At 44.6% G+C, this 132,081-nt stretch overlaps 2 protein-coding genes, 1 long non-coding RNA gene and 1 pseudogene across 3 annotated transcripts; 1 reads left to right on the top strand and 3 right to left on the bottom strand.

Moving 5' to 3' along the window:
* Nucleotides 1–14,981: 14,981 nt before the first annotated feature.
* Nucleotides 14,982–21,265, bottom strand: NOP10 (NOP10 ribonucleoprotein). The gene is made up of 2 exons (XM_056528482.1): nucleotides 21,107–21,265; nucleotides 14,982–15,372 (listed from the first exon to the last, which is right to left on the bottom strand). Exons 1-2 carry the CDS (start codon nucleotides 21,158–21,160, stop codon nucleotides 15,232–15,234), a joined length of 195 nt encoding a protein of 64 aa, XP_056384457.1. The 5' UTR covers nucleotides 21,161–21,265; the 3' UTR covers nucleotides 14,982–15,231.
* Nucleotides 21,266–34,834: 13,569 nt separating this feature from the next.
* Nucleotides 34,835–71,460, bottom strand: LPCAT4 (lysophosphatidylcholine acyltransferase 4). The gene is made up of 14 exons (XM_056528406.1): nucleotides 70,990–71,460; nucleotides 54,422–54,564; nucleotides 54,066–54,283; nucleotides 52,884–52,996; nucleotides 52,693–52,753; nucleotides 52,541–52,599; nucleotides 52,373–52,407; nucleotides 52,130–52,184; nucleotides 47,743–47,825; nucleotides 47,495–47,620; nucleotides 40,665–40,806; nucleotides 38,031–38,129; nucleotides 37,538–37,688; nucleotides 34,835–35,554 (listed from the first exon to the last, which is right to left on the bottom strand). The coding sequence occupies exons 1-14, from the start codon at nucleotides 71,113–71,115 to the stop codon at nucleotides 35,394–35,396; spliced, it is 1,572 nt and encodes a 523-aa protein (XP_056384381.1). The 5' UTR covers nucleotides 71,116–71,460; the 3' UTR covers nucleotides 34,835–35,393.
* On the bottom strand, nucleotides 45,736–45,849 carry LOC130337492 (U2 spliceosomal RNA; annotated as a pseudogene).
* Nucleotides 71,461–92,078: 20,618 nt separating the features above from the next.
* On the top strand, nucleotides 92,079–130,936 carry LOC130308531 (uncharacterized). Its single transcript, XR_008857490.1, has 3 exons — nucleotides 92,079–92,823; nucleotides 120,318–120,428; nucleotides 129,966–130,936. It is a non-coding gene; the product is annotated as an uncharacterized LOC130308531 (long non-coding RNA).
* The last annotated feature ends 1,145 nt before the right edge of the window (nucleotides 130,937–132,081 follow it).

Here is a 132,081-nt window from a genome sequence, read left to right as displayed (position 1 = left end):
GGCTGTCACGTCAGGGGTGATGGCTGCTGAGGCACACAGAGCTCCCCCATTACTACAGACGGGAATATTGTGTAAACCTACCCGTTTACGGTGTACGTCATGTGTACTTCCCCCACATTTATCTAAGCGGTGCGTGGTGGTTTTATTTAAACAAAGTAGCTCAAATGTAGACAAGTGTGGACAGGCCAGTCGTGACATTGAATAGGAGTGTGTGATAATTGTAGAGCAATTGATAAATCACGAAAAAGCTAACTAGGTCGCACTACATTCAAGTTTCAATAATTTGCACTAAAATTTGGCCCTTTTCACCCATGCCCAATAATTTGCAACTGTTTAATCCCTTAAGGACGCAGCTCATTTTCACTTTAACCCCTTAAGGACCGGGGTTTTTTCCGTTTTTGCATTTTCGTTTTTTGCTCCTTGTCTTTAAAAAATCATAACTCTTTCAATTTTGCACCTAAAAATCCATATGACGGCTTATTTTTTGCGCCACCAATTCTACTTTGTAATGACGTTTTTCACTTTTTTTTTGCAGTGTTATAGGTCCCATAGGGACCTATAACACTGCACACACTAATCTTTATCATTGATCACTGGTTTCTCATAAACCAGTGATCAACGATTCTGCCGCATGACTGCTCATGCCTGGATCTCAGGCACTGAGCAGTCATTCGGCGATCGGACAGCGAGGAGGCAGGTAGGGGCCCTCCCGCTGTCCTGTCAGCTGTTCGGGATGCCGCGATTAGCCGCGGCTATCCCGAACAGCCCGACTGAGCTAGCCGGGAACTTTCACTTTTAGCCGCGCGGCTCAGCTCTGAGCGCGCAGCTAAAGGGTTTAACCTCTTAAGGATGCAGGGCATATGGATACGCCCTGCATCCCGATGTCTTTAGGACGCAGGGCGTATCCATACGCCCGTGGGAATTCCGGTCCCCACCGCTAGCCAGTTGGGGACCGGAGCCGGATGCCTGCTGAAATCGTTCAGCAGGCATCCCGGCATATCGCCCAGGGGGGTCATTATGCCCCCCCATGTCGGCGATCGCCGCAGATCGCTGGACAATTCAGTCCAGCGATCTGCGGCGATTCCGGGTCAATCGGGTCTCCAGTGACCCGGTATTACTGGCTGTTCGGGGCCGTCGGAGACGGCCCCGAACAGCCAGAGCCTGCAGGGGTGAGGTGGCACTGGTGCCACCTCACGATCGCCCTGATTCGTCGGCCGGATTACCGGCCGACCAATCAGGGCGCCTGCTGCGGGCGTCGCACCCGCTCCGCCCCTCTTCCGGAGGGCGTGAGCGGGTGCGGGAAGACGACCCCGGGTGCTGGGGACCCCGATCCCCGGCGTCAATGTTGGGATCGGGGCCCCAGGAGCGACGGCGGCGGCGAGGGACAGCCTGCGATGGAGCAGCAGCAGGAGGTGAGTTACAGCCTCCTGCTGTTGCTTAGCAACAGCTCCCAGCATGCAAAAAGGGCATGCTGGGAGCTGTAGTTATGCAACAGCAGGAGGCAGACGACCACAACTCCCAGCATTCCCTTATGGGCATGCTGGGACTTATGGTTTTGCAACAGCTGGAGGCACATTTTTTCTATGGAAAAGTGTACCTTCAGCTGTTGTATAACTACAACTCCCAGCTTGCACAAACAGCTAAAGTGCATGCTGGGAGTTGTAGTGGTGCATCTGCTGGTTGCATAACTACAACTCCCAGCATGCCCGTTGGCTGTCGGTGACTGCTGAGAGTTGTAGTTTTACAACAGCTGAAGGCACACTGGTTGTGAAACTTAGAGTTTTTTTTTTTACCTAACTCAGTGTTTCACGAACGGTGTGCCTCCAGCTGTTGCAAACTACAACTCCCAGCAGTCACCTTACACCATGCACCGTACATGCTGGGAGTTGTAGTTTTGCAACAGCTGGAGGCACACTGGTTTTGAAACACTGAGTAAGGTCACAAACTCCGTGATACATGACCAGTGTGCCTACAGCTGTTGCAAAACTAACTCAGCATGTACAGTCTGTCAGCGCATGCTGGGAGTTGTAGTTTTGCAACAGCTGGATGTTTCTCTCTCCCCCCCCAATGTGAATGTACAGGGTACACTCACATGGGCGGAGGATTACAGTAAGTATCGGGCTGCAAGTTTGAGCTCAAACTGCCAGCGAGAAACTACTGTGAACCCCCGCCCGTGCGACTGTACCCTAAAAACACTACACTACACTACCACAAAAAATAAAATAAAAAGTAAAAAAACACTACATATACACATACCCCTACACAGCCCCCCTCCCCTCCCCAATAAAAATGAAAAACGTCTGGTACGCCACGGTTTCCAAAACGGAGCCTCCAGCTGTTGCAAAACAACAACTCCCAGTATTGTTGGACAGCCGTTGACTGTCCAGGCATGCTGGGAGTTTTGCAATAGCTGGAGGCACCCTGTTTGGGAATCACTGGCGTAGAATACCCCTATGTCCACCCCTATGCAATCCCTAATTTAGGCCTCAAATGCGCATAGTGCTCTCACTTTGGAGCCCTGTCGTATTTCAAGGCATCAGTTTAGGGTCACATATGGGATATCGCCGTACTCGGGAGAAATTGGGCTTCAAATTTTGGGGGGTATTTTCTGCTTTTACCCTTTTTAAAAATGTAAATTTTTTGGGAAAAGAAGCATTTTAGGTAAAATTTTTTTACATATGCAATAGTCATGAAACGCCTGTGGGGTATTAAGGTTCACTTAACCCCTTGTTACATTCCCCGAGGGCTCTAGTTTCCAAAATGGTATGCCATGTGGGCTTTTTTTGCGGTCCTGGCACCATAGGGGCTTCCTAAATGCGGCATGCCCCCAGAGCAAAATTTGCTTTCAAAAAGCCAAATGTGACTCCTTCTCTTCTGAGACCTGTAGTGCGCCAGCAGAGCACTTTTCACCCCCATATGAGGTGTTTTCTGAATCCGGAGAAATTGGGCTTCAAATTTTGGGGGGTATTTTCTGCTATTACCCTTTTTAAAAATGTAAAACTTTAGGGAAACCAAGCATTTTAGGTTATTAATGTTTTTTTTTTTTTTTTACATATGCAAAAGTCGTGAATCACCTGTGGGGTATTAAGGTTCACATTACCCCTTTTTACGTTCCCCGAGGGGTCTAGTTTCCAAAATGGTATGCCATGTGGGTTTTTTTGCTGTTCTGGCACCATAGGGGCTTCCTAAATGCGGCATGCCCCCCAAAAACCATTTGACGCTCCTTCCCTTCTGAGCCCTCTACTGCGCCCGCTGAACAATTAACATAGACATATGAGGTATGTGCTTACTCGAGAGAAATTGGGTTTCAAGTACAAGTAAAAATTTTCTCCTTTTTACCCCTTGCAAAAATTCAAAAATTGGGTCTACAAGAACATGCGAGTGTAAAAAAATGAAGATTGTGAATTTTCTCCTTCACTTTGCTGCTATTCCTGTGAAACCCGTAAAGGGTTAAAACGCTTACTGAATGTCATTTTGAATACTTTGGGGGGTGCAGTTTTTATAATGGGGTCATTTATGGGGTATTTCTAATATGAAGACCCTTCAAATCCACTTCAAACCTGAACTGGTCCCTGAAAAAAAGCGAGTTTCAAAATTTTGTGAAAAATTGGAATTGCTGCTGAACTTTGAAGCCCTCTGGTGTCTTCCAAAAGTAAAAACTCATCAATTTTATGATGCAAATATAAAGTAGACATATTGTATATGTGAATAAAAAAAAAATATTTGGAATATCCATTTTCCTTACAAGCAGAGAGCTTCAAAGTTAGAAAAATGCAAAATTTACAAAATTTTCATCAAATTTTGGGATTTTTCACCAAGAAAGGATGCAAGTTACCATAAAATTTTACCACTACGTTAAAGTAGAATATGTCACGAAAAAACAATCTCGGAATCAGATTGATAACTAAAAGCATTCCAGAGTTATTAATGTTTAAAGTGACAGTGGTCAGATTTGAAAAAAATGGCCGAGTCCTTAAAGGAGTAGTCCAGTGGTGATTCAGTGGTTTACAACTTATCCCCTATCTTAAGGATAGGGGATAAGTTGCAGATCGCGGGGGGTCCGACCCCTGGGGCCCCCCGCGATCTCCTGTACGGAGCCCCGACAACCCGCGGGAAGGGGGCGTGTCGACCTCCGCACGAAGCGGCGGCCGACACGCCCCCTCAATACAACTCTATGGCAGAGCCGAAGCGCTGCCTTCGGCAATCTCCGGCTCTGCCATTGAGATGTATTGAGGGGGCGTGTCGGCCGCCGCCTCGTGCGGGGGTCGACACCCGCTATCTCGGCGGAGAGCCGGGGCCCCGTACAGAGAGATCGCAGGGGGCCCCAGAGGTCGGACCCCCCGCGATCTCAAACTTATCCCCTATCCTTAGGATAGGGGATAAGTTTTTCACCACTGGACTACCCCTTTAAGGTGAAAAAGGGCTCAGTCCTTAAGGGGTTAATAGCATGCGGCGCCGCGATCGACGCTGCACGCTATTAGAGGCGGATCCCGGCTTCACTATGACGCCGGGCCCGCCGTGATATGACGCGGGGTTACTGTGTAACCCCGCGTTATATCAGGAGAGCAGGACCAAGGACATACCGGTACGTCCTTGGTCCTTAAGGGGTTAAGAACCCGGCCATTTTTTGCACATCTGACCACAGTAACTTTAAAGGGGTCCCGCTGCTGTCACACAGCTGTCACGCCCTCTCCCATAGGCCCTGTGATCGACTGTAATCAGACCCGGAGCGAACACGCTCCAGGGATTGATTTTAAACGAGGTGCGGCGTGCAACATCACGTGGGACCCCTGCGATCAGGCATCTTATCCCCTATCCTTTGGATAGGGGATAAGATGTCTAAGCACCGGAGAACCCCTTTAACCCCTTAAGGACGCAGGACGTAAATGTACGTCCTGGTGCGGTGGTACTTAACGCACCAGGACGTACATTTACGTCCTAAGCATAACCGCGGGCATCGGAGCGATGCCCGTGTCATGCGCGGCTGATCCCGACTGCTGATCGCAGCCAGGGACCTGCTGGCAATGGCCGACGCCCGCGATCTCGTGGGCGTCCGCCATTAACCCCACAGGTGCCGGGATCAATACAGATCCCGGCATCTGCGGCAGTGCGCGATTTCAATGATCGGATCGCCCGCAGCGCTGCTGCAGGGATCCGATCATTCAGAACGCCGCACGGAGGTCCCCTCACCTTCCGGCTCCCGACGTCTCCTGCTCTGGTCTGTGATCGAGCAGACCAGAGCAGAAGATCGCCGATAACACTGATCTGTTCTATGTCCTATACATAGAACAGATGAGTATTAGCAATCATGGTATTGCTATGAATAGTCCCCTATGGGGACTATTCAAGTGTAAAAAAAAATGTAAAAGTAAAAAAGAAAGTGAAAAATCCCCTCCCCCAATAAAAAAGTAAAACGTCCGTTTTTTCCTATTTTACCACCAAATAGCGTAAAAAATAAATTTTATAGACATATTTGGTATCGCCGCGAGCGTAAATGTCTGAACTATTAAAATAAAATGTTAATGATCCCGTACGGTGAACGGCGTGAACGAAAAAAAAAAAAGTCCAAAATTGCTACTTTTTTAATACATTTTATTAAAAAAAAATTATAAAAAATTTATTACGTTTTTTATATGCAAATGTGGTATCAAAAAAAAGTACAGATCATGGCGCAAAAAATGAGCCCCCATACCGCCGCTTATACGGAAAAATAAAAAGGAGGTCATCAAAATAAAGGGATTATAAACGTACTAATTTGGTTAAAAAGTTTGTGATTTTTTTTAAGCACAACAATAATATAAAAGTATGTAATAATGGGTATCATTTTAATCGTATTGACCCTCAGAATAAAGAACACTCATCATTTTTACCATAAATTGTACGGCGTGAAAACGAAACCTTCCAAAATTAGCAAAATTGCGTTTTTTGTTTTAATTTCCCCACAAAAATAGTGTTTTTTGGTTGCGCCATACATTTTATGATATAATGAGTTATGTCATTACAAAGGACAACTGGTCGCGCAAAAAACAAGCCCTCATACTAGTCTGTGGATGAAAATATAAAAGTTATGATTTTTAGAAGGCGAGGAGGAAAAAATGAAAACGTAAAAATTTAATTGTCTGAGTCCTTAAGGCCAAAATGGGCTGAGTCCTTAAGGGGTTAAACATTAATAACTCTGGGATGCTTTTATCTTTCATTCTGATTCCGAGATTGTTTTTTCGTGACATATTCTACTTTGTTAGTGGTAAATTTTCATCGATACTTGCATCATTTCTTGGTGAAAAATTCCAACATTTTATGCAAAAATTTAAAATGTTGCATTTTTTTTTAAAACTTTGAAGCTCTCTGCTTATCAGGAAAATGGATATTCCAAATAAATGATATATTGATTCACATTTACAATATGTCTACTTTATGTTTGCATAATAAAATTGATGAGTTTTTACTTTAGGAAGACATCAGAGGGCTTCAAAGTTCCGCAGCAATTTTCTAATTTTTCTAAAAATTTTCAAAATCGGAATTTTTCAGGGACCAGTTCAGTTTTGAAGTGGATTTGAGGGGTCTTCATATTAGAAATACCCCATAAATGACCCCATTATAAAAACTGCACCCCTCAAAGTATTCAAAATGACATCCAGTAAGTGTGTAAACCCTTTAGGTGTTTCACAGGAATAGCAGCAAAGTGAAGGAGAAAATTCAAAATCTTCATTTTTTACACTCGTATGTTCTTGTAGACCCAGTTTTTGAATTTTTACAAGGGGTAAAAGGAGAAAAATCCCCCCAAAATTTGTAACTAGAGGCGAGCGAACTTACATTAAATGACTTACAGTAAATGACAGTTGATGACTTTTCCTGCATAAATTAGTTCAGCTTTCAGGTGCTCCGGTGGGCTGGAAAAGGTGGATGCAGTCCTAGGAGACTCTTTCCTAGAAAAATCCCCCCAAAACTTGTAATGAAATTTCTCCTGAGTACGGAAATACAATACAGGAATTTAGGTGCACTACTGTGGTAGATGTATACAATGACATTGGTTATCCCTCAACACTGATGTTAAAATTGAGACATTGAGATATTGTGGCACTTGTAGTCCGCTGCAGGCATCCTCCATTGTATGCACTTTTATGCTGGGGATCGCCCCTGGCAACGGACTTACAAGGGCAGGATCTGCTCCCCCAGTATAAATGCACAACTGCATTTGGGGTTGAGCACCTCCAGCCATTTGAGACCACGTTTTTTGTTGAGTATGGAAATACCCCATATGTGGTCCTAAACTGTTGCCTTGAAATACGACAGAGCTCTGAAGTGAGAGAGCGCCATGCGCATTTGAGGCCTAAATAAGGATTTTGCAATAGGGGCGGACCCAGTTACAAGGATGGGGCTTGTCTCCACCAAAACCCTACAGCAGTGTTTCCCAAACAGGGTGCCTCCAGCTGTTGCAAGACTCCCAGCCTGCCAGGACAGTCTATGGCTGTCCAGCAATACAGGGAGTTGTGGTTTTGCAACAGCTGGAGGCTCCGTTTAGGAAACAATGCCGTAAGTGTAGTGTTTTTAGGGTACATTCACACGGGCGGGGGTTCACAGTAAGTTTTCCGCTGGGAGTTTGCTGCAGCTCAAACTTGTAGAAGGAAACCCACTGTAAACCCGCCCATGTGAATGTACCCTGTACATTCACATTGGTGGGGGGGGGGGGTGCGTGCCCCCAAACCTTCAGCTGTGGCAAAACTACAACTCCCAGAATTCACTGACAGACCGTACATGCTGGGAGTTGTAGTTTTACAGCAGCTGTAGGCACAATGGTGGGGAACCACTGAGTTAGAAAACAGACTCTAGCTCAGTAATTCTGAGCCATGTGCCTCCAGCTGTTGCAAAACTCCCAGCATGTACGGTCTGTCAGTGCATTCTGGGAGTTATGCAACAACTGGGGAAGAACAGTTTGGAGACCGCTAAGTAGTGGTTTCCAAACTGTAGCCCTCCAGATGTTGCAAAACTACAACTCCAAGCATGCCCAGACTGTCCAGGCATGCTGGGAGTTGTAGTTCTGCAACATATGAAGGGCCAGATATTGCAGAACTACACACCCAGCATCCCTGACTGTCTGGCCATTCTGGGAATGGTACTTTTGCAACATCTGGAGGGCTACAGTTTGGAAATCACCGTATAGTGGTCTCTAAACTGTGCCACTTCAGATGTTGCAAAACTACAACTCCCAGCATGCCCAGACAGTCAGTGCATGCTGAAAGTTGTAGTTTTGCAACATCTGGAGGACCACAGTTTAGAGACCACTACACAGTGGTCTCCAAACTGTAACCCTCCACATGTTGCAAAATGATTGATGTCATTACAAAGTACAATTGGTGATGAACAAAACAAGCCATCATAGGGGTCAGTAAGTGGAAAATTGAAAGCATTATGGCTATTTTAGTAGATCCTTTATGATTATGGCAATAACTTATGTATATACTTTTATTATGGATTCATACATTTACACTAAAGAATTTATTCACACATACAGTATCCTGTGCAGATTTGATGCGCAGGATTTTGTCTAATGCATAGGATACTGTACATGGAAATAGACCCTAAAATAATAAAAAATTAAATAACTAAACTGTTGCTATATTCTGAGAGCTGTAGCCGTTATTTTTTTCCACCATTTTCAGAATAGATTAATGTTTTTAGTGATACGATGTGTGTATATCTGGCATTTTGATTTTTTTCAGCGGATCAATGTCAGCGATGGAGTTCCTGCTGCTGAAATTCCATAGAGTGAGCAGGTCCGTGGAAGACCCATTCAAACCAAATATTAAGGTTCACACAGAATTCCCGAGCACATTTTCGGACGCTGAAATTCTATTGTGCGAACCGTATTGTTACAGCAATATCTAAAATATTTACTGTATTTATCGGCGTATAACACACACTTTTTAGGCTACAATTTTTAGCCTAAAGTCTACCTGTGTGTTATATGCAGATAAGCGGCGCTTTAAATCAATGAACTGCAGTGGCTTTGCAGGTGCAGAGACCGCCACCGCTGCCGGCTTCTCTGCCCCTGCCTGTCCTGGGGTCTAGAGCCCTGCTGCCGGCCCTTCTCTCCCCCTGTCTATCGGTGCCGCTGCCCCTTCTCTCCCCCTGGCTATCGGTGCCGCTGCCCCTTCTCTCCCCCTGGCTATCGGTGCCGCTGCCCCATTGCCGGCACCAATAGCCAGGGGGAGAGAAGCGGTGCCAGCAATGGGGCAGCGGCGCCGACAGAAAGGGGGAGAGAAGGGGCAGCGGAACCCATTGCCGGCGCTGCTGCCTCCCCCATCCCCGGTTGTATAATTGCCTGTTGCCGGGGTCGGGTCCGTGCTGCTTCAGGCCTCCGGTGTGCGTCCCCTGCGTCGTTGCTATGCGCTCCGAGATGCAATGACGTCACTTGTCATTGCGCCGCGCAGTGCATAGCAAAGACGCAGGGGACGCCACACCGGAGGCCTGAAGCAGTGCGGACCCGACCCCGGCAACAGGCAATTATACAACCGGGGATGGGGGGGGGGCAGCGGCGCCGTCAATGGGTTCCGCTGCCCCTTCTCTCCCCCTGGCTATCGGCTCAGGCACCGATACGGGGAGAGAACGGGCAGCGGCGCAGATAGCCAGCGGGAGAGAAGCGGCGGCAGCAGGGCTCTAGACCCCAGGACGGGCAGAGGGAGAGAAGCGGGCAGCGATGGCCTCTCTCCCCCTGCCTTTCCTGGGGGCTTCTGCGGGGTCAGAAACAGTGTTTCGGGGTACACACACGCACCCTCATTTTACCAAGGATATTTGGGTAAAAAACTTTTTTTACCCAAATATCCTTGGTAAAATGAGGGTGCGTGTTATAGGCCGATAAATACGGTACTTTTAATGGTTTTACATTTACACCATTAAAAAAAAAAGCTTTTAAGTGTCGCAATATTCTGAGAGCTGTGATTTGTTTTCCCTACACAGTTGTGAGGGCGTTTTTTGAGAGACGACTTAATGTTTCTAGTAATGCTAGAGAGATAACCTCAGAGGCCTCAGGATCTAATAGGTCAGGATAACAGTGTTCTGATGTGCTCCAGAGAGCAGAAAATTGACTTTATTTGAAGCAGATGTGACGGGTTATACATTCATGCCCACAGCACCATCTCCCGCCCAGACAGTGGCAATAATCGGCCTCAGTATGACCAGCAGGAGAAGGGCAAGGCGAGCATCACTTACCACTGACAGTCAAAACCATTGCAAAGAAAGTTAAAGGATTACTGTCATTTTAAATATCTCTTGACATAATTCTCAGAGATATCAAAAGTTGTGGTAGCACCGATTCTCACACCCAAAACCAGCTGCGGTTAAGTTATAAGCTAGTGAAATGCATGGCAACACACTCAACTACCCAGCTGGCAAATGCGACCTTTTCACTTCATAGACGTCCGGTGAGGGAGGTACGAGCGCCTGCAAACTTCTGATCGCAGGTCTCATGAATTAGATCCCCGTGCGATCATAACTTTTGACATGTCTGAGCAACATATCAAAAGTTCTTTTAAATTACGGTAACCCTTATATTTTTTGCTCTCTGCTGCATCACCGAGACGACAAGAGAACAGCGTCAGAATACTGTTGTCCTGACCTCTCAGGCCCCAAGCCAGTGTGCAATGCTCCAGGTACCAGAAAGATCCACTTTATCTTCTGCCACTATCCAAAAGTGATGCAAAGGGTTTGGCTGGTGGGGTGGTATCCCAGCACGCGCTCCTCTCAGAGTCAGGGCCCATTCAGGAGAGTGCGACAATCTGACAATCAGTAAGCGGATGATACTTTTATCAGTCTCCTATAGGTGACATACAAATAAACCCTTATACCAGCAGGTGCAACTACAGCCACTACAAGAGCCAATGGGGATGCTTAAAGGGAATCTGTCAACTAGATATGTCCACTGGAGTACTCTAGTGAATTTTTTATTTTTATTTTAAATCAACTGGTGCCAGAAAGTTAAACAGATTTGTAAATTACTTCTATTTAATAATCTTAATCCTTACAGTACTTAGCTGCTGTATGCTCCACAGGAAGTTCTTTTCTTTTTTAATGTCCATGTCAGGAATTGTCCAGAGCAGGAGAGGTTTGCTATGGGGATTTGCTCCTACTCTGGACAGTTCCTAAAATGGACAAAGGTGTCAGCAGAGAGCACCGTGGTCAGACAAAGGAAATGTAAAAAAGAAAAGAACTTCATGTGGAGCATACAGCAGCTAAGTACTGTAAAGATTAAGATTTTTAAATAGAAGTAATTTAAAAATCCGATTAACTTTCTGGCACCAGTTGATAAAATATATTGTTTTCCCCTCGAGTACCCATTTAACCCCTTAAGGAGTCAGCCCATTTGGCCTTAACCCCTTAAGGACTCAGCGTTTTTCCATTTTCATTTTTTTCCTCATCACCTTCTAAAAATCATAACGCTTTCAATTTTGCACATAAAATTCCATATTATGGCTTATTTTTTTTGCGCCACCAATTCTACTTTGCAGTGACATTAGTCATTTTACCCAAAAATCCACGGCGAAACGGAAAGAAAATTCATTGTGCGACAAAATTGAAGAAAAATGTCATTTTGGGGGCTTCAGTTTCTGCACAGTACATTTTTCAGTAAAAATGACACCTTATCTTTATTCTGTAGGTCCATATGATTAAAATGATACCCTACTTATATAGGTTGGATATTGTCGTACTTCGGAAAAAAATTATAACTACATGCAGGAAAATTTATATGTTAAAAATTCTCATTTTCTAACCCCTATAACTTTATTTTTCCGCGTATGGGCCGGTATGAGGACTCATGTTTTGCGCCGTGTTCTGAAGTTTTTAGCGGTACCATTTTTGTGTTGGACTTTTTGATCGCTTTTTATTCATTTTTTCATTATATAAAAAGTGACCAAAAATATACTATTTTGGACTTTGGAATTTATTTGCGTGTACGGCATTGACCGTGCGGTTTAATTAATGATATATTTTTTATAGTTCAGACATTTCCGCACGCGGAGATACCACATATGTTTATTTTAATTGACACAGTTTTTTGTTTTTTTTAATGGGAAAAGGGGGGTGATTCAAACTTATTATGGAAGGGGTTAAATGACCTTTAACTTTTTACACTTTTTTTTTTGCAGTTATAGCTCCCATAGGGACCTATAACACTTCACACACTGATCTCTTATGCTGATCCCTGCAAAGCCATAGCTTTGCACGGATCAGTCAGATAGGTGGTCGATTGCTCAAGCCTGTAGCTCAGGCTTGGAGCAATCAATCTCCGATCGGACGCCACGGAGACAGGTAAGGGGGTCTCCGCTCGCGTACTAGCTGATCGGAACATCGCGATGTCCCGATCAGCCCGACTGAGCTGCCGGGAAGCGTTTACTTTCACTTTCAGATGCGGCGATCAACTTTGATGTCACACCGACCCGGTGTGATGGGGGTCAGGGCATGACCCCGTTTTAAACACCGGAACAGGTATGCCCTGAGTCCTTAAGAGGTTATGGACCCGGACCATTTTCATTTTTTGTACTTTTTTCCCTCCTCCACTTCTACAAATTGTAACGCTTTCAATTTTGCACCTACAGACCTATATAAGTGCTTGTTTTTTGCGTCACCAACTGAAATTTGTAATTACATCACTTATAACAAATTGCGGCAAAACAAGAAAAAAAACCACACACCATTTTGTAAATATTTGGAGCTTCCGTTTCTACGCAGTGCACTTTTCGGTAAAAATGACATATCTATATTCTATAGGTCCATGCAATTTATGTAGGTTTTATTTTACTACTAAAAATTATATATTTACAATAAAAATTAAGTTTACGTCATTGACCGTGCAGTTTAACTAACCTTATATTTTAATAGTTCGGACATTTAACCCCTTAAGGACCAAGGGCGTACAGGTACGCCCTTGGTCCTGCTCTCCTGATATAACGCGGGGTTACACAGTAACCCCGCGTCATATCGCGGCGGGCCCGGCGTCATAGTGAAGCCGGGACCCGCCTCTAATAGCGCGCAGTGCCGATCGCGGCACCGCGCGCTATTAACCCTTTAGCCGCGCGCTCAGAGCTGAGCCGCGCGGCTAAAAGTGAAACCGAAAGTGGCCGGCTAGCTCAGTCGGGCTGTTCGGGATAGCCGCGGCTAATCGCGGCATCCCGAACAGCTGACAGGACAGCGGGAGGGCCCCTACCTGCCTCCTCGCTGTCCGATCGCCGAATGACTGCTCAGTGCCTGAGATCCAGGCATGAGCAGTCATGCGGCAGAATCGTTGATCACTGGTTTCTTATGAGAAACCAGTGATCAGCATAGAAGATCAGTGTGTGCAGTGTTAAAGGTCCCTATGGGACCTATAACACTGCAAAAAAAAAGTGAAAAAAAAAAGTGAATAAATATCATTTAACTCCTCCCCTATTAAAAGTTTGAATCACCCCCCTTTTCCAATAAAAAAAAAAAACAGTGTAAATAAAAAGAAAAATGAACATATATGGTATCACCGCGTGCGGAAATGTCCGAATTATAAAAATATATCATTAATTAAACCGCTCGGTCAATGGCGTGCGCGCAAAAAAATTCCAAAGTCCAAAATAGTGCTTTTTTGGTCACTTTTTATATCATTTAAAAATGAATAAAAAGCGATCAATAAGTCCTATCAATGCAAAAATTGTACCGTTAAAAACTTCAGATCACGGCGCAAAAAATGAGCCCTCATACCGCCCCATACACGGAAAAATAAAAAAAAGTTATAGGGGTCAGAAGATGACAATTTTAAACGTATTAATTTTCCTGCATGTAGTTATGATTTTTTCCAGAAGTCTTAAAAAATCAAATCTATATAAGTAGGGTATCATTTTAATCGTATGGACCTACAGAATAAAGATAAGGTGTCATTTTTACCGAAAAATGTACTACGTAGAAACGGAAGCCCCCAAAAGTTACAAAACTGCGTTTTTTTTTCAATTTTGTCGCACAATGATTTTTTTTTCCGTTTCACCGTAGATTTTTGGGCAAAATGACTGACGTCATTACAAATTAGAATTGGTGGCGCAAAAAATAAGCCATCATATGGATTTTTAGGTGCAAAATTGAAAGAGTTATGATTTTTTAAAGGCAAGGAGCAAAAAACGAAAATGCAAAAACGGAAAAAACCCCGGTCCTTAAGGGGTTAAGCAGTACCAAGAAAATTTTTTATTACATTATTTTATTTAAAATGGCTGACTGGGAGCAGCAGATGACTGGATGGCGAAGAGGCAGGTAAGGGCCATCCTCTCAGCTGATCGGGACATCACGATTTCATTGCGATGGTACCAATCAGCTTTGCTGAGCTGCCAGGAACATGTCACTTTCATCTTAGACACCGCAATCACCTTTGATTGTGGAATCTAAAGGGTTAATGCTGGGCATGAGCTCGATCGGCAATGCCCGGAATTAACCCTGGCTGCTATCAGCTCGTGAACATGCTTTCAACCCTGGTAACGTGACCCAGTACAGGTATGCACTGTGTCCTTAAGGACAAGGACGCAAGGGGACCGGGCCCTGCGTTATTAACAAGTATCAAAGAGGCAGTGCCAAGTGCAGCAGCATGGCTCCTCCTTCACCCCTTCCTTACCTGTTTGGCTTCCAGAACTGAGCCCTTTACATAAATTAGTCAAGATGGGGGGAGGGAGGAAAAATGCCTCTGACATTTGAGCATTATCTAGAGCGGACAGATTTCCTTTAAGAGAAGGCACTCCCTGGTTCTGTGGAATCACACGATCTTCTCAGAAACTCCAAAAAGTAAAAAAAAGCCACCAACACCAGTGGAGAAAAAGTCGATAACTTATACCGGAATATCTGTATAAGTTATCGGCTATCTGACTGAAAGGCCACAGATTATCGTATCGGTCCGAAAAAAATAAATAATTTTTTTTTTTTTTTAACGATATCGGTCGATCCCTAGCATCTATCCCCACAACAGGACATCACCATAAAACTATGTTCGACAGTACATTTATTGTACATGTCACATACACATCATGCATTTACATGTATTAAACCTACAGCAAACAAGCAGACTATTATCCGACCTCTCAGATCTTTATTTTATACAAAAAACAGGATGTACATCCCATGGTAAATGATAGTCACAAATGTCCAATAGGATTGCATGTGATAAAGTAAAGGTTTTATATGACTATGTCCAGCAGTCATTCCTCCAGAAACTTGCATCTATTCCCATTGGTCTCATAGAATAGGTCTTGGTTGCTGAGTTAGTAGCAGGCCGAATCTCTTCTTGATAGAGACGCGGTGTCGGGAATACTTGTCATCTGGTGAGAAGCGGGCAGGATGAGCTGAGGAGGTTGGCTGTCCACTAGGAGACACTTTCTGCAACACAAATAATCAAATACATGATATATCCCAAGACAGCATCCTTACAGTCACTATGCACACCGATATATTTTACAGCGTCCCAGAGCAACAATCACCATTACCAAGAAACTGTATACAAGTTTATTGCTTACTAAAACAAGAACTAAACTGCTTGTTACTGCTGGTACTGTCTATAGACAACTCTTCCGCATGTGTCCCAGGAATCAAGGAGAGTCCTGGGTCTGGTATCCCTGGCAGTGTGCTGGTATAGCCAGGGGTAGCAGCTGTTGCATGTTGAAAGACTAAGGTGAAACTATAATGTAAAACTGTCAGGGCACCACAGATTGTAAAGGTTAAACAGCCTGCATGGAGTGGGATCCTGTTCAATCATTGAGATTTATCACATCTGGTGTGGTAGAGGCATTGTATAAAGAAACCAATCCGGTTACACTGTTCAATTTGTAAAAGGTTTTTAGTAGGGATGTCCGATACTGTTATCGGGACCGATACTTGACATTTGCATGAGTACTTGTAGGGCTGGGCGGTATGGCCAAATATGTGTATCGCCGTATTTTTGTAACTTATAGCGGTTCCACGGTATATAACGGTACTTCCATCCCCCAAAATTAATTATTAGCCCAGCGCCACACTCTCCCCATCGGGATACTACTCACGTCACCCGCAAGCGCTGCTCTCCTCATCCCCGTTTGTTGCAGCAGCCGGCGCTGACACTCTATACTGAGCAGTAGAGATGAGCGAACTTACAGTAAATTCGATTCGTCACAAACTTCTCGGCTCAGCAGTTGATGACTTATCCTGCGTAAATTAGTTCAGCCTTCAGGTGCTCCGGTGTCCTGGAAAAGGTGGATACATTCCTAGGAAAGAGTCTCCTAGGACTGTATCCACCTTTTCCAGCCCACCAGAGCACCTGTAAGCTGAACTAATTTATGCAGGAAAAGGCATCAACTGCCGAGCCGAGAAGTTTGTGACTAATCGAATTTACTGTAAGTTCGCTCATCTCTACTGAGCGGTATCCCTATGCCTGGGCTGCAAAAGGTAAACAAAATAAACTAACGCAGGTTCCGACGTCCGCCTTACGCTGGGGATGTGAATGTCGGCAGCCATCAGCCTATCACCAGCCGAGGCGGAACATCGCTGCGGCCGGTGATAGGCTGACTGCTGTCTGACGTTCCATTCCCTGGGAAGCAAGTCCGGACCGACGGGGAAGGTGAGTGAAAGCTTATTTTGTTTACCTTTTGCAGCCTGGGCATAGGGATACAGTATAGAGCAGTGGTTTGCAATCTGCGGACCTCCAGATGTTGCAAAACTACAACTCCCAGCATGCCCAGACAGTTGAAGATCACTGGTATAGAGTGTCAGCGCCGGTGGCCGCAACAAACAGGAGGACGAGGAGGGCAGTGCTTGTGGGTGACATATGTGAGTAGTAGCGCTGGGCTGATAATTGGGGGGGGGGGGCAGAAAAGCGCTCGCGGGTCACATGATTAGTTCACCGATGGGGACAGCGCAGAGCTGGGCTGATAATTCATTCCTGAGGGGGAGGGGCCAAACCGGTATTGCGGTATGGGTTAAAATTCATATCATGCAGCACAAAAATTTCGGTATGAACCGGTATACCGCCCAGCTCTAAGTACTTGTACTCGTGAAAATGTCCCCGATACCTGCCGGCGGGAGTCCTGCCGGCAGGTAGCACAAAGGTGCAGTAAGCCGCCTGCACTCTCCGCTCCCGAGCTATGCAGTGCGCTCAGCAGCTGAGCAAACATCATAGCTGGGACCCGCATTAACCCTTTAGACGCCACAATCAAAGTTGATTAGTGTCTAAAAGTCCCGAGATGTACAGCCGGTTAGCTCAGGGATGCTGACCGGGATCACTGCGGTGTAATCGCGGTGTCCCGATCAGCTGTGAGGACGGCCAGAGGTTCCTTACCCTGCTCCGTGCATCTGATCATTGCTCCTTTACCGCTGCCAGCCATGGTAGGCATTAGTAAAGGAGCACCAATAACACTGATCACAGGTATGCTATGGCATAATATTGATCAGTTTATGCAATCTACAGATTGCATGCAATAGTCTCCTATGGGGACTAAAAAAAGTGAAGAAAAAAATTGTTAAATGTAAATGAACCTCCTTCCCAATAAAAAAAATTTTGAAATCATCCCCTTTTCAAAAAAGTTTTTTTAATACGAAAAAAGCCCTTATAAAAACAAAACAAAAAAAACACGCCCCTTTCCCCCCCCCACACACACACACAGGCGGATCCACAGCGTATTTTGCACTGCAGATCTGCCACTAAAGGACCGCTACATGCTGCCTTTAGATGTGCCTGCTCGGAATGGCAATATGCAGCTACGAGCAGACACAATGATGCGTTGTGCGAGTCGCCGCACATGTACGGTGTACTCTGTGAGCTAGGCCGAGAGCGTCCGCAATGTGCGAGTACACTGTGCATGCGCACTGTGACTCGCACATCGGTGTGTCTGCTCGTAGCGCCATATTGGCGCTCCGAGCAGGCACATATAAAGGCATCACGTAGCAGTCCTTCAGCGGTGGATCCGCAGCGAAAAATACGCCGTGAACATACCCTTAAGGGAAAAAACAACCCTGTCACGACATTGAAAAAAGTTTGGTAATTGGGATCTGTGAGTACTTAAGAAAAATTTTCGGTACTTGGTAAAATGATATCGGACAGCCCTAATTTTTAGAGAATGAAAGCTAGAAAGTGACTTTGGGCAACTGCTCTCTCCTGTGATTACAATAAACTCTCCCAAACTGATGTGTCCTGGTGACCCAGTGCTAGGTTTACATGCAGCATTCAAAGCTCCACAACAGCATTCTAGTAAGGCCTTGGTCACACAGTCTATTCCATACTCCATTTCACAACAGACACCAACAGATCCCATTGACTGCGAAGAAGTATAACATGCAAAAAAGTTTTAGATCACAGGTGTGACTGCTGGGACCCTCCGCGATCTCCTGTAAGGGGGGCCCCGGTTCTCCTTGGGAACAGAGCGTGTCGACTCCCGCACCGTTCAGTTATCTTCGCTCCTCCAATAGAGATATATGGAGGGAGTAAGTAAGCCGGCAACTCATGAGGTGCCCCCCCCCAGATAGGGGATAAGTTTATGTATGTGATAGTTCTCCTTTAAAGGGGTCTGCTGGGTTTGTCTTTTTTTTTTGTCTTCTCAGGTCTCACTATAGCCACAAATGCTGCAATGGAGCTCCAACGCAGATGTGAACAGTTTCATAGTCTTACTCTGACCTGTAATGTAACAAACTATCCATTTAGTAGCTGCAGTTAATATAGATTACACAAGGCACGCTACCAGTTATAAGGATTTCTGGTCTGACACATCCGAGAGTCTATAGCTAAATAATATGCAGGGCCACAATGTGCCATAAGTGTCCACAGCTAGATTACTAGAGGGGCCACCATGTGCGCTGAGCGCCTACAGCTAGACCACATGCGGGGCCACAATGTTTGTTCGCTGAGTCTCCATAGCTAGACCACATGCGGGGCCACAATGTGTGCCGAGTGTCCATAGCTAGACTACATGCGGGGCCACAATGTGTGCCGAGTGTCCATAGCTAGACTACATGCGGGGCCACAATGTGTGCTGAGTGTCTACAGCTAGATTACTAGTGGGGCCACCATGTGTGCTGAGCGTCCATAGCTGGACTACATGCGGGGCCACAATGTGTGCTGAGCATCTACAGCTAGACCACATGCGGGGCCACAATGTTTGTGCGCTGAGTCTCCATAGCTAGACCACATGCGGGGCCACAATGTGTGCCGAGTGTCCATAGCTAGACAACATGCGGGGCCACAATGTGTGCCGAGTGTTCACAGCTAGACTACATGCGGGGCCACAATGTGTGCCGAGTGTCCATAGCTAGACTACATGCGGGGCCACAATGTGTGCCGAGCGTCCATAGCTAGACTACATGCGGTGCCACAATGTGCGCTGAGCGTCCATAGCTAGACTACATGCGGGGCCACAATGTGTGCTGAGCGTCCATAGCTAGACTACATGCGGGGCCACAATGTGGGCTGAGCGTCCATAGCTAGACTACATGCGGGGCCACAATGTGGGCTGAGCGTCCATAGCTAGACTACATGCGGTGCCACAATGTGCGCCGAGCGTCCATAGCTAGACTACATGCGGGGCCACAATGTTTGTGCGCTGAGTCTCCATAGCTAGACCACATGCGGGGCCACAATGTGTGCCGAGTGTTCACAGCTAGACTACATGCGGGGCCACAATGTGTGCCGAGTGTCCATAGCTAGACTACATGCGGGGCCACAATGTGTGCTGAGTGTCTACAGCTAGATTACTAGTGGGGCCACCATGTGTGCTGAGTGTCCATAGCTGGACTACATGCGGTGCCACAATGTGCGCCGAGCGTCCATAGCTAGACTACATGCAGTGCCACAATGTGTGCCGAGTGTCCATAGCTAGACTACATGCGGTGCCACAATGTGCGCCGAGCGTCCATAGCTAGACTACATGCGGGGCCACAATGTGTGTCGAGTGTCCATAGCTAGACTACATGCGGGGCCACAATGTGTGCTGAGTGTCTACAGCTAGATTACTAGTGGGGCCAACATGTGTGCTGAGTGTCCATAGCTAGACTACATGCGGTGCCACAATGTGCGCCGAGCGTCCATAGCTAGACTACATGTGGGGCCACAATGTGCGCTGAGCGTCCATAGCTAGACTACATGCGGGGCCACAATGTGCGCTGAGTGTCCATAGCTAGACTACATGCGGGGCCACAATGTGCGCTGAGCGTCCATAGCTAGACTGCATGCGGGGCCACAATGTGCGCTGAGCGTCCATAGCTAGACTACATGCGGGGCCACAATGTGCGCTGAGCGTCCATAGCTAGACTACATGCGGGGCCACAATGTGCGCTGAGCGTCCATAGCTAGACTACATGCGGGGCCACAATGTGTGCTGAGTGTCTACAGCTAGATTACTAGTGGGGCCACCATGTGTGCTGAGTGTCCATAGCTAGACTACATGAGGTGCCACAATGTGCGCTGAGCGTCCATAGCTAGACTGCATGCGGGGCCACAATGTGCGCTGAGCGTCCATAGCTAGACTACATGCGGGGCCACAATGTGTGCTGAGCGTCCATAGCTGGACTACATGCGGGGCCACAATGTGCGCTGAGCGTCCATAGCTAGACTACATGCGGGGCCACAATGTGCGCTGAGCGTCCATAGCTAGACTACATGCGGGGCCACAATGTGCGCTGAGCGTCCATAGCTAGACTACATGCGGGGCCACAATGTGTGCTGAGTGTCTACAGCTAGATTACTAGTGGGGCCACCATGTGTGCTGAGTGTCCATAGCTAGACTACATGAGGTGCCACAATGTGCGCTGAGCGTCCATAGCTAGACTGCATGCGGGGCCACAATGTGCGCTGAGCGTCCATAGCTAGACTACATGCGGGGCCACAATGTGTGCTGAGCGTCCATAGCTGGACTACATGCTGGGCCACAATGTGTGCTGAGCGTCCATAGCTGGACTACATGCGGGGCCACAATGTGTGCTGAGCGTCCATAGCTAGACTACATGCGGGGCCACAATGTGTGCTGAGCGTCCATAGCTGGACTAAATGAGGGGCCACAATGTGTGCTGAGCGTCCATAGCTAGACTACATGCGGGGCCACAATGTGCGCTGAGCGTCCATAGCTAGACTCCAGCTCAGTAGCGCCCTACCCACCTTCATGGTGTACACCCGCTCCCCCTGCTCGTTCAGGTAAAATTGCAGGAACATGTCTGCCGCGTGCAGCGAAGCCTCGGTCACACCACACTACTCGCGTTCCCCGCTACACACGCTTCCGCAGCTTGACATCCGCTTCCGTGATCTACGTCACTTCCGGTCAAAACGCTTCTGGGAATTAGTAGTTGTCTTTTACTAGTCGTGCGTCCTCTACAGGCAATAAAGGTAGTTGCAGGACATTTCATTGTACAGTACTGTATAGGATGTGGAGTGACAAGGGTCTCCTGAAGAGGACACTCTATATACTGCCAAATGGACTACATGAAAAATACACAAATAAGAAGCAACTAATGCAAATACACACTTATCAAAACCAGTGCAGAGGAAAGGTTGACCAGATGCCCCTATCGACCAATCAGATTTCTTGTTTTTATCTTACAAACGCCTTTTCAAAAATGATACAAGCAAGCCAATTGGTTGCTATGAGCAACTCAGCACTTTTCCTCTCCACAGGCTTTGATAAATCTCCTGCCATGTATTAGAGTTCTACATTCCATAAATAAAAGGCCAGTTCAGTGTGTGTAAATAAAAATACACTATATACAATATATACCACTGAAAGTTATCAGCATTCATTATTACTATTTGTAGGCACAGGAGGGCATTAACCCCTTAAGGACCAAGCCCATTTTAACCTTAAAGGACAACTGTAGTGGTACACATTTACATATGCCCGTGCCTCAAAAATAAACAAAATAAACTTTAACATACCTTCCTACGAGCACCAGTTGGTCCGGCACAGGCCTCACGGTCCAGCGGTGCGAAGCTCATTCAACTTCCTGGGGACGGGGACGCCGCAGAGCCGTCGATGTATCACCGGCCCCAGCAATGTCCCGCCCCAGCCTGTGATAGGCTGAGCCCACTGTCATGTAAGGAGCTCTGGCCGGCTTCTTACATGACAGTGGGCTCAGCCTATCATAGGCCGGGGCGGGACATCGCTACGGCCAGTTATACGCAGACGGCTCTGCGGCGTATCCGTCCCCAGGAAGTGGAATGACGTCAGCACTGCCGGACTGTGAGGCCTGTGCCGGACCAACGGGGGCTCGTATGAAGGTATGTATGATTTTTGATTATCCGGCACAGGCATATATAAATGTGTACCACTGCAGTTGTCCTTTAAGGACCAGGCCAATTTTATTTTTGCGTTTTTGATTTTCCTCCTCGCCTTCTAAAATCCATAACTCCTTTATATTTCCATTAGAGATGAGCAAACTTACAGTAAATTCGATTCGTCACGAACTTCTCGGCTCGGCAGTTGATGACTTATCCTGCATGAATTAGTTCAGCTTTCAGGTGCTCTGGTGGGCTGGAAAAGGTGGATACAGTCCTAGGAAAGAGTCTACTAGGACTGTATCCACCTTTTCCAGCCCACGGGAGCACCTGAAAGCTGAACTAATTTATGCAGCATAAGTCATCAACTGCCGAGCCGAGAAGTTCGTGACGAATCAAATTTACTGTAAGTTCGCTCATCTCTAATTTCCATCTACAGACCAATATAAGGGCTTGTTTTTTGCGTGACCAATTGTACTTTGGAATGAAACCTCTCATTTTACCATAAAATGTACGGCGAACACCCAAAAAAAATTTTTAGGGAGGAGATTTAAATGAAAATCACAATTTTGCGCATTTTGGAGGGTTTTGTTTTCACACTATACACTTTACGGTAAAAATTATGTGTTCTTTATTCTGTGAGTCAATACCATTAAAACGATACCCATTGCTAGATACTTTTATATTTTTTAGAGATGAGCGAACTTACAGTAAATTTGATTCGTCACGAACTTCTCGGCTCGGCAGTTGCCTTTTCCTGCATAAATTAGTTCAGCTTTCAGGTGCTCCGGTGGGCTGGAAAAGGTGGATACAGTCATAGGAGACTCTTTCCTAGGACTGTATCCACCTTTTCCAGCCCACCGGAGCACCTGAAAGCTGAACTCATTTATGCAGGAAAAGTCATCAACTGCCGAGCCGAGAAGTTCGTGATGAATCGAATGTACTGTAAATTCGCTCATCTCTAATATTTTTGTACCGCTTAAAAAAAAAATCTAGAACTTTTTGTACAAAATCAGTAATCTAAAATCGCCCTATTTTGACCACCTATAACATTTTCATTTTTCCGTATATAGGGCGGTATGAGGGCTCATTTTTTTTGTACCATCATCTGTACTTTTTATCGATACCACATTTGCATATATAAAACTTTTAGATCATTTTTTATTTTATTTTTATAAAATGACAAAAAAGCTGCATTTGGACTTTTTTTTATTTTTTCCATTTACGCCATTCACCGTACGGGATAATTAACATATTTTGATAGTTCGGACATTTACGCACACGGCGATACCAAATAGGTTTATAATAAAAAAATATACGCTTTTTGGGGGTAAAATGGGAAAAACGGACAATTTTCATTTTTATTGGGGGGGAGGGGATTTTTCACTTTTTTTTACTTTTTATTTTTACACTTTCAACTTTTATTTTACACTTTTTATGCCCCCATGGGGGACTATCTGTAGCAATCATTTGATTGCTAATACTGTTCAGTGCTATGCATATGACATAGCACTGATCAGTATTACCGGTGATCTGCTCTGGTCTGCTCGATCTCAGACAAGAGCAGAAGACCCCGGGAGATAGCCGTAGCCAGGTGAGGGGACCTCCGGCCGCCAAACTGGATGATCGGATCGCTGCGGCAGCGCTGTGGGCGATCCGATCATCCATTTAAAGTACCACACTGCCGCAGATGCAGTGATCTGTATTGATCACGGCATCTGAGGGGTTAATGGCGGACATCCGTGCGATCGCGGATGTCTGCCATTACCGGCGGGTCTGGCTGCTACTAGCAGCCGGAACCTGCCATGTATGACATGAGCACCATTCCGATGCTCGCGGTCATACACAGGACGTAAATGTACGTCCTGGTGGGGGGAAGTCCCGCCAAACCAGGACGTACATTTACGTCCGTGGTCGTTAAGGGGTTAATAGTACATTGGGAAAAGGAGGACGTCATTACTATATGGGAGGAAAGGTGGGCATTATCACTATATGGGGCCACAGCAGGGTATTATTACTATATGGTGCAAAGGATGGCATCATTACTAAAAGGGGCACAGATTTAATAAACTGTTGATTTTCCCACAAGAACCAATCACAGCTCAGCTTTCACTTTACCAGAGCTAGTTAGCCGAGCTGTGATTGGTTCATTGAATCACTACTTTTTCTCTCACATAGTTTGATAAATCTCCCCTATTATTACTATATGGGGTACAGGAAGGCGTTACTACCATAGCATAGGAGGGCAAAGGAAGGCATTAACAGAAAGAAATCTGAATGTGTGGTCCCTGGTTGCAATATGAGCATTAAAAACGTATCCCCGATCTCCAGATCGTGGCTCAACCCTGCTGAATGTTCTGGCCCTCTCAGCGAATCACCGACTGCAATGGTGTCCTGCCTCAGCTGTTTATTGGCTGATTCACTGCTAAGATGAGTACGTCTCTGAAGGTGGGTGCCAGAGGGTTCATCGGGAAGTTTTTAATAGCTGGATAACCCCTTTAAAACTTCAATGTCTGTTCATTGAAGTGTCTGAGAAAAAAGTAGGTTCCTCCTAACTCAGCATCCCACCCTGGAGGGCCCATCACATCACATCCTTGTGAATTTCTATCCAAGAAACTTTCCTCAGAGGAATACAATTATGAAATCAGGGACAGAGAGCTGTTCCCGGCATGCCCAGATATATGCTGCTAAATGTTCTGCTCTTACCTAAAAGCCTAGTGAGAGGTGCTTTGTGTCTGAAAAACCTCAGACTACCTCTTCTACATATGTACAGTAATTCCAAAGCAGCTGGGAACTCTAGGGCCTGTCACGCAATTTGTGGTGGCCCATTCGATGAAAGGAAGCTATAGCCTATGTTGTGGTATGTCATATCTGTGGGCAGTACACCACATGTGGCTACCTCTCTACTACTCTACATATTAGACTTATTGCTGTACTTCACTCCAGAATGGCCTTAACACTTAAAGCGTACCGGTCATGGTGCAAAAAAACAAAACAAAAAAATAAATAAAAAAAAAAAGTTTTGTTACTCAGTACCTAATCCTGATCATGTACATATAATTTTTATGGGTCTAGGACCTATACATCCCTTACAAATAGCCATGTCCTTCTCTCTTCCCCCCCCCTCACTGTGACGACTCATCTGCTCTGAGTCTGGGAGGAGCCTGGCAGTCTGCAAATCACTGCTCAGTAGTGTATATCTATCTGTTCCTAGTAAAGCTGGATGCTAGTCAGCATAACTCTCACTATGTGTGTCATTCAGCTTTCACAGACTCCTGAATGTCTGATCAGCTTCTTTGTCATTCAGGAGTCAGAAAAAGCTTTGGCTGTTCAAGCATGCTGGGAGTTGTAGTTTTGCAGTGTTAGAGCAGTGTTGCCTTTAGCTGTTGCAAAACTACAACTCCCAGCAGGCCCACACATCCTTAGTCTGTAGTTTTACAAGAGCTGGAGGCACACAGCTGTAAAACAGAGTTTTACAAAGATTGTACCCCCAGCTGTTGTAAAACTACAACTCCCATCATGGGAGTTGTAGTTTAGGAACAGCTATAGGCTTCAGTGGTGCAATGGTGATCTCCTATACTGGATACCAACACACTTTACAGCTGGTATCCAGTATGCTGCAAATTACAGAGTAGTCTGTCTGCATAAAGACAGATGACCCCAAGTGGCTACTATTTTCATTTTTTTAAATAAATGTATATTTAAAAAAGTAATCTGATCAGTAGTATTACAAACTATAAAATGTTTTTCATAATGACAGTGCCTCTTTAAAAGGGGTTATCTGGGGATAGAAAACAGGTAATTTCTTCAAAAAATAGCACAACCTCTGTACTCAGGCTATGTGCGGTATTGAAGCTCAGTTGCATTGAAGTGAATGGAGCCAAGCTGTACTACCACACACAACCTGAGGACATGGGTGATACTGTTTTTAGAAGAAATTGGCTCTGTTTTCTCTAGATAACCCCTTTAACAGCAAAGAACACTGATTGGATACCAAGAAATTCTGGAGAATCTCTATCCTAGTCCAAATCAACCTGTGACACAAGACCCGCAGACTGTTTTCACCCTGGGATGATGGGGGGAATTTATCAAAACCTGTGTAGAGGAAGACTGGTGCAATTACCCATAGCAATCTGATCGCTTCTTTCATTCTTCAGATGCCTTAAAAAAAAAAAATGCCATCTGATCAGTTGCTATGGGCAACTGCTCCTCTCTTCCTCTATACAGGTTTTGATAAATCTTCCCCCTGGTTACTTTATCTCCCTATATTGCTGCTCATTGCGGGCTATATGGCTTGCAAAGTGTACATGCTGCTATATAGGTCTTATGTAGCATTTGTAACTTTTGGATTTTCTTTCTTTTTAGTAACAATTTGTATTAAAAGTTAAATTTAGAGAGGATATATTTAATCAGTGATAAAATATCATACCTGTGCCCAGAGTAAAACTCCTGAACACCTTCCAGTGGCTTTTCTGCAGCCAATACCCTTTGTGAGCACCCCCTGGACTTCTCAATGGATTTCATCTTGGACCGGTCTGCTTCTAAAGCTCATACAGTAATGTTCATGACAGAGGATTTCTTCTGGAATATGTGACACTGTGTGCCACTCAACAGGCTTCCTTTGGCTGCAGAGCTAGCCATGATGTTTTCTTGCCCAAGAACATAGGGGAAATGTATCAAAACCTGTGTAAAGAGTGGTACGGTTGCCCATAGCAACCAGATTGCTTTCATTTTTCACAGGCCTCTTTAACCCCTTAAGGAGCCAAGGCGTATGGGTATGCCCTGGCTTCTTGGTACTTAAGGACCCAGGACGTACCTGCATGCCCGTGGGAATTCCGGTCCCCACCGGAAATCATTCAGCAAGCATCCCGTGCAAACCCCTGAGGCCATCCCCGCATATTGCCGGTCAATTCAGACCGGCGATCTGCGGCTATTCTGGGTCATACAGGTCTCCAGTGATCCGGAAAATAAGGGGGATCGGGCTGTCCAAAACACTCCTGATCCCCCTGAAGGGATAGGAGTGAGGTAGTAGGGGTAAACTGTAGCCCTCCAGATGTTGCAAAACTACAACTCCCAGCATGCCCAGACAACTGTTTGAAAAGTGGTGGATAAAATCCAGGAAAACAGGAATTACCATACGGCGCTTTTACTCCTTGGACAGATGCAGGCAACAGTCCATATGACAGGTTAGTTCTTTATTGTGCAACTTCAAGTTTCGAGCTCGTGCTGAGCTCTTCGTCAGGCATATGATCAACAACATTAAAAACAGGTGATTTAAAAGCCCGGGGAAGGAACATCTTCCGGGTCACCAGGTCATTACAATCAATTAATTCAATTCAATACCATGTTTAAACTTAATAGAATTTCACAAATATCAATGTACATGTGAAACATAGGTTAAACTTGATTACATGTGTACGGCAGATCTTAAAAAAGGGGGCTTTAAAAACACTATATGGCGCTGCTACCTCCGTATGTTGCCCACGCCAGCCACCTCTGGATGAATGAATTCCAGAGCGAGGCTGGGTAAACAAACTAGAGTAACTAGCGAATGGAACATTACTCTAGTTTGTTTACCCAGCCTCGCTCTGGAATTCATTCATCCAGAGGTGGCTGGCGTGGGCAACATACGGAGGTAGCAGCGCCATATAGTGTTTTTAAAGCCCCCTTTTTTAAGATCTGCCGTACACATGTAATCAAGTTTAACCTATGTTTCACATGTACATTGATATTTGTGAAATTCTATTAAGTTTAAACATGGTATTGAATTGAATTAATTGATTGTAATGACCTGGTGACCCGGAAGATGTTCCTTCCCCGGGCTTCTAAATCACCTGTTTTTAATGTTATTGATCATATGCCTGACGAAGAGCTCAGCACGAGCTCGAAACTTGAAGTTGCACAATAAAGAACTAACCTGTCATATGGACTGTTGCCTACATCTGTCCAAGGAGTAAAAGCGCCGTATGGTAATTCCTGTTTTCCTGAATTTTATCCACCACTTTTCATTGCCCATCCAGCGACCGAGAGGAACCTGGAAAGGAAACCGTGGCTGCTGACCTCCATTTCTTCCTGCAAGTCTATATGCCTGCTGAGGTGTTGTGCTCTTAGCACAACACGATGTGCTAAGCCTTCAATTTTTGGCCACATTGAAGCCACTCTGCTATACCGTCCACACTAGGAGCGCACCTTGTTGTTTTTTGTCTTTTTCACATTCAGACAACTGTTTGGGCATGCTGGGATGTGTACTTTTGCAAGATTTAGAGAGGTACAGTTTGGAGATCACTGTGCTTTGGTCTCTAAACTGTGGCCCTCTAGATCTTGCAAAACTCCAGACAGCAGTTTGCTGACTGGGCATGCTGGGATTTGTAGTTTTGCAACATCTGGAGGGCCACACAGTTTGGAGATCACTGTGTGGTGGTTTCTAAACCGTGCAAAACTACAACTCCCAGCATGCACGAACAGCAGACAGCTGTCTCACCATTCTGGGAGTTGTAGTTGCGTACTTCCAGATGTTGCATTACTACATCTCCCAGCATGCCCTTCAGCGATCAGTACATGCTGGGAGTTGTAGTTTTGCAACAGCTAGAGGCACACTGGTTGGAAAATACTGAGTTAGGTAACAGAACCTAACTGAAGGTTTTCCAACCAGTGTGCCTCCAGCTGTTGCAAAAAAAACAACTCCCAGCATGCATGGTCGGCCAGTGCATGCTGGGAGTTGTTTTGCAACAGCTGGAGGTTTGCCCCTCATGTGAATGTACAGTGTTCACGTTTGAGCTGCGGCAAATTTTCCGCCGCAGCACAAACTCCTAGCGGGAAACTCACTGTAAATCCCCACCACTGCGAATGTTCCCTAAAAACACTACACTAACACAAAATAAAGGGTAAAACACTACATATACACCTCCTTACACTGTCCCCCCCCCCCCCCCCCCCAATAAAAATGAAAAACGTATCATACGACAGTGTTTCCAAAACGGAGCCTCCAGCTGTTGCAAAACAACAACTAGCATTTTCGGAAAGCCACTGACTGTCCAGGTATGCTGGGAGTTTAGCAACAGCTGGAGGCACCCTGTTTGGGAATCACTGGCATAGAATACGCCTATGCCATCCCTAATTTAGTCCTCAAATGCACATGGGGCTCTCCCTCACTTCAGAGCCCTGTCGTATTTGAAGGTAACAGTTTAGGGTCACATATGGGGTATCTCCGTACTCGGGACAAATTGCGTTACAAATTTTTTTTTCTCTCCTTTTATGGAAAGGTAAAGTTGGGGTCTACACCAGCCTGTTAGTGTAAAAAAAAAAAAAAAAATTTTACACTAACATGCTGGTGTTGCCCCATACTTTTTATTTTCACAAGAGGTAAAAGAAAAAAAAAGAAAAAGACCCCCAAAATTTGTAACGCAATTTCTCCTGAGTACAGAAATACCCCATATGTGGGCGTAAAATGCTGTGGACGGACAACAAGGCTCAAAAGTGAGAGCGCACCATGTACATTTGAGGCCTAAATTGGTGATTTGCACAGGGGTGACTGATATTACAGCGGCTCTGACATAAAAATAAAATACCCACTCGTGACCCCATTTTGGAAACTACACCCCTCACGGAACGTAACAAGGGGTATAGTGAGCCTTAAATAAAATGCTGGTGTTACCCTAAATTTTTCTTTTTCACAAGGGAAAATAGGAGAAAAAGCCCCCCAAAATTTGTAACCCCATTTCTTCTGAGTAAGAACATACCCCATATGTGGATGTAAAGTGCTCTTCGGGCGAACTACAATGCTCAGAAGAGAGGGAGCGCCATTGGGCTTTATGAGAGAAAATTTGTCCGGAATTGAAGGCCACGTGTGTTTACAAAGCCCCCATAGTGCCAGAACAGTGGATCCCCTCCACATGACCCCATTTTGGAAACCACACTTCTCACAGAATGTAATAAGGGGTGCAGTGAGAATTTAAGCCCCACAGGTGTCTGACAGATTTTTGGAACAGTGGTCCATGAAAATGAATAGTGTCATTTTTGATTTGCACAGCCCACTGTTCCAAAAATCTGTCAAACGCCAGTTGGGTGTAAATGCTCACTGCACCCCTTATTAAATTCTGTGAGGGGTGTAGTTTCCAAAATGGGGTCACATGTGGGGGGGTCCACTGTTCTGGCACCACGGGGGGCTTTGTAAATGCACATGGCCCCCGACTTCTATTCCAACCAAATTCTCTCTCCAAAAGCTCAATAGGGCTTATTGTCTTGTGAGCATTGTAGTTCGCCAACAGAGCACTTGACGTCCACACATGGGGTATTTCCATACTCAGAAGAAATGGAGTTACAAATTTTGGGGGGCATTTTCTCCTATTACCCTTTGTAAAAATTTAAAATTTGGGAGGGGAAAAAAAACCCCAGCATTTTAGTGAAAAAAATTTCATATACACATCCGTCGTCAAACACCTGTGGGGTGATAAGGCTCACTGGACCCCTTGTTACATTCCTTGAGGGATGTCGTTTCCAAAATAGCATGCCATGTATTTTTTTTTCTGTTCTGGCACCATAGGGGCTTCCTAAATGCCCCGCCCCCCCCCCCCCCCCCAAAAAAAACATTTCAGAAAAATTCACTCTCCAACATCCCATTCTCGCTCCTTCCCTTCTGAGCCCTCTAGTGCATCCACAGAGCACTTGACATACACATGAGATATTTCCTTACTCAAGAGAAATTGGGTTACAAGTTTTAGGGCGATTTCTCTCCTTTTACCCCTTGTAAAAATTCAATAACTGGTTGTACAAGAACATGAGAGTGTAAAAAATGAAGATTTTTAATTTTTTGTTTCACTTTGCTGCTATTCCTGTGAAACACCTAAAGGGTTAACAGTTACTGAATGTCATTTTGAATACTTTGAGGGGTGCAGTATTTTCTGCTGAACTTTGAAGCCCCCTGATGTCTTCCAAAAGTAAAAACATGTAAACTGTATGATGCCAATATAAAGTAGACATATTGTATATGTGAATTCATATATAATTTATTTGGTATGTCTATTTTCCTTACATGCAGAGAGCTTCAAAGTAAAAAAAAAATGCTAAATTTTCTAATTTTTCACCAAGGAATGTGCAAGCATCGATGGAAATTTACCACTAACATAAAGTAGAATATGTTATGAAAAAACAATCTTTGAATTAAAATGAAAAGTAAAAAGCATTCCTTGATACTTAAAGTGACAGTGGAAAAAATGGACTGGGTCCTTAAGGGGTTAAAAACAAAAAGGAATCTGATTGGTTGCTATGGGCAGCTGCAGAGGTATTGATAAATCTTCCCCATAGTGTTTGGGAGGGAACCAGTTTAAATCCAAATTCTGGCAAAAGTTGCGACAAAATGGCTGATAAACTGTTCTACTCCTTGGCCTTCTACCAACAAACTAATGGTGCATTCCAATCAGGCCTTGGAGTAACTTCTGCACTGCTTTACAACAGCCCACTAATGGTTGGACCCATTACCCTCAGTGGAGTTTGCCTACAACAATAATGTAAAATCATCCTCAGGCAAGTCTCCTTTACTGCCTAACTACGGTTTTGAACATTCTGGCATTAGAAAACCATCTCTATGAACGCTGTTCCGCATGGATATGGATCCAAGGATCACTACGTAGGTCCATACACTAGAAGCTCCAGGCAAAACGTAGGCAATTATTCCCTCCTATTCAGTTTGAAAAAGAATATGGTTCTCCACCCAAAGATTGAACCCAGCCAGAAACTGAGCCCTACAGTGTTAATCCAGTTGCCTATGAACAATAGGGATAGGAAAAACACTGGTGAACTGGTTGAGGTGCAGCTTTTTTTTAGCCTGTTTCTTGTCCCAATATGAGGTGGAGTCAACCTTCTGTGTTGCTTTCATGGAGGAAGATTGGAGAAGTAGAAAAAGTTTTAGTAAATTTCCCATGTGTGGTACAAACCCAACAGTCCCCCTGTGGACTGTGCCTTTGGTGTCCTGCTCCTGTCCCCGGTATGATCATCTTTTGGAGCTGCAGTGTGAGGCTGGGCTCACAACACATTTTTGAAATACAGTTTCAGTATCAGGTTTTGGATAAAAAACGGATTCCTCAAAACTGTACCAAACTGTATCAAAACAGGTGTACAAATTTTAACCCGTATACGGTTTGAAAAATGTCCGATTGCATCCGTTTAAGAAAAAAAAATATACGTTTTTAACTTTTCATTCAATTATGAATAAAGTTTCACTTGTTTGATTGAAATCCCAAGAAAAAAAACTGTGCAAAGTGAAAAAACCATATGGTGAAAACCGGATGGAACCGTACGCACATACGGTTCTGTATGGTTCCCATTGACTCCCACGTTTATAAAAAAAAAAAAAACAAAAAAAAAAAAAAACAAAAAAAAAAAAAAAACTTTTACGTACGTACACTTTTGGGTACGGCAAAAAACTGACTAAACCGTACCGGATGCAAAACGGACACAACCTGATGCATCTTTTGGCATATGGTTTTCAATGGAGAGTCAATGCATACGGTTTTCAATAGGGTTCTGTACGGTTTTCAAATTGAAAACGTATATGGGAACTGTACAGCAAAAACATGGTGTGAACCCAGCCTTACTGTTGTTCCCTGGAAGCCCCCAAGCCCAATGTGTCATACTGCATTAGTCCTGCACTTTAGAGTCTAATATTATGGACATACCACATAACCAAAGAATGATTCTATGTAGTAGTATACTTCCTTATGAAACCTATGGCCTTAGGGCAATATGCTATGTTCACATGTTGTGCTGATTTCAAACATGCCAAAGATTCTAACTGGTGGACCTGGAATATCTATGCATTATATAGAGGAGTATTTATTTGAACAGTTGCCACATAAAACTGCAATTTCTCTGCAGCAAAACATTTGGCAATACCATAACAGGGAAGGATCTGAAGGAGGAACTGGATGTGTGTTGATCAGGTTATATAGAAACATGTATTCTAAAGCATTCTGAAAGGCATGATGGCATCCCATGAAGTACAAGGTCTCCATTAAATGGTCTCCATCATGAAGAGCAAGCCCTCTAGCCATGTCACGTCCACCTGTAAGTAGTGGGTCCCTAACATCCCTAGCATAAAATGGCACAGCACTGAGTGACTACTACCACCGCCGCAACACCAGGGGTGGTGTGGTGGGGTTGGGGGGGGGGGGGGGAGCGGTATGGACGACCCACTGGCAGAGCAGCCCCAATGCCACTCAAACAAGTCCCTGGGTCACGCCTCCCCACAGACATGGCACAAGGGCAGCAATGGACGCCACACAGCACCGCACCAGTGTGAACAGATGTAAAAGCTCACTTACCATATGCTCCCAGGGAGGCTGCCAGGAAGAATAGGGTCTTATGCAGCTTCCTTCACAGAGCTCTTCCATCCTCACGTGCAGTAACTGAACCCTTCCTTTTCAATGCTGCAGCTGACATCAGAAGGCAGCAAGTAAAAGGCTTTACATAGAAATGTACTGAAATAGATAGTGTGTGCGCAAGTGTATGAAAACAGAGAAGTCAATTCTACAATGAAAGCCTAGATTAAGACTTAAGTGCATATCCTATGAGGTTTTAATGGCAAACTGAGAACCGTTCACCTGCACCCAATACACAGAGTTATAGTGCGGTGGAACCGGATTAAAATGAGATATAAAAACTTCTTTGGATTAGTGCCGCCGTTCATGAGATTAAAGTAGTATTTTGTTGCTAATATGAAAATGCTATCCCTTGCACAATGGAGGTGGGATCCAGAATACCCAGCTTTCCTGCCTCCAACCTCTCAGCATCCATATGTCTGCCCACATGGGTAAGGGGCTCTCTATGAATATATGAGGTGGGGAGGCATATAGAAGCAGAGGGGACAGAGGCAGGGAAGCTGGGTATTCCACATTGAGCAAAGGAGCCTAATACTTCTTGTATCTCCTGAACAGCGGCACTAATCAAAGTAAGTTATATCTCATTTTAATCTGGTTGACCTGCACTATAACACTGAATGTAGTGTTTAGTAGGGCTGGGCGGTATGACCAAATATGTGTATCACGGTATTTTTGTAATTTATGGCAGTTCCACGGTATTTCTACAGCGCTGGTGGTTCACATAGGATTAGTTCCCCAATGTGGGGACAGCGCAGTGCTGGGTTGATAATTCATTCCCAAGGGGGAGGAGCCCAACCAGTATTGCGGTACGGGAAAAATTCATATCGTGGAGCCCAAAAATGTCGGTATTCAGTATGAACCGGTATACCGCCCAGCCCTAGTGTTTAGTGCTGGTGAACTAGCACTGTCAATTTCCTTTTACTGTCCAGTGTTGCTCTCCTGTCCGTTCTGCAAAGTTCGGCGCAGGTACACCACTCTTCCGTGCAACAGTCCTAATAAAAAAAGGACTTGTACAAGGAACTCTGTGTGATGTATGATTTCATGTATGCTTTAATATAAAGAATATATTAATAGAGATAAAAGGTTATTAATGCGCAGGTCTCAAATAAGAAGGAAACCTTTTCATCTGAGAAGGTATCCTTGTTTTTCTGCCTCATCAATCTAAAAGTCAGCTACAAATCAAACAATACTTAATGTGTTATAAATGGCAATAACCACAATACACAAATTTTTTTTTTTTTTTTATGAAAAATAATTATATCATTCAGAAACATGACAATAGCAGTAATACATGGGGACCATCAGAGATAAAATGTTGAAATAAAGGTACAAATTTAAAATTCTTTGGGGGAAGGGAGGCTGTTTCCCTGAGAGCTGAGATATTTAGGATGCAAATGTCACCCCCACTCTGCACCCGCACCTATCCAGGCTACACACATGCAGAATATTGCTCCTTCAGCATAGCTTTACAATGTTCTGTCCTACACCATTTCAGTGCATGCCTTTCAAAAGAATGTTTCCTCCTAAAAAGCCAGGCTCCATGTTCCTGGTTCCTACACTCACTACACTTCCCATTAAATTGTTGCACCCAGCTTTCAGCTAAATGATTTAATGGAAATTCATGAGAATATCTTTCCCATTATGCACATAAGCACATCTTATTGCATGTTCTCTATCTTATGATAGAGCAGCTGGGCATGCTTATAGCAACCATAAAATTACCATAAAACCCCTCCCTTGTCAAGAAACCTTTGGAGTGAAACCCTCCCCACCTCCCCAACCCCCAATAAAACCCCCAACCCCTAATGTGACTTGGGCCTGTGCTCAGGATTATCCTTCCTGGCACAGTACCCATTCTGCTGGAAACGTGATGGCTTCTTACGGCCTGATGCTGGGGGGCGCAGATAGAACAAGAAGAGATGTCGATAACAAGGATGGCTTATAGCAAATCCCATAAATCCATCTGGAAAAAAAGAAAAACAACAAACATAAACACCTTTTAGGAATCCTCTAATAAAGTCCATTTAAAGGGCATATTTAAGTCTTAGTGTTAGGTATCCAAGAACTTCTGATTTGCTATATACATGATGCTGAAATTTGTTCCCCCAGTTTTTGAAGTGATGTTGCTGCAGGTAGACCTGAGTTTTTTTGGCATACATATAGGCAGATTACAGTGTAAATGGACAAGGTGCAGTGAAGATTTGCATAGTCCTTACATGCAGCCATGGTCCTTAGGCCATGTTCACATATATTACATAACCTGCATAACCACTAAAACATAGTATACATTCAGAATTGTAATGAATGTATTCATTTTAGACTAATATTCTGTTAATATGAAATAATAAATCTGGCACACGTACACATTTCCGGTTTGCGGAGATCTACCACATAAATAGATGTGATCATGGCCTCAGATCTAAGCCTGGGGAACTACATAGTTTAATATATAGGGTTAAAAACAAACTATTAAAATTTGTCAGAAGTTTTCACTAATGGTGGGGATCCATGTGCTGAGACCCCCTCCCATCAAACACTAAAACGTACAGGCTGAAGCCCTCATCTAAGCACTGTGCCTTTTAGTTTCTACTCTGCTGAGAAGTGTATGGATTTATTGAACCTGTACATGATACGCTCAGATCTTTGTATATAGCCTAGCAGTTCTGAGCAGAAACTAATGGGCACAGTGCTCAGCTAACTGCTTTTGCACCCCAATTTAAGGGGATGAGGGCTCTCACATGTCAGAAGCTTTTGTAAAAGATAGTTACCTTCAAATTATGAATGAATTAATTATCAAATAGCTGTGTAGGGCTGGACGGTATGACAAAATATGTGTATCACGGTATTTTTTTTTAACTTACGGCGGTTCCACGGTGTATATCGGTATTTTCTCACCCCCCCCCCCACCCAAATCATGTGACCCGCCAGCGCTGTTGTGTCCCCCCCAAACCCCCCCCAATCACGTGACCCGCGCGCGGTGTTCGGCTCCCCCCCCCCAAATCATCTGACCCGTCAGCACTGTTCTGCTCCCCCCAATTAATGATCAGCCCAGCGGGGTACTACTCACAGATGTCAAGCACTGCCCTCCTCCTCTTTGTTGGGGGCCTCCGGGCGCTGGAACTCACTGTACACCAGTGGTCTCCAACCTGCGGACCTCCAGTTGTTGCAAAACTACAACTCCCAGCATGCCCAGACAGCCGTTGGACAGCTGGAGGTCCGCAGGTTTGAGACCACTGCTGTACGCTGTATACCTATGCCCGGGCTGCAAAAGATACAGAAAATAAACTTAACTAACCCACCTCGGCCGCACGCATGGGACTGGAACGTGGACAGCCGTCAGCCTATCACCGGCCGGAGCGATGTCCCGCCCCGGCCAGTGATAGGCTGAGCCCACTGTCATGTAAGAAGCCGCTCCGGTCAGTGATAGGCTGACGGCTGTCCGGCGTTCCAGGGCGACGTAGGCAAGTTAAAAGTTTATTATCTTTTGCAGCCGGCATAGGGATACAGCGTCCAGCAGTGGTCTCAGCGTTGGCTGTCAAGGCATGCTGGGAATTGTAGTTTTGCAACATCTGGAGGTCCGCAGGTTGGAGACCACTGGCGTACAGTATAGAGTTCCAGCGCCGGTGTCGGCCCGCAACAAAGAGGAGGAGGGCAGTGCTTGACATCTGTGAGTAGTACCCCGCTGGGTGGGCTGATAATTAATTGGGGGGGAGCAGAACAGCGCAGGCGGGTCACATAGGATTAGTTCCCCGATGTGGGGACAGCGTTGCGCTAGGCTGATGATACATTCCCAAGGGGGAGGGGCCCAACTGGTATTGCGGTATGGGCTAAAATTCATATCGTGCAGCCCAAAAATGTCGGTATTCGGTATGAACCGGTATACCGCCCAGCCCTATAGCTGCATAAAATGTTTAGCAGTAGAAAATTCCAGCAACAAGCTTCTCACCTCGGGTAAGGCCCCTGGCCTCTTGTGGGCACAGCTCCGAATATACTTTGCCACTTTCTGCAGGAGGTGATCCCACCAGTGAACGAAGAATGGATGAAAACCCATCGGCAGAGAGTAAAAAGCAGCCATCAGCATCACAGGTAGAAAACAGCTGGAAGGGAATTAATAAAGACATAGTAGATGGAACCTCAAACAGATTACAGACACTCCAGGCAAGCTGTGGCATTTCCACTGCAGTGGCTTATACAGGAAAAATACTGCGTTACATGGTAGCCATTCTGATAAATTTCAATACAAGAACAGCTCAAGTCTGGGAACTGCTTGTGCATAGCAGCTCTCTTTTCTGGCTCAGAAGGCAGCCATGACAGGGGACCAACCTCTATGGTATATACTGTCCATATAGCCTTATAGAGCATACAGATAGGTCTTCATGCAGGTTCTATGGTACTCTAAAGCACAATAGTAAGAGCCCAAGAGAATGTCAACAACTTACATCAAAAGCCAGCTTTGCCAACTCCTCTGCAGAACGTGTGGCATCCTGAGCGGCTAGAACTAATGAGACTTCTCGAAAATCAATCATTCCACTAGCATCCTGTGGAGACAGAAAAATGTCATATCCTGAAATCTATTACTTTAGATAGTAGACTAAGACATACAGTCATGGCTGTAAATGTTGGCACCACTGAATTTTTTCAGGAAAATTAAGTATTTCTCACAGAAAAGGATTGCAGTAACATGTGTTTTGCTATACACATGTTTATTCCCTTTGTGTGTATTGGAACTAAAGCAAAAAAGGAGGGGAAAAAAAGCAAATTCGACACCAAACTCCGAAAATGGTCTGGACAAAATTATTGGCACCCTTTCAAAATTGTGGATAAATAAGATTGTTTCAAGCATTGTGATGCTCCTTTAAACTCACTTGGGGCAAGTAACAGGTGTGGGCAATATAAAAATCACACCTGAAAGCAGATAAAAAGGAGAGAAGTTCACTTAGTCTTTGTATTGTGTGTCTGTGTGCACCAGCTAAGCATGGACAACAGAAAGGAGAAGAGGACTGTCTGAGGACTCATCTACAAGTCCATCTCCAGAGATCTAGATTTGCCTTTGTCCACACTGCGCAACATTATCAAGAAGTTTACAACCCATGGCACTGTAGCTAATCTCGCTGGGCATGGACGGAAGAGAAAAATTGATGAAAAGGTATCAACGCAGGATAGTCCAGATGATGGATAAGCAGCCTCAAACAGGTTCCAAAGATATTCAAGCTGTCCTGCAGGCTCAGGGAGCATCAGTGTAAGTGCAAACTATCCGTTGTCATTTAAATGAAATGAAACGCTATGTCAGGAGACCCAGGAGGACCCCACTGCTGACACAGACATAAAAAAAGCAAGACTACATTTTGCCAAAATGAACTTCAGTAAGCCAAAATCCTTCTGGGAAAACCTCTTGTGGACAGATGAGACCAAGATAGAGCTTTTTGGTAAAGAACATCATTCTACTGTTTACCGAAAACGGAATAAGGCCTACAAAGAAAAGAACACAGTACCTACAGTGTAAATGGTGGAGGTTCAATGATGTTTTGGGGTTGTTTTGCTGCCTCTGGCACTGGGTGTCTCTGAATGTGTGCAAGGCATCATGAAATCTGAGGATTACCAACAGTTTTGGGTCGCACTGAACAGCCCAGTGTCAGAAAGCTGGGTTTACGTCGGAGATCTTGGGTCTTCCAGCAGGACAATGAGCCCAAACACACGTCAAAAAGCACCCAAAAATGGACCGCGACAAAGTGCTGGAGAGTTCTGAAGTCCAGATCTAAATCTCATTGAACACCTGTGGAGAGATCTCAAAATTTCTGTTGGGAAAAGGCACCTTCCAATAAGAGAGACCTGGAGCAGTTTGCAAAGGAAGAGTGGTCCAACATTCCGGCCGAGAGGTGTAAGAAGCTTATTGATGGTAATAGGAAGCGACTGATTTCAGTTATTTTTTCCAAAGAGTGTGCAATATTAAGGTAAGGGTGCCAATAATTTTGTCCAGCCCATTTTTGGGGTTTGGTGTGAGATTATGTCCAAATAGCTTTTTTCCTCCCTTTTTTTTTTGTTTAGTTCCGATACACACAAAGGGGATAAACATGTGTATAGCAAAACATGTGTTACTGCAATCCTTTTCTATGAGAAATACTTCATTTTCAGGGGTGCCAACATTTAAGACCATGATTGTATAGTGGAATATTCTATGACTGCTTTTGTGTACACTACATCTAATGTTATATATGTACTCCAGCAACTGTGAGGCGCCCCAAGCTGTTGATGATGTGCATCCGTACAGCAGCAGTAGAATCTGATTTTGCAATATTTAAAATTTTATCGTGCCATTGTGAGGCCCCAGTGGAACTTACACACTTACCTGTGTACGGAGACAGGGACCAGAAAGTAGAGATCAGTGGGAACAGGCACTGACAGAACAGCAGCGTCGGGAACCAGCAAGGTGAGTACTGCTTTATTGCATTTTCTTAACCTGGTCTTAAGGGGGGGGGGGGGAGGGGTTAAAGTAGTAGTCCGCGATGTTAAAAAATAAATAAATAAAACTGCTGCCTCTCCCCCAATGCCTCTGGTAACCCGCTGCGGCCTCTGCCGCGATCCTCTACCTGGTTGCCGGGTGAGTCATACTGCACTCAGCCAATCACAGGCCGCAGCGAAGTCCCGCCTTGGCCGGCGATAGGCTGAGCGGCAGTGTGACGTTTTTGTCCCAGGCACTGGTGGTCTTCCTGGTGCCAGGACCGAAAACGTCACACTGCTGCTCAGCCTATCGCGGGCCAAGGCGGGACTTCGCTGTGGCCGGTGATTGGCTGAGTGCAGTATGACTCACCGATAACCAGGAAGAGGATCGCGGAGAAGGCCGGAGCGAGTTACCGGAGGAACGGAGGCAGGTATGTATCCCTTTATTTTTTTTACTGCCAGCAGTCTGAAAGGCAATTTTCACATCCCGGAATACTTCTTTAAGCTGTTGCCCTAAATGTAATGTGAACAGTCATTTATATACCTAAATGTATAAAAATGCTCACGTCATCCAAGTAAGTAAGAGAAGCAGCCCATTTGTCTTCATAGTGCCCCTATGAACAACAATTCCTTACCTTATTAAAGTAGCTGAAAACTCTGGAAATGACATCAGTCTGTGTGAGTCCCAGCTTCTCAGCCAGCTCATCCAATCCCACACGTGAACAAACCCCCTCTAAGCAGAGATCAATTAGACCCTGTACACTGTCAAAGGAAAACCTGTGGAACAAGGGATCATACTGATCGTAAGTGCAGGACAGTATAGGAGCATAGTTCAATGTTTTCTGTATATACCCAGTCATTGGCATTTTTTCCCATAGACCTCAACTGTTTTTCGCTGCATTAGAATATAACACACACGTAAATGTTTGTTGTATTATTTTGTGGCGTTTTTCACATACTTTAACCCCTTAACAACGAGCGCCGTAAATGTACGTCCTGGTGACGTGGTACTTAACGCACCAGGACGTACATTTACGTCCTAAGCATAACCGCGGGCATCGGAGCGATGCCCAGATCATGTGCGGCAGGTCCCGGCTGCTGATTGCAGCCAGGGACCCGCCGGTAATGGCGGACACCCGTGATCCTGCGGATGTCCGCCATTAACTCCTCAGATGCCGTGATCAATACAGTGGTCCCTCAACATACGATGGTAATTCGTTCCAAACGAGCCATCGTTTGTCGAATCCATCGTATGTTGAGGGATTCGTGCAATGTAAAGTATATGAAGCTGTACTCCCTTCCCCGCCAATCGAGATGGTGTCCCCGCCGCTCCCGATGGTGATCCCGGGCCTCCGCTGGGCTCTCCTGGTCTTCTCCTGTCCTCCGCTGTCTTCTCCAGTCCTCTTCCGTCTTCCGCAAGACCTTACTGGGCCTGCGTAGCGACGTCATTACGCCGCTGCGTACACCATTCCTATTGGATGGCGTGCGCAGCAGCGTATTGACGTCATCGGAGAGGGCCGAGAAGACACCGGAAGACCAGCGCTGGACACGGAGCATCGTGGAGGGGTAAGTAATACTTACTTGCAGTAATACTTACTGCACCACATGGGGAACATTAAGCTGCTATCCGGCAGCAGCTTAAGCATTTGGCGCTGCCGGATAGCACTTAATGCGATGGCCCCGACATGAAAAAGCATTGTATGTCGATGCTGACATCGACATGCGATGGCCTCTGAGAGGCCATCGTATGTCGATTTCATCATATGTCGGGGCCATCGTAGGTCGGGGGGGGGGTCACTGTACAGATCACGGCATCTGCAGCATCGCGGTCACTTAAATGGATGATCACATCGCCCGCAACGCTGCCGCGTCGATCGGATCATCCAGCACGGCAGACAGAGGTCCCCTCACCTGGCTCCGCTGCCTTCCGGGAGTCTTCTGCTCTGTTCTGCCTTCCCGCAGACCAGAGCAGAAGATGACTGATAACCCTGATCAGTGCTGTGTCCTATACAGAGCACTGAACAGGATTAGCAATCGAGTGATTGCTATAAATAGTCCCCTATGGGTACTATTAAAAAGAGTAAAAATAAAAGTAAAAAAATAAAGTAAAAAAAAATTTGAAAAACCCCCTCCTCCAATAAAAACGTAAATTGGCCCATTTTCCCTATTTCACCCCCAAAAAGCATTAAAAAAATATTTTAAAAACACAAAGGGAGCCAGCACTGGATGACCACTGGGGATGTGCCTGTAATCCACCCGAGCGCCAAAGACGGGTACACTTCACATTCTCTCCAAAGGAAACAGCAGCAATCGCCAGGTCCAGTGTAGTAGCAAACTGATGTAAGCTGTTATTGATGCAATAAACATCAGTTTGCTACTACACTGGACCTGGCGATTGCTGCTGTTTCCTTTGGAGAGAAAAAAATATTTTATATACATATTTGGTATCACTGCGTGCGTAAATATCGGAACTATTAAAATAAAATGTTAATGGTACCGTTCGGTGAACGGCGTGAACGTAAAAAAAAAAAAAAAGTCCAAAATAGCTGCTTTTTTATAACATTTTATTCCCAAAAAAATTTATAAAAAAATGTATTAAAAGTTTTATATAAGCAAATATGGTATCAATTAAAAGTACATATCACGGCGCAAAAAATGAGCCCTCATACCGCCGCTTATACGGAAAAATGAAAAAGTTATGGGTCTTCAAAATAGGGGGATTTTAAACGTACTAATTTGGTTAAAAAGTTTGTGATTTTTTTTTTAAGCGCAACAGTAATAGAAAAGTAGGTTATCATGGGTATCATTTTAATCGTATTGACCCAAAGAATATATGTCATTTTTACCGTAAATTGTACGGCGTGAAAACGAAACCTTCCGAAATTAGCAAAATTGCGTTTTTCTTCTTAATTTCTCCACACATAGTATTTTTTTGGTTGCGCCATACATTTAATGGTAAAGTGAGTGATGGCATTACAACGGACAACTGGTCCCGCAAAAAAAAAGCCCTCATACTAGTCTGCGGATGAAAATCTAAAAGAGTTATGATTTTTTGAAGGCGAGGAGGAAAAATCGAAAACGTAAAAATAAAATTGTCTGCGTCCTTAAGGCCCAAATGGGCTGCGTCCTTAAGGGGTTAAAAAGAGAAATTCTTGATTCTTGATTTGTAGTGATCAGTCAGGGTCGTCTGAACACTTTAAATGGGTCCAAGATCCAAAATGAAGCAACTTTTTGTGGGTAAGCAAAAATTTACCAACAGCCTTACCTAAGAAAATTTCAGTTTTCACTTTGCAGTGGTCACAAATTTATGATTAAAAAAAAAGTCGCAAACCCCTTCCAAAAAGCCGCACGTCTGCTCCAGGTCTGACCTGGAGTACAAAACTCCTGTATATGAGCAAATTTAAAAAGTTTCAAAAAGTCTCAGCTGTGACTTTTTTTGTTTTGCTTATGTGGTCTAAATTTATCAACCCCCTGTGTTTGTATGATAAATAAGGACATTTTTTGTACCCACTGTAAAATCTCTCTCTCGTAGAGAAAGATGGGTATATGCTCTTGCCATTAGGAGGAGCTGACAATAGGAAAAAAAACTCTGCTCCTCCCTGGCATGATATATCCACCCACTGAAAGTGAGGTAAGTAGGAGAAGCCAACAAAAGACATAAGTCTGAAGGACACCATAAAAAAAATCACGGAAAAAAAATCCAGAAAAGATCATCCGGACAAAAAAGAAAGATATGGGTGGGTGCGGAGTCCCCCAATGAAGGCTACGAGAAAGAGATTTTACGGTGAGTACAAAAAAATACATCCTTTTCTCGGTCGCTCTTCATTGGGTGACACCTTACTGATGGAATGTACCAAAGCAGTCCCCTAGGGTGGGAATAACAACCACTAGAGAAAGGGAAACAGTCAGAGACTGAACCGAGATGAGACCCCATGTCCATGGAGAAGAACTAGGATGCCAAGGGAAGGGGCTATCTTATGCCAAGACTAAACCTACCATCCATATAGGTAAACAAGAAAAAGGTCGACTAGGAAACAGCCAGGCCAGAACCATCCCGGGAGGAGGTAGGAAATCAACCCCTAAGGAACACAGAACCAGACACAGGGCTAGCTCGGGTGGGAAACAAAAATGGAAAAGGGCACAACAAGAGAACCCATCCAGAGTTGACCGATTCAAGAGAACATGGCGGAAAAAACACCAGGAAGAGCAGCGTACGCCTGAGTAGAACAGCGGAGGTGGAGACCAGAAAACCACTGGAAAAAAGAGACTGAAATCTACTCTAGAGAGGTCTGGTGCATAACAGCAATGACCCAAACATCTGGAGACCGAAAACCCCTGTCCCAGGGGCCTGCCATGAGCACCCAGAAGGCCTAATTAGCTTGACTGGTGTAATCCAGATGACCCGAACACCCCCCCCATCCCGGGAGTACATGGACCCCGAAGGAGACAGACATGGGAACTGGAGGTTCCTGAGTCACCTGGAAGACGTACACGGAAGTATAAAATGGGCAAGGAGGAGTGGAAGACCCTAAAAAGGAGCATCCCAGAACACCAGAGCGGCCGACATGAGAATTTGGAGGTTCCTGCGTCTCCTGGAAGACTTGTACCTGAAAGGAAGGAAACCCAATGGCCGCGACACACTCCGGGAGACAAACTTCCATGTCGAGACAAGAAGAAGTGCAGTACAGAAAGACTGCCCACAATGGAATCACAAGACCTCAACCCTCACTAAAGCCTAAAGAACCAGGAGGGCCAACCCAAAAAAGAAGGCATGCCACATCAGTCTAGGATAATGTCCAAGCCAAGGAGACCAGAGTTGGACCCCAGCGGTCCGAGAACACCAGAGCACTCCGAAGCAATGGGAACGGAGGTAAAAAAAAAAAAGGGACCCAAGCAGAGAGCCTCCCAGGTACGGGGCACAGGGAGGTCACTCTAGAAGACTGTGGGGTCAGTGTCGCACAACAGACACTGTCAAGGGAAGGATAAATCCCAGGGAGATTGTGCCAAGGGATGAGGAGAGCAATGGCAGGACCCAAGCAACTGACAGTGGCTAGACTGGCTGTTGCTGAGCCATACATGAGTGCGTAAACTCCTCCAACAGAGGAGAGTTCCAAGGCTGCAGGAGCAGCAGTAGATAACCAAAAAAAAATCAGGAGGAGAGAGATGGCTCCATCTAGGCAGAATATAGCGCTCAGCGAAATAGTCCCCCTAGTGGAGGGGAAAAACAAGGGGTGGTCGAGAGAAAAACCCAGGCATCAACCACGCCAGCTCCCTGATCCCCGTACCCCCTGTGGAAGGGGGATTGACAAGTGCGCCAGGCACTGTCAAGCAGGGAAATGCCGCCCTACAGCAATGGGACAAAATACTGGGTAAACGTAGCCCCCCCAGGAACCCTATGACAACATATAGAGATATGGAGAGATCGGAATCCTGGATACAGGTGCTGGGCAAAGAAACAAAGACATGGCTACGAATGCGAGTAAGAAGCACATGCACACAGCAACCCACAGCATTGAGAAGAACACCCCAACAGGGTAACAGAGCAGATGCCTGAGCTACCCTGCACAGGAAACCAGGAAAATACCTGGAGGCAGAGGGGGCCTGAACTGACTGTGTCGCCCCAACAGGCCCCACGCCAGAACAGAGGTGCTCAACCGTCGCAGGACCTCAGAACAAGATCACAGAAGGCCCGGGGCACACCACACCCTACGGTCTCAAAAATCCATTTAATATATGGTCCCCAGATAGGGGACGGATCAGATATTAAACTGATAAGAACAGATACTACACTTGATCTTAGCCAAAAGGCAGAGAAGCGATAGATAGTATAGGCTAAGGCTGTAATTTTGTGTCCCCAGAGGTCACAAGGGTGCATGGAAAATAAGGCACAATTTAAATGGGCACTGTCACCAACTTTATTTTTTGATATGTTGTAGTACTTACGTACTACAACATATCTCTAATATACTTTTTTTTTTTCCATTAAGAAGGTTTAATTTACATTTAAAAACCGGCCACTGAAAAAGGACTGATTTTGGAGTGGCAATCAGTCCTTTTTCAGTTAGGCTGCACTCGCTCCCTGCCTGTCAATCAGACAGGTGGGAGCGAGCACATTGGCTCCCCGGCCACTGGCTGGGAGGCCACTCCTCCCGCACATCGCCGCCACCGCCTCGTTGCCGCCGCTGTCCCTGCACGCCCGCTGCCGGACTCTGCAGTAACTGCAAGAGTAATGAGGGAACGGGGTATGCGGGGTGGGGGGGGGAGAATCACACTTTTCTACTGTAAGGGGGAGGGGGGTGGGGGACGGAGATATGCACTAATGACCCCTGCAGCGCACCAAGACCAGAGGGCTCGCTGCGGGGAGGAGAGGGACGGAGCTAAGCTCCGTAAGGAGAGGCACAGATACTTCCCTGTTGGGCACTCTGAAGGCAGGGAGAGAGTCTCCCCACAGTTGACCCGCTCTGAACCAGGGAAGAAGAGGGGCGAAGCTACCTGCCGCCATTATGGCTCCCGCCGGCCAGCACAGAGTCTGCGGCGCAATAAGTACAGGGAGCTGCCGCAAAAGACGGCGGCTGCCCTGAGACAGAACGGACATGTGAGACTACCAGTGGGAGTCCAGACCCCAATAACTAATGGGCCAATGACCCCTTAAAATGCCTCGTGGTGCAACAGCATATCCTCAAACCACAAGAGCCAATCCACAAGTGACTGCGCTAAAAGACACCAAGGGAAAATATTAACCCCTTAGTTCCTGAGCCGGAAGGGAGTGGGGGGAGGGGGGGCATACTCACCCACGAACTACATCTTCATATACTCACCTAGACGGCTTCAACCAGCTTATGGCCACTCTGCATCATACCAGGCTAAGATAGCAGGGGCAGTGGGGGATCCAGACCCAGGGTACAACCTCCAGGCACTGACTGTTGGAGAGAAGGGGTTAACAGTACATACTCTATGCCTGTGCCCCTTTGTTGCATATAGGGGGGGGGGGGGGGGGTGGACAGGTAGTGCCATACTCCTGAACCCCCACCTGAAAAAGGGAAATAAAATGGAGATAAAAACATAACTAAAATATCCCTTACTAGAAAATAATATAAAAAAATAAAAAATGACCAGGTCTGGAGAGCCTCCTACTGACACTAGCTAAAAACTGATAACCTCACTTCTAGTGGGTGGGTATATCCTGCCAGGGAGGAGCAGACTTTTTTTTCCTAGTGTCATCACCTCCTAGCGGCAAGAGCATATACCCATCAGTATAGGTGTCCCCCAATGAAGAGCGACCGAGAAATGTAGCACATAAGCAAAGCTAAAGCAAAAAAAAAAATTATATATACATACATATACACATATGCCTTCACAACTCAGTTACCAAAGCAACAATGATAAGTGCCCCCCCCCCCCCTAGTGTTTCAATTTACGCGACAGATTCGGATCTTGTGTGTCACGAGCTAGGAAAGCTTCTTACCCAGCCTTCTGTAGCATTTTTCCAATTTCCCAGATTTTAGGGTCCAGCTGAACTTTCAAGTGTCCCAGAGGTGAAACTGGTGTATCTCCTATCAGCTCAAACTCAGTAGCTGGTTTTTCTAGTGCCCTAAAATTAATAGGTACAGAAGTTCAATTGAAGTCTATGAAGAATATATAAAAAGTACTCAATTAAAGACACTTTACTATTACTGCATATAACTCTAGAGAACTTTCCTTCCACTCACTCACTTTGCCATAAATTTCTGCATATTGTTGGCATACAGCACAGGATCTGCTTTCTCTTCCGGACTAGGGTTATAAACTGGTAAGAACTGCAAGATAAAAAAAAAGATTTTAAGAGAATAAAGCAACAAATTAAAACAAACAAAAGTGATGTGGCATTATTTTTGGTACATTGGTTACACAGAGCACTCCTTTTATAGAATCGAGATCTAAATGCTCCCCTAAGGGTCTATTCACGTGTACACTACCCTGCACATATTTAATGCTGCAGATTTCAATGTAAACAAATTTCAATATGCACAGAATACTGTACATGTTAATAGACCCAAAGGGGGAGAATGGGCAACTCAGCAACTTTTCCTCTAGACAGGTTTTGATGAATCTCCCTCAAAGAGTTAATGTCAAACCTTTTGGAACCTGATCTTTTGCCATATATTCAGGAAAACTATGGGTTAGGTTTTACATCTCCCCAAGAGTGTGTATTTAAATCAAATTTGTCATCAGTATTACCCGCACTAACCTGTCATATAGGCTTGTAGTGCGGGTGATACTGATCATAATTATACTTACAATGTCCTGAAGGGCCCAGCCGTTGCGACATTATCGCTGTTTTTCTTTTTATGTAAAGGAGGTCCTTGGGGCATGGGCAGAGCTAGGACCGGAGCTCCGGGCACCTCACGTGATCTTCTGCCGGGCAGGCGCTCTGCCCGGCTCATCAATACGCACGGCCTCCCTCCCTGCTCTCACGGCACGGCACATGCACCGCTTCCAGAATACACCCAGAAGCGGCATTGGTTTCATTCACCCTCATGCCTTTGTGCATCCTCACACTTCACTGGCTGCGGGAATGAGGCCGAAACTGATGCTACTTCCACATGTTCTCTGGGAGTGGCGCATGCGCCGTGGCAAAAACCTGCCGTGAGAGCAGGGAGGGAGGCCGTGGGGTGCCCGGAGCTCCAGTCCTAGCTCCGCCCATGCCCCAAGGACCTCATTTACATAAAAAGAAACAGCAGTAACGGTGCAACGGCTGGGCCATTCAGGACATTGTAAGTATCATGTTGATCAGTATCACCCGCACAACAAGCCTGCATGACAGGTTAGTGCGGGTGATACTGATGACAGATTTCCTTTAAGGCTATTAAAGCTGGCATGACTAATGAGATCCATGGCAGCAAACCAGTTGAAGGATAATTTTGTAAAAAGCCTCTGAAAAAGACTGAATCTGACCAATGACACTTTTGTTCAAACATTCCCTTTATATTTTGAATGCTATAAAGGAATACCCACCAAAACTTAATGGATGAGGTGTATCATAATGTCAAATTAAGGCTTTGTGTGTCTTTGCAGACAGACATGTTTTTTGTGGTTATTAGAATACTATCAGTGATTTCATCAACAATCCTGAGAAATGTTCTAGTTTTCAAACAAAAGATAAAGCAACAATCTTCTCCCCTCAATATCATGGATCCATTAGGGAGACAGAGGTGGGGTGCAATGGAAAGTTAAACATGTGATCAGATTTTTGCCTCTAAATCAGTTCTCAAAGCAGAAGAGTCACAGGGAGAAGAATTGGGTTGTGCCCTTTAATAAATTTGTGCGCTAGGTAAAGATTACTTTAAAGAGGTACTCCAGTGAAAAACTATTTTTTATAATCAAATGGTGCCAGAAAGTTAAACAGATTTGTAAATTACTTCTATTTAAAAAAAATCTTAATCCTTCCAGTACTTATCAGCTGCTGTATGCTCCACAGGAAGTTCTTTTCTTTTTGCATTTCTTTTCTGTCTGACCACAGTGCTCTCTGATGACACCTATGTCCATGTCAGGAACTGTCCAGAGCAGGATAGGTTTTCTTTGGGGATTTGCTCCTACTCTGGATAGTTCCTGACATGGACAGGTGTCAGCAGAGAGATCTGTGGTCAGACAGAAAGGAAAAACAAAAATGAAAGAACTTCCTGTGGAGCATACAGCAGCTGATAAGTACTGCAAGGGTTGAGATTTTTCAAATAGAAGTAATTTACAAATCTGTTATACTTTCTGGCACCAGTTGATTTTAAGTAGGGATGGACCGATATCGTTTTTTTAGGGCCGATACCGATAATCGGTGCAGGTTAGGGCCGATAGCCGATAACTTATACAGATATTCCGGTATAAGTTATCGGCTATTTAACCCTCTGCGACACCGCTGCAGATCATTGATTTAAAGCGGGCGCTTTAAATCAATGATCTGCAGTGGCTTTTGCGAGGCCATAGGCCGCCGCCGCCACCACCCGCTTCTCTCCCCCTACCTGTCAGCGTGGTCCGGGCCATCCATCCATCGTTCCTGTAGTGTCCGGGGGCGTTCCGGGTGAAGAGTGAACCGGTCCGGGCTGTCCTTATTCTCCAGCGGTCATCTTCTCCACTCCGGGCAGGATCCGGCCTAGTACGCTGCATAGACGCCGCTGCGCAGTGACGCCCGTGCACAGCGACGCACCTGACGTCACGGCGTCTATGCAGCGTACTAGGCCGGAGCCTGCCCTGAGTGGAGAAGATGACCGCCGGAGAAGAAGGACAGCCCGGACCGGTTCACTCTTCACCCGGAACGCCCCCGGACACTACAGGAAGGAAGGATGGCCAGGACCACCCCCATTACGGGTAAGTTAAATTTTTTTGACTCGGAGGGTGGGGGAGGGGCCCGACCGATATAGCGGTATGGGCAAAAATCCATACCGGTATACCGCCCAGCATCACGGTGGGGGGAGGCGGTCACGGTGCGGTGGGGGCGGTGCGGGGGGCGGGGCATTATCGTGATTATCGGCCGATCCCTCATTTTAAGTTTAAAAAATGTCACCGTAGTAGCCCTTAAAAGTTTGCTTTTGGGTGTGTGTACATAATTGTGGCTGTGCCCATTCACAACACATACATTTCATGTGCCTTCATTTGCCAACTACAAATCATGCAGATCTGATCAAAATAAACTGTGTTGGATGTTTAAAGGGAATCTGTCTCTAGCATTAAGCTCCCTATCTGAGAGTAGCATAAATAAGTCAGTGTCCACGATTATAACCAATCGTGGACCAATATTAAAAGAAATTCTAGCGCTCAAAGCGAAGAATCGATACATGTACACAGTAGAAATATACGGTATATAAAACGATATTTATTAATAGAATATCGTACATTTTTAAGAATGGAACACCCACAAGGCCCTTGTGGATGCCAGTCGTATACATCAGGCTTTCCTAATATTTATGTATCAATTTTACAGAGGAAGGTCCCTATGGAGGGACCGAAACGCATCTAAATAGATATGTTTTATCATTCCATCTACGACTTACTTACAACTGTGACCAGTTCCTGCAGCTTACACTAAATCTTATGCTAACTGCCGAGCAGCACCTGGAGTGTGAACCTAGACCTCATGTGGCTGGAGTGTGTCAGCAGTTCCTACAAGAGGAAGGCATTGATGCTATGGACTGGCCCGCCCGTTCCCCAGGACTATCAAGTAACAGACAATATATAGTGGATGCACTTTTTCTCCCTTTAGGAACCTCGCTCCCAATTTCGTTTGCAGGACATTTTTACCTATAGATTATAATCTGCGTCTCAGAACTATATATTGCATATATGCTACAGTACCTAATGGAATTTACTGAGGACAGAGTCACTTTACATTTTCTTTGTACAAATAAGAGTACTTTATGCTTTTATTGGTTTACAGAGTTTACTAAATTGTAATTTTTTATATATGAAGTTTTATTAGAAATTGGTCACCCACCAGGGCCCTGTGGGTGTTCCATTCTTAAACTGTATGATATTCTATTAATAAATATAGTTTTATATACATTTAAAATGTGTACATATATCCATTCTTAGCTTTAAGCGCCAGAATTTATTTCTTCTATAACATTTTTGCTTTTGGCACCACAGGTATAGGTGCATTTTCTGGTTAGCTCTGTTATTTGCACTGTGGGTGGTTTTATTGTGAGCCATTTCAACCACTTTGTCTTTTTTTTCTCAATATTAAAAGTAGCTGTATATTGGCTGGACCTTAGCCAAGGACAGCAACATTACCCCCTGATGATTGACAGGTTTCCATCTCTATACAGTGCAGCCAGTGATTGCCTAAGTGGGCACCTTCATGCCTTGGGACGTCACCAGAAAGTAGTGAGCAGTGGGGAGCAGGCACCATCATTTATTTATTTTATTTTTTTTACAGATAAAATGAAAGACAGACTGTGCCTTTAGGTGCCTTTAAATATTTGCAGTTGACAGAATGTGAATAACAAGACTTGAACTTTATTTTTGTGTGGTCATGTTCATTGCATAACCTAATTTTCTGCATACTTGCACAGAACAGTTCAAGATTTTGTTAAGACATTAAGTCCAAAGACCAATGTAAGCATTAGTTGCTCACCTCGATCTCCAGGTTGATGTAAAACTGAGACATTGTGAGCCAGAGGACCTTTAGCCTGTAAAGAAAAAAATACAGTAAAGCAGTGATCTCCATGTGGACAAATAACTATTGTGTAAGTGAAAGACTTACACAATTTCATTTTAATTTTTGGACTATTCCTCAAGAGCCGGACCTTCTTTCTGGATTGACTGAATAAAATCATTGTTAACACAAGTTCATAAAAATAAATTAAATATTACTTACACTCCGTTCCCTTTCCAAGTCCAAATTGTTGCCGGCTGCAGACAAAAGGAGGATATATTACAAAAACAGAAAAAAAATATCAATCACTAAACTATTGAAATTAAACATAAGAACATGGATAGACCCTTATATGATCTAAACATTCCGTATCCCCTTTACAAGACATACCAGTCTGTTAGGATATCTCATTAACACTGGCTGTACAGGCACTCCAGCCACAAAGGCCCCTGCAATATAAGGGGAAAAAACTGGTTGATCTTGCACACTAGAATACTTTTAGCTAATGTCCCAAAAATTGAACACTTGCAATACCTACGTACCAGGTTTAAATTTCAACAAAACATCTCCATTACCATTTGTGCCTTCTGGGAAGAACAAAACCTACAGAAAAAGATGCATTAACTCAAGTAGAGGAATCCTAATGAGTGTATATGCAGAAAAGACACGGTGGAAAGGAGTAGTTGTGGTCAGTTAACAGAGTGTTCTAGTAAACAGGAATTAAAACTCCAACCTGAGGCCATTCTCCTTGTGAAGTTGCTCTTCTCTTCACCTCCTCCACCACTTTTTTCCGTGATGCTGGGTCATGGCGGGATACCATAATAGATTGATTGAATCGAAGGAGTGCTAAGGGAGAGATGACAAAACTGTAGCATGATTCAATACAAATGAGAATTCCTAAAATCTTCTACAATTACTCAAGAAATCATATTTCAGAAAAAGTCACCAAGTTTTAAAGGGCTCGTCCAATTGGAAAACCCATTTTCATGCAGCCTGTTAAGGAATTCTGAGATAACAGAATGCAGGTTAGTTACAAAGAGCAGTGGAGGACCAGTCCTGTCATGCTTTATGCAGACAGCCTATTGATATGAATGACATGGTGTAATGCTTATCTTCCCCTGTGGAGGTGCTGCAGGGAGACTGAACATTTGCTCCCAGGTTATCCCACAGGTAAAATTTGACTGCTGAGGGTTTTAACACAGATCAGCTCATCGTTAAGGGACCTTATTAACAAGCAGTGATTGTCCAAAGCGGAGAACCCCTTTTAGTAAGCAGGAGCGGACATGGCTATAAATGACATCCCAATATAAATGTGAGTCAATAACTACCTTACATTTTCATTTTGTCCACATAATATTTTCCAGGCAATTTCCACCACATGATGGATACTGCCAGTGTTTTTATGTTCCTACAAATTATCCTCAAATCCTTTAACTTGCTTTCTAAGAGGTACCTAGGTATGTAGAACACAGCCCGGCCAACAGGATACAGGTAAAATAGAACCTGTGTAAACCTAAAAAAAAAGGTTTTAACCTGTTTCATGGAAACCTCAATGCTTTATTTCCCCCTATGGTGGCACTGCAAGGAAACCAGACACTTCCTAGTACATTTCACCACAAATTACATAGAATCCAGGCAGGGAAACCAATTGAGAATGATCTGGTGACATGGTCTAGATATGTGTGTCAGAATACGACATTGGTAGAATTGTTAGCACAGACCAACAGCAATTTCTTGAACAGAAGCTCTATGCAGAATACCTGACTCATTATAAGGGGGTCAAAGCTAACTGACTTGGATATGATCTCCTGACATACATGAGTGGCATGTCAAAGGATCAATTTTCAGTGAATATTTCCAAGTAAACTTCTCAAAAGGCATGTGGTCTTCCGTATTTTGTAGTTATTCTGCTCACCTCCGATCACAGGAATGTTGAGATTCTCCACTCTGGACACAACGGATGGAAGGTCACAAACCACAGTAACAATGGGATCAAAGAAGGTGGAGTGAGGGGCCACAACCAGAAGTGGGGCCTCAGAGCTGGAGGCGCGGCGTCCACGGATGGTGATCCAGTGGAAACCACACATGAAGAACATAGTGCGGCTTAGAAGGTAAATCAGGTGATGTAGAATGCTGTGTGCATAAGGAGACACATGGAATGGGGAATGGAGGGGGAAGAGATGGGAATAAATGAACATGTTGCACAGCATAATGACAACATAAAAGTCTATACACTTCATCTACAGTCATTGTGACTGGCTTTGGACTTACGTGCGTCTGTGTCTTATTGGTCGGCTGAGATCTTCCTTTGTCATTCCAGCTACCCGAAGAGCGGCAATTGGCCACATAAGAAAAAGGAATATAGAAGCCAGTAGAAACCGCAAGGGGAATAGTATTGGACCCAAGACATAGAACTGAAAATAAAAAAAAATACAGAAAAACACAATAAATAAATAGCACAGAATATGATCAATTTTGTTATACAATCAAACCTGAACCTCTTTCAATGCCCTTCCTAAACTTGTACAATTCATTTACCAATGCATCATTGGTTGTAGAGAGTCCTCTAGTGAAGTGTATCAGACAAAGAAAGCATGAAGTGGTCTAGGAAGGTCCCTTTAAATAGTATATACTCGGGATTTTTACTTTGTATCGTATACTTACAAACAGAATACTTTCAAATAGAGTAAAGTTTTGTTTGCTGGAAAACACCTTTTTTTTATTAATGCTTGAGAGGTCTTAGCCAGCAGACCAAAGTGATTCCTGGGCCTCAGCAGAAAGCCCAAGAGTAGAATGCAAGTCCATGTTTGTACACTGCTCAAAAACATAAAGGGAACACTTAAATAACACAATGTAACTCCAAGTCAATTTCACACATGCTGTTGTGCAAATGGAACAGACAACAGGTGGAAATTAGACAATTAGCAAGACATCCCCAATAAAGGAGTGGTTCTGCAGGTGGTGACCACAGACCACTTATCGGTTCCTATGCTTCCTGGCTGATGTTTTGGTCTCTTTTGAATGCTGGCGGTGCTTTCACTCTAGTGGTAGCATGAGATGGAGTCTACAACCCACACAAGTGGCTCAGGTAGTGCAGCTCACCCAGTATGGCACATCAATGCGAGCTGTGGTAAGAAGGTTTGCTGTGTCTGTCAGCGTGGTGTCCAGAGCATGAAAGTGCTACCAGGAGACAGTCCAGTAAATCAGGAGACGTGGAGGAGGCCATAGGAGGGCAACAACCCAGCAGCAGGACCGCTACCTCTGCCTTTGTGCAAGGAGGAGCACTGCCAGAGCCCTGCAAAATGACCTCCAGCAGGTCACAAATGTGCATGTGTCCTCTCAAATGGTCAGAAACAGACTCCATGAGGGTGGCATGAGGACCAAACGTCCACAGGTACGGGTTGTGCTTACAACCCAACACCGTGCAGGACGTTTGGCATTTGCCAGAGAACACCAAGAATGGCAAATTTGCCACTGTGATCTTCACAGATGAAAACAGATTCACTCTGAGTCTGGAGACGCCGTGGAGAATGTTCTGCTGCTTGCAACATCCTCCTGCATGACCAGTTTGGCGGTGGGTCAGCAATGATGTGGGGTGGCATTTCTTTGGGGGCCACACAGCCCTCCATGTGCTTGCCAGAGGTAGCCTAACTGCCATTAGGTACCGAGATGAGATCCTCAAACCCCTTGTGAGACCATATGCTGGTGCGGTTGGCCCTGGGTTCCTCCTAATGCAAGACAATGCTAGACCTCATGTGGCTAGAGTGTCAGCAGTTCCTGCAACAAAGGGGTGCCTCACTGGTGATGCCCACAGTCAACTGCTCTTCAATATTTGCTAATAGACCTCCATAAATTAGATTATCCTGTGAGGCTTAAGGTTTGTGCAACTTTAAGTGACTTATCATGTCCCAAAGACTTGCTGGAGCACCACACCTTTCCTAAATGAGTTGCAGGAGCATTATTAGTAAATATCTACTATCCCCTAGAGGCAGCTGCATGTCAGCGAGATTAGAACTATCCTGGAAGCAGGTCATTGCTCCACAATGAGAAATAAGAGCCCTATTACAAGGCAGGCTGCCATCTCCTTGTGTAACAGGGCCAAAGAACTGAAAGAAAAAAAAAAGAAAAAAAAAGTAAAATCAGCCATTGGCAGCACATTTCCTCGTGTAATAGGAGATGTGTGGCAGAAAGTATAGGACGATCCTGCGATCATTTGAGAAGCCCTCAATGTCCAATGCCCGAGCAATCTTATAGGCTCTATAAACAAGGGCCAATCTATGAGATGGGCACTCAAGCCATCTAACACAGCCCTAAGGCAATGACTAACAACAGTCTGTATGTTAATAGTAATAATCCAAGATTATTGAACACTAAAGAGCAAATTAGTTTCTGCTAAGCTGAAGAGTGGTAGAAGTTCTAGGCTTAGTCATAAGACTAAAAACAGAAAGGAATGCATCCGTTCATGAGTTCTCGTCCCAGTAAAGCTTACAACCAAATTTCCATAGCATAAGCACAGACAAGGAAAATGGGCCTCTTCCTGTGGAAAGCTGGCTGACCTACTTGAATGTTTAAGAAGTGTAGGAAGAAACAGGTTTGTGTGTTCGATACCTACACAAGGAAAACATATAGGAGGAGTTTTATCAATACCTGTGCAGATGAAAAGTGGTGCAGCTGCCCATAGCAACCAATCAGATTATATTTAAAAAAAAAGCCTCTAGAAATAAAAGCGAAGAAGCGATCTGATTGGTTGCTAAGGGCAACTGGTCAACTTTTCCTCTGGACAGGTTTTGATTAATCTTCCCCCTATGCAGATATTGTCCATGCAGTAGCCCAATGCTGTTGTACTAACCTCTGTACTGCACATTAAGGCTCCTTTCACATAGGATGACTCCTCTGCAGATTTTCTTCATAAAATCTGCATCGTAACCACATGCAAATCTACAGTGGCAAATTTTCACCAAATCATGTAGAGCTGATGCGGATCAGCAGGTGCGCATATATGAATGTAAAAAGAGAGTGATATATATTGCCACATAGTGCCCATTTATTTAATCCAAACTGAATTATGGTAGCAATATGTATATCATATTTGTGATAAGTTTAAGACCTATGACCCCATGTATGATGTGGGAGGCGTCGCACAGCAACAAATTCTGCTTCTTCAGATATGATGGTGGAAAAGTTAACGTGCTCACCACAAAAGTCAGTGCAAACAAATGTACACGTGAGACTAGAGTTAGCGGTTCAAGCAAGAGAGTCCATCAAAATGTTTGCATTATGAGAGTGTAACACTTCATAAATAAAGATGACCCTGAATGAAGGATGCATTACAGTGAGTGGTTTAGACATAGGATACATGAAGATGAGGAGTCTGTGGAGGAAATGGTTTGGGAGTTCAATGCCTGGCATGTACTGTCATCCAGGGGCTTCATTTAACATTGGCCCAGGGTACTTAAAACTTGCTTCGCACATCCATTGTATAGGACATTTGTGCCCTTAACACAGATAAGCAATTGGCACACTGCCAAAGACATGAGAGCCTCTCTCAATGACGCTCTGCCAGGATGTTGGCAGGAGGAGGAGGAAGAGGTGTTGTTGAATTCCCTCCTCATTTCCCTGACTTCCACCTGTGGCAAGCCCTGAAGGATGTGGTACACCATAGAAAAAAAGCTACACTTGTTGCAATCCCTGTGAACACTGTAATCAATGTTTGATCAGATGAAACTGGATGTTAAATGGGTCGTCCAGCGAAAAAAAGATTGTGTCAAAAAGTATAGTAAAGCAACTTACAAATATAATGTTATTAGCCACAGTGCAGAGATCTTTCATATCAGTTGTGCCGTTTCCATTGTAAGCTTTGACATCATGTCACAGGCTCTGAATGCAGAAGGTCACCCATCCCCTAGCCTCCTATCAGCGTTGGACAAGATCAGTGATGTCAAGGGGAAGCTGGTATTACTGCTCATAAGATTAAGGACTCATTAGATAAGGCAGCAGGAAGCTGTTCTCAGTCACAATAGTTTCCATCCAAACAGGTGCCCTGCTGTCTTTTCCAATGAGTCATAAATCTAATAGGCAGTAATACTAGCTTCCCCTTCACATCACTGGTCTTTTCCATGCTGACAGTAGGGGAGGGGAGAGAGAGAGACAGGGCACACTGCTTTCAGTACCTGTGGACATGGCACCACAGTTTAGAGGGAGAGAGAACAGATAATAAGGAAGATCTTTGCACTATAGCTAAAAACATTATATTAGTAAGTTGCTTTATTATACTTTTGGACAACAAAGGTTGTTTCTTTCGCTGGACAACCCCTTCAATAATGGCCACTATGAGCACCGAATGTGATTGCAGAAATAAAACATCAGCAATTTTTCTTCCAAAAACAGCACCACACCTGTCCTCAGGTTATGTGTGGTATTGCAGTTCAGTTCTATTGAAGTGACTGGAACCAAGCTTTAAAGGGGTTCTCCAGTGGAAAACTTTTTTTGTTAAATCAACTGGTGCCAGAAAGTTAAACAGATTTGTAAATTACTTCTATAAAAAAAATCTTAATCCTTCCAGTACTTTTTAGGGGCTGTATACTAAAGAGAAATCCAAAAAAGAAATGCATTTCCTCTGATGTCATGACCACAGTGCTCTCTGCTGACCTCTGCTGTCCATTTTAGGAACTGTCCAGAGCAGGAGAAAATCCCCATAGCAAACATAAGCTGCTCTGGACAGTTCCTAAAATGGACAGAGAGGTCAGCAGAGAGCACTGTGGTCATGACATCAGAGGAAATGCATTTCTTTTATGATTTCTCTTTAGTATAAAGCCCCTAAAAACTACTGGAAGGATTAAGATTTATTTAATAGAAGTGATTTACAAATCTGTTTAACTTTCTGGCACCAGTTGATTTAACAAAAAAAAAAGTTTTCCACGGGAGTACCCCTTTAATACCACACACAACCTGAGGACAGGTGTGGTGCTGTATTTGGGGGGAAAAAAGGAGCATGAGAAATAAATTTGGAGTACTATACTCCACGGCAGATTTTCCAGGAAATGAATCCACAGCAGATGACACCACGGTGAAACTAGCCCGTTAGTTTCTTTAAAAAACTATTCAAAATAAGGGTGTGTTCACATATTCAGGTTTATAATTATAGAGTAGAAAGTAAGAAACAGATCATACATGGAGTACACGTATTAAGGGAAGACTGAGGCTTCTCTTTTCAAATACATCCCTGGGTTTGAATTCAATAATGGTAATTAAATCCTGAATGTGTGAACACACCCCAAACCTATATAATTAGTGGCCATTAGAGGCAATTCTGGTTTTATTAACCCTAATAAAGCTAATTTTGCTTTTCAAATTTTTTTATTTGTATTTTTATTTTTTTTAACGGTCAAATCCAAAGAGCCAGAACGGTTTTACTTTTTTATCGATGTTGCTGTATGAACAATGCAGAGCTAGTCATGAATGTAACGGACCATGAAAATCTTGGTAATAGCAATCACAATATAGATACTTTTGACTTAAAGGGGTACTTGGCCCCTGGACATCTAAAGGATAGTGAATAAAATGTCTGATCACGGGGGTCCGGCCGCTTGGACCCCCGCGATCTCTGGGCCGGTAACCCAGTGTTCTAAACATTCATGTTCACGCCATGCCTCTCCATTCATATCTATGGGAGGGGGTATGACGAGCAACCACAGTTGTCATGCTCCCTTCCATAGACATGAATGTTCAGAACGCCGGGGTGCCGGCCTGGAGATCACAGGGGTTCCAGCAGCCGGACCCTCCACTATCAGACACCTTATCCCCATCCGTTAGGACACAGGGCGTAAATGTACACACAAGTGGGCATCCACTTGGCAAATGAGGTTCAACGTGCATAAATGTAAAGTTATGCATCTGGGTACAAAAAAAAACTGCATACATCATATGTCCTAGGGGAGGTAAAACTGGGAGGGTCACTGGTAGAAAAGGATTTGGGTGTATTTGTAGATCATAGATTGCAGAACAGCACGCAATGTTAGGCAGCTGCTTCTAAGGCTAGTAGTATATTATTTTGTAGTATCGATGCATGGACTTGCGGAACATAATATTACTACTTTAGGGTCTATTCACACATACAGTTTCCTGTGCATATCTGATGTGCAGGATTTGAAGCTGCGAAGTTCAGTGTAAACTAAATGACTGGACACAACTTCAAACTTGCAGCTTCAATTCTTGTGCATCAAATATGCACAGGATACTGTATGTGTGAATAGAGCATTGGTGCGGCCTTACTTGGAATACGCAGCTTAGTTTTGGGCAACAGTTTATAAAAAGGATATGTTCTGAAGCTGAATGAGGAACAGAGACATGCAACTAAACTACCAAGGTGCATAGAACATCTTAGCTATGAGGAAAGATTAAAAGAATTATATTTGTTTAGTCTTGAGAAGAGACGTATAAAAAGGGAAGGGGGAGGGGGGAATCAACTTATTTTTAGTATATAAATGGCCCATATTCAAACTATGGGGAGAAACTGTTCCAGGTAAAACCCTCTCAAAAGACAAGGGGGCACTCCCGTCGTCTGGAGAAAAAAAAAAAGTGGTTAATCTCCAGAGACTATAAGAACTTTATTTACTATAAGAACTGTGCATTTATGGAACAGTCAAACTCAGGAACTGGTCACAGCAGAAGCAGCTAGAAGCTTCAAAACAGGCTCAGATACAAAACAACATTTATGCATATGGAGAAATATAAATTCACATCCCCTTCCCTTTATCCACCCATACCCTTTCTTTTCACCCCCTGGGTTCAGCTTGATGGACGCGTTTTTTTTTTTTTTTTTAACTTGTATTTTATAACCTGCTTGTTTTCAAAAAGGAGCCAAGATGTGATACCACACCCAACCTGGAGACAGACAGGGAGCGGTTTTTGAAATAACTTATCTGTGTTTTTCTATTCCTGGATAACCCCTTTAACATGTTCATATTTGTTTATTTTTAAAATAAAACAAGTAACAAACCAACATAACATCTACAAAGGGTTGAAATCCACAAAACACTGAAAATATACTAATGCAGGCAACAGATAAATAGCTGGAGATCCAGGGTGCATCAGATGATTATAGAGGCAGGCAATGATAGAATTAGAATAAAGGCTGGTTACAATGCAGCTGACCAATTTTATGTTCCAGCAACATGCCAGACCAAAACGGCAGATCAGTCAAATAGCTCAAAGGCTGTTTATTTTATTGTCCTGCAACTGTCCCTATATATTTCATTGGGAATGGACCCCCCTCCCCTTTCTCTAAACACGCACGCTCTAGGTAATACCATAATTCAGCATCCACGTACCTATACATAGTTTATAAAGAATATATATATTACATGATCCAGTACCCTGTGCGTGTTATTAGAGATGAGCGAAGTTACAGTGATTTGATTCGTCACTAACTTCTCGGCTCGGCAGTTGCTGTCTTTATCCTGCATAAATTAGTTCAGCTTTCAGGTGCTCCGGTGGGCTGGAAAAGATAGACACAGTCCTAGGAGAGAGTCTCCAGCCCACTGGAGCACCTGAAAGCTGAACTCATTTATGCAGTCTAAAGTCAGCAACTGCTGAGCCGAGAAGTTTGTGACGAATCGAATAACTAACTTCGCTCATCTCTAATAACAAGCACAGGGCACTGGATCATGTAATATATATATTCTTTATATGTAACTTTGCTCATCTCTACTTGTTATATTGAAGTACTTGCAATGGTTTTAAAAAATCATGTTTTCTAAGCAACCCATAGAGGTACATGGGATTATTTGCAGTGTTTTCCCATTTTCCCTCCCCTTCCCCCTTTTATGGTTTTATTCATTTATGTCTATACATTCCCGTCTAATAGCTATGTTCCAGTCACTGTATATATCTGATAGAGAGGAGAGTTCCAGCCTTGAAAATAAAACTGTACAAGTATAATACCTGTCAGTCATCTTTATACACTATCGGTGGATTGAGTCAGACATCGGGGAATTTTTCTAATGCTTTAAAAATCACATCTAAAATTAAGCATTCTATCTGTTCCCAATTTTACAAAAACATACACATAGTGGGTTAGGAAAAAATGGGGGCCGGTCTATGCATTGTTGGTGTGCTACTACAATAGATAGGTCTGCTTAAAGGGGTTATCCACCATAAGGTGACTTTAGTATTTACCTGCCAGACAGTAATGGACAAGTGGGTTGTGAGTCCACCATAACGATGCTGCATTTTTTTTGTGAAAGGCTATTTCCTGTTGGAGTCTCCCCTCCAACTACAAGTCCCAGGATCAATTGTTTGTAAGTGTGAGGTCACTTTTCCCCCTCACACATCAGCCACCCCAAACAGCAACCCCATTAACAACTGTAAGATTCACTTTAAGGTCTTTGTACATGGGCCGATTATCGTCTGACTATTTCCAACAATCGTCCAGTGTAAAGTTGTGTTCATATGTTTAGGTTTTCCCTGCAATTTTGCAATAATATTGCCAAAACTGTGACAAAAATAGCACTATTTTACCATAATTGCATCAATGTAAAAATGCACCATTACACCACAATTTTGCCAAAAATTGGAAAAAACGCATAAAAAAAAAAAAATGTAGAAAAACCGCGCCAGGTGAACACAGCCTAGAATGACCAACAATCAGCTGAGGAATAAGAAGGCTCGTTCATTAACTGACTGGATCTTTTGTGCAGACAAGAAAATCATACTGACACTATCGGAAGCCGGATGAACAGACTTTACATAGCAGAAAAGGATGTACAGGCTTTACCTAGCAGTTAAAATAATAAAAGTAAAAATAAATAGAATACGCTTTTATTCCAAATATGACAAAGGGATAAGAGGATGGAGCAGAAGAATTGTATGCAGTTATCTCTAATACAGAGAGAAGCACGATAGATGATGATTGATACACGAGGTCTGAGTAGCCACTAAATAGTAGAACATTTCTAATGAAGACTATTTACGTTTTACATTCAGGAAAAAAAATGAACAATTAAAAAATAAACTTAAAGATAAAAAAAAGGTTCAGTGCAATGGTGTCCTAAGCCTTTTAAAATGAGTTGTCTGGAAGAATTATATACAGGAAAAAAGTGGATAAACAAACAAAAAAAAAGGTGTACTCGCCTTACCGCTTCCCACCACTGCCGTTCTGACAGTACTCTGGTCCCCAGCTCAACACATGGAAATGCCCACTCAGCAAATCCCTAACCAAGAAAGGTTACTGCTGTGGACAGTGCCTGGCTGAGTGGACAATACCTGTGTGCCAAGATGGAGACCAGGAACACTGTGTCCTTTTTAGGACATTGTCAGCCGTAACTCCGTCCGGCGTCAGGCGAAACAGCGTCGCGCCTCCTCCCTCGGACCAATCTCCGCCAGGCATCAGCCGAAACGGTCATCCCTCAGACGAAAAACCTTCCTGCCATGTAGCAGAGCCGAGTCAGTGTAGGCTCTCTGCTATAAGGGTTCTGCTGTACATACTATTCAGAACATGTAGTGTCTGTAGTACACGTGCAAGTTTTACAGTTTTTACTCTGCTATACATGCTGTGCAGCGTCAGCTCTGCTATGCAGCAGGAAGCTGTGTCTGAGGGAGAATCGTCTGCGGGATGACGGCGTTTTGGACGAGGGAGTTTCGGAGGAGGGAGTTGTGGCTGACCCAATCGAAAAGAGGCAATCCAGCGTGGGTAAGTAGAAAATCCAGACTTTATTAACTCACGGTAAAAGCAGTACAGGCAACCAGCAGAACAGACGCGTTTCAGGCGCATCATGCACCGGGCTGGGTGTGGATCTGTGTCGGGGGTGTATTGGTGGAGCGAGCTGGACTATATTGGATTGCAGTTGTGGCTGACATCTGATGGCAATTGGTCCGAGGGAGGAGGCGGGATGCTGTTTTGTCTGACACGGGACGGAGTTATGGCTGACAACTGACCATGGATGCCGTACAGGGAGTGAACATCAGCAGTTCTTCTATGAGATCAGGCCATACATCAGTGAGCTTGAGCATAACCCAATCAACAGTTTTTGCTCGAAACGCGTCCATTCAAGATGATTTTCGTGTTGCACGGTGGTGTGTCTTCTCTGCTACAGAATTGTTTTACATTAGCCAGGAGGCTCAGGTCGGGGTCACAAGTGCAGAAGAAAGATGCTTCTCTACAATACTGGAAGGACCAAGCAATAAAGATGTGTAATCATCAGGAAATGAAAGCTGCAACGATAGCTTGCCACGGACAACAAGGCCAGTTTTTCTTCAAGACAGTTAATAAATGATGCCCATAGAGTAGGGCTGAAACAACTAATCGAATAATCGAAAAATAATCAATGATCAAAATAGCTGTCAACTATTTTCATAATCGATTAATCGGTTGTAAGTTCTTCAAACTTACAAACACTTTCTCCTGATACCGGCATCAGGTGTCAGCAGAGAGAGCACTGTGGACAAGACAAAAAAGAAATTAAAAAAAGAAAAGAATTTCCTCTGTAGTATACAGCTGCTAATAAGTAGTGGAAGAACAAATATTTTTTTATGGAATTAATTTACAAATCTGTTTAACTTTCTGGCGCCAGTTGATTTTAAAGAAAATGTTTTCCACCGGAGTACCTCTTTAACATACATCTGTACACTGCATTCTACCCTATTATTACCACTAAGTGTGAACACAGCCTTAGAAATACAGGCTCAGTTTGAACAATGACTCAGCTTTGCTTCCCCTCCATTGGTGGGAAATATCCACAGCCACCCTGCGTATGTGCTATTCACAGTGTATACATGTTTAGCTCATTTACACACCTGCCAATAGCATGAGGAATTTATATATTTTAATTAAATAGAACAATGCATTAAAAATTGCAGCTTCAAGCAGCACCTTATATGAGAGGATAAGATCTTTGAGGGATCACTGGGTCCACAATCTCCCTGGGAATCTACAGCAAAGTCCCCATATATGCAGGATTTGCTGAGGATCCACCATAGAGGTCACCCTGTGAATCTGCAGCATGCTCATGTTTCTATGCAGGAAAGATCCACAGTTTGTGAATGAGATACGTAAAATCTCCAACACTTGCCCGCTATTGTAATCCACTGCAGATTTTACCCGCATACCCAAAGGCGAAAGGCATAGCATTTCCACCATGTGTGAACTTAGCCTGATATGGCTGCTACACAGAGCACAAGAAGCCAATATCCAGTAGGCACGGCGAGCACCAACAATATGGGCAGAAACAGATGGAAAGTATATATATATATATATTTGTAGACTTCTAATCTATTACATTTCATTATCTGTCCCAAAGTTCAGCATTATCAGTCCCTTATCAGGACTTGACAGCTTTTCCACCGCTAGAGGAGGTAAAGGTGTGAAGAGGACGCCATTAGATCACCCTTACCTAGATAAGACAAGGAATATGTGGAGTCACATGTACAGCAGGGTATAGACAGGTCATCTCCAAGCTCACTGACTAGCATTTCATACAATTCTTTAGCCTGTTCATCATATCAATCTGAAATGCCAAACTGCTTAGGGTAAGAATACAGTGGTCCCTCAAGTTACAATATTAACTGGTTCTGGGACCACCATTGTATGTTGAAACTAGGGATCGACCGATTATCGGTATGGCCGATATTATCGGCCGATAATCACGATTTTGGGCATTATCGGTATCGGCAATTACCTTGCCGATAAGCCGATAATGCCCCGCCCCCCCCCCCCCCGCACCACGAGAGCCCCCCCCCCCGACCCGCCGCACCGCGACCGCGTCGCGCCCCCCACCGTAATGCTGGGCGGTATACCGGTATGGATTTTTGCCCATACCGCTATACCGGTCAGGCCCCTGCCCCACCCTCCGAGTCAATAAATAAAATTAAATAAACTTACCCATAATGGGGGTGGTCCGGGCCATCCATCCTTCCTGTAGTGTCCGGCGCCATTCCGGGTGGAGGGTGCACCGTTAGGGCTGTCCTTCTCCGGGGGTCCTCTTCTCCACTCCGGGCAGGCTCCAGCCTAGTACGCTGCATAGACGCCGCTACGCCGTGACGCCAGGTGCGTCGCTGCGCACGGGCGTCACTGCGCAGCAGCGTCTATGCTGCGCTACTAGGCCGGAGCCTGCCCGGAGTGGAGGAGATGACCGCCGGAGAAGAAGGACAGCCCGGACCGGTGCACCCTCCACCCGGAATGGCGCTGGACACTACAGGAACGAAGGATGGATGGCCCGGACCACCCTGACAGGTAGGGGGAGAGAAGCGGGTGGTGGCGGCGGCGGCGGTGGCCTATGGCACCGCAACAGCCACTGCAGTGCATTGATTTAAAGCGCCCGCTTTAAATCAATGACCTGCAGCGGTGTCGAGGGGGGGATGAATAGCCGATAACTTATACCGGAATATCGGAATAAATTATCGGCTATCGGCCCTAACCTCCACCGATTATCGGTATCGGCCCTAAAAAACGATATCGGTCGATCCCTAGTTGAAACCATTGTATGTTGAGACCAGGACTCTATGGAAACCTGGTAAATGGTTCTAAAGGCACCAAAATGTCATCCAAAAATAGGAAAAAGTGAGAATTAAAGAAAAATAAGTAGATAACTAATATAGATAAAGCAAATCCTTACATATAAAAGAAATATCTGCTGGGAGCTGTAAATCACTGTCTATGTCCGTGTTTCCCAAGCAGGGAGCCTCCAGCTGTTGCAAAACTACAACTCCCAGCATGCCCGGACAGCCAAAGGCTGTCCGGGCATGCTGGGAGTTGTAGTTTTGCAACAGCTGGGGGCACCCTGCTTGGGAAACACTGGTATATTTAGAGGACAGGAGCTTCTTCTGGGTCCTGTACAGTACATGAAATGTCCTAAAAAGGTAACATGGAGTCGCCCTCACCTGGTGTCCAAAGGAGCAGCTAACCCTGGGACAGGTAAAGAGTACAGAACATATAGTACCTTCCTGTACTGTAGGGGGCGCTACCAGACATCAGTCAGTGCATACACTTCAGGAATACAAGGGTTTTGCCAGTGAATGCCCATTCTGATTGGTCGGTTCTTCCAGCCATTGACATGCTTCACAGATCTGCACTGTCTGTAGCATTGTATGTTGAGTCTGGTTTCAACTTACAATGGTCCAGAAAAGACCATTGTATGTTGAAACTATTGTATGTTGAGGCCATTGTAAGTTGAGGGATCACTGTAGTCTTTTTTGCTAAAAGCATATACTGCCCAACTATAGAAGCCTATCTGCATTATATGCTACCCTCCTAGGCCCTTTTGCTCTGAGACGAAATAGAAGTTTTAAGAATTATCTGGAAACTGAAAAAAACTTTATATCTATATAGCATAAAAACATAAAACACCACATACTCACCTACCTTAGTCCCCTGGGGTTCCCACTGTGATTTCATCCGGCCCCCTGCAGCTCCATCTACTTACAAGAGGAGTTGTTCTTTTCAGTGACTGTCTGCTCAGCCAATCACTAAGGGAGGCGGGACATCACTGCAGTTAGTGATTGGCTGAGCAGCCGTCACTGCAGAGAAGAGCTCATCTTCAAAGTAGGACATAGATAACGCTGCAGGTAACTGGATGTTGTCACAGCGCAAATCCCCAGGGGCTGAGGTAGGCGAGTATATAATTATTTGCTTTTATGCCGCTCGGAGCAATATATTAAGTTTTTTAAGAATATGGAAAAAATACCTTTTAAAGGGCTTATCCAGGAAAAAACTTTTTTTTATATATCAACTGGCTCCAGAAAGAAAAACAGATGTGTAAATTACTTCTAATAAAAAATCTTAATCCTTTCAGTACTTATGAGCTTCTGAAGTTAAGGTTGTTCTTTTCTGTCTAAGTGCTCTCTGATGACACCTGTCTCGGGAAACACCCAGTTTAGAAGCAAATCCCCATAGCAAACCTCTATTAAACTGGGCGTTTCCCGAGACAGGTGTGATCAGAGAGCACTTAGACAGAAAAGAACAACCTTAACTTCAGAAGCTCATAAGTACTGAAAGGATTAAGATTTTTTAATAGAAGTAATTTACAAATCTGTTTAACTTTCTGGAGCCAGTTGATACATAAAAAAAAAAATCCTGGATAAACCCTTTTAAGACCTGGACAAAGGAAGCACGTGCGTATTACTATAGTTCAGTCTGCCATAGAGATGTAGGAGCCTTCTACAGGCATCTTTTCTGATGGATCTGTACAAATCCAACAGAAAAGGGAGTGCGTCACGCTCCATTACACTCCGGATGTGAAGAGGTATACACGGAGCCTTTGTGCCAGTGTGCATGACACCAAGCTATCATTTATGGTCAGGTACAGATATAATAATAATTAATAATAATAAATAATAATAATAATAATAATAATGATACACCATCACATTATCATCAGAGAGTGTTTTATTTTTAATTTTTTTTAAATCAACTGGTGCCAGAAAGTTAAACAGATTTGTAAATGACTTCTGTTAAAAAAATCTTAATCCTTCCAGTATTTATTAGCTGCTGAATACTACAGAGGAGATTTTCTTTATGGAACACAGACATCATGAGCACAGCTCTCTGCTGACATCTCTGTCCATTTTAGGAACTGTCCAGAACAGCATATGTTTGCTATGGGGATTTCCTCCTACTCTGGACAGTTCTTAAAATGTGTCAGCAGAGAGCACTGTGGTCATGATGTCAGCAGAGAGCACTGTGTTCCAAAGAGAAAATAATTTCCTCTGTATTTTTCAGCAACTAAGAAGTACTGAAAGGATTAAGATTTTTTAATAGAAGTAATTTACAAATCTGTTTAACTTTCTGGCACCAGTTGATTAAAAAAAAAATACAAAAAAAAAAAACGTTTTCCACCGGAGTACCCCTTTAACCTCTAGTCCTCAGACTGTGCATGAGAAACACGATACAGCACCATACAAGTGATAGCGGCCAGATGTAAAAAAAAATAATAATAATAATAAAATAAAACAGCTGTGTGATGACATAGGGAACAGTGAAAAATTTTTGCTGTACCCTCTTTATTCTAAAGGATTCAGGGGGTCCAAAGGATGAAATCCCCCCCCCCCCTCCTCCGCTAATCAGAAAGCAATAGCATACCTTAGCTACAGTATATCAATTCATCCGTATTGACTTTTTAATGGCAAAATATTTATAAATATGAAGTTAGAGCAAACCATAAATATTTTTAGATGGATTTCCATTCTTGTAAATGAATAGCTGCCACTTTGGCTGTCACTTTTGCTTCTCACTTAGTGTCACTATCCTGGCCTGTACTACTGACAGCAAAGGGTGACTGACCGAGGGAGCTGCGGAGGAGAGAATGAGTGAGCGACAACCTATCCGGAAGCTGATCTGGTTACTTGTACTAGGACAGGATCAGGTTTTAGATTTGGATATTCTCCCTGCTGAAGTGTAGGTAACAGGCTGGAGACTAGAGATGAGCGAACTTACAGTAAATTTAATTCGTCACGAACTTCTCGGCTCGGCAGTTGATGACATCCTGCATAAATGAGTTCAGCTTTCAGGTGCTCCAATGGGCTGGAAAAGGTGGATACAGTCCTAGGAGACTCTTTCCTAGAAATGTATCCACCTTTTCCAGCCCACCGGAGCACCGGAAAGCTGAACTAATTTATGCAGGAAAAGTCAGTTCGCTCATCTCTAATAATAATAATAAATATATATATATATTTTTTTTTTATTACCAATACCGATCCACAAAGCATGTCTCTTTTTCCGGCACTTTGCAAATGTCGGATAACGTGGTGCAGGGGGTGATACCGTAACTTACGGCGTTCAGCTTGAACACTCCAGTCAATGGAGGATATGCTTTATCCAGGTGTCGGCTACTAAAGGGTTACCACGTATATAGATAAGACTGCAGCCACCACTGACACAGGACACTCCTGCTCTAGATGACATTGGCGCTAAAACAACAAGGCCCCCGTAACAATAGCGAAGAGATTATTTAGCAAGTTGTGCCATCCTCTCTGCCCCCATTCACATTGCTGACCTTCTCCTGCAGGCAGAGATGTCATGACCGACTATATATAGCCCGATTGTGATCCGGTCAGACGGCGATATCAATAATGTATATGTGAATACATAATGCCGCTACTATACATTTCATTCCGGTCTGCACGCACTTCCTTTATAAATGGGCCATAGATCCAAGCAGTGCTGGCAGCCGTACAAGAACTGATGTGCCTGTGTGTGTATATATATACACACACACACTTGTGTAAACATTGTACAGTATACGCGGGATGTCACATGCCAGGTTTCCGTGGTTACTAATCAGCAGTTAGTGTGGTTGGGCCAGGTAATAGAAGGGACAGCAGTGTGCACTATATGGCGGTGACCTAGATATGCCCATTCTACAAGAGATGACCTTGCCCTGATCTCTGCACATGTATACCCTACATCTATGGCACCAACATACAGGGCCTCAGGTCTAGTTTGGGCTCACAGGACAGGCGTTGCCCTTAGCAACCATTCCAATTCCAGCTGTCAACTGTCTATGGCAGGTTAGAGGATAGAAGCTGCGATCTGATTGGCTAGCAGGGCTGACTGATATATCCAGAACACATCCATCTATATGTCGCACAGGAAGGCCTTCATAACCGACCACAATACCCGCAGCACCGCCAGCACTGTGGTCCCCGGTAGTCCCCATCCCAGCTGACGTCTAGTTGTGTACCGGATTGTGTACAGTAGCCGCAGTAGCGTAGCCCCGCATTCACACACAAGCCTTATTGCCGCATAGTTTGCTCCGCTCTCTGCATTGCTGCAGAACTTCAGAGTGCCAGCGCTTACATCCCACCCCCCGTATCCTCTGTGCCCCCCCAGCCCGGGCAATCCCGCTCACCCTCAATTTCTGGAAGAAGCCCTCCGGGTGGAACTCGTGGAGGAAGGGGTTAAAAGGGGCGCCTTCCTCCTCCTGCTGCTCCCCGTCACCCTCCACCTTGTCGCTGGGCACCGCAGCCTCGTCCATGGTCACGGCTGCTCGGATGGGAGCGGGACAGCTGTGCGGCCTGGGCCCGGGCGGGATCGTTCCTGTGGGCGGGAGGAGCCGCGGTCCGCCTATCTTCCGCCGTAACCCTCTCACTGCCGGTGTTCACACGCTGCGCTGTGCGGGAGGAAATCGCTGCAGGGCTCGGCAGACGGGCTCAACCCGTTCTGCTCCTTAGATTACTGTGTATGTGCAACGCATGACGCCGGGCCAGGCCCTGACAACCGCACGGCTTGTCATATTCTGTGTACACAGGGCGGTATTTGTCATGAGGCACCTGGGGACAGTGCCTAGGGAAGCATTTCAGTCAGGACAAGATACTTGTAATGTGGCTGCTGCCGCCATGCTGTGTCCTGGAGAGAAAAATAATCCGTCCCATGGTTCAGAACTGCTGGGAATTTCACCTGCAGATTTTCAGCCGCAGCTGCTCACTATGAGGGACATTTATCAATCTTTGCTTATGTATTCCTTTTTTTTAGTAATTTTTTCCTTACTTTTTTTTTGCTTATGTGTGACTTATTTATCAACTGGTTTCAGCCTGTTGATAAATATCTTTCACGTAAGGAATTTTTCCTTTTTTACTTTGGTAGTAGCTTTTTCTGCTCCATGTTTGAGCTGGAGTAAATTTAGTCAATTTTTTACCTTGTTGCGACTTTTTTTTGCGCAGTTGCGACTGTCGCAGTTAATAAATACCAGACTACCTGTAATCCATTTTAAAATTATTACTACATAGTTAAGTTTTGGAAAACTTGCTTTTCTCGCTTTCCAGTCAAAATGTTGCACGAAAAATCGCGTAGTCGCAGGTGCGACATTTTTAGTAAAGAAAAATTAACTAAATCTCTTGATAAATGCCTGTCTATATTGTGGATTTGTGAGTGACTTCTATACTGTGTGGATTGATCCACAGCGTATCTGCAACAAAATCCGCATGGTAGGGTACATTTAGGCCATGTTCACACCTCAGAATTCCTGTGCCAGATTCCACATTGGATTCTGGCATGGAGATTCTGCTGCAGCAGAGTCCTGTTGAATTCAACAGGTTTATGCTGCTCTGTGCCTAGCTGTCTATGAGATGGCGTATGCTGCTCTGTGCCTAGCTGTCTATGAGACGGTGCATGCTGCTCTGTGCCTAGCTGTCTATGAGATGGCGCATGCTGCTCTGTGCCTAGCTGTCTATGAGATGGCGCATGCTGCTCTGTGCCTAGCTGTCTATGAGATGGTGCATGCTGCTCTGTGCCTATCTGGCTATGAGATGGCGCATGCTGCTCTGTGCCTATCTGGCTATGAGATGGCGCATGCTGCTCTGTGCCTAGCTGTCTATGAGATGGCGCATGCTGCTCTGTGCCTAGCTGTCTATGAGATGGCGCATGCTGCTCTGTGCCTATCTGGCTATGAGATGGTGCATGCTGCTCTGTGCCTATCTGGCTATGAGATGGTGCATGCTGCTCTGTGCCTATCTGGCTATGAGATGGCGCATGCTGCTCTGTGCCTAGCTGTCTATGAGATGGCGCATGCTGCTCTGTGCCTAGCTGTCTATGAGATGGCGCATGCTGCTCTGTGCCTATCTGGCTATGAGATGGTGCATGAGGCTCTGTGTCTATTTGGCTATGAGATGGCGTATGCTGCTCTGTGCCTATCTGGCTATGAGATGGCGCATGCTGCTCTGTGCCTAGCTGTCTATGAGATGGCGCATGCTGCTCTGTGCCTATCTGGCTATGAGATGGCGCATGCTGCTCTGTGCTTATCTGGCTATGAGAAGGCGCATTCCTGTGCGGTCCTAGGACACTGCGGTGCCCCGCAGTGTTTGGAGTGTCCGCACCAGATTCTCCATGCGTACATTCCAGTATGTGAACATAGACTTATAGTACATAATCCACTGCAGGTTTTGTTCCTATCCATTGACTTCAATAACGCATTCATTTTTCCAGTGTATTTGTGACAGAGCTGCATGAAAAAATCCTGACGTAAGTGAAATGACTCTAATGGGTTGTATTTATGTGGAGTGTCTAGGACAGCACCAGCTTTAAGAACATTCATTCATAGGAGAGCCTCAATGTCTCCCGTCACAACTAACGACCGTTAGTCATGAAGGGTGATAACGGGTAAACAAAAAAAATCATTGACTTGAATGTGGTTGTTTAACATGTGTTAATAATTATTTTTCAAATGTACATTTATTAACGGGAGAAGTTCATAGTGTGAAAGCAGCCTAAGGCCTCTTTCACACTATGAAATAGTTCCGTTTAGGAACTTCCGTCACCAGTTCCGTCACTATATCGGGGAAAACTGGTCGTTACAAAACCCCTGACGGCCGTGACTAAATTGCATTGCAGCCTATGGGGTTTTGTAACTGCCCGTTTGCACCCTTATATGCCCGTAATTCATTACGGCGTTATACAGTGACGGGACATCGTGGCGGAAAAATTACTGCATGCAGAATTACGGGTATATACGGGTGCAAACGGGCAGTTACAAAACCCCATAGGCTGCAATGCGATTTAGTCACGGCCGCCAGGGGTTTTGTAACGGCCGGGTTTCGCCGATATAGTGATGGAACTGGTGACGGAAGTTCCTGAACGGAACTATTTCATAGTGTGAAAGAGGCCTAAGGCAGGGGGAAGGACAGGTTCGGCGGGGTATAAGGGCTGGCGGACATGTGACAGACAAAGCAGCAATTAAAAACTTTAGGGCTTGTTCACACAGTGGAAAGTGACACTGTAGCATCCTGTAGATAATGTGATTCTGCAATGTAGAAGCCTTGGCAACAATTCTTCCAGCATGGATTTGAAAATCTGCCTGGCAGATAAGTGGCATGTCCATCCAAGGAACCACATCGGGCATTCAGGATATGGAATAGCTGCATTATATAGGGGAAAACTGCAGAGAATCCACTGTGTGCAAACTGAAAATCCATGTCAGAAATCTGACGAACATTCATCTAACAACTCTTAAAAGTGAATAGCTATCTTTAGGGTTAAATAAAAAATTTCTACCCGATGTTATCCCCTAATAGCAGCTGCAGGCAGAGAGAATTCCACCTTGTAATGGAGTGGCCCAGATTTTTGTAATGCTGTCCAAAAGGGCCCTATAAGACGGACCGAAATGCGCTGGAAATGACCACCAATCTTATACAACAGTGCTTGTTTACTTCAACCACCATGCCGGAAAGGACACATCAATTGTTGGATCCTTCGTGTGGCTCTTTGCTGCCATCATACATCGGCCGCACATCCCCCAATACTGGTTGCTGACAATCGCTCCATGTAATAGGGCCCTTGGACGGTGTAAACATGGATGAGGCAGTCTTCAAATGCTCTAGATTTATTATAGTAGCTCAGACATCTGCCACTTTTAGGCTAGGTTTCCACAAAGGTTTTTTTTTATTGCCTTTTTTGGAAAACATCCACTGCAGTTTTTGAGCAAAGCCAGAAATGTATTGTAAAGAAATGGGAAATATAAAGGAAGGACTTCTACTTCTCCTTCCTGCTGGATCCACTTCTGACTTTAGCTCAAATACTGTAGCGGCAGATTAGAAAAAATGCCAAACAAAAGCCTAAGGCTAAGTTTCCACTTGTTTTTTTCCTGGCAGTTTTTGGATATCTGCCACTGCAGTTTTTGAGCCAAAGTCAGAAGTGGATCCATAAGGGAGGAGAAGTGTAAGTCCTTCCTTTATATGTCCTATTCCTTTTCAATACACTACTGGCTTTGGCTCAAAAACTGCAGTGGTAGATATCCAAAAACTGCCAGAAAAAAAAAGTGGAAACAGCCTTACGCTTTCTAGTCTAAGATTAGACCAACTATTTGATGGCTTAAACGGGCTATCCCTTTAAAAAAAAAAAAACGTTTCCCCCTCCACAAGATAGTGGATAAGTGTCTGATCGTCTTGGAAACTAGGAAATTGGGGGACTGAACATCCCTGAATGGGAGCTGCAGAGGACTGAAATATGTAAATATGGTGTTTGTTTTCTATTATTTAACAATTTTTTTTTTTTAAATGCTGGAATATCCCTGACTAGACGCCATATAAAGTGTTACCACTTTTGCCTGTGCTACCATGCAAGAATTCATTAGGGAGTCTAAAATACTATTTTCCACCTTCTTATATTCTATATATTCCAGCTTATATCCATATTATTCAAAGCCATATTGTTCCAGAAAGTCAGAAGACCCTGTATTCACAGCAGCAGCATATCCTGCCTGCTGATGGGCTAGGCAAGTAATGCATGCACCACTTACAGACAGAGGAATGACTGGAAATATAGGGGGTTTTATGTTCTGCACCAGACTTAGCACATTTTTAGAATAACCCTTTAACTCTTGTAATGTTGTGGCATATCACAAATATATACTGTAAAGTTATTATTGGTGGGCATCCAGGCTTTGGTCTCTTCTGGCATTTCTCTCACAAATTGGTGCTATCGGCCTCCTGCTATGCAGGAAAATGCAACACAACGCCATTCAAGTGAATAGGGCTGTGCTGCAGTAATATACGCACAGTAATGCTGTACTGCAGTAATATACACACAGTAATGCTGTGCTGCAGTAATATGCACACAGTAATGCTGTGATGCAGTAATATACACACAGTAATGCGGTGCTGCAGTAATATACACAGTAATGCTGTGCTGCAGTAATATACACACAGTAATGCTGTGCTGCAGTAATATACACACAGTAATGCTGTGCTGCAGTAATATACACACAGTAATGCTGTGCTGCAGTAATATACACACAGCAATGCGGTGCTGCAGTAATATACACACAGTAATGCGGTGCTGCAGTAACATACACACAGCAATGCTGTGCTGCAGTAATATACACACAGCAATGCGGTGCTGCAGTAATATACACACAGTAATGCTGTGCTGCAGTAATATACACAGTAATGCCGTGCTGCAGTAATATACACACAGTAATGCGGTGCTGCAGTAACATACACACAGCAATGCTGTGCTGCAGTAATATACACACAGCAATGCGGTGCTGCAGTAATATACACACAGTAATGCTGTGCTGCAGTAATATACACACAGTAATGCTGTGCTGCAGTAATATACACACAGTAATGCTGTGCTGCAGTAATATACACACAGTAATGCTGTGCTGCAGTAATATACGCACAGTAATGCTGAGCTGCAGTAATATACGCACAGTAATGCTGTGCTGCAGTAATATACGCACAGTAATGCTGTGCTGCAGTAATATACGCACAGTAATGCTGTGCTGCAGTAATATACGCACAGCAATGCCGTGCTGCAGTAATATGCGCACAGTAATGCCGTGCTGCAGTAATATACACAGTAATGCCGTGCTGCAGTAATATACACACAGTAATGCCGTGCTGCAGTAATATACACACAGTAATGCGGTGTTGCAGTAATATACACAGCAATGCGGTGCTGCAGTAATATACACACAGTAATGCTGAGCTGCAGTAATATACACACAGTAATGCTGTGCTGCAGTAATATACACACAGTAATGCTGTGTTGCAGTAATATACACACAGTAGTGCTGTGCTGCAGTAATATACGCACAGTAATGCCGTGCTGCAGCAATATACGCACAGTAATGCCGTGCTGCAGCAATATACGCACAGTAATGCCGTGCTGCAGCAATATACGCACAGTAATGCCGTGCTGCAGCAATATACGCACAGTAATGCCGTGCTGCAGCAATATACGCACAGTAATGCCGTGCTGCAGTAATATACACACAGTAATGCCGTGCTGCAGTAATACACACACAGTAATGCCGTGCTGCAGTAATATACACAGTAATGCGGTGCTGCAGTAATATACACACAGTAATGCGGTGCTGCAGTAATATACACACAGCAATGCTGTGCTGCAGTAATATACACACAGCAATGCGGTGCTGCAGTAATATACACACAGTAATGCTGAGCTGCAGTAATATACACACAGTAATGCTGTGCTGCAGTAATATACACACAGTAATGCTGTGCTGCAGTAATATACACACAGTAATGCTGTGCTGCAGTAATATATACACAGTAATGCTGAGCTGCAGTAATATACGCACAGTAATGCTGTGCTGCAGTAATATACGCACAGTAATGCTGTGCTGCAGTAATATACGCACAGTAATGCCGTGCTGCAGTAATATACGCACAGTAATGCCGTGCTGCAGCAATATACGCACAGTAATGCCCTGCTGCAGCAATATACGCACAGTAATGCCGTGCTGCAGTAATATACACAGTAATGCCGTGCTGCAGTAATATACACACAGTAATGCGGTGCTGCAGTAATATACACACAGTAATGCGGTGCTGCAGTAATATACACACAGCAATGCGGTGCTGCAGTAATATACACACAGCAATGCGGTGCTGCAGTAATATACACACAGCAATGCGGTGCTGCAGTAATATACACACAGCAATGCGGTGCTGCAGTAATATACACACAGTAATGCTGAGCTGCAGTAATATACACACAGTAATGCTGTGCTGCAGTAATATATACACACAGTAATGCCGTGCTGCAGTAATATACGCACAGTAATGCCGTGCTGCAGTAATATACGCACAGTAATGCCGTGCTGCAGCAATATACGCACAGTAATGCCGTGCTGCAGCAATATACGCACAGTAATGCCGTGCTGCAGTAATATACACACAGTAATGCCGTGCTGCAGTAATGCACACACAGTAATGCCGTGCTGCAGTAATATACACAGTAATGCGGTGCTGCAGTAATATACACACAGTAATGCGGTGCTGCAGTAACATACACACAGCAATGCTGTGCTGCAGTAATATACACACAGCAATGCGGTGCTGCAGTAATATACACACAGTAATGCCGTGCTGCAGTAATATACACACAGTAATGCTGTGCTGCAGTAATATACACACAGTAATGCTGTGCTGCAGTAATATACACACAGTAATGCTGTGCTGCAGTAATATATGCACAGTAATGCTGAGCTGCAGTAATATACGCACAGTAATGCTGTGCTGCAGTAATATACGCACAGTAATGCTGTGCTGCAGTAATATACACACAGTAATGCTGTGCTGCAGTAATATATTCACAGTAATGCCGTGCTGCAGTAATATACGCACAGTAATGCCGTGCTGCAGTAATATACGCACAGTAATGCCGTGCTGCAGTAATATACGCACAGCAATGCCGTGCTGCAGTAGTATACGCACAGTAATGCCGTGCTGCAGTAATATACGCACAGTAATGCTGTGCTGCAGTAATATACTGCACAGTAATGCCGTGCTGCAGTAATACACACACAGTAATGCCGTGCTGCAGTAATATACACAGTAATGCGGTGCTGCAGTAATATACACACAGTAATGCGGTGCTGCAGTAATATACACACAGTAATGTGGTGCTGTAGTAATATACACACAGCAATGTGGTGCTGCAGTAATATACACACAGTAATGCGGTGCTGCAGTAATATACACACAGTAATGCTGTGCTGCAGTAATATACACACAGTAATGCTGTGCTGCAGTAATATAAACACAGTAATGCTGTGCTGCAGTAATATACACACAGTAATGCTGTGCTTCAGTAATATAAACACAGTAATGCTGTGCTGCAGTAATATACACACAGTAATGCTGTGCTGCAGTAATATACACAGTAATGCTGTGCTGCAGTAATATACAGTAATGCTGTGCTGCAGTAATATATACACAGTAATGCTGTGCTGCAGTAATATACAGTAATGCTGCTCTGCAGTAATATACACACAGTAATGCTGTGCTGCAGTAATATATACACAGTAATGCTGTGCTGCAGTAATATACACACACAGTAATGCTGTGCTGCAGTAATATACACACAGTAATGCTGCTCTGCAGTAATATACACAGTAATGCTGTGCTGCAGTAATATAAACACAGTAATGCTGTGCTGCAGTAATATACACACAGTAATGCTGTGCTGCAGTAATATACACACAGTAATGCTGCTCTGCAGTAATATACACACAGTAATGCTGCTCTGCAGTAATATACACACAGTAATGCGGTGCTGCAGTAATATACACACAGTAATGCTGTGCTGCAGTAATATACACACAGTAATGCTGTGCTGCAGTAATATACACACAGTAATGCTGCTCTGCAGTAATATACACACAGTAATGCGGTGCTGCAGTAATATACACACAGTAATGCTGTGCTGCAGTAATATAAACACAGTAATGCTGTGCTGCAGTAATATACACACAGTAATGCTGTGCTGCAGTAATATACACACAGTAATGCTGTGCTGCAGTAATATACACACAGTAATGCGGTGCTGCAGTAATATACACACAGTAATGCTGTGCTGCAGTAATATATACACAGTAATGCTGTGCTGCAGTAATATACACACACAGTAATGCTGTGCTGCAGTAATATACACACAGTAATGCTGCTCTGCAGTAATATACACAGTAATGCTGTGCTGCAGTAATATACACACAGTAATGCTGTGCAGTGAAAAACGGTGAAGAACTAGCGCTGCAGTTCCTTCATTCCTGAGATCAGAAGGGGTCCCAGCTATCACACCCTCACCAATCTAAACATGATGGCATAGCCTAATGAGTGCAGTGTTTCCCAACCAGGTTGCCTCCAGCTGTCAGACATTACATTTCAGCATGCCTATTTCTTTGTTTTTACATCAAATAAGCTGACTTCAGAGGGGGTCTAAAAGTGGCTTATTCCATTTATCAAAACCTGTGTAGAGTAAGAGAGGTGCAGTTGCCCATAGCAACCTCTTAGATAGCTTTTTTCATTTTTCACTGGACTCTAAAAATGAAAGAAGCGATCTGGTGGCTATGGGCAACTGCACCTCTCTTTCTCTGCACAGGTTTTGATAAATCTTCGCCATTCAGTACACATGCACACCCAGCTGAATCAAGCATGCATGTGTTGGGCAAGGATGCGCGGAATACCTGTTGCCTAAACAAGCATTAGCAAACAACTGCTGAAGGTGTATGACCACCAAAGATTGATTCTAAATTAGACCCCCTTTGATCATTGACAAGAACCATATGTTAGTAAAATATTATTTGGTATATTCTTGTTCAGAGAAATGCTTTACTCTTGGGAACAGTCTTGAAATAGCACTCATAGCTTCAAAGTATTTGTCATCTCCCATGTTATTTCTGCAGTCATCAGTCTGTGGTGTCCTAGAACTAAATATGTTACAAGTGTTCTTTATGCATGCCCTAGGCCAGATCCACACTTGCAGCTTTTAAAGGAGTATTCCAGCGCAAAATAACGTATCCCCTATCCAAAGGATAGGGGATAAGTTATAGATGGGGCCCCCCGGGATCTCCTGGACGGGGCTGCGGTAGTCTGCAGGAAATTAAGTTTCGTCCCCAGCAGAAAGCCTCGGAAGACACGCCCCCTCCATGTATCTCTATGGGGTTCATGGAGGGGGCGTGTCGGCCTCCGCGTCATTCAGGGACAGAACGCTTCCTTTCCAGAATACTGCTGCGGCCCCGTCCAGTGCCCCCAGCGCTCGGACCCCCCCCCGCAATCTATAACTTATCCCCTATCCTTCGGATGGGGGATAAGTTATATTGCACTACAGATGTCCTTTAAGGATGTTTTTTGAGCAAAAACACAGAAGTAGACAGAAAAGAGGGCACACTGCTATCGGGCTGCAATCCCCAGCCTGACCACACATCCAAACTGACATCATTGGGGAAGGGTCCCATTTAGTGTATTTTGCTGCTGCATATTTTTCTACCCATTGAAGTCAATAGGTAGCAAATCAGCTACAGGAAATACATAGCAAAAAACAGCACATGTGACCCAACCCTTATGGATCATTATGGTGCTGTCAGTTCTGGCTTGGGCCAGAACTTGTAGACATAAAATAGATGCAAAAATGTATCTGTATTATACACTTGTTTGACACCGTCCACAGCCTGTATCAGTATTTCATTGCCAGATTGGTCCTTAACAGGGAAATCTTTTTATTATAATTTATGTCTCTGTTTGTATTGCGCTCCTGGTTTCAGCTTACAAATACTGATACTAAATACTGACTTAGGGTGTGTTCCCACATGGCGTATACACAGCGTATTTCACGCTGCGCAAAATGTACGGCAGCAGCGGGAAATACTCTGCGTATTCCTTGCTTACTATACACACAGGGCTTTCCGATGGCAGCCCTATGTATGCAGTGTCACAGTCACGCCGGCACACAGCCCCGCCTCCAAAACTCACTACACACATAGGGCTGCCGCCAGAAAGCCCTGTGCGTATAGTGAGCAAGGAATACGCAGCGTATACGCCATGTGGGAACACACCCTAAAATTGTGTGATCTGAGTAACTTTGAACAGAATCAGGGTCACTGGCGCTAGAGTAGCTGGGGCCAGCAATCCAAAAACTCCCAGACTTCCTCTGATATGGAGTTCCATAGCCTTACTGCTCAGTCAGTAAGGCTATGTTCACACGGACAAAAGATGTGCCTGTGCTTTGCATTTCTGCTTTACTGGGAGCCCTGACCTTTGAATGGGCGCTTTGACACTGAACTTCTTTTCAGCGCATTCCCCAAATTAAAGTCACTGGGTGCAGGGTTTTTGGCAGTGAGAATAAACATTTTGGATGTGGAAATCAGCGTGTTTTTCACATCTTAACCAGCATATTATTTGCCTGTGTAAACGTACCGTTGGTGTATGTGAACACAGGCAAAAACCTCATCTGATTTCATTGACAGCTCCACAGTAGGACTGCAAGGAAAAAGTGACATGTCAATTCTTTTTGCTTGCGGTACCATGTCTACCATGTCTTCCTGGGTAATGTCAATTGATCTAATTTATTATCTTCCTGGGTAATGTCAATTGATCTTCATTTATTACTTTGGTTGCCCGTCTTTGAACCCTCTCCAGCTCCACTATATCTTTCTTGTACACTGGTGACAAAAACTGTACACAGTATTCTTTGTGTGGTCTGACTAGTGATTTGTACAGCGGTAGAATTATTTCCTTGCTGTGGTAATCTATGCCCCTTTGGATGCACCCCATGGTGTTATATGCCTTGGCAGCAGCTGCCTGACACTGGTCACTACAGCTAAATGTACTGTTAACTAGGACTCCTAAATCCTTTTTCATTTTAGTTTATAGCTATGCTCACCCACCGTTTTTAACTGCAAATTGCTAAAAAATAAATGGTTAAAATAAAATGTGTGAACAGAAAAATTGCAAAAATATGGCTAAAAACACCATGTGTGATCATAGCCTACACCAATATTTTCCCATTTAATACATAATCCCAGCACGGATTTTTCCTCCCTATGTGCATTACCTTACATTTATCAGTGTTGAACATAATCTGCCACTTCTCAGCCCAAACCTCCAACCTATCCAGAATCCATTTGCAACAGTGCACTGTCCTCTATTGTGTTAACCACTTTACAGAGTTTAGTATCATCTGCAGAGATTGATACTTTACTATACAACCCCTATACAAGACCATCAATAAATATATATTAAAGAGAATAGGACAGTTTCTACTGGTGACAACTACATAACGTAGAAGTACTGTCAAGATAACATTAGCCACTCTGATGTATCTGGTATACATAAATACAGTAGTGGCCTGTCAAGGTGTTGGCAATTATAGTGTTAAATATAAAGCCATACCCACTTCCACTCCCATCTCAGCCCATAGTCACATGCCTGGATTGTATTCCTTCTATGGGCTGTGCTCTCTAGTGAGGTTATTACAGGGCACAGACTAGCTGATTCTACTTGTTGCTAAAAGAGTTTGATGCCAGTGTAACTATTCACTGTATACAGTTTGTACTGCTCTTGAGAGTATTACAACACTTATTTGACTTTTTCTACCTCTGATACATGACCTCCATGCTACAAATCTCCACCTTTGGAGTCACTTTAATAAAATATACTGTAGACTTGCTTCGACTCTAGTCACACTTCTAAAATTATAGCCCCCTGTGAAAACAATGTTTCATTTGCATTCCCCAGTGCGGTTTAAAATTAAAAACCCTCTTTGCCAAAAAAAAATAATCAGCATTTACAACATGGAAATGTATCAGAAACCTTCCCAATCTGCTGCTATTATGATGTAAGGCAATCCTGGTAGAGGAACAGTGGTACATTTAGGATACATTCATATAGATTTAACGCCACATGGATTCCAATGTGTATTCTGCATGAAAACTGTGTCCCATTATTTTCAGTGAAAATCAACACTGTAGTTAATACTGCAGTATTATTTTTTTCTATGCAGATTTGCATATCCCATGCTTTGGTTATCCTGATTATGGATTAGTCAAATTTAATGGAGCTGAAAATCACGTCTAAAACCATGACAAAATCCGCAGCATACTATGTCTGATAGAAAAGTCCATCATGTGAGTTTACCTATTAGCCCTAATATTTCATTCACAAATCTAAAAGGAAAACTTAGAAAATTGAATCTAATTATTTAATTGTTATTGAAGAATTAAAAAAACAAACAAACAAAAAAACCACCTATTTCCGCATTCGTCTTTTTTTTTGCCATATGGAATTTCTCCCAATGACCTCCAAAGGATCATACATTCCTTAATAAATAAAAAAAATAAAAAAATAAAAAACCACTCCTAGAGCATGCTGCATTTTTTATTAAATTTTTTTAAACTGCCGCTGACCCAGTGAATTGCCATGGTCTCACAGGGTAGCATTGACCATGCAAGATCACGCTGGGAACCTGTATGTAGGAAAGCAGCCTCACACTGACAAGTTATCATCAGAGGTTAAATGTTAGCTCGGCCTTTAGTGAATCACTGATGTTAAAGGGGTAGTCCAGTGGTGAAAAACTTATCCTCTATCCTAAGGATAGGGGATAAGTTTGAGATCGCGGGGGGTCCAACCGCTGGGGCCCCCTGCGATCACTCTGTACGGGGGCCAGGCTCTCTGGCCAGATAGCTGGTGTCGACCCCCGCACGAAGCGGCGGCTGACACACCCCCTCAATACATCTCTATGGCAGAGCCGGAGATTGCCGAATGCAGCGCTTCGGCTCTGCCATAGAGTTGTATTGAGGGGGCGTGTCGGCCGCCTCTTCGTGCGGAGGTTGACACGCCCCCTTCCCGCGGGCTGTCGGGGCTCCGTACAGGAAATCGCAGGGGGCCCCAGCGGTCGGACCCCCGCGATCTCAAACTTATCCCCTATCCTTAGGATAGGGGATAAGTTGTTCACCACTGGACTACCCCTTTAAAGCCCTCTTGACTAGCCAGCAATTCAGCCTTTTGGTTCTATATAAAATAACAAGTGACTCTTAAAGGAGTTATCCACATAAGGTAATTTTAGCACTTACCTGGCAGACAGTAATGGACATGCTTAGGAAGGATTAGCGCTTGTCTTGGGGTTAAATGGCTATGTTGTGAGATTACCCTAATACTGTGATTAACTTTTTGTGAACAGGATATTTCCTGTTGGAGTTTTCTCTTTTACCACAGGTCCCATAATTTCACCTTTGTCCCTCCCACACATCAGCCACCCCATCCACCGAACCACAAACGAGCTGAATTCTATGCAAAAGACCAGTGCTTTTTACCAGGGTGACTCCAGCTGTTGCAAATTCCCTGTGATCGCTCCACCCATTGAAGCAGAACAGGCTCCCTGTCATCACCTGACTAGTGAGGCAGTGTCTCAGCTGCACTGCTTCCTGGGAATACCTGAGACAGGAGTCATTTTATATGCTGTTAAAAATGAACATCCAGAGCAAAGATCACATAAGAATGTGAGGCCAGCCATCACACACAGGTACAGACACTATATTATGGACTACACTAACTTTACAGCCTCTAGCATTCTCAAATAAAAAAAGATCCTGGAATACCCCTTTAGGGTCTATTCACACATACAGTATTCTGCGCAGATTTGATGCGCAGGATTTCAAGCTGTGTTCAGTTTACATTGAAATCTGCAGTAGAAAATCCTGCACATTAAATCTGCGAGTCAAATCTGCACAAAATACTGTACGTGTGACTAGACCATTAAACCTAAAAAACACATTAAGAAATTCCACAAAATCACAGTTTTTTTTTAGTGTGTTTTATTCCCTTAAGGACTCAGCGTTTTTCCGTTTTTGCATTTTCATTTTTTCCTCATCACCTTCTAAAAATCATAACGCTTTAAATTTTGCACATAAAATTCCATACGATGGCTTATTTTTTGCGCCACCAATTTAACTTTGCAGTGACATTAGTCATTTTACCAAAAAATCCACGGCGAAACGGAAAAAAAAAATAATTGTGCGACAAAATTGAAGAAAAAATTTCATTTTGTAACTTTTGGGGGCTTCCGTTTCTACGCAGTGCATTTTTCGGTAAAAATAACACCTTATCTTTATTCTGTAGGTCCATACGGTTAAAATGATACCCTACTTATGTAGGTTTGATTTTGTCGTACTTCTGAAAAAAATCATAACTACATGCATGAAAATTTATACGTTTAAAATTGTCATCTTCTGACCCCAATAATTTTTTATTGGGGTATGAGGACTCATTTTTTGCGCCGTGTTCTGAAGTTTTTATCGGTACCAATTTTGTATTGATCAGACTTTTCGATCGCTTTTTATTCATTTTTTTATGATATAAAAAGTGACCAAAAATACGCTATTTTGGACTTTGGAATTTTTTTGCGCGTACGCCATTGACCGTGCGCTTTAATTAATTATATATTTTTTTATAGATCGGACATTTACGCACGCGGCGATACCACATATGTTTATTTTTATTTACACAGTTGTTTTTTTATGGGAAAAGGGGGGTGATTCAAACTTTTAATAGGGAAGGGGTTAAATGACCTTTGTTAACTTTTTTTTTTCGCTTTTTTTTTGCAGTTATAGCTCCCATAGGGACCTATAACACTCCACACACTGATCTCCTATGCTGATCCCTGCATAGCCATAGCTTTGCATGGATCAGCGAGATAGGGGCTTGATTGCTCAAGCCTGTAGCTCAGGCTTGGAGCAATCAAACCCCGATCGGACACCGCAGAGACAGGTAAGGAGACATCCGCCTGCGTCCCAGCAGATCGGAACATTGCTATTTTATCGCGATGTCCCGATCAGCCCGACTGAACTGCCGGGAAGCGTTTAGTTTCACTTTCAGACGCGGCGGTCAACTTTGATCGCCGCGTCTGAAGGGTTAACAGCGTGTGGCACAACGATCGGTGCCGCGCGCTGTTAGCCCAGGGTCCCGGCTATGATTAGCAGCCGGGACTGACCCGGTGTGATGCGGGGTCACGGTGTGACCCCCTTTTAAACACCGGGAGCTGGGCTCAGGACGTACCGGTACGTCCTGAGTCCTTAATGAGTTAAAGCTTGCTACTGACCTGGCTAAAGATTTTTTTATTTTTATAAAAAAAAGAAAAAACACCAGGGAAAATACAAAAAAAAAGCTTTGTTTTTCCTGAAAGAAACCAACTTACAGGGGAAATTCCAGGATTTTTATTTGACTATGCTACAGGGGCTGTAAAGTTAGTGTCTGTACCGGTCTCTGATGGCTGGTCTCACATTCTTATGTGATCTTTGGTCTGGATGTTCATTTTTAACAGCATACAAAATGACTCCTTTCTCAGGTATTCCCAGGATGCAGTGCGGCAGAGACACTGCCTCACTAGTCAGGTGATGACAGGGAGCCTTTTCTGCTTCAATGGGTGGAGCGATCACAGGAGCTTTGCAACAGCTGGAGGCACCTTGGTTAGAAAGCACTGGTCTTTTGCATGGAATTCAGATCATTTGTGGTTCAGTGGGTGGGGTGGCTGATGTATGGGACGGAGAAAAGTGGAATTATGGGATTTGTAATAAAAGAGAAAACTCCAACAGGAAAAAGCCAGTTCACAAAAAGAAAGCCACAGCTTAACCTCTTAAGGACGCAGGGCGTATGGATATGCCCTGCATCCCGAGTCCTTAAGGACGCAGGGCGTATCCATACGCCCGTGGGAATTCCGGCCCCCACCGCTAGCCGGTTGGGGACCGGAGCCGGATGCCTGCTGAAATCGTTCAGCAGGCATCCCGGCATATCGCCCAGGGGGGTCATTATGCCCCCCCATGTCGGCGATCGCCGCAGATCGCTGGACAATTCAGTCCAGCGATCTGCGGCGATTCCGGGTCAATCGGGTCTCCAGTGACCCGGTGACCCGGAATTGTGACCCGGAATTACTGGCTGTTCGGGGCCGTCTCTGACGGCCCCGAACAGCCAGAGCCTGCAGGGGTGAGGTGGCACTGGTGCCACCTCACAATCGCCCTGATTCGTCGGCCGGATTACCGGCCGACCAATCAGGGCGCCTGCTGCGGGCGTCACTCCCGCACCCGCTCCGCCCGTCTTCCGGAGGGCGTGAGCGGGTGCGGGAAGACGACCCCGGGTGCTGGGGACCCCGATCCCCGGCGTCCATGTTGGGATCGGGGCCCCAGGAGCGACGGCGGCGGCGAGGGACAGCCTGCGATGGAGCAGCAGCAGGAGGTGAGTTACAGCCTCCTGCTGTTGCTTAGCAACAGCTCCCAGCATGCAAAAAGGGCATGCTGGGAGCTGTAGTTATGCAACAGCAGGAGGCAGACCACCACAACTCCCAGCATTCCCTTATGGGCATGCTGGGACTTATGGTTTTGCAACAGCTGGAGGCACATTTTTTCTATGGAAAAGTGTACCTTCAGCTGTTGTATAACTACAACTCCCAGCTTGCACAAACAGCTAAAGTGCATGCTGGGAGTTGTAGTGGTGCATCTGCTGGTTGCATAACTACAACTCCCAGCATGCCCGTTGGCTGTCGGTGACTGCTGAGAGTTGTAGTTTTGCAACAGCTGAAGGCACACTGGTTGTGAAACTTAGAGTTTTTTTTTTTACCTAACTCAGTGTTTCACGACCGGTGTGCCTCCAGCAGTTGCAAACTACAACTCCCAGCAGTCACCTTACACCATGCACCGTACATGCTGGGAGTTGTAGTTTTGCAACAGCTGGAGGCACACTGGTTTTGAAACACTGAGTAAGTTCACAAACTCCGTGATACATAACCAGTGTGCCTACAGCTGTTGCAAAACTAAAACTCTCAGCATGTACAGTCTGTCAGCGCATGCTGGGAGTTGTAGTTTTGCAACAGCTGGATGTCCCCCCCAATGTGAATGTACAGGGTACACTCACATGGGCGGAGGCTTACAGTAAGTATCGGGCTGCAAGTTTGAGCTGCAGCAAATTTTCTGCAACAGCTCAAACTGCCAGCGAGAAACTACTGTGAACCCCCGCCCGTGCGACTGTACCCTAAAAACACTACACTAGACTACCACAAAATAAAATAAAAAGTAAAAAACACTACATATACACATACCCCTACACAGCCCCCCTCCCCTCCCCAATAAAAATGAAAAACATCTGGTACGCCATGGTTTCCAAAACGGAGCCTCCAGCTGTTGCAAAACAACAACTCCCAGTATTGTCGGACAGCCGTTGACTGTCCAGGCATGCTGGGAGTTTTGCAACAGCTGGAGGCACCCTGTTTGGGAATCACTGGCGTAGAATACCCCTATGTCCACCCCTATGCAATCCCTAATTTAGGCCTCAAATGCGCATGGCGCTCTCACTTTGGAGCCCTGTCGTATTTCAAGGCAACAGTCAAGGGTCACATATGGGGTATCGCCGTACTCGGGAGAAATTGGGCTTCAAATTTTGGGGGGTATTTTCTGCTTTTACCCTTTTTAAAAATGTAAAGCTTTTGGGAAAAGAAGCATTTTAGGTAAAAAATTTTTTATTTTTTTTACATATGCAATAGTCGTGAAACGCCTGTGGGGTATTAAGGTTCACTTAACCCCTTGTTACATTCCCCGAGGGCTCTAGTTTCCAAAATGGTATGCCATGTGGATATTTTTTGCGGTCCTGGCACCATAGGTGCTTCCTAAATGCGGCATGTCCCCAGAGCAAAATTTGCTTTCAAAAAGCCAAATGTGACTCCTTCTCTTCTGAGACCTGTAGTGCGCCAACAGAGCACTTTTCACCCCCATATGGGGTGTTTTCTGAATCGGGAGAAATTGGGCTTCAAATTTTGGGGGTATTTTCTGCTTTAACCCTTTGTATAAATGTACATTTTTTGGGAAACCAAGCATTTTAGGTAAATTTTTTTATTTTTTTTTACATATGCAAAAGTCGTGAAACACCTGTAGGGTATTAAGGTTCACTTTACCCCTTGTTACGTTCCCCGAGGGGTCTGGTTTCCAAAATGGTATGCCATGTGTTTTTTTTTTGCTGTCCTGGCACCATAGGGGCTTCCTAAATGCGGCATGCCCCCAGAGCAAAATTTCCTTCAAAAAAGCCAAATGTGACTCCTTCTCTTCTGAGACCTGTAGTGCGCCAGCAGAGCACTTTTCACCCCCATATGGGGTGTTTTCTGAATCGGGAGAAATTTGGCTTCAAATTTTGGGGTGTATTTTCTGCTATTACCCTTTTTAAAAATGTAAAACTTTAGGGAAACCAAGCATTTTAGGTAAAAAAAAATTAATTTTTTTTTACATATGCAAAAGTCGTGAATCACCTGTGGGGTATTAAGGTTCACATTACCCCTTGTTACGTTCCCCGAGGGGTCTAGTTTCCAAAATGGTATGCCATGTGTTTTTTTTTGCTGTTCTGGCACCATAGGGGCTTCCTAAAGGTGACATGCCCCCCAAAAACCATTTGACGCTCCTTCCCTTCTGAGCCCTCTACTGCGCCCGCCGAACAATTAACATAGACATATGAGGTATGTGCTTACTCGAGAGAAATTGGGTTTCAAATACAAGTAAAAATGTTCTCCTTTTTACCCCTTGCAAAAATTCAAAAATTGGGTCTACAAGAACAAGCGAGTGTAAAAAATGAAGATTGTGTATTTTCTCCTTCACTTTGCTGCTATTCCTGTGAAACCCGTAAAGGGTTAAAACGCTTACTGAATGTCATTTTGAATACTTTGGGGGGTGCAGTTTTTATAATGGGGTCATTTATGGGGTATTTCTAATATGAAGACCCTTCAAATCCACTTCAAACCTGAAATGGTCCCTGAAAAAAAGCGAGTTTCAAAATTTTGTGAAAAATTGGAAAATTGCTGCGGAACTTTGAAGCCCTCTGGTGTCTTCCAAAAGTAAAAACTCATCAATTTTATGATGCAAACATAAAGCAGACATATTGTATTTTTGAATAAAAAAAAAAAATTATTTTGAATATCCATTTTCCTTACAAGCAGAGAGCTTCAAAGCTAGAAAAATGCAAAATTTTCAAATTTTTCATCAAATTTTGGGATTTTTCACCAAGAAAGGATGCAAGTTACCAAAAAATTTTACCACTACGTTAAAGTAGAATATGTCACGAAAAAACAATCTCGGAATCAGAATGATAACTAAAAGCATTCCAGAGTTATTAATGTTTAAAGTGACAGTGGTCAGATTTGCAAAAAATGGCCGAGTCCTTAAGGTGAAAAAGGGCTCAGTCCTTAAGGGGTTAATGGTAATCTCACAACATAGCCATTTAACACAAAGACAAGATCCTTCCTAAACATGTCCATTACTGTCTGGCAGGTAAGTGCTAAAATCACCTTATGGTGGATAAAAAATTTTTCCATAACACAGCATACTCCAGGGGTGGTGTAATTTTTTTTTTTTACAAGCTACTAAATGGTAAAAAGCAAAACAAAAAAACAACTATGTGCATGGGAAGCCTATGACTGCTTTCTAATTTATGTAGTCCTGCAGTGGAATTTTCAGGCTTGTGTCCTTCCAAAGTCATATACTGTATAGATTGGAACATGGCTTGCACAGATATTGTTCTTTGATCAAACCTGTTAAGCATTATAGTTGTAATAACTATTTTACTGTAATGCCTAGCTGCAAAAATTACAGACGGTCCCACAGTTCTGAAGAAACAGTATGAAAAGAAGTCTGTCATTACGGTTTCTATAGTTACTCTTACATTACTCTTCCTAGCTCTTGGAACGAATGGGCACGGGGCTTGGATAATAGAGGGAGGGACTGGGCATTTGTGGCAATAGTGCCTGCCCAATTGGCACTTTCGATTTATTAGCATAATACAAGAATATATCAGAGACTGAACTTAAATTCAATTGGGGTATGATTGTTAAAATGATTGCTTCAACTTCTACATGGTGTTGTAGTTAGAAGTCTATAAAACCCCTCTGAGAGACTCCATGTTATCACCCTAGGTCCACATATTGTTCATTAATCTATCTGGGTGCTTGACCGGCTACAGCAGCTCCATAGATGTCACGTAATTCTTGGACAGCTGTCAAAAAATAATCTCAACAAGGGTTGCTTGTACTAATGTTCATGACCCCAGTCACAGGATAACATTTGTTCTGTAACAAACATTTATGTTATTTCAGAACTGGGTTAAGCTGAAAGTGCAGAGGAAATCCACCAAAGCATTGGTGAACAAACTCACACTCTGTACGAGGGTTACAAACAGTTGGCATCAGTGAAGTAAGACTGAAGAATTACAAGAGCCCATAGGATGGGCCCAATATCATCCAGATTTTATGCAAGATTGAAGATGACTTATTGTTTCCTACCCTTCCACCAGTTATTGGCTGCTCCTTACTTCAAACTATAAGTTTCTTCTGATTTGCTTAACAAAAACTTTTAAAATCTCTTCCAGTTGCTTCATGAGCTGTAGAGAGGTCTGCTGACAAGCCAGTGTATAGTAAGATACAAGTTTGGGGTTAGTAAGCCACTGAGGATCATGCCATTGAGCTGTAAAGGGCATTTAGGTTGTCACTTGGTATAACATGTAGAATGATTGTACTGACTGTTATGGTGAAAACCTTTCCAGCATGTCCTACAGTTCCGATAGAGAAGATGTCTTCATATTATATGCACAGAAAGTTCATACAACGGTTCGTAGATTCCATGAAACTATCTGGGTGTCTGTCCAGATTAGGCAGCTCCATAGATGTCACGTGAGTTTTTGGTCAGCCGTGAGAAAGTAATCTCAACAGAGGTTCCTTGTACTGCTGTTCATGACCTCAGTCACAGATAACATTTGTTCTGTAACAAACCTCGTACATCATGTCATATCAGAACAGGGTTCAGAGAAAATCCACCCACATGGGTATTGAAGTGAGCTAAGTAAGGAGCAAAAAAGTTATTGAATCTTCGAGGAGGTGTGGGACCCATGTAGCTGCCATGAGAGTTGGTTAAAAAGATATAGTAGTCAGGAAGCCTTCAGATGGGTCACCAAAGTGAGAGAGAGGCATAGAGGCTGAAGAGATTCTTGTACCTGGGAGCCAGTGGCTGAATGTTGTGACTGGAGCAAGTAAAGCCCCCCAAAAGTTCAGCAATGTGGAGACTGGTTGCCCAAAAGCCCGGTCAAAGCCCCAAGTAGCACCTTTTTGAGAAAGTGTACAGGGCATGTAGGAAGAATATACTGGTAGATGTTAGACTTGTGCACAAGAAAAATTTTCGTTTCGTTTTCGTGTTGGATAAAATTTTTGGTTCGGTAATATTTTTGGTTTTGATTTTTCGGATACATTCGGTATTCGGGTGTTCGGTTTGATTTTTCGGATACATTCGGTATTCGGGTTTTTATTTTCTTCGGATACATTTGGTATTCGGGTACATTCGGGTAAATCTTTTTTCAGCAGGGGACCATTATCGGGAGCGTGTGTGTGTGCAGGAAAAGAGGGCAGCCACAGAAATCGGAACATTGGAAGACAGGTAAGATAATATAATTTTATGTGATTTATTATTAATACATATTGTAATGTTGAATGAATGAGTAAATGAATGAATGAATGATGTATGAATGATTGATGTGTTTGATTGTCGGGTGATTTATGTATAACATGTCATGTCACTTGTGCTAACACACTGTTTCTGTTACTAGGGTGCCTCCAGCTGTTGCAAAACTACAACACCCACCCAGCATGCCCTGACAGCCAAAGGCTATCTGGGCATGCTGGGAGTTGCAGTTTTGCAACAGCTGGAGGAACACTTTGGCAAACATGCGCAAAGCTTTTTAATTAATTTTCAAATTCCGCTAGCTTTTTTCAGAAATGGCTTAGTAAGTCAATGACATGCATAGTAATTGCCGTGGGAACATTTTTCATTCATAAAACCGCAGTGTTACGCCGAGCGCTCCGGGTCCCTGCTCCTCCCCGGAGCGCTCACGGCGTCTCTCTCCCTGCAGCGCCCCGGTCAGACCCGCTGACCGGGAGCGCTGCACTGACATTGCCGGCGGGGATGCGATTCGCATAGCGGGACGCGCCCGCTCGCGAATCGCATCCCAAGTCACTTACCGGTCCCGGTCCCCGGCTGTCATCTGCTGGCGTGCGCGGCTCCGCTCTCTAGGGTGCGCGCGCGCCAGCTCTCTGAGACTTAAAGGGCCAGTGCACCAATGATTGGTGCCTGGCCCAATTAGCTTAATTAGCTTCCACCTGTTCCCTGGCTATATCACCTCACTTCCCCTGCACTCCCTTGCCGGATCTTGTTGCCTTGTGCCAGTGAAAGCGTTTAGTGTTGTCCAAAGCCTGTGTTACCTGAACTCCTGCTATCCATCTTGACTACGAACCTTGCCGCCTGCCCCGACCTTCTGCTACGTCTGACCTTGCCTCTGCCTAGTCCTTCTGTCCCACACCTTCTCAGCAGTCAGCGAGGTGGAACCGTTGCTAGTGGATACGACCTGGTTGCTACTGCCGCAGCAAGACCATCCCGCTTTGCGGCGGGCTCTGGTGAACACCAGTAGCCTCTTAGAACCGGTCCACCAGCACGGTCCACGCCAATCCCTCGGTGACACAGTGGATCCACAACCTGTAAGCCGAATCGTGACAGTAGATCCGGCCATGGATCCCGCTGAGGTGCCACTGCCAAGTCTCGCTGACCTTACCACGGTGGTCACTCAGCAATCGCAGCAAATTGCCCAACAAGGACAGCAGCTGTCGCAGTTGACCGCCACGTTACCGCAACTTCTGCCTCTGCTACAGCAGCAACCATCTCCTCCGCCAGCTCCTGCACCTCCTCCGCAGCGAGTAGCCGCTCCTAGCCTCCGCTTGTCCCTGCCGGACAAATTTGATGGGGACTCTAGACTCTGCCGTGGATTTTTGTCTCAATGTTCCCTGCATATGGAAATGTTGTCGGACTTGTTTCCAATAGAACGGTCTAAGGTGGCGTTCGTAGTGAGCCTTCTTTCAGGAAAGGCCTTGTCTTGGGCCACACCGCTCTGGGACCGCAATGATCCTGCCACAGCCACAGTCCAGTCCTTCTTCGCTGAAGTCCGTAGTGTCTTCGAGGAACCAGCCTGAGCTTCTTCTTCCGAGACTGCCCTACTGAACCTGGTCCAGGGTAATTCTTCAGTAGGCGAGTACGCCATCCAATTTCGTACTCTTGCTTCCGAATTATCTTGGAATAACGAGGCTCTCTGCGCGACCTTTAAAAAAGGCCTATCCAGTAGCATCAAGGATGTGCTGGCCGCACGAGAGATTCCTGCCAACCTGCAAGAACTTATCCATTTGGCCACCCGCATTGACATGCGTTTTTCTGAGAGACATCAGGAGCTCCGCCAGGAAAAAGACTTAGATCTCTGGGCACCTCTCCCACAGTATCCTTCGCAATCTACGCCTGGGCCTCCCGCCGAGGAGGCCATGCAAGTGGATCGGTCTCGCCTGACCCAGGAAGAGAGGAATCGCCGTAGGGAAGAAAATCTTTGTCTGTACTGTGCCAGTACCGAGCATTTCTTGGTGGATTGCCCTATTCGTCCTCCACGTCTAGGAAACGCACGCACGCACCCAGCTCACGTGGGTGTGGCGTCTCTTGGTTCAAAGTCTGCTTCTCCACGTCTCACGGTGCCCGTGCGGATTTCTTGTCACGATTCGGCTTACAGGTTGTGGATCCACTGTGTCAGCGAGGGATTGGCGTGGACCGTGCTGGTGGACCGGTTCTAAGAGGCTACTGGTGTTCACCAGAGCCCGCCGCAAAGCGGGATGGTCTTGCTGCGGCAGTAGCAACCAGGTCGTATCCACTAGCAACGGCTCAACCTCGCTGACTGCTGAGAAGGCGTGGGACAGAAGGACTAGGCAGAGGCAAGGTCAGACGTAGCAGAAGGTCGGGGCAGGCGGCAAGGTTCGTAGTCTAAATGGATAGCAGAAGTTCAGGTAACACAGGCTTTGGACACACTAAACGCTTTCACTGGCACAAGGCAACAAGATCCGGCCCAGGGAGTGCAGGGGCAGTGAGCAGATATAGTCTGGGAGCAGGTGGAAGCCAATTAAGCTAATTGGGCCAGGCACCAATCATTGGTGCACTGGCCCTTTAAGTCTCAGAGAGCTGGTGCGCGCGCGCCCTAGAGAGCGGAGCCGCGCGCGCCAGCACATGACAGCAGGGGACCGGGACGGGTAAGTGACCTGGGATGCGATTCGCGAGCGGGCGCGTCCCGCTGTGCGAATCGCATCCCCGACGGCCATGACAGTGCAGCGCTCCCGGTCAGCGGGACTGACCGGGGCGCTGCAGGGAGAGAGACGCCATGAGCGCTCCGGGGAGGAGCGGGGACCCGGAGCGCTAGGCGTAACATTTCTCCTTCAGCCAACTCCTCCCTCTCAGCCGTGGCCTGCTTGGACTCTGGTGCCTCTGGGAATTTCATTTTGGATTCTTTGGTGAATAAATTCTGCATCCCGGTGACCCGTCTTGTCAAACCGCTCTACATTTCCGCGGTCAACGGAGTTAGATTGGATTGCCCCGTGCGTTACCGCACAAAACCCCTCTTAATGTGCATTGGACCCCATCACGAAATGATTGAATTTTTTGTCCTTCCTAACTGCACCTCTGAGGTCCTCCTCGGTCTGCCATGGCTCCGGCTTCATTCTCCCACCCTTGACTGGACCACCGGGGAGATCAAGAACTGGGACTCTGCTTGCCATAAGAAATGCCTCTCCCCCCCTCCCAGTCCCGTCAGGCAAGCCTCAGTGCCTCCTCATGGCCCCCGTCCTGGTGACACACTGCCCCGTGCCAAGCTTCACCCTCTGCCCTCCCTCCCCATTCCCACTCCTGCTGTACTGCCTGCCTTTGAGGAAACCCTCCATTCACTCCCGGTGTCCTCGTCCCAGGTAAAGCAGTTGTCGGACAAAAAAAGGGGGAGACCTAAGGGGGGGGGGTACTGTTACGCCGAGCGCTCCGGGTCCCTGCTCCTCCCCGGAGCGCTCACGGCGTCTCTCTCCCTGCAGCGCCCCGGTCAGACCCGCTGACCGGGAGCGCTGCACTGACATTGCCGGCGGGGATGCGATTCGCATAGCGGGACGCGCCCGCTCGCGAATCGCATCCCAAGTCACTTACCCGTCCCGGTCCCCGGCTGTCATCTGCTGGCGCGCGCGGCTCCGCTCTCTAGGGCGCGCGCGCGCCAGCTCTCTGAGACTTAAAGGGCCCGTGCACCAATGATTGGTGCCTGGCCCAATTAGCTTAATTAGCTTCCACCTGTTCCCTGGCTATATCACATCACTTCCCCTGCACTCCCTTGCCGGATCTTGTTGCTTTGTGCCAGTGAAAGCGTTTAGTGTTGTCCAAAGCCTGTGTTACCTGAACTCCTGCTATCCATCTTGACTACGAACCTTGCCGCCTGCCCCGACCTTCTGCTACGTCTGACCTTGCCTCTGCCTAGTCCTTCTGTCCCACGCCTTCTCAGCAGTCAGCGAGGTTGAGCCGTTGCTAGTGGATACGACCTGGTTGCTACTGCCGCAGCAAGACCATCCCGCTTTGCGGCGGGCTCTGGTGAACACCAGTAGCCTCTTAGAACCGGTCCACCAGCACGGTCCACGCCAATCCCTCGCTGACACAGTGGATCCACAACCTGTAAGCCGAATCGTGACACGCAGGCTTAATTGCATAATTGCCGTTTAGAACGTTGGGACCGCAAACGTTCTAAACGGCAATTATCCAATTAAGTCTGCGGTTTTATGAATGAAAAATGTTGCCACATCAATTACTATGCATGTCATTGACCTACTATAACCAATTTCTGAAAAAAGCGAGCATAAGTTAAAAATGAAAGAAAAAGCTTAACGCATGTTTGCCAACGTACCAAGTGTGCCTCCAGCTTTTGCAAAACTGCAACTCCCAGCATGCCCAGACAGCCTTTGGCTGTCAGGGCATGCTGGTTGGATGTTGTAGTTTTGCAACAGCTGGAGGCAGCCTGGTAACAGTAACAGAAACAGTGTGTAGCGCAACAGTGTTAGCGCAAGGACCAATAAAAAAAATTGAATAAATTCTTTACTTTCGTTTATGGATAATGAATGCATTCGTTATTTACCGCATGAAAAAGCTGGTCAGAAAATGTTCCCGACTTTTCCCAATAGTAATTTAAGAGGAATCCTGCAAGTCTGAAACAACTTTTCCCACTAGTAAAAACCCGAAACTCTTAGTAAATGAGGCCCAATATTTCCTTTCCTATTGTAGCTTAGTGCCATTGAAATGAATGGAGCCAAGTTGTAATACCACACATGACCTGAGGACAGGTGTGATGCTGTTTTTGGAAACTGTGTTAGCCACACTCTAGTATAGAACACACGTGTTGGGTAATCAGGGGAAATTTAACCCCTTCCCGACCTATGATGTACCGGTATGCCATGGGTCAGGTGAGGGGAACGTGACGCGGGCCTTCAGTTCCCCGCTGCTAAATGTCAGTAATCCCTGGTGTCTAGGTACCTATCTGAAGCTCCGCAATGTAATCGCGGGCTGCAGATGGGTTGCCGTGGAAGAACGGGGACTTCCCAAAGCTCTGTGGATCGGCGATTGCTTAAGGCTGCCTTTTTTCTTTTAAACTAAGCAAGAATTACCCAAGTTTGGTATAATTGAAATCATACTGATCCATAGAATAAAGATAGCATGTCAGATTTAACTTTTTGTAAACCCTTTACACCCCTTGAAACCCTTTACAATTCCATATTTTTTTCAGTTTTGCCTTACATATACGGTATATATTTTTTTATGACTCCATAATACATTATATGATAAAATAAAGTCCGCCAATGAAAAGTACAACTTGTCCCGCAATTAAGAAGCCATAATACAACTTTGTCAGTGGTAAAATAAAAAAGTTATGGGTCTTAGAATGTGAAGAGCAAAAAAACGTGAGCTAAAAAAATTGCTGGGTCATGAACGAGTTAATGAGAAAGTTGACAACCTGCCTAAGGGCTCGGTCACACTGCTGTCAGGCTCTGTTAGGTGGAAAAATTACAACAAGTAAAATTACTGGATAACCGACAGACCCTATGCAAGTGAATTGGGTCCGACCCAGCAGTAGCCTTTGCTTTCGACTTGTTTCTGGGTCCGTTCGGCTCAAGGAAAGAGGCCAATTGGACCCTAAACGGGTTGGATGCAAACAGCACCAAACCTAGCCTAGCCTTAGTTGTGAGGTCCCTCTAAGCACCATGGACAATTATAAACAAAAGACTGGTACAATTCCATTTAACTCGTTAATGACCAAGGATTCCGCCTAAAAGTCTAAAAAGTGTAAATAAATAAATAAAAAGTTTAAAAAAAAGGTTAAAAACACACACATTAACCCCTTCCTTATTAAAAGTTTACATCAACCCCCTTTTCCCAATTTCCATTAAAAAAAATATATAAACATGATAAAAATAAACATATATGGTATCGCTGCGTGGTTAAATGTCCAAAATATAAAAATATAAGGTTAATTAACCCCTTAAGGACCGAGCCCTTTTTCACCTTAAGGACCGGAGCGTTTTTTGCAATTCTGACCACTGTCACTTTAAACATTAATAACTCTGGAATGCTTTTAGTTATCATTCTGATTTCGAGATTGTTTTTTCGTAACATATTCTACTTTAACTTAGTGGTAAAATTTTATGGTAACTTGCATCCTTTCTTTGTGAAAAATCACCAAATTTGATGAAAAAAATGAAAATTTTGCATTTTTCTAAATTTGAAGCTCTCTGCTTGTAAGGAAAATGGATATTCAAAATATATTTTTTTTGGGTTCACATATACAATATGTCTACTTTATGTTTGCATCATAAAATTTATGAGTTTTTACTTTTGGAAGACACCAGAGGGCTTCAAAGTTCAGCAGCAATTTTGACATTTTTCACAAAATTTTCAAACTCGCTATTTTTCATGGACCAGTTCACGTTTGAAGTGGATTTGAAGGGCCTTCATATTAGAAATGCCCCATTAAAGACCCCATTATAAAAACTACACCCCCCAAAGTATTCAAAATGACATTCAGTAAGTGTATTAACCCTTTAGGTGTTTCACAGGAATAGCAGCAAAGTGAAGGAGAAAATTCAAAATCTTCATTTTTTACACTCGCATTTTCTTGTAGACCCAATTTTTGAATTTTTGAAAGGGGTAAAAAGGAGAAAATTTTTACTTGTATTTGAAACCCAATTTCTCTCGAGTAAACACATACCTCATATGTCTATGTTAATTGTTCAGCGGGCGCAGTAGAGGGCTCAGAAGGGAAGGAGCGTCAAATGGTTTTTGGGGGGCATGTCACCTTTAGGAAGCCCCTATGGTGCAAGAACAGCAAAAAAACACACATGGCATACCATTTTGGAAACTAGACTCCTCAGGGAACGTAACAAGGGGTAAAGTGAACCTTAATACCCCACAGGTGTTTCACGACTTTAGCATATGTAAAATAAATTATATTTTTTTTACCAAAAATGCTTGGTTTCCCAAAAATTTTACATTTTTTAAAAGTGTAATAGCAGAAAATACCCCCCAAAATTTGAAACCCAATTTCTCCCGATTCAGAAAACACCCCATATAGGGGTGAAAATTGCTCTGCTGGCGCACTACAGGTCTCAGAAGAGAAGGAGTCACATTTGGCTTTTTGAAAGCAAATTTTGCTCTGGGGGCATGTCGCATTTAGGAAGCCCCTATGGTGCCAGAACAGCAAAAAAAAACACATGGCATACCATTTTGGAAACTAGACCCCTCGGGGAACGTAACAAGGGGTAATGTGAACCTTAATACCCTACAGGTGTTTCACGACTTTTGCATATGTGAACATTTTTTATTTTTTTTTACCTAAAATGCTTGGTTTCCCAAAATTTTTACATTTTTAAAAAGGGTAATAGCAGAAAACACCCCCCAAAATTTGAAGCCCAATTTCTCCCGATTCAGAAAACACCCCATATGGGGGTGAAAAGTGCTCTGCTGGCGCACTACAGGTCTCAGAAGAGAAGGAGTCACGTTTGGCTTTTTGAAAGCAAATTTTGCTCTGGGGGCATGCCGCATTTAGGAAGCCCCTATGGTGCCAGGACAGCAAAAAAAAAACACATGGCATACCATTTTGGAAACTAGACCCCTCGGGGAACGTAACAAGGGGTTAAGTGAACCTTTATACCCCACAGGTGTTTTATGACTTTTGTATATGTAAAAAAAAAATTTTTTTTTTACCTAAAATGCTTGTTTCCCCAAAAATTTTACATTTTTAAAAAGGGTAATAGCAAAAAATACCCCACAAAATTTGAAGCCCAATTTCTCCCGAGTACGGCGATACCCCATATGTGGCCCTAAACTGTTGCCTTGAAATACGACAGGGCTCCAAAGTGAGAGTGCCATGCGCATTTGAGGCCTAAATTAGGGATTGCATAGGGGTGGACATAGGGGTATTCTACGCCAGTGATTCCCAAACAGGGGGCCTCCAGCTGTTGTAAAACTCCCAGCATGCCTGGACAGTCAGTGGCTATCTGGCAATACTGGGAGTAGTTGTTTTGCAACAGCTGGAGGCTCCGTTCTGGAAACAGTGGCGTACCAGACGTTTTTCATTTTTATTGGGGAGGGGAGGGGGGCTGTGTAGGGGTATGTGTATATGTAGTGTTTTTTTACTTTTTATTTTATTTTGTGGTAGTGTAGTGTTTTTAGGGTACAGTCGCACGGGCGGGGGTTCACAGTAGTTTCTCACTGGCAGTTTGAGCTGCAGCAGAAAATTTGACGCAGCTCAAACTTGCAGCCGGATACTTACTGTAATCCTCCGCCCATGTGAGTGTACCCTGTACGTTCACATTGGGGGGGCAACATCCAGCTGTTGCAAAACTACAACTCCCAGCATGGACGGTCTATCAGTGCATGCTGGGAGTTATAGTTTTGCAACCGCTGGAGGCTCCGTTTTGGAAACAGTGACGTACCAGACGTTTTTCATTTTTATTGGGGAGGGGAGGGGGGCTGTGTAGGGGTATGTGTATATGTAGTGTTTTTTACTTTTTATTTTATTTTGTGTTAGTGTAGTGTAGTGTTTTTAGGGTACAGTCGCATGGGCGGGGGGTTCACAGTAGTTTCTCGCTGGCAGTTTGAGCTGCGACAGAAAATTTGCCGCAGCTCAAACTTGCAGCCGGATACTTACTGTAATCCTCCGCCCATGTGAGTGTACCCTGTACGTTCACATTGGGGAGGGGGCAACATCCAGCTGTTGCAAAACTACAACTCCCAGCATGTACGGTCTATCAGTGCATGCTGGGAGTTGTAGTTTTGCAACAGCTGGAGACACACAGGTTGTGAAACACCGAGTTTGGTAACAAAGTCAGTGTTTTGCAACCAGTGTGCCTTCAGCTGTTGCAAAAGCTACAACCCCCAGCATGTACGGACAGCGGAAGGGCATGCTGGGTCTTGTAGTTATGCAACAGCCGGAGGCATACTACATTGGCTGGGGATGCTGGGGATTGTAGTTATGCAACAGCTGGAGACACACTGGTTTACTACTTAACTCAGTGTGCCTTCAGCTGTTGCAAAACTACAACTCTCAGAAGTCACCGACAGCCAACGGGCATGCTGGGAGTTGTAGTTATGCAACCACCAGATGCACCACTACAACTCCCAGCATGCACTTTAGCTGATTGTGCAAGCTGGGAGTTGTAGTTACACAACAGCTGAAGGTACACTTTTACATAGAAAGAATGTGCCTTCAGCTGTTGCAAAACTACAAGTCCCAGCATGCCCATAAGGGCATGCTGGGAGTTGTGGTGGTCTGCCTCCTGCTGTTGCATAACTACAGCTCCCAGCATGCCCTTGTTGCATGCTGGGAGCTGTTGCTAAGCAACAGCAGGAGGCTGTCACTCACCTCCAACGATCCAGCAGCACAGGTCAGTCCCTCGTCGTCTCCGCCGACGCCGCTGCTCCTGGGGCCCCGATCCCAACAGGGACGCCGGGGATCGGGGTCCCCAGCATCGGGGGTCGTCTTCCCGCACCCGCTCACGTCCTCCGGAAGAGGGGCGGAGCGGGTTGCGGGAGTGACACCCGCAGCAGGCGCCCTGATTGGTCGGCCGGCCGACGAATCAGGGCGATCGTGAGGTGGCACCAGTGCCACCTCATCCCTGCTGGCAATGGCTGTTCGGGGCCGTCTCTGACGGCCCCGATCAGCCAGTAATTCCGGGTCATCGGGTCACTGGAGACCCGATTGACCCGGAATCTGCCGCAGATCGCTGGACTGAATTGTCCAGCGATCTGCAGCAATCGCCGACATGGGGGGACATAATGACCCCCCTGGGCGATATGCCAGGATGCCTGCTGAACGATTTCAGCAGGCATCCGGCTCCGGCTCCCCTCCGGCTAGCGGTGGGGGCCGGAAATGCTCAGGGCGTATCCATACGCCCTCGGTCCTTAAGGACTTGGAAACGGGGGCGTATGGATACGCCCTATGTCCTTAAGGGGTTAAACCGCACGGTCAATGGAGTACACATAAAAAAAATTCCAAATTCCAACATTTCTAGTCACTTTGTATACCCTAAAAATTTTTTATAAAAAGTGATCAAAAAATCTGATCAAAACAATCATGGTACTGATAAAAACTTCAGATCACGGCGCAAAAAATGAGCCCTCATACCAACCCGTATACGGAAAAATAAAAAAGTTATAGGGGTCAGAATAGGAAAAATTTTAGCATACATGTTTTAGTGCAAGTAGTTATAATTTTTTTTAAGTAGTAAAATTAAGAAAACCTACCGTATATAAATTAAGTATCATTGTAACCGTATGGACCTACAGAATAAAGATAAGGTGTCATTTTTACCGAAAAGTGCACTGCATACAATCGGAAGCCCCCAAAAGTTACAATAATATAATCCTTCCAGTTCACTGCTCCCATCATGATAAACCACCCTCTGCCTTTATTTTTATTATTTTCTAATTTTCTACCTTGATATTGCTCTGTATTTTCTGCTCAGCCTTAGGCTCAGGTTCACAGACTGAGAAGGGGCATTACCCAGCAGGCATGACCTCATCTGAAGCCATATGGGGGAGAACTTCCTCCCTCACTCTGCTACCAACTGCCAGTGTGCAGTTTAGCGTGAGAGGAGCTATGATTGGATAAAGCTGGACACACTTCTGTCAGCACTCTATGCTGCATTTCCTGTGTTTGGACTTTTGCCAGACCCAAAGCCTGTTGAAAAGATGGGGGAAAATGTGCTTTGGACAAGTAGGAAAGACACCTAGTGGCAGCTTTTTTAAACACAAATAAAACATAGGAGTACATTAGAAAGATTATTTATTTACCATAAGGAGTGCAATAGCAAAAATTAGTTTTAACCACATAAGAACGCAGGGCGTATGGGTACGCCCTCCGTTCCCGAGTCCTTAACCCCTTAAGGACCAAGGGCATACCTGTACGCCCCGAGTCTGCTCCCGTTCTATAAAACAGGGCCACGGCGGGTCGGGCCTGGCCTCTAACAATGGCTAGGACCCGTGGCTAATAACGCTATAAACCCTTTAGACATGGCGTTCAAAGTTGATCGCTCCGTCTAAAGTGAAACTACCCCAGGCTAGCTCGGCGGGCTGTTCAGGATCGCCGAGGTGAAATTGTGGCATCCCGAACACTGTATGACAGCAGGAGGGTCACCTTACCTGCCTCCTTGTGTCCGATCGCCGAATGACTGCTCAGTGCCTAAGATCCAGGCATGAGCAGTAAAGCGGCAGAATCATCGATCAATGGTTTCCTATGAGAAACCATTGATCAATGTAAAAGATCAGTGTGTGCAGTGTTATAGCCCCCTATGGGAGCTAACACATTGCAAAAAAAAAAGTGAAATAAAAAGTTAATAAAGATCATTAAACCCCTTACCTAATAAAAGTTTGAATCACCCCCCTTTTCCCATCTAAAAAAAAAACTGTGTAAATAAAAATAAACATATGTGGTATCACCGCATGCGGAAATGTCGTACGCGCAAAAAAATTCCAAAGTACATAATAGTGTATTTTTGGTCACTTTTTATATCATGAAAAAATGAATAAAAAGCGATAAAAAAAAGTCTGATCAATACAAAAATGGTAACGGTAAAAACTTCACGGCGCAAAAAATTAGCCCTCATACTGCCCTATACGCGGAAAAATAAAAAAGTTATAGGGGTCAGAAGATGACAATTTTAAACGTATAACTTTTCCTGCATGTAATTATGTTTTTTTCCAGAAGTACGACAAAATCAAATCTATATAAGTAGGGTATCATTTTAATCGTATGGACCTACAGAATAATGATAAGGTGTCATTTTTTACCGAAAAATGCACTGCGTAGAAAAGGAAGCCCCCAAAAGTTACAAAATTGTATATTTTCTTCAATTTTGTCACACAATGATTTTCTTTTCCGTTTTGTCATAGATTTTGGGGTAAAATGACTGATGTCATTACAAAGTAGAATTGGTGGCGCAAAAAATAAGCCATCATATGGATTTTTAGGTGCAAAATTGAAAGAGTTACGATTTTTTAAAGGTAAGGAGTAAAAAATTTAAGTGCAAAAACGCGGAAACCCCCCTGGTCCTTAAGGGGTTAAGGACTCAGGGCATACCTGTACGCCCTGAGTATTTCCTGTCTCCGCCGCTCGCCGGGCAGTGACCGCACCCGGATGCCTGCTGAAATCATTCAGCAGGCATCCCGTGCAAATGGGGGGTCCTGAGACCCCCCCCCCCCATGTCGGCGATCGCCACAAATTGCTGATCAATTCTGATCAACGATTTGCGGCAATTCCGGGCAGATCGGGTCTCTGGTGACCCGATCGCCCAAAAAATAGGGATAATCGGAGCTGTCAGAGACAGCCCCGATCATCCTAAAGGATAGGAGCGAGGTGGCAGGGGTGCCACCTCCTCCTATCCCCTGCCATTGGTCGGTTAGGACTGACCGACCAATGGCAGTTGGGGGCGGGTGGTTAAACTTGAAATCCCCGCTCTGCCCGGCCCTGGATGTCCAGGCAGAGTGGAAGGAAGATGGCGGCGGGTGCCGGAGCGGCAAGGGACCGGCGATCGCGGGGGGACAGGCGGCAGGCAGCGGCGGGATCGGTGGCAGTAAGGGGGCGGCAGTGAAGATCAGTAGTAAGTGATCTTCACTGCTGCCTTCTAGTAGTTGCCAAACTACAACTCCCACCATGCCCAGACTGCCAAAGGCTGTCTGGACATGCTGGAAGTTGTAGTTTTGCAACATCTGGAGGACCACAGTTTGGAGACCACTATACAGTGGTGCCCAAGCTGTAGCCCTCCAGATGTTGCAAAACTACAACTCCAAGCATGCTCAAACTGTCCAGGTATGCTGGGAGTTGTAGTTCGGCAACATGTGGCCCTTCAGATGTTGCCGAACTACAACTCCCAGCATGCCCGGGCAGTCTGAGCATGCTTGGAGTTGTAGTTTTGCAACATCTGGAGGGATACAGTTTGGACACCACTACACAGTGGTCTCCAAACTGTTCTCCTCCAGTTGTTGCATAACTACAATTCCCAACATGTCCTTCGGCTGTCTGGACATGCTGGGAGCTGTAGTTTTGCAACAACTGGAGGCACACTGGTTGGGAAACATTGTCTGTTTCCTAACTCAGTGTTTCCCAACCCATGTGCCTCCAGCTGTTGCAAAACTATAACTCCCAGCATGCACTGACAGACCTTACATGCTGGGAGTTGTAGTTTTGCAATAGCTGACGGCACACATGTTGGGAAACACTGAGTTAAGTAATAAACTCTCAGTGTTTTGCAACCAGTGTGCCTCCAGCTGTTGCATAACTACAACCCCCCCCAGCATGCACGGACAGCCAAAGGGCATGCTGGGAGTGTTAGCAGTATGCCTCTAGCTGTTGCATAACTACAAGTCCCAGTATGCCCTTCAGCTGTCACTGCATGCTGAGAGTTGTAGTTTTTGCAACAGCTGAAGGCACACTGGATGCGAAACACAGAGTTTGTTACCTAACTCGGTGTTTCGCAACCAGTGTGCCTTCAGCTGTTGCAAACTACAACTCCCAGCATGCCCTTTGGCTGTCCGTACATGCTGGGAGTTGTACTTTTGCAACAGCTGGAGGCACACTGGTTGCGAAACTTTGAGTTAAGTAACAAACTCTCAGTGTTTTGCTACCAGTGTGCCTCCAGCTGTTGCATAACTACAACCCCCAGCATGCACGGACAGCCAAAGGGCATGCTGGGAGTTGTGGTTTTGCAACAGCTGGAGGTTTGCCCCCCATGTGAATGTGATACACGGGCAGGGGTTTACAGTGAGTTTCTCACTGCAAGTTTTAGATGCAGCAAATTTTCCGCTGCAGCTCAAACTCCCAGCGGGAAACTCGCTGTGAAACCGCCCGTGTGAATGTACCCTAAAAACACTACACTACATTACACTAACACATAATAAAAAGTAAAAAAAAACACTTCTTATACAGTACAGACAAAAAATTTGGACACACCTTCTCATTCAGAGTTTTCTTTATTTTCATGACTATGAAAATTGTAGATTCACATTGAAGGCATCAAAACTATGAATTAACACATGTGGAATTATATACATAACAAAAAAGTTTGAAACAACTGAAAATATGTCATATTCTAGGTTCTTCAAAGTAGCCACCTTTTTCTTTGATTACTGCTTTGAACACTCTTGGCATTCGCTTGTTGAGATTCAAGATGTAGTCACCTGAAATGGTTTTCACTTCACAGGTGTGCTGGTGTGGAGGAGGAGGTGTGATGGTGTGGGGGTGCTTTGCTGGTGACACTGTTGGGGATTTATTCAAAATTGAAGGCATACTGAACCAGCATGTCTACCACAGCATCTTGCAGCGGCATGCTATTCCATCCGGTTTGCGTTTAGTTGGACCATCATTTATTTTTCAACAGGACAATGACCCCAAACACACCTCCAGGCTGTGTAAGGGCTATTTGACCAAGAAGGAGAGTGATGGGGTGCTGCGCCAGATGACCTGGCCTCCACAGTCACCGGACCTAAACCCAATCGAGATGGTTTGGGGTGAGATGGACCGCAGAGTGAAGGCAAAAAGGGCCAACAAGTGCTAAGCATCTCTGGGAACTCATTCAAGACTATTGGAAGACCATTTCAGGTGACTACCTCTTGAAGCTCATCAAGAGAATGCCAAGAGTGTGCAAAGCAGTAATCAAAGCAAAAAGTGGCTAGAACCTAGAATATGACATATTTTCACACTTTTTTGTTATGTATATAATTCCACATGTGTTAATTCATAGTTTTGATGCCTTCAGTGTGAATCTACAATTTTCATGGTCATGAAAATAAAGAAAACCCTGAATGAGAAGGTGTTTCCAAACTTTTGGTCTGTACTGTACATATACACTTACACATTTACCCCCTCCCCTCCCCAATATAAATGAAAAACATCTGGTACGGCACAGTTTCTAAAACAGAGCCTCAAGCTGTTGCAAAATAACTCCTCCTAGTATTGCCAGACAGCCATTGAGTGTTTAGGCATGCTGGGAGTTTTGCAACAGCTGGAGGCACCCTGTTTGGGAAGCACTGCCGGAGGGTAATTTTGGTATCGGAGGCAAGTGTAATTCTTGCATCCGGGTCCGTCCCTATGCAAATCCCTAATTCAGGCCTCAAATGCGCATGGCGCTCTCTCACTTCATAGCCCTGTCGTATTTCAAGGCAACAGTTTAGGGTCACATATGGGGTATCTCCATACTCGGTAGAAATTGTCTAACAAATTTTGGGGCGCTTTTTCTCCTTTTACTCCTTATGAAAAGGTAAAGCTGGGATCTACTCCAGCATGTTATTGTAAAAAAAAAATTATTTTTTACACCAACATGCTGGTGTTGCCCCATACTTTTCATTTTCACAAGAAGTAAAAGGAAAAAGAGACCCCCAAAATTTGTAACGCAATTTCTTCTGAGTATGGAAATACCCCATATGTGGGCGTAAAATGCTCTGCGGACGCACAGCAGGGCTCCGGAGTGAGAGCACCATGTACATTTGAGGGGATTTGCAAAGGGGTGGTTGATCCTTACAGCGGTTCTGACATAAACGCAAAAAAAAAAAAAACAACACCCGCGTGTGACCCCATTTTGGAAACTACACCCCTCACGGAATGTAAAAAGGGGTATAGTGAGCCTTTACACCCCACAGGTGTTAGAAGAATTTTTGTTAAAGTTGGACATTAAAATAATTTTTTTACATTTTTTTCACTAAAATGCTGGTATTATCCCAAATTTCTCATTTTTACAAGGGCTAATAGGAAAAAAGCCCCCCATTATTTGTAACCCCATATATAGTGCTCTGTGGGCAAACTACAATGCTCAGAAGAGAAGGAGCGCCATTGAGCTTTTGGAGAGAGAATGTATCTGGAATGTGCAAGAACAGTGGACCCCCCACCACATGTGACCCCATTTTGGAAAATACACCCCTCCCGGAATGTAATAAGGGGTGCAGTGAGCATTGACACCCCACAAGTGTCTGACAGATTTTTTGAACAGTGGTCCATGAAAATGAAAAATTTAATTTTTCATTTTCACAGCCCACTGTTCCAAAGATCTGTCAAACACCAGTGGGGTGCAAATGCTCACTGCACCCCTTATTACATTTCGGGAGGGGTGTAGTTTCCAAAATGGGGTCACATGTGGGGTATTTTGGGAGGCTTTTTCTCCTATTACCCCTTATGAAAATAAAAAATTTGGGGTAACACCAGCATTATAGTGAAATTTTTTTTTTTTCATTTTCATGTACAAATTTACACCTGTGGGGTGTTAAGGCTCACTGTACCCCTTGTTACATTCGTTGAGGGGTGTTGTTTCCCAAATAGTATGCCATGGGGGCTTTATTTGTTGTTCTGGCACCATAGGGGCTTCCTAAATGCGACATGCCACCCAAAAACTATTTTTAGCTAAATTTGCTTTCAAAAAACTAAATGTGGCTCCTTCTCTTCTGAGCATTGTAGTGCATCCGCAGAGCACTTAACGTCCACACATGGGGTATTTCCATACTCAGAAGAAATGGGGTTACAAATTTTGGGGGGCATTTCCCCTTGTAAAAATGTAGAATTTGGGGAAAAACCAGCATTATAGTGAAAAAAAAAAAATTCATTTACACATCCAACTTTAACAAAAAGTCGTCAAACACCAGTGGGGTGTTAAGGCTCACTGTACCCTTTGTTACATTCCTTGAGGGGTGTAGTTTCCGAAATAGTATGCCATGTGGGGATTTTTTGCTGTTCTGGCACCATAGGGGCTTCCTAAATGCTACAGGCCCCCAAAAACCATTTCAGCAAATTTTTTTTTCCAAAAGCCTTGGAGCATTGTAGTGCGCCCACAGTGCACTTGATGTCCATACATGGGGTATTTCCATACTCAGAGGAGATGGGGTTACAAATTTTAGGGGGCATTTTCTCCTATTACCCCTTGTAAAATTGTAAAATCTGGGGGGAAAAAATGAATTTTAGTGAAAAATTTTTTTAATTACACATCCAACTTTAACGAAAAGTCATCAACCACCTGTGAGGTGTTAAGGCTGCGGCACCCCACTGTCATTACTGCACAGAGCAGACTCGCTTCGTGCGTAATGACGGGCAATACAGGGGCCGGAGCATCGTTACGTCACAGCTCCGCCACCTCGTGACGTAACGGCCCGCCCCTCAATACAAGTCTATGGAAGGGGGCATGGCGGCCATCACGCCCCCTCCCATAGACTTGCATTAAGGGGGTGGACCATGACGTCACAAGGGGGCAGAGCCGTGACATCACAATGCGCCGACCCCTGTATCGCTAGTCATTACGCACGGAGCGAGTCTGCTCTGTGCAGTAATGATAGCAGGGTGCTGCAGCCGAGATCCCGGGGGTCCCCAGCAGCAGGACCCCAGTGATCTGACATCTTATCCCCTATCCTTTGGATAGGGGATAAGATGTCTAGGGGCGGAGTACCCATTTAAGGTGAAAATAGGCTGAGTCCTTAAGGGGTTAATGATAGTGCCCATTTAAGGGGTTGAAACACCTAGGCAGACCAGGCTATAGTAGGAGGTAGCCTCCCTTAATCCCATGACTACAAAACCCCGCCCACATGTCGTGGCCAATGACTGTTCAATTTACCATCAAGATCATGTTTTTATTGGCCACCAAATGTGGACACGTCTGGACACCAGTCCACAAATAAATGTGTCAACAGTTTATCTTGCTCTTCTTCATGGGGTTGTTAGGAATCTCATCACTGCCGCTCCGCTTTAGCCTGCAGCTGTGAATATTGCTGTGGTTGTTGACATGCTGTATCTTTTCTATTCTTTTTTCATGCCTGTAATAACATTGTACAGAATAACACAGTTTACTCCCTAGTTACTACTAAAATTAGATTTGTCAGTAGAAGAGGAAAATTACGACTGAACAAGCAGAAAGGAATAAACCTGCTAATTGCAATTGATCGGCCGTGTTCATTTGTCTGCTTAGAATTCTCCGAGGTCAGGGAAATATTTCCAGCAGTCAATGCTTTTAAAGTGTCAAAAAAGCTTTTGACATATTACAGAGACATGTCAAAGGTTTTAATGGGTCGGGGTCTTGTCTAGACTTATAATGGAGCCTGCAGGACAAAGTTTTCTGTGAGCTGGCGAGAAAATTGCGATACCACGTGCTTATCCCTGCCAGTTCTTCTAATCTGTTGGGGTCTCAGCACTGAGACCCTGAACGATCAAAACTTTTGACATGCTTCTGTGACATGTCAAAAGTTTTTTGAAATGACAGGGATAGTTTATAGTTAACAGGGTTTGAATGCAGTACAGAGCAGTATATTTAGTACAAGAAAAGATCAATGCATTATATGTCAGACAGCAGTACGGTACACCCAGCTCAGGTAGAGCAGTACATTACATTTTGTACAGGTAAACAGTAGTTCATTACATGTGGTACAGGAAGGACATAACCGTGCAGGTAGTTCAGATAAATAGTGTTATGGAATATGTAGCTCAGCTAGAGAATAGTATGATACAAGTAGTGCAGTATAGTACAGGAAAATAGTTCAGTACATGCAGTAGAGGTAGAGCGGTAGAGTTTATGTGGTATCTCTGTCCCGGTACCGGATTGCATCCGTTACAATGTGGTGAGGTTCCCAAAGTAAGAGTCCCTAGTTACCGGTGGGGTCCTCATCTATAGTTAGCCCCTTGTCACCCCTTAAATAGTTAAAACTATTCAATTCTAAGTGTATATATGTATATAATGTATACTTACCTTGTTGTAGCGTCGCAGGACCTGCAGGTCACGTGATGCATTCCAAAACTCTATGGTTTATGGTTCAAGGACCTTTGGAGGAAGACAGGTGATCGCCCACCATGCATTGTAACGGTGAGTGACAGCTGACTCGGACCAATCCAAAACGGCCCTGCCCCTGCCCATATAAGGGAGCGGCGGCCATTAATCGCTCTTGTTCCTGTGCTGTCAAGCAAGCAGCATCGCTCTTTCCTCGTGGGCTGCTGATAGAGGAGGATCTGCGCAGCTGTCGTCAGCAGTGACTAGGCCCAAGCCTTGCGGCAACGGCCATCTTACGAAACTGTGAGTTATCTCAATCCCTCTTAAGTCTGCAAGATCACCAGACCTAAACAGACCCCTAAATCCGGATGGATCTCTGCATCAATCCTAATTCTAATAACCTCTTGGATAAGCTAATGGTCCGCGGCATCTGTCACTCACTGCCGTACTACATAGAGACTGTATTACTAAGACTGTTCCTGTTAATTGGATGTACCGCAAGTACCTCAGTAAAGTTTATACAAGTTCAAGTTCATCCCTATTGTGGACCTTCATTCATTTAAGCACGCACCTATCATTTCTGGGAAGGGTGGCGATAGGCCGAAGATTTACCTCAGCATATTAACCCCTCACCCTGGCGTCACGAGTGACAGGGGTTAAGTTAACCCCTCATCTACTGAAGCAACACCCCAACTACACTGCACCCCCAAGGCCCTACCACATATATATAGTACAGGTAAATAGTGTTTCACTTTAAGCAGTACAAATAGGGAGAGCAAATTAGTATGTTGTACAGGTAAATAGCAGTAAAGTATATGTAGCAGGGTTAGTAAACAGTACTGTGTAGTACAGGTAGCGAATATGGCGTACTGTATGTAACCCTTACAGTGACAATAAATGCATTCATTTATATGTCATAATCATTACAACAGATTTATCAATGTAAAAATGGTGGTCTGACTACACCCCACATGTGCCAAGCCTGTCTCAGATGTTTTGCCCTTATATTACAACCTTCCTTAGATCTCCCTAAAATACTCTACTAATGGTTAGGTAACATTAAAGGAGTAACTTATCCCCTATCTACAGGGTTGGAGAGGGGCTAACCGCTGGGACTCTGCAATCTCCTGCCCGGTGCCCCTGCTCTCCCCATGCACGGAGTGAGCACAACTCTGTGCACAAAGCTGTGTTGACCACCGTACAAAGTGGTTGCCGACACGCCCCCTCCATGCATCTCTATGGGAGAGCCGGAGATACACGAGTGCTCTCAGGTTGGATGAGGACCATCAGTACACAGCCATTTCCTGATATCTCCATAGATTTTTGATTAGGTTCAAGTCAGGGTTTTGGCTGTGCCAAGGACATTAAGGCTAGGTTCACACTGGGGAATTTCTTGGCAGAATTTCTGCTGGAGATTGAGACGGCGGTACTAGGACCTCGATAACCCCCCGATGTCCCCCCGATGTCCCCATAGATGGCAATGCATTTCTGAGCAGATCTCCCAAAAGATCCACCAAGAAATGCATTGCATTTTATGGGGGCAGCAACGCAGTCTGCTTGGTCCTAGTGCCGCCGGCTCGATCTCCAGCAGAAATTCTGCCCAGAAATTCTGCAGTGTGAACTCAGCCTAAGAGTTGTCTGTTATGGCTGAATAGTAAACTACTACACATTCAAATTCTTGTAATAAAGTGCATATGCATACAGCCCAATAATGTTAATAACCCCGATACCAACCCGCCATCTATATATAGTTTCCCATAGCAGCCAATCACAGCTCAGCTTTCACTTTACCAGGGCTTGTTAGCTGAGCTGTGATTGGTTGCTGTTGGAAAATCACTCCAGTTTTTCTCTCACACAGTTTCATAAATCTGAGCCAATGTGCGTATATGTGTATGTGTGTTCGTGTGTATATATGTATGTGTGTATATGTGTGTGTGTGTGTGTGAATGTGTGTATTTTCCAGCATTTTCCAAACAGCTAAAGATATTAACATGAAACTTGATACAAATGTTAATATTATATCAACTACAAACATAGGATAGTTAAATTAACCCTTACCCACCCCCATTTGCGAGGGTCGAGGTTTTTGTTTAAAGACCCATACAAGTCTATGGGAAATATATGTTACTGCATAACTTCCAAACGGCTGGAGATATTTCGATTATACTTGGTCACATGTTACTTATATGTCAACTTGAAATATAGGATAGTTAATTTAACCCTAACCTAACCCCATTTGCGAGGGTCTGGGTTTTTGTTTAAAGTCACTTGCAAACCTTTGGGAAATGTATGTTCCAGCATAACTTCCCTACGACTGAAGATAATGCGATAATACTTAGTGCACATATTACTTATATGTCAAATAAAAATATAGGATAGTTTAAATTAACCCTAACCTACCCCTGTGAAGAATGTTTTTTTTTTTATTCAAGTCCCATGCAGTTATATGGGACCTCTGGTGCCTTACTTCACAAGCTCCACTCTGCATCTCCTGGTGAATGTGTCAGTCGGGCTATGAGGTGAGTATATGGGGTCACGATATGAGGATGGGATATAAGGTCAGGATATGGGGACAGGATATGGTGACAGGGATATTAGGACGGGATATGAGGTCAGAATATGAGATCAAATATGAGGAGGGGATTTGGGGTTAGGATATGAGGAAGTGATATGGGGTCAGGATATGAGGACAGGATATGGAGACAAAAGCTTCTTCCTTCGTTGCTTTTCCTCCCCCACAAGGATTAGGTAGGAAAAACCAGGTAATGCCGAATGCTCAGCTAGTAAAGTAATAAATACATACCCATAATCAGGGGTGTCGCCAGGTGGGGCTATCGGGGCTATATAACTGGCTACCTACATACTTGGCTAACTCAATTACTGTGGTTAGGGGTGGGGCCGTGGGTGTGGTTAGGTAGGGGCTTGTGCTATGGGCTCTAGCCCACCGTTATCAGTTTGTTTCCCTGGGATGCTGCTTTGTTAGATGCATGATTCATCAACCTTCATATATGGGTCCACTTACTGTGGTACATGTATTTGCTATCATTCAAGGTGTATTGTGTCACATATTGGCCCTTATAATAGCTTCTGCATAACTATATTAGTTGTCAGAGGCGTAACTTGTAGCTTCTGGGCCCCAATACAAAATCTGCAACAGGGCCCCATGTGCCAATTCTAATACTGGTCTTTTTGGGGGCAGATGTGTATTGGGGCCCCCTCAGGCACCAGGGCCCTGGTTCAACTGCTACCTCTGCACTCCTGTTAATTGTTGTTCCTTAACCCCTTAAGGACCAGGCCCATTTTGGCCTTGAGGACCAGGCCAATTTTATTTTTGCATTTTCGTTTTTTCCTCCTCGCCTTCTAAAAATCATAACTTTTATATTTCCATCCACAGACCCATATGAGGGCTTGTTTTTTGTGTAACAAATTATACTTTGTAATTACATAACTTATTTTACCATAAAATGTACGGCACAACCAAAAAAATATTATTTAAGTGGGAAATTGAAAAGAAAACCACAATTTAGCAAATTTTGGAAGATTTTGTTTTCACGCTGTACACGTTACGGGAAAATTACATGTTTTCTTTATTCTGTGGATCAATACCATTAAAATGATACCCATGTTATATTCCTTTTTATAATTGTACCGCTTAAAAAAAATCTCAAACTATTTTAACAAAATTAGTATGTTTGAATTTGCCCTATTTTGACCACCTATAACTTTCTCATTTTTCTGTATACGGGGCGGTATGAGGGCTCAGTTTTTGCACTGTGATCTCTAGCTTTTATTGGTAGCCTTTTTGCTTATATTTGACTTTTTATACATTTTTTATAAATTTTTTTAGGGAATAAAATGTGACAAAAAAGCAGCAATTTTGATAATTTTTTTTTTTTTTTACATTTACGCCGTTCACCGCATGGGATGATTAACAATACATTTTTTTTAGAGTTCATACTTTGATGCATGTGGCAATACAAAATATGTTTATTATTTATTATAATTTTTATGCTTTTTTGGGTGTCAAATGGGAAAAACGGATTTACATTTTTATTGGGGGGGAGACGATTTTTCAAATTTTTAGACTTTTTATTTTTAAATTTTTAAACTTTATTTTTACACTTTAATAGTCCCCCATAGGGGACTATTTAAAACAATCATTTGATTGCTATTACGGTTCAGTGCTATGTATAGGGCATAGCACAGTGTTATCGGCTATCTTCTGCTCTGGTCTGCCCGATCTCAGACCAGAGCAGAAGACCCCAGGAGATGGTCAGAGGCAGGTGAGGGGACCTCCAGCCACCATGCTGGATGATCGGATCCCAGCGGCAGCGCTGCGGGCGATCCGATCATCCATTTAAAGTATGGCACTGTTACACATGCCATGAGCTGTATTAATCACGGCATCTGAGGGGTTAATGGTGGACATCCGTCTGATCTCTGATGTCCGCCATTACCGGTGGGTCCCTGGCTGCCGATAGCTGGACCGGGGCTCGTGGTCATGGCGGAATGTAAATGTACGTCATGGTGCGTTAAGTACCACCGCACCATGACATACATTTACGTCCATTCTCATTAAGGGGTTAAAGTGTACCTGTCATCAACAAAAACTTTTTATATAATGAAGATAACACCATTATATGTATATTTGTAATATACATTGGTTAAAAAATATGTATATTTTTGTCCCTGCAGCTATTGCCTTTGTGTCTCTATGAGGAGTCCAAATACTGGAAGTGTGAGCGGACAAGCAGGGCTCTGTACACTGAGGACAAGCAGGGCTCTGTACACTGAGGACAAGCAGGGCTCTGTGCAGTGAGGCCTAGCAGGGCTCTCTGTACACTGAGGACAAGCAGGGCTCTGTGCAGTGAGGACTAGCAGGGCTCTCTGTACACTGAGGACAAGCAGGGCTCTGTGCAGTGAGGACAAGCAGGGCTCTGTACATTAAGGACAAGCAGGGCTCTGTGCAGTGAGGACAAGCAGGGCTCTGTACACTGAGGACAAGCAGGGCTCTGTACACTGAGGACAAGCAGTGCTCTGTACACTGAGGACAAGCAGGGCTCTGTACACTGAGGACAAGCAGGGCTCTGTACACTGAGGACAAGCAGGGCTAGGTGCACTGAGGACAAGCAGGGCTCTGTGCACTGAGGGCAAGCAGGGCTCTGTACACTGAGGACAAGCAGGGCTCTGTACACTGAGGACAAGCAGGGCTCTGTACACTGAGGACAAGTTGGGCGCTGCACACTGAGGACAAGCAGGGCTCTATGCACTGAGGACAAGCAGGGCTCTATGCACTGAGGACAAGCAGGGCTCTGTACAATGGGGACAAGCAGGGCTCTGTACACTGAGGACAAGCAACGTTCTGTGCAGTGAGGACAAGCAGGGCTCTGTACACTGAGGACAAGCAGGGCTCTGTACACTGAGGACAAGCAGGGTTCTGTGCAGTGAGGACAAGCAGGGCTCTGTACACTGAGGACAAGCAGGGCTCTGTACACTGAGGACAAGCAGGGTTCTGTGCAGTGACGACAAGCAGGGCTCTGTACAGTGAGGACAAGCAGGGCTCTGTACACTGAGGACAAGCAGGGCTCTGTACACTGAGGACAAGCAGGGCTCTGTACACTGAGGACAAGCAGGGCTCTGTACACTCAGGACAAGCAGGGCTCTGTACACTCAGGACAAGCAGGGCTCTGTACAGTGAGGGCAAGCAGGGCTCTGTACAGTGAGGGCAAGCAAGGCTAGGTGCACTGAGGACAAGCAGGGCTCTATGCACTGAGGACTAGCAGGGTTCTATGCACTGAGGACAAGCAGGGCTCTGTGCAATGGGGACAAGCAGGGCTCTGTACACTGAGGACAAGCAGGGTTCTGTGCAGTGAGGACAAGCAGGGTTCTGTGCAGTGAGGACAAGCAGGGCTCTGTACACTGAGGACAAGCAGGGCTCTGTACACTGAGGACAAGCAGGGTTCTGTGCAGTGACGACAAGCACGGCTCTGTACAGTGAGGACAAGCAGGGCTCTGTACACTGAGAACAAGCAGGGCTCTGTACACTGAGGACAAGCAGGGCTCTGTACACTGAGGACAAGCAGGGCTCTGTACACTGAGGACAAGCAGGGCTCTGTACACTCAGGACAAGCAGGGTTCTGTGCAGTGAGGACAAGTAGGGCTCTGTACACTGAGGACAAGCAGAGTTCTGTGCACTGAGGATAAGCAGGGTTCTGTGCACTGAGGACAAGCAGGGCTCTGTACACTGAGGACAAGCAGGGCTCTGTACACTGAGGACAAGCAGGGTTCTGTGCAGTGAGGACAAGTAGGGCTCTGTACACTGAGGACAAGCAGAGTTCTGTGCACTGAGGATAAGCAGGGTTCTGTGCACTGAGGACAAGCAGGGCTCTGTACACTGAGGACAAGCAGGGCTCTGTACACTGAGGACAAGCAGGACTCTGTACAGTGAGGACAAGCAGGGCTCTGTACAGTGAGGACAAGCAGGGCTCTGTACACTGAGGACAAGCAGGGCTCTGTGCATTGGCGGCAAGCAGGGAGGACAAGCAGGGCTCTGTAAACTGAGGACAAGCAGGGCTTTTTACAGTGGGGACAAGCAGGGCACTGTACACTGAGGACAAGCAGGGTTCTGTGCAGTGAGGACAAGCAGGGCTCTGTACACTGAGGACAAGCAGGGCTCTGTACACTGAGGACAAGCAGGGTTCTGTGCAGTGAGGACAAGCAGGGCTCTGTACACTGAGGACAAGCAGGGCTCTGTACACTGAGGACAAGCAGGGTTCTGTGCAGTGAGGACAAGCAGGACTCTGTACACTGAGGACAAGCAGGGCTCTGTACACTGAGGACAAGTAGGGCTCTGTACACTGAGGACAAGCAGGGCTCTGTACACTGAAGACAAGCAGGGCTCTGTGCACTGAGGACAAGCAGGGCTCTATGCACTGAGGACAAGCAGGACTCTATGCACTGAGGACAAGCAGGGCTCTGTACACTGGGGACAAGCAGGGCTCTGTACACTGAGGACAAGCAGGGTTCTGTGCAGTGAAGACAAGCAGGGCTCTGTACACTGAGGACAAGCAGGGCTCTGTACACTGAGGACAAGCAGGCTTCTGTGCAGTGAGGACAAGCAGGCTTCTGTGCAGTGAGGACAAACAGGGCTCTGTACACTGAGGACAAGCAGGGCTCTGTACACTGAGGACAAGCAGGGTTCTGTGCAGTGAGGACAAGCAGGGCTCTGTACACTGAGGACAAGCAGGGTTCTGTGCAGTGAGGACAATCAGGGTTCTGTGCAGTGAGGACAAGCAGGGCTCTGTACACTGAGGACAAGCAGGGCTTTGTACACTGAGGACAAGCAGGGTTCTGTGCAGTGAGGACAAGCAGGGTTCTGTGCAGTGAGGACAAGCAGGGCTCTGTACACTGAGGACAAGCAGGGCTAGGTGCACTGAGGACAAGCAGGGCTCTGTACACTGAGGACAAGCAGGGCTCTGTACACTGAGGACAAGCAGGGCTCTGTGCATTGAGGACAAGCAGGGTTCTGTGCAGTGAGGACAAGCAGGGCTCTGTACACTGAGGACAAGCAGGGCTCTGTACACTGAGGACAAGCAGGGCTCTGTACACTGAGGACAAGCAGGGCTCTGTACACTGAGGACAAGCAGGGCTCTGTACAATAAGGACAGGCAGGGCTCTGTATACTAAGGACAAGCAGGGTTCTGTGCATTGGGGGCAAGCAGGGAGGACAAGCAGGTCTCTGTACACTGAGGACAAGCAGGGCTCTTTACAGTGAGGACAAGCAGGGCTCTGTACACTGAGGACAAGCAGGGCTCTGTACACTGAGGGCAAGCAGGGCTCTGTACAGTGAGGACAAGCAGGGCTCTGTACAGTGAGGACAAGCAGGGCTCTGTGCAGGGAGGACAAGCAGGGCTCTGTACACTGAGGAAAAGAAGGGCTCTGTACACTGAGGACAAGCAGGGCTCTGTACACTGAGGACAAGCAGGGCTCTGTACAGTGAGGACAAGCAGGGATCTGTTCACTGAGGACAAGCAGGGCTCTGTACACTGAGGACAAGCAGGGTTCTGTGCAGTGAGGACAATCAGGGTTCTGTGCAGTGAGGACAAGCAGGGCTCTGTACACTGAGGACAAGCAGGGCTTTGTACACTGAGGACAAGCAGGGTTCTGTGCAGTGAGGACAAGCAGGGTTCTGTGCAGTGAGGACAAGCAGGGCTCTGTACACTGAGGACAAGCAGGACTCTGTACACTGAGGACAAGCAGGGCTCTGTACACTGAGGACAAGCAGGGCTCTGTACACTGAGGACAAGCAGGGCTCTGTACACTGAGGACAAGCAGGGTTCTGTGCAGTGAGGACAAGCAGGGCTCTGTACACTGAGGACAAGCAGGGCTCTGTACACTGAGGAAAAGCAGGGCTCTGTACAGTGAGGACAAGCAGGGCTCTGTACAGTGAGGCTCTGTGACACAGGCAATAGCTACAGCATTTTTTCACCCAAAAATATAGACATTTTTTAACCAACGTATATTACATATATACATATAATGTTATTATCTACATTATAGAAAAAGTTTTTGTTAACGATAGGTACACTTTAAAATAATAAGCAGAGCATACTTCCTTTCATAAAACAGCCTATTCCAAGGGTTTTCAACTCTATGTCTCTGGTTTTGGAAATACCGTTATCTAACACAGGCATTCTGGTAATAAGTTAAATTCTTTGCATACATTTGGTCAACTTTGTTTTCCTCTCCCCCTCTGGTCAATTTCTGGCCACTTAGATGTCAATATGTACTCCTGTACACCTGAAGAGTAAACGCTGCCGAGGATGACAAGTCCGTCCTGAAGGAATGCACCTCCACCTTCCACTATTCCACTATCCCATGGATTAGGTGAAAGCTACGTTTTACAAGTAAACTACTGTCAACATATATTACTTTTAACATATCTGTTTGTGCTAGGAGTAACCATGGCCCATCAGTTGCCTTAAGGCATATGTATTAACTCTTCAGTTTATGAAAGTAATTTATTTCTGAATTAACCCCTTAAGGACTCAGCATTTTTCAGTTTTTGCATTTTCGTTTTTTCCTCCTTACCTTTTAAAAATCATAACCCTTTCAATTTTCCACCTAAAAATCCGTATTATGGCTTATTTTTTGTGCCACCAATTCTACTTTGCAGTGACATTAGTTACTTTACCCAAAAATCTACGTTTTTTTTTTTACGTGTACGCCATTGACCGTGCGGTTTAACTAATTATATATTTTTATAATTTGGACATTTACGCACGTGGCAATACCACATATGTTTATATTTATTTACATAGTTTTTTTTTATGGGGAAAAAGGGGGTGATTCTGACTTTTATTAGGGAAGGGGCTAAATCACATTTATTAACACTCTTTATAAAAAAAAAAAAAAAAATATTTGCAGTGTTATAGCCCCCATAGGGGGGATCCTCCTCGTGTGCTGCAAGCTGTTTGGGATGCCGTAATTTCACTTCAGAAGCGGCAGTTTCACTTCAAAAGCGGCAGTCAACTTTGTTCAGCACGCTGAAGGGTTAATACCAGGCATCACCGCGATTGGTGATGTCCGGTATTAGCCGCGGGTCCCGGGTTGATGGCCGCCTGGACAGACCTGATATGACGCGGGGTCACCGCGTGACCCCGCGTTATATCGTGGGAGCTGGCGCAGGATGTAAATATACGTCCTGCGTTAAGGAGTTAAAGGGGTACTTTTCTGGAAAACATTTTTTTTTTAATCAACTAGTAGCAGAAAGTTAAACAGATTTGTAAATTACTTCTATAAAAAAAAATCTTAATTCTTCCAGTACTTATCAGCTGCTGTATGATCCACAGGAAGTTCTTTTCTTTTTTAATTCATTTTCTGTCTGACCACAGTGCTCTCTGCTGACACCTCTGTCCATTTTAGGAACTGTCCAGAGCAGGATAGGTTTGCTATGGGGATTTGCTCCTACTCTGGACAGTTCCTAAAATGGACAGAGGTGTCAGCAGAGAGCACTGTGGTCAGACAGGAAGGAAATTCAAAAAATAAAAACTTCATGTGGAGCATACAGCAGCTGATACGTACTGGAAGGATTAAGATTTTTAAATAGAAGTCATTTACAAATCTGTTTAACTTTCTGGCACCAGTTGATTAAAAAACTTCCAGTGGAGTACCCCTTTAAGACATACTGTTGCTTGACTGCCTTATTTTTGAACACTTAGGCTAGGATTCCACTTGTTTTTTTTGGACATCTGCCACTGCAGTTTTTGAGCCAAAGCCAGAAGTGTATTCAAAAGGACTAGGACATATAAAGGAAGGACTTACACTTCTCCTCCCTTATGGATCCACTTCTGACTTTGGCTCAAAAACTGCAGTGGCAGATATCCAAAAACTGCCAGAAAAAAAACCAAGTGGAAACTTAGCATTAAAGAGGGGTTTCCAGTGAACACTTATTGATAGCCAATCCTCAGAATACACCATCAATATCTGATCAGTGGGGTGCAGACACGTGGCACCCCTGCCAATACCCCTGTTTTGCAAAGCCGCAACACCCGCACAACACAGTAAAATAATCTGGAAGCAGACGTCTCTGTTCATTGTATAGTGGCTGCACTGCGTTACTTCATCTATCAACACTCCTTGTTGCTGTTATTATTAGTGTATAAATACAACAAAAAAGTTTAATAAAAATATGAAATATTACATTCACCGTTAGTAGTTCGGCCCCCCATCCCCATGAACTTCCTGTCATGTTTTCAGACTATTGCAGCTCACATACCACACGAGAGATAAAACACGTCTGGAATTAGAGTTCAGTATACACATATGGTAGCTCAAAGAAAGGAGGGTCTGAATAATTTACCTGTGTAACCTGAGTTAGTAGTAGCACTTTCTACAGGTCTAGTTGCCCAAGGAATGCCAACATAAAGTCATACTAACACCACTATGAAACCATTGGAAACCAACGCAAAACTACAGTTATTAATATTTATTAGCAATAATAAGGTAAAAGAGAAGATTACACAAATACTAGGACAAAACACCACACCACTGCAGTCTATGTGAAAGGCCTTGTAGAAAAACAGACAACAGACAACAAAATACATGATCTAAAAACATGCAGTCCTAGGCAAAATAATGGTTGACCTTTATGGAATAGTCATTTGAAGATAACAAAGACTTTTACTAAATTGTTATGAGATATATCAATACGTGATATCAATAAGTTATCAAATGAGTTAAAGTGCATGTTCACCTTTGTTAACAATTTTACTGTTAATACATAGACCCAGAAAGTGGAGGGATTTTCACACAGCAACCAATCACAGCTCAGCTAATAATCTCTGGTAAAGTGAAACCTGAGCTGTGATTGGTTGTTGTGGGAAAATCTCTCCACTTTTTCTCTCTCATAGTTTGATAAATCTGGGCCATAGAGTTATTCTACATAAAAGACTTAGTAACCCTGTAAATACTTTGTATTGCTTATCTTGTACTAATCGATCAGTCAAGGAGGACAGGGAGAAGCCACTGGAATAGCCCCAGGAACTTGAAATTATATTCCAAACCAGTTCTAAAATAAGAGCTTATTTCGGTTTCATGCTGCCCGTGGTAAGGCAATGTGAAACTCCTGATAGGTTCCCTTAAATGGGCACTCTCATTAAAACTAATTTTTGCTATTGCACTCCTTATGGTAAATAAAAAATCTTTCTAATGTACTTTGTTTTTAAAAGTTTTCTATGTTTTATTTGTGTTAAAAAAAAGCTGCCACAAAGTGTCTCCCTACCTGTCCAGAGCACATTTCCCCCCCCCCATCTCTTGCGCAGACTTTGGACTCCTGCTGGCCTGGCAGAAGTCCAAAATCAGGAAATGCAGTCTGGAGTGCTGAGGGTGGGTGGGTTGGTTGTACATCCTTAGCCAATCATAGCTCATCTCACACACTGAACTGCTCTTGGCTGTGTGTAGCAGAGTGAGGGAGGAAGTTCTCCCCTGTATGGCTTCAGATGATGTCACGCCTGCTGGGTAACGTCCCTTCCCTGTCTGTTAATCTAACTGAGACTGAGCAGAAAATACAGAGCAATATCAAGGTAGAAAACTAAAATTATAAAAATAAAGGCAGGGGGTGGTTTATCATGATGGGGACAGTGAACTAGGAGGAATATAGAATTTAACAAGATCAAGAGAGGTACTCTTTAAGGAGTCCTTTGAGACTTTAGTATTGATAGTCTATTTTTAGAGCAGACATTTAAAGAGGTGCTCTGGGGAAGTAAAGAAAAAGAAAAATACCCCAAAGCCACCAAAATACCTGTTCTGTGTCCCCTGTAGTTATCCATGGGGTTATGGCAGCTCTTGTGACCCCATTAAGTCTCCTTAACCCCTTGGGGACGGAGCCCATTATGACCCTAAGGACGGGAGCATTTTTTGCAAATCTGACATATTCTACTTTATGTTAGTGGTAAATTTTCGGCGATACTTGCATCGTTTCTTGGTGAAAAATGCAAAAATTTGATGAAAAATGCAAAAATTTTGCATTTTTCTAACTTTGAAGCTCTCTGCTTGTAAGGAAAATAGACATTCCAAATAAATTATATATTGATTCACATATACAATATGTCTGCATTATGTTTGCATCATAAAGTTGACATGTTTTTACTTTTGGAAGACACCAGAGGGCTTCAAAGTTCAGCAGCAATTTTAAAATTTTTTGCAAAATTTTCTAAATCTGAATTTTTCAGGGACCAGTTCAGGTTTGAAGTGGATTTGAAGGGCCTTCATATTAGAAATACCCCATAAATGACCCCATTATAAAAACTGCACCCCTCAAAGTATTCAAAATGACATTCAGTAAGTGTGTTAACCCTTTACGTGTTTCACAGGAATAGCAGCAAAGTGAAGGAGAAAATTCAAAATCTTCATTTTTTACACTCGCATGTTCTTGTAGATCCAGTTTTTGAATTTTTACAATGGGTAAAAGGAGAAAAATCCTCTCAAAATGTGTAAACCAATTTCTCTCGAGTAAGAAAGATTTTTCACTAAAATGCTGGTTTTTCCCCAAAATTTTACTTTTTTACAAGGGGTAATAGGAGAAAATGCCTCCCAAAATTTGTAACTCCATTTCTTCTGAGTATGGAAATACCCCATGTTTGGACGTTAAGTGCACTGTGGGCGAACTACAATGCTCAGAGAGATAATTTGTTTGGAATGGAAGTCGGGGGCCATGTGCATTTACAAAGCCCCCCGTGGTGCCAGAACAGTGGACCCCCCAACATGTGACCCCATTTTGGAAACTACACACCTGACGGAATGTAATAATGGGTACAGTGAGCATTTACACCCTACTGGCGTTTGACAGATCTTTGGAACAGTGGGCTGTGCAAACAAAAAAATTAAATTTTTCATTTTCACTGACCACTGTTCCAAAAATCTGTCAGACACCTTTCGGGTATTAAGGCGCACTGTACCCCTTGTTACATTCCGTGAGGGGTGTAGTTTCCAAAATGGGGTCACATGTGGGTATTAATTTTTTTGCATTTAGGTCAGAACCGCTGTAAAATCAGCCACCCCTGTGCAAATCACTAATTTAAGCCTCAAATGTAAATAGTGCACTCTCACTCCTGAGCCTTGTTGTGTGCCCGCAGAGCATTTTATGCCCACATATGTGGTATTTCTGTACTCAGGAGAAATTGCGTTACAAATTTTGGGGGTCTTTTTTTCCTTTTAGCTCTTGTGAAAATAAAAAGTAAAGGGCAACACCAGCATGTTAGTGTAAAACATTTTTTTTTTTTTTTTACACTAACAGGCTGGTGTAGACCCCAATTTTTCCTTTTCATAAGGGGTAAAAGGAGAAAAAGCCCCCCAAAATTTGTAGTCTAATTCTCCCGTTTACGGAAATACCCCATATGTGGCCCTAAACTGTTTCCTTGAAATACGACAGGGCTCCGAAGTGAGAGAGCGCAATGCGCATTTGAGGACTAAATTAGGGATTGCATAGGGGTATTCTACGCCAGTGATTCCCAAACAGGGTGCCTCCAGCTGTTGCTAAACTCCCAGCATGCCTGGACAGTCAGTGGCTGTCAAGAAATGCGTGGAGTTGTTGTTTTGCAACAGCTGGAGGCTCCTTTTTGGAAACACTGCCGTACAATACATTTTTTATTTTTATTGGGGGGGACAGTGTAAGGGGGTGTATATGTAGTGTTTTACCCTTTATTATGTGTTAGTGTAGTGTAGTGTAGTGTTTTTAGGGTACATTCACACTGGCGGAGGTTTACAGTGAGCTTACTGCTAGGAATTTGCGCTGCGGCGAAAAATTTCCGAAGCTCATACTTGAAGCAGGAAACTTACTGTAAACCTGCCTGTGTGAATGTACGTTCACATGGGAGGGCAAACCTCCAGCTGTTTCAAAACTACAACTCCCAGCATGTACTGACAGACTGTGCATGCTGGGAGTTGTAGTTTAGCAACAGCTGGAGGCACACTGGTTGGAAAACCTTCAGTTAGGTTCTGTTACCTAACTCAATATTTTCCAACCAGTGTGCCTCCAGCTGTTGCAAAACTACAATTCCCAGCATGTACTGATCACAGAAGGGCATGCTGGGAGATGTAGTTATGCAACAGCTGGAGGTACGCCACTACAACTCCCAGCATGCTGAGACAGCTGTTTGCTGTGTGAGCATGCTGGGATTTGCAGTTTTGCAACATCTGGAGTGCTACAATTTAGAGACCACTGAACAGTGATCTTCAAACTGTGGACCTCCAGATGTTGCAAAACTACAACTCCCAGCATGCCCAGACAGCAAACAGCTGTGTGGGCATGCTAGGAGTTGTAGTTTAGCAAGATCTAGAGGGCAGTATAGAGATCTCTGTGCAGTGGTCTATAAACTGTAGACCTCCAGCTGTTGCAAAACTACAAATCCAAGCATGCCTGGACAGCAAACAGCTGTCTGGGCATGCTGGGAGTTGTAGTTTTGCAACATCTGGAGGGCTACAGTCTAGAGACCACTATAGTGGTCTCAGACTGTAGCCCTCTAGATGTTGCTAGGCAACTTACCGGCTTCCGTTGCATCCAGGGAGCCGTCCTCTTCTGCCGCCCGCAGATCTCCGTCGCCCGGTCCTCTTCGGTTTCCCCATCCTGCCCCGCCTATTGTGGGTGGGCAGGACGGGGAAAACGAAAGTAAACCCCCCCCGCCCCCGATCTGCTATTGGTGGTCGTGTCTAGACCACCAATAGCAGGGATAGGAGGGGTAGCACCCATGCCAGCTCACTCCTATCGCTTCAGGGGGATCGTGGGTGTCTTAGACAACCGCGATCCCCCTTATATTCCGGGTCACCATAGACCCGTAATGACCCGGAATCGGCGCAAATCGCAAGTGTGAATTCACTTGCAATTTGCGCCGATCGCTGACATGGGCATTTGTACGTGGTGCCTGCTGATAGATATTCCCACGAGCGTATGGATACGCCCTTCGTCCCAACAGGTTAATATTCTTTTTTCTTGCTTGCAGCCCAGACTACAACTCCCAGAAGTCAGTGTGGCTCTGTGTAATGGCTGTCAGCCAATTGCTTTCACTATCTGTGTGCATGCTGTGTTGTTGTAAACAGTCAGGAGCACACACTGTACATGTCTATTCTTTTAAACTATCCTTCTCCCCAGCAATAAATCATGGTATACTCGAAATGGCAGCAGTCAGTGATAAGATCTACAGCAGGAAAAGAACAGCATTATGTGCTGAGTTGTGACTGAGAATCTTCACTGGGCTTCTCTGCCAGCACACAGGGAGGAGTGGTGTGCCTGTTAAGTCAGAAATCACGTGGTGTTTGTCTTGCAGGAGGGTGAGGGCAAGGTCTCAGTGAGGGGTTTACACAAAGACAAGCAGGATCTGATAATTACATCTTTCTCTAACTCCCTGCATGTCAGTGACAGCTGAAAGAGGGAAACTGCTCTATATATAGCTAATGAATGATATTTAGACAAATAAATAGATTGGTAAGAGGGAAAGGATGGGCTATGAGTTTAGTTCCCCGGAGTACCCCTTTAAGGTTGTATAGAACATAATAATACTACAGGATTGCCATAATGGCAGCTAATGTCACTGTCTTGGTGATGTTACCTCTGATGTTGTGTTAAGGGGGGCAGTCAGGGACATGGATTGGTGGTCCCCTTATAGATTATAACAATGCATGGCTCTGGGCAGACTAGATGGGCCGAATGTTTTTTACCTGCCGACACATTTTATGTTTTTCTATGTTTTCTATGTATGCGGTAGCCAACACACATCCTATTAAAGGAGAAATGCAACGCTAAACTTATAACTCCAATAGTGGCCAGTCTGCAAAAACTTAAAAAATAAACTTTAACTCACCTTCCTCCGTTCCCCCGTTGCGCCGATATTGGCGTCCCGTTCCTCCGGCCCTGCTCAGGTCCCTGCTTCTTAGGCTCGGAACATCACGCTGCGGTCAGCGTATTGCCGGCCGCAGCGATGTCCTGCCTCGGCCGGTGATAGGCACTGCCATGTAAGGAGCCGCACTGTCATGACAGTGTGGCAAGGAAAGGGTGTATTTTCCTAGCTAACCCTGGAGAAACCTCCACCTGTGACCTAATTAATGAGATAGCAGAGAGGGGAAGTCTGTTTAAAAGGAAGTCAGACAGTGTACTCTAGGCTCTCCACAGATGACAGCAAGGTGGCTGTGGGGGGAGGCAGTGGTCCTGTGAGGAACGCACAACCCAAGCTGTGAGTGGCCCCAACAGTGAAGTGTGGACGAGACACACAGCAAGACGTTGCAAACGCTGTGTGTGAACAGTGAGTAGAAGGTTGCAGGAGGCATAAGTTTTACTGGCTGGGAAAAGCCCACCAGTTGATAGTCAGGGCATGCTGGATTGTTTAATTAGTGACTAGACGGTCTAGGATTTTGTTTGTTCCTGTGTTATGTTTTTATTTATCCTGCAACATGTCTAATAAAGCTGGCGAGGGGCCAGATTTGCATAAAGTACTGTTGTTTGCCCGCTGATGGAAACATGTCCTGTGGCAGTGTCAAAGACGATCCCAGAGCTATCCCAAGGGAGAAATCCTTACAGTATGATGTGTAGTGTGAAGTATTTTTCAGAAAGGAAGATGTATGAGTAGAGGACGGCCAGCCAAGGTATCAAATGGAGGAAATGTGCAGAAAAGACTTAAAGGGGTTATCCACCATGAGGTCATTTTAGTATGTACCTGGCAGACAGTAATGGACATGCTTAGGAAGGATCTGCGCTTGTCTTTGGAATAAATGGCTACGTTGTGAGATTACCATAACACTGTGGCTAGCTTTTTGTGTACTGGTATTTCCTTTTTGAGTTTTCTTCTTTGCCTACAAATCCCATAATTCCATTATCCTCCCTCCCACACATCAGCCACCCCACCCATTGAAACATAAATGAGCTGCGCCCATTCAAAAGACTTCAATCAGGGTGCCTACAGCTGTTGCATTCTTTGCAGATTGATCTTTCTCCCACCAAGCGATCACTCCACCCATTGAAGCAGACAGGCACCCTGTCGTCAGCTGACTAGTGAATCAGGCCTCGGCCGCATTGCAACCTGGGAAAAATCATTTTGTATGCTGTTAAAAATAAATATTGGGGTGAAAATCACAGAAGAAAACCGTCACATACAGGCACAGAAACTATATTATGAACTACACTTTACAGTCCCTGTAGCATAGTCAAATAAAAAAAATCCTGGAATACCCCTTTAAAGGCAATGCGAGTTGACAACCAAATAGTTAAGTATATAGGCAGCAGGTTTTCCCACATGCCTTTTCTGGGTGTTGTAGACTGGCACGGAAACAGGATTTATCTGTTGCATTGTTTCACTTTCTGCACTCCCTCAATATCATTTCCTAGTAAGTCTTTCATAAATAAATATTTTTTGCGCTGTACTCTGCAGGACAGATTTTTAAGTAATGTTTAATTAAATTTGAGTGATGTCTGATACATATTATAAAAATATATCCTTAAATAAAATTTGGTGGGAAGGTAGTGCCCTCTTCTGTTTTTAGGGAGTTTTACTCAGGACAATTTTTTACCACTGCAATCCACAACAATAAAACATACAAAGAGTCTGAGGTATGACCTGGCCTCTAAATTTCTCATACTTATAGAGTATCTGTGGGATGCAAGTCTGGCCCATAGAGGCTGCAGCTCGCAACTAAAAGGACTTGCAGATGCTGCAGATTTTATGATCCAGAGTTCAATGTTAACTAAATGACTGAACATAGCTTTAAATCCTACAAAATAAAAATACACGGATACTGTACAAAAGAATAGACCCTAAATAATATAAAAGACAAGGATTACAGCAAAATGAGCCAAAAAGTAACTATCATCTTCACTTAATGACACCATGAAAAGAATGGCAAGATGTGATTTTATGAGGCTGTTTTATTGTATTTTAGGTGATAGATGATTCCTAAAGTTCTTTCTTGAGCAAAACGGCAAGTTTCTTTCCAAGACAGCACAACAGAACCAGAGGAAATGCGTGGGCAACAGGCAGCGGCAAGAATGAGAGCAAGAACACTAACTTTCTAGGTTGGATTATGTCTTAAAGCCCCCTCAATGCTATACACCCCCTAAATCATATTACATTCCCATTCCTATTTAAAGGGGTACTCTGGTGGAAACCTTTTTTTTTTTTTCTTTCAAATCAACTGGTGGCAGAAAGTTAAACAGAGCCAGAGGCGGCTCTAGACTTTTTGAGGCCTTAGGCGAAAATAAATCTGAGGCCCCCCAAGCGCGATAAAAAGAAGAAAATAAAAAAGTAAGCAGGCGATATTAAAATTAATGGTATAAATTGCATTTTAAGGCAAACTTTAATATATATCATAACCTCGCTATTCACAGCTCTTGAATTAAATTAATTTAATTTAATTAAGCTCTCTAATTAAATTATTCTACAAAATATCTATACACAAACATTGGGTATAGATAAAAAAAATGTGTGACTACTCAGTTATTCTTGTTGGTGTCTCCTAAAACTGAAATAAAGTTGTCAACAGGGTATTCAAAGAACACTATAGAATCAGGAACACAAATGTGTATTCCTGACCCTATAGTGGTAAACTATTTAGCACCACACATCCCCTTTAAATTTAGAAAAAAGGTACCTTACCAGCCACCCCTGTGCAAATCAGCTCAAATGTACATAGTGTGCTCTCACTCCTGAACCTTGTTCTGCCCAGGCAGAGCATTTTACGCCAGCATATGGGGTAATTTTGGGGGTCTTTTTTCCCTTTTGTGAAAATAAAAAGTATGGGGCAACACCAGCAAGTTACTGTAAAAAATTATTTTTTTTTACAATAACATGCTGGAGTAGACCCCAACTTTATCTTTTCATAAAGGGTAAAATGAGAAAAGGCCCCCAAAATACGACAGGGCTCTGAAGTGAGAGAGCGCCGTGCGTATTTGAGGCCTAAATTAAGGATTTGCCTAGGGGTGGACATAGGGGTATTCTACGCCAGTGATTCCCAAACAAGGTGCCTCCAGCTGTTGAAAAACTCCCAGCCTGCCAGGACAGTCAAGGCTGTCCGGCAATACTGGGAGTTGTTGTTTTTCAACAGCTGGAGGCTCCGTTTTGGAAACAGTGCCGTACCTGATGGTTTTCATTTTTATTGGGGAGGGGGGGGGGGGGGACTGCGTAGGGGTATGTGTATATGTAGTGTTTTACTTTTTATTTTGTGTAGTGTAGTGTAGGGTTTTTAGGGTACATTCACATGGGCGGGTTCACAGCGAGTTTCCCGCTGGGAGTTTGAGCTGCGGTGGAAAATTTGCTGCATCTCAAACTTGCAGCGTGATACTCGCTGTAAACCCCCGCCCATGTGAATGTACCCTGTGCAAACCTGTTGCAAAACTACAACTTCCAGCATGCCCTTTGGCTGTCCATGCATGCTGGGAGTTGTAGTTTTGCAACATCTGGAGGGCCGTAATTTGGGGACCACTGTGCAGTGGTCTTTAATTTGTGCTATTCCAGATATTGAAGAATTACAACTCCCAGCATGCCTGGGCAGTCTGGGCATGCTTGGAGTTGAAGTTTTGAAACATCTGGAGGGCTACAGTTTGGACACCACTACTTAGCGGTCTCCCAACTGTTCTCCTCCAGTTGTTGCAAAACTACAACTCCCAGCATGCCCTTCTGCTTTCTGGGCATGCTGGGAGTTGTAGTTTTGCAACAACTGGAGGCACACTGGTTGGGAAACATGTTTCCTAACTCAGTGTTTCCCAACCTGTGTGCCTCCAGCTGTTGCAAAACTTCAACTCCAAGCATGCCCCGACTGCCCAGGCATGCTGGGAGTTGTAGTTTGGGAACATCTGAAGGGCCAGATGTTACAGAACTACAACTCCCAGCATGCCTGGACTGTCTGGGCATGCTGAGAGTTGTAGTTTTGCAACATCTGGAAGAGCACAGATTGGAGACCACTGCACAGTGGTCTCCAAACTGCGGCCCTCCAGATGTTGCAAAACTACAACTCCCAGCATGCTCAGATAGCCAAAGGCTGTCTGTACATGCTGGGAGTT

Source organism: Hyla sarda, chromosome 1 (genome assembly GCF_029499605.1).
Source record: "Hyla sarda isolate aHylSar1 chromosome 1, aHylSar1.hap1, whole genome shotgun sequence".
In the NCBI taxonomy this organism is placed as follows: Eukaryota; Metazoa; Chordata; class Amphibia; order Anura; family Hylidae; genus Hyla; species Hyla sarda.
This window is presented reverse-complemented; position numbering and strand designations above follow the sequence as displayed.

Coding starts and splice junctions, on each gene's coding strand:
- LPCAT4 (XM_056528406.1), bottom strand. CDS start 71,115: ATGGACGAGGCTGCGGTGCCCAGCGACAAGGTGGAGGGTGACGGGGAG. Junction 52,997..54,065: donor CAACATTCCTGTGATCGGAG/GTGAGCAGAATA, acceptor TCTCTCCCTTAG/CACTCCTTCGATTCAATCAA. Junction 52,408..52,540: donor TGAGATATCCTAACAGACTG/GTATGTCTTGTA, acceptor TTTTGTCTGCAG/CCGGCAACAATTTGGACTTG.
- NOP10 (XM_056528482.1), bottom strand. CDS start 21,160: ATGTTCCTGCAATTTTACCTGAACGAGCAGGGGGAGCGGGTGTACACC. Junction 15,373..21,106: donor AGCGGGTGTACACCATGAAG/GTGGGTAGGGCG, acceptor TTTGTGTTGCAG/AAAGTGTCTCCTAGTGGACA.